Raw genomic sequence first — 144,179 nt, forward strand, 5'->3', positions numbered from 1 at the left:
GACTAACCGAAATAATGGATATATCATTAACAGTTAGTGTGGAAAAAAATTTTAATTGCACTAATTGATGCGGTATTCGAGATTACTATTGTAAGGCAGCGGGCATTGCCTTAAACAGCTTCGAGAAGTTCTAGGTGAAATTAAGGTTTTAGGTGCTTAGATTTACTTTTCTGGTCACTTTTTCCATTAGATTACGTTCAGGAGAAAAACTACGCTCGGCAACGCCCAATTTATTAGTTCAATAAATAATACAGAACAGATGAACGGCGCAGCAGATATTTTATTAACAACAAAGGATTATTGAACATTGTTACAGCAGAATGTGGCTTATGTTGAATTCGTAGGAGTGAAAAACAAATTATTATCTCAGGCGATAACATTACCTGGTAGGAAGGAATAAATAACAATATTAAATCAGAAAGGAAATAAAGTTAAAGTATTAGATACGAAAATTACGAGCAAGAAATGTACAGAGGTAATGTTTGCAGTTAGAACAGGCAGAAAACGAAACTTTAGAAATTGGATGGAAAATGCATAAGGAATTTTAGGGAAAAATAAAATATTTGCGCAAAATCAAATATTATATCATAGATATTTGGTACTGAAGGGAGATCCGGTAAGTAGTTTTTGTGATGCAAAGAAGAGCAAAAGATTCTTGAGCTAGCTCATTAATCTAGTAGAGCTTGGCATCTACATAGATAGCAAGAAAACTCAACAGCGAATCAGTTTTTCCGGCTGTGCATGTTGGGGGACGTGAAAAAACTTTGCCAGTCCCGTTAGAGATGTCCAATGAGGTCACCAATCCAAAAACTAAACCTTGTTCCAATTACTCCATTAACCAGGCCTGAGCAAACATTTCAGATAGTAAATTTAGTAGTAGTTGACCCTATCGATCCACTCCAGCTCGAGATCAACGTCACACTTTGCAATTACCATAATTGATCTTAGTACAAAGTGAACAAAAGTAATTTGCTTATGCATGTATAGCAAACTTACAAGCAATGTTCAGTTTTCAAAAGTTCACGAACGGGATCTATAACAGTAAAATTAAGATAGTAATAGATTATAATTCGTTAAAATATCTGACGTTTAATTCTATACAGTGTCAAATTACATGTACTAAGGTTGATTTTGTCCCTCCAACATCTTGATATAGAAATTATACTTTAGAAGGTCATTCGCATATGAATGCAAATACGTTGTCACGTCTAAAAATTTCCGTATATATATGTAGTGTACTCCTTAATATATATATATATACATATATATATCTTTGATATATTATAATACTAGCAGATGAGTCCGCCGTTGTCCGAGCAAAAAATAACAACACAAAAGATTAAGATTAGACGTACGAAATAATCTAATAGACTATTTCAAATTCTTCTATTATATTACATTATAGAATTTGATTTATATTACTACAAAGGTTATCTTACGCAAGAGTTTATCACACAAAGTGACCAATCTAACTCATTTAAAAAATTCTTTATTCTTCTACACAATTTAAAGAATTTTTAAAATGTGTGAGATTAGTCACTCGGTGTGTCTTACGCAAGATAACCTTTGTAGTTATATAAATCAAATAACATGATATAACAAACATTAAAACGAAAACCATATAAAGAGTTTGGTTATTTCAGCCTACCATTGTCACATTTATCGCAATACTCGAATGGTACAAAATGGCCAATTGTCGACCAAAAGTAGTCGTGGGTCGAAGAGAGGATGGTCAACGACTACCAATTTAGTATCGGTTTACTATTAATAATTAAAAAGTGATCAGTGTTGGATAGGTTGTAATGGCCCCGCACGTCATCAAAGTTGCTAACCTTAACGTCTGAAAGACTTTGTATAATTGTTTAAATAAAGAAGATCTTGTAAGAATTTCAGAATAATTCCTTTTATATGATTATAAAGTGTTTACATTTTGGCAACAGATTATATAGACTACGTATGATCTCGTAAATATTACGTTTATAGAAAAATTATTGGGCTGAAATTTAAAAAATATTGTAGCCTATAAATTCCGATTGTCGGCTGTCTGGTCTTCCTTAATCTCGAGAAATCAGTTATATAGATGAAAGTCGAGATCAGATGTGGAAAGCTTAGGGCAAAAGTCAAGATTAACTATATATACACTTCTAGTTTGAACCGGAAATCACATTACTTCGATTCAAAAGTTTCCTCCGAACGGACTTGAATTGGAGATGGTGAGTTTGAATCAGAAGATAGTTGTCAAGAGTTTAATTCCAACGAAATTGAAGCAGACACAAATGACATAACTTTAATAACCAAATTGCAAGACATTGAATAGGATTAACTTCGAAAACAATAACTATTTCAAATGTTATAGCTGTAACTTATGTATACAGTCAATAAATGGGTTTGATAGTTTGGAAAATGTATGAGTAATTAAGAAATTTCTTTCAACTTGTCAATTTTTAACCACTTGTCTCCTATTGCAAGGTAATAGGAGACAAGACCGAAGCGATTCTATTACTAACAGGAAAGGTAAAGGCAAAACTATCAGTAAAAGAATTGAGAACATTCTGACAAAAGTTGCAGCCCGGCATTGTGACGATTTCACAATAAATAATCGCTCGTTAGAATTAGTTTGGTTTATTTGGTTACTGCAACGCGACACGTAAGCGATCTACCAAGAGGATGCTCCCGGGAAGACTTTTATGGGAAGCTGGCTCTATTTAGGTGTTATTAACGTGAAGAAAACCCGGAAAACTCTACGTGGCCAGTCCGTTAGCCATGCTCAAACTTACGACTAACTAACTACCAGTGTTCGGTGGTTAATCCACTCGGCTTCTGGAGAGCACTTACTGGAATTAAGAAGTACCGTTCAGAAATAAAAAACCCGAGTTCTTAGATGCGGAAAATTAAATACTTATAGGCTTTTCACAGACTTTTACAGGTTTAAACACTTTTGATTCCATGCAGGAAAAGTGCTATATGCTACATGTCTCAGAATGAGGTACCGTCTATTTCGCGTTATATCATTGTCGTAGTAACTAAGTCAATATAATATATATCTTTTAAAAGTATATACTTTTTTGTAAGAATTATATTGAGGTTATTATTCTGTTAAATTTTTTGATAATAGATGGCGCTACGTATAACTCAGTAAATCGAATGTAGATAAAAATTAATTGATTTATAGAAATTCAATGGATATTTTGGAGCGGGATGTACGACATCATGTAATTTAGATATATGTAAACGTAACTGCCGAGTTTCGTAGTAATTGGTCGAACGGCCTAGGAGTGTATAGCAGGCAAAAAAAAAACATACAAACATCCTCTTTTATATACATACTAATAGCCTGGGACGCTTCCTAGTGGCCGTTCTAGGCATACCGTTACAGATAAACTGATACGCGATCAATGGCTTATATTATTAGATAGATTTACAATATAATATATATTTATAAACCTTTACAAAACTGTATTAAGGACATTAGTGTGCGTGTGTAGGCGTCTAGTTTGCATTATATTTTTGGACTGAATGAACCAAAAATGTTGAAACTTGCAGAATAATTTCTATATATGGGGAATTCGTATTGTTAAATTTTAGACATTATAAGTTAGTAAATAAAAGGGGTGTGAAGTGTCACATATCGACTGGGGTCACACTTAAAGAAAATTTTACTCGTTATTCGCATTTACAATTTTTCTAAAACGTTATCCTTATACCAAAAAGGAGGATTTTGCCTTTTTATAATAATTAATAATATAAAAATTATTTTAAAATAAAATCTCATAACAGATGGCGCCACATAATTTTTCTTAAAAATATGCTTTTTTAAAAAATAGAGAAAGTTATCACAATTCAACAAAATAACTCTTTTTAAGCTTTTATTATTATTTAAATTTTATATCGTAGTATATTTAATTTTCATTATAATAATTCTTAATTTTTAATTATACTACTAATTTTAATTGAATTACATTTTCGGACATTTTTTTTCATCTGCTTTAAGTGCACAAAATAGAGTATTTTAATAAAAGCGTTCTTTTAATTTTTTTAAAATATATTAAAATTATTTCAGGAACCTTTCGTTTTGAAATGCATAAAAAAATAACTTCCAACAACCATCTGGGAACAACGACCAGTTTTTATGTTCCTATGGGTAGAGTTGTTCAGAAGTTTGATTTTATATGTAATACAAGGATGAGCAAAATGCATAGCCTGATATAAATGAGACAGAAAAATGGTATATCTTTGGCTGTGTACTGATGTTATTTTGAAATATATTCATCCAGTGGTTACACTGGATGAATATATTTCAAAATAACATCAGGACACAGCCAAAGATATACCATTTGCATATCATAACCTTCATAAGTAATTTTCTGAATATTACGCCAGGTAGGTAATCACCATCACGAGCAATACATTCGAACATGTCTAAGAGAATGTTCTGCATGGCGCACTGCGACGCATATACGGTTCTTCGGGTCCATCCTGTTTGAAGGCCTGTAGCGAACACCTGATTCTTCAGGTACAGTACTTCCTCAAATAGTAGTCTGGAGGGCCAAATTCGGCGATCTTTCTGCCCATTAAATGTTCCCAAATCTGGAAATCAGCCTACAGCCTACTTGCAATGAACTGTTGCTTTGTCTTGTTTGAACCATACTTATTGTAAATTTAGATTAATCAGATCCGGAATGAAAAATTCGTTTAAAATCTTGACGTAGAGATTGCTGTTAACAGCTGCGGCATAACCCCAAGCATCCTCAATGAAATATGGACCTATGATGCCAAACGGATCCATGCTGCACCACATCGTAACACGTTCACCATAAGTTGTAGGAGGAGGAGTGGATTTTCCTGTTTTTAATATCGAAAATTTTGCCTGTTTACATTTCCAGACAGTAGTTCAAAATTGGCCTCGTAGACATCACGACGTTGTTCATGATCTGCGGTCGGCTGCGAAAAGGTCTTTCTAGACCTTTTCGCAGCCGACCGCAGATCATTCGCGCGAGTCTTTCAGTGCATTTTGTCCTGCTCTTTTTAACTGTTATACGATATGAATTTTGTAGGATGAAAGTGCAGATCATAATGGATAATGCCGCACAGTGAGCGAGCTGAAATCCCAGGCACTCAATGATGCTTGGAATTTCAGCCGAGGACTGCGGAGTAGCGTGTTGCGAGCTTTTTGCACTCGATGATGAAGTCTTTTGAGTCCTAGGCCGTCCACTGCTTTTACCATTTCTGTGTGATGCGGTATTCTGGAACTGTCACCTACCTCAATATCCTGCGGAGGTCAGGGACTTTAGCATGCCTTTTCAGCCTGAGATGGCCACGGAAGATTCTTTGTACAATGATTATAGACTCATTAAATTTATTGAAACAAGTCTTCATGGAGAATGAATGGTGGTGTAGCGGCCATAAGAACATTTTTAATATCGTCTTTCCTTCCCCAGTGCAACTGAACCCTGTTTACTGCTACTACGTATAGAGAGCCGAATAGTCACAGCATACGCAAAAGGCATATCTTTAGTTATGTACTGATATTATTTTGAAATATGTTCATTCAATTGTCACGTTTTGCTGCGTCATTTATACCCAATCGCCCACTAATGGCCAAGTGGATAAAACTACTAAACACTGATAGCTGGCCACGTGAAGTTTTCTGGGTTTTCTTTACGTTAATAACACCAATAAGAGCCAGTTTCCCTTAAAAGACCTCCCGGAAGGCATTGTCCCTCGGTAGATCGGTTATGTGTCGTGTAGTCGTAACCAAATAAACCAAATCATTTATACCCAACTATAATTTTGCCCGACCCTGTATTAATGAAATATTTATGTATATGTATATATATAAGTTTTTTCTCATATAATTTATAAATTTTCTGTATAAGTGTACATATATATGTAGACAAACTTTTAGTTATTTCGTACAAAAATGTGAAATAGTACCAAATTATTCTCTTTTTTACTGAACGAGTTTAATTTAATTACGTAGAATAATAATTAATTTACATTTAAATAAAATTTAAATTTATATTTTTAAAATTTATTTATCTGCAATGTATGCAATAAATCCTTTAAATTGTTGATACTTCGAAAAATCAATTATAAATTAATGTAGTAGTAAACTTTTAAAATTTAATATTTCAATATTTTATAATTTATAATCTGTTTAATTTCATTCAATAAAATCAATTTAAAATGATTTATAAATTTTTTATAATTTATAAAATTCATTTTAATAATAATAATTCCTTAGTAGAATTTTTAAGAAGAAATTTGATTTTGTTTTAGTGTTAAAACTGAAGATAATATACAGTAAAAGTAAACAATTGTATAATATTTAAAGGTGAACAACTGGTTTTTAAATATGTTTTACTTTTTAAATTAATATAAATTAAGCGTTAAATCATACAAAAGTGAAACGTTTGCGAGAATTTCGCTTCATTATAATTGTAATTTATTGCGTTACGTTTTAATATTCTAAGAATAAATATAACTTAATTAAATTCAATATTTTACTGCTGTGAATTGGCTTTATTTTGCAATCACGAAACTGTATTTCTAGAATTATGAATAAATATGTATTATAATTTATTCTGCCAATTTATCATTTTTATAAAACTGTTCATATACTGTATTATTACAACTTCATATATTTTATTTTATTTATTAACACACATTCCTATTATTCATTAAAATTTGAAAATTTACAGAAATATAGTTACCTTTCTACACAATTATTTGATAAACAAAGCTTTTAACCCTAATAAATCTTATCGTATTTTATTATCCAGATTTTCCAAAATAAGTGAAGAAATATTTATTCATGACACGTGAAAATAAACATTAAATTTTAACTGATTAACAGCCATATTCACAACCAAGAATCAACGTTATTTAGAAGTTAACTTATTTCTATTCACTTTACTTTTAGTAGTTTGCTGAAGTAGTGTTTTATATTATTGCAATTAATTTGTACAAAACTGAGAACTTTAAATATTAAAAACACAATTTCGAAATATAAAATAATACGCGGAAACGCATTATTTATTTTCATTTATCATTGTTATCTCGAATGATAAAAGCCAATTTATATACCTTTTATTTACTATTTTTGATTAATAGAGTATCCTTCAAAATTCAAAACACGATTGGCTAATTTCTCGGGGTTTTTTGGAATTTCTCCATCGAATTGAAATGTCCAAAACAGATTTCAGGTAATTGTGTAATAATTCTCAATATGTGACCATGTGATAAATAAACATGTGACTACGTATACTTTCGTTTTGGATGTATATATAAAGGGGTTTTCTCGAGAAGTAATTATTGGTGTGGACCATACAATACATTGAGTGAGTCTATATAGATCTAAATTTTGCTAAATATTTCTCTTCTTTATTATTAAAGTTTTAATAAAAAAAATTATTTCAGATAATAACGATGAAAGCAAGTTTGTTGTTCGTTTTCTTCTTTCTGATCTGCTACAATGGTAAGTTAATGTTTAATTTAAAATAATTATAATTTAATATGCATTTATATACAGAAATATATCTAAATAACAACAATCAATTAAAACCAAAAAATAAATAGACGAAGTTATTTTTAGAGTTAATCCTATCTATCCTTGTCTGACCTAAACATTTCAATACTTGAAATGAATGTGACTTTGTCTACGATGTCTAATTATTTATGTATAAACACAGATAAAAATAGCTATATTCTTTTTCGGAATAAAAATACTCGTCTCAGTAATATAGGTGTACTGATTTATATTGGAAATAGTTTAAAACCTTGTACCAATAATATAAAATACTTAGGTCTAAATACTGATACGCCTTAACCATTTTAGTATATTGATTATGTCTTTATAGAGATTTTTAAATTATTATATTGGCAAATTCTAAAGAAATCTCTACTACTTCTGCAACCGTAATTGAAGTATAGCTGTGGAGTTTATAAGAATTATTTAGTTCTTATAAACGTACCACCTTTACTTGTATAGATTTAAAAATAATAACTTCACTATTGCCGAAATTTAAACTTATATATAGTTAATTTTTGAATTATTTAATTATATTTAATATCATTAAAGTATGGAGTCGTTTTAAAACAGAATTAAAAGATATTCCAATCTTGGACTTATTTACAAAAAATACACGAAAATTATAGAATAAATGTAAAATGTTTTGAACAATATGAATAGGTTTATTTTTCTTTTATTGCAAAATATTTATCATAATAACCTTACATATTATTAATTATTTTGTTGTTTAAATATTTTTGTTTGTATTTCTTAATTGATCTAATTATTATTCACTAATTCGGGGAGGACCTGAAGGAGGATTTGAGGTGGCATTCCTTGACATGTACTTTTGTTTTGATCATGTCAATAATTATTATAATTAATGTAAGAACACGGAATGTGCATTCGTTTATTTGAGTGATATCTATTTGCTTATAATAATAAAAATATAATTAATCGAAATATTTATTAACTCTTTATCTTTTTAGCATTAGAAACGGTGCAAGGTCACCACGATAGATTCTGTCCTCAAGACGAAGACGGTTGTAACAATTCCTGCGTTAAAGATCATGGAGCTGGCTGTGGTTACTGCACAGGATACCAAAACTTATCTTGTTTATGTTTGGAAAATCCGGGTGACTGTAAAAAATCGTAATTTTAGTGTAAAGCTGAAATACTAATGTTAAATAAAATGTTGGTAATTCGTTGTTTCTCACGGTAAGATGTATTTGTTCTTCGGCTATCAGTTTCGGATCATGATAATAAAGTGTTTTACTCTCTTTAACTCTTTCTTTTTTTATTTACTTATTATATAGCGTTTAAATTATGACATAAAGAATACTACCGGTTAACTGTATGAATTCCAATTCATCTCAAAATTCAACGAAAATACCTATTCAAATTTTGAATTTTACCTATTGAAAAAATTAAAAACAACCAACAATTTTTCGCTTTAAATATTTTGAGTGGTTTAATTAAATTTTCTTAAATATTTAACTATTTGTAGCATACATAACTATCATTCTGTTGATAAAGAAAATAATAAACTTGCTAATTTAGTTTGTTTTCCGTGTTTATAAATTTTATGCAAAAATATACGACTTATGAAAAATTATGTCTTTAAGGAAGACTTTAATCAATATGAAAAATATGTATTTTATTCATTTTGGTCGTTTAGTTATCATCATTAATTTAACAAATATTAAATAAAAATTTTAGTATTGTAACAAGCAGTTGCGTATTCTGATTATTGCATTAACTGTTAAGTTTTTATCTTCTACTAAAAAAAAAAAAAAAATTGAAGACTTTACATAAAAGAGATGCCTTCTTTATACGCTATCTAACACCAAAACTACATTAAAACATCGGCGACGGCATCGATTTTTTTATATTGAAGCCATTCAGCCACTTTCAAAATACAAAATATCAAAATGTCGTCTTGCCAATTGCGGTTTTGATGTCGAACGACAGACATACACTTTCATTTTTGTCAAAGAAAATTACTCAATGGACATTTAGTTTATGCTTCGACTTGTTTCAGTCAAATATCAAATTAAAGAAATCAAGAAACCTTTTAATTATTTTAAATTAAATATAATGGACTTACTTTAAAATATTTAAGATTTGAACTTTTTAAAAACTTTACTCAGATTATATATAACTTTTTTTATCTATCTCATTCTCAGATTTAATTAAAATTTAATGAAATATAATAAACTTATTAAATATTTCATTTATTCAAAAATTCCTGTAAACACATACAGTTAATCTTCCGTATCCGCGGGTTCTCCGGATTCAAAACAGTAGATGGAAAATATTTGGAAAAATAGATAGAAATTTCCAAAAAAGCAAAACTAGGAATTTGCTTTACTTTAAATATTTTGTGTTTATTCTGTGTATTTCTATTTCGGGTCATTAGACAAAAGCAATCTTGTGTTGAAAGAATCAATCAAGAAGCAATCAAGTATTGAAAGAAAGAAAAATGTTACGTTGTTACTGACTTACTACTGTATATATTTAAGCCTACGATGGTTACATCTGTACTGAATCTATACAGATTTTTTCATGTTATAAAATTTGTACACGGCATATTTTACGTTATAAGTACGTCCGTTATAATTTTATGTATAACGTACCAGTATAAGCAGAAGAAAAGTTTTACTATAAAAGTTTATTTTATGAAATTGCGGAACCAACCATATTTGATACTTTATTGATGTCAATGTCATCGTTACTCACATTCACATACGAACGGGCTTTGTGTTTGGCTTCCATGTTTGGCATAACGGGCTCCGATGCTCAAACGCCATCAAACGTTGTGTTTATAATTATAACGTCCGGTAAATATAACGGTGCGCAAATTCCGTATTATTTCTTGAAGAATACAGTATAACAACTGTTTATTTAGCATTTGTAAAGTATTAAGTGTTATATGTAATCTAGAGATAATTTAAATAATACAGGAGGATGTAGTGTACTGTACATAGGTGAAATGTAAATGTTACACCGTTTTAAATAAGGAAATTGAACATCCGCGGAGTTTGGAATCCACGGGAAGTTTTGGAAGTAATCTCCCGCGGATACCGAGAGGTAATTGCATTCATTTTTAATATCATAGTTACAATGCATAAACAATTTTTTTGCATAATAAATTAATTTAAACAGGAGCAGAATTTCTTCTATTAAATAATGAAAACAAATTTTAATAATTTAATTAAATTATTAAAACTAGAATCAAAAACAAAATGCGTAAAATAAGATCATTAAAAATATTTTTATATAAAATAAAGAATATTTCTCCTTGTTTTAAGTATTTGCCAAAATGAAGCACAAGATACTATTAGATAGCAATTAAACTAATTATTATGCCTTTGTGTACTCTATCGTAATTTAAAATTTATCTTGTATACTAGTACTTTTTTTTAATCAATTAACAGGACTTATTATACTGAAATTATGGATGCAGATATTTAGTCTTACAGATCAGAAATAATTTTTTTTTATTTTTTTAAAACATAAAATTTTTAAATAAAATATCATAGGTTTAAAAAATGATTTCTATTTTAGATTATTTTTTCTTGTACTCAATCTATTCAATTAAATAAATTTATTCATGTATAGTACTGTACAGTACATCTAAGTTAATTCTAACAACTGTGCATAATTAAACTTAAATGAACTAAAAGTTATTTTATAATTAGAGAGAAAAACATTAATATTATTTCAATTTACTCATTTGTCACAAGCAATTATTTGATCGCGTGGGTTTTAAAACTAAACATCGAAAATTTATAGTAAAATCCTTCAAAAAGTTGTGTATTACAGCCGTCACTTTAAAAATATATAACATCGAATGTGCGATAAGCTGATATTATTCAACAAATACTCTTGATTTTCGAAATAACTATTTTTACTTTTCCCATTGTTATATGTAACAGAGGGAAGTATGGCGATCGGTCTAAAAAAAGTCTCAAGATTTTTAAATTTTTGGACTCAGATGACACTAAAACGTACCGAAATGCAAAAGAAAAAATAAAGGAGAGGACTTTTTTCTATATTATGGATGTCATTAAATGGCAACCAGAGAAAACTATTTTAAATAGTAGTTAAAATATCTAATCTCTAGTGCACATATGCAATGCACGCAAGGAAGTGATAACAGGATGAATAGATATGACGAAATCTGTAAATCTCAGGTAACAACAACTACACTAAAACTTGCCCTTCCGCAATTATGAAACTGGTACGTTTTCTTGACATGAAATATAATACGCCACCCGATTCGCATATTAAAATGTGAAAAACTGTCTTGAGGAAATACGGTATTTGCTATTTTTATTACATTTAATTAATATTTGAAATGACATTTTAAAAATCGTAAATATTTATATAATAATCAATATCATTCATAAATAATTTGATGCTTTTATAAACGTATTTAATGCAGAATTATATCTTAAAACTGGTTTACACGTTTATCGTTAAAGTAGCATTAAAAATTAATTTTAAATTATATGAAAGCCCCATAATAACAAGCAATATGGAAACAAATAATTAAAACATACGCCTTCATTGTTATTAATGCTTAGATTCCTCGAAAAGATTATTAAATATTTTTAATTAGAAAAGCGTATCAAATTACTGTAAACCTAAGATTTAATGCTTTTCAACCGACGTTATCTATCGTTATAAATTAAAGACAAAAATTGTCTAATTTATATTCAAATATGAAAAAATATCATGTTACACATTCGCAATCTTTTCCAGATATTGTTAGCTCATTATGTATTCATACTAAATTAATTTTTAAGTCGTTCCCAAGTTCAAGTTCTCGATTTCAGGTCAACATTTCAAGGCAAAGAACTTAGTTCTTTTAAATCTACATTTAAAATTCTTAATATATCCGGGTAGTCAACCTGACAGGTTTGTCTGTAGATGGTTAAGATAACAATGATGAGAAAGAAGTGAACAGGTATATATATTTATTTTTACTAAAATTCCCATTATGTTTAAAATAAATTTCATTTAAATTAAAAATAGTACGTAAGAATACGATTGAAAATAATTAATTAATTTGTATATTATATACAAATATCATTTAACAGGATAGGTAAGGTAACTTCTTTGCCTCGAAATGTTCCCAAGTATTTACACCTTTTCTATCCTATTTAAAGTAACCTACTGATGTTATATCATTGACTAATAAATAGGTTAATGTTACCTATGGTTCCAAAATGGCGGCTCGTCTCTGATTCCAGCAAATAGAAGAAAGGAAACGGTGGGGATGCACGTTCTAACCTAATCTAACCTAACCTATTCTAATTATTACCAATAAAATTATTAGAATAGGTTAGGTTAGAACGTGCGTAACCACTGTTTTCTTTCTTCTATTTGCTGGAATCAGAGACGAGCCGCCATTTTGGAACCATAGGTAACATTAACCAATAAATATTATTCTTCAATTTACATCTCTTTTATTTTTATAAAATTATTTTCATCAAGGTTAATTATTCTTCCAACATAACTTCTTTCTATTTATTCCATAATGATTATAATACAATAGACTTACTTTTATATAAAAAACATTTTTATAGACGAAATAAAATATTTGAACTTATATTTAAACTAATTATTCATAGAAGAGCTTAAATAAGTTTAAAAAATGCATAAAAACATATAATTAATGTTCTTGCCTATTTAATAAAAGAAATGCTTTAAGTTATTTAGGCCTCATTTAAGTAAAGATAAAATATTATATTCATTAAAATTCTTACAGAATTGTCATAAGCATACGATTAAAAAATATTATTCTTATTAGTTAAATTATTATATCATCTTTACTAATTTTTATATATTGTATATATATATATATATTTTAAACTATATTAAATAGTTTATACAGACTATTATTAACCTATTTTTAAAAAATTCGTCTTATTTAATATAATTAAATCAAGTTTTCTGTAGTATATCCTTTAGAAAATTTATGTACTATTAATAAAAAAAATCAAAATATAAAGTGACTTATTTGAATTTAATATTAAGCACATCAGTTTTTTACTTTACATCCAGAAATTGTCATTAAAGTATTGAAAAAAGTGGAATAAACTGAATTTATATGGCTTTACTATTCCTTATATAATCGACTTTTCGTAACCTTAATCGTTTTTTGATAATTATATCACTTTTCTAAAATAGTTTAGAATATTAATATGACAATTATGCATTTTTCTTGGTAAATACTAAAAATGCATTCGTGTTTAGAGTCATTTCCTATATTTTAATATACGAAATTTTTGTAATAAACAAATAAAAACAGTCTTATAAAAATTATTTTAAAAATAGTCATTAGTCCTCGAAGAACAATTTAATTCATGTGTTTATTTTAATGAATATTGAGCATTTCTTTATATATTAATGTAAATTAAACGCAGTTTTACATAAATATGCCACAAAAATGAATATAAGTTATTGGAAAATATTCTTTTTACCGAATATTTATATTATAAAATGCACATGAGTGCATTTTATAATATAAATATTCGGTGCATTTTATTCTAAAGACTAAGAGGAATATTAATATAGATTAAAAATTGAGTGTGATATAGCGTTTTGAAAATTCAGTTTGTACATAAAATGAAATGTAATGCGAATCTAATGAATTCGAGAGTTTATAAGCTTCGTAGAGTTGCATATCAGCAGTACCGAAAATATAATTTTATTAATTTATAACATGAAATGAAAAAAATGTTACACATCCTTTGTTAGTTTAATATAAGGATTTTTACTTATTATTCTGTGTATAATATTTTTAGAAATATTAAGTTAGACTCTCTCAAAACTTGTCTAACTGATAAATTTTTTCTAGATACGAGTCTAATAGTACGCCTACATCTTTCATCTGTGGGTGATGTTACTTTAGGTTGACCTGAACGTGTTGCTGGTTTAACATTTTCTTTTCTTGCCAAAAGTATTCCTGAAGCTGAACTACCTGTTTTGCTCGAAATTTCAGTAATTGAATGTCCACTTGCTTCCAACCTTCAAATTTCAGTCACTTCTTCTGAAGAAAATTGATTTTCTCTGGGCATGTTGATTTTTTCGTTATTTCTTTGTTAATTTAAAAAAAAACGCGTTATAAAAACGAGATTTTATTGTAGTAGTCATAACTGATGTCATTCATTATGAATTTGTGTAGTAATTTGCTCAGAAACAAATAAATTATTATTATTACAGGAAGACCCCGCTTAACACGGGAGATGCGTTCCTAGACGACAAAGCGCTAAACGAAACAGCTTTAAACGAGGCCATTTTAACATAGAATAAATAGGAATAGGGGAACACGCGACCAAAAATAAACAGATTTTACTTTAATTTTAAGTTATTTTTATATTAATTTGCATAATAATATATGTTAAATAACACATAAACATATGCACACAGAAATGTGATGTTAATTTTTTTGTGACGAAGGTCCTTGTTCTTCTGAAATTCTTGTTTTTTTGCAATGAAGTCGTGAGGTTCACTTGTCGCTTTTTTCTTTCCTTAAGCAAATGTCGGTAGCAAGAGATCGCATCCAAAATGTCTCGTTTTGCTTTTACACTCCTTTCAAAATTTGTATCGTTCGCTACAATTTGAACAACGATTTCGGTTATCGTTACCAAACTTTTACTAAGGAAATCTGTAGAAAAATTCTTTGGGTTCTTCGTTTTCAGAATTTCTATTTTTCAGTTCTACACGAATTCCTTGTTCTGCCAGTTCTTGAAGGTCGTCGTTGGTAAGGTTCTCACTATAAACCTGCGGTAACTCCTCAATATCCTGCTCGTCTACATCTCCTAGTCCTGCTGTATCGATTAGGTTGAGTTTGGTCAACCTAACGATACAGCGATAGGCTTTTCTCGTTGAAAATTCTTGGATACCTTCAACCATAACTTTCTTCCACACTCCGTTCGTGCGATTTCTCAGTTAATTCTTGCCAAGCGAAGCCGATATTGCCTATGGCATCCATGATGTTATATTATTTCCATAATTGCACTAAACAAACATAGATTTAAAGAAAGTACACCTTTTTGCCACCTTTTGCTGATTGATTCGTGTTCGTAAATAATCGTATTATATACGAATCAATGAAATGCCGTGATAATTTGAATCGGCGTAAATTTTCAGCTTTTTTTAGGGCTTCGAGTAGACCGCGTTATATCGAATCAGCGTTAAGCGGCGTCTTACTATATTACCTAAACTTTTGGAACAGCAAAATCTAACAAAATTTCTATTATTCTAAGCAATTTAATAACTATTAAATCTTTAAATTTATCATTTTATTTCTTTTATAATTTACGTAATAATATTTTATAAGTTTTAAAACGAAAGAATTTAAATTATCTTATAAATCTTTAATATCAAACGACAATATTATACAAATGTATGTAGATGTTTCAAGTTTATTTAACAAATATCATATAACAGTTATATCTAATTATACTTTAAAAACCACGAAACAATAACGGATTAATTTTACGTTAAGTAAATCGTTAAATTTCAGCTAAAATCAAAAACAAGTTTTCAGGAAAATAATTCGAAAAATTAATTTCAGATGGCGCTACATGCAAAAAAAGAAAAAATACACAAATTAATTTTTTAAACGAATTTATTAATAAATAAATTAATTTGAAAAGAAGTAACATTAATGACAGAATACGGTAAATTACTTCGAATATGTAAGGAATGTATTTGAGTGAACCGAGACATTCGTCATTTCTTCTTCCATTAATTTACATGCGGCAATTAGCGACTAAGGCAGAGAATTGCGAGAAAAGAAATCCTCTAATGTGCTGGTCCAATGACTGAAAAATGGATTCAAAACGCCGTGTCGAAGAGTAGATGCCGAATGCTTACAAAATTAACTTTTATTTTTTTTTTATTGGAAGAAACGAGAAAAAGATAACGTGAAAAGGATTGAGGAAATGTATATTTTTAAAAATTTCGATATTAAATTCAAATAATTAATTTCGTAGATAATTTTTAAAATATTTAATTAAAATTATTACATCTAACTAATATTAGATCATAGAATAAAAAAAAGATCAGAATTGAAAAACCATATTTTATTGCCTTATTCCTCTCGAAAGACATCACTTCTCTCTCTACATCACTCATTTTATGAGTTATTACTGTACAAAAATTTACCTACGATTTTCAATTTATCGTTATTTATATTATGGATATTAAGTGTTTCATTTTTTTTCTTTTTATTAATTTTCTCTTTTCGTCTGTACGGATTTTTATCTTCTATATATTTAAATTAATAAAATAAACGTTAGTAAAAATAATTTTAAATTGATAATAAATTAATACATAAATTTCTTTAACTCGGTTTTATTTATTTTTTCTTGTAAAATGCAAGTCGAATGCAGTTTTGTGTTGGCCATTTGGGATTTCATAGCTACTAATTTAGGAAGATATTCAGTTTTGTTTAATTAAATTTTTAAATTAATTATTCACAAATTTAATGATCTTTCTCGCCACTTCTGGAAGAATTTATTTAAATAAATGTTATTGTAATATGTAATACAATTTGTTGCAAACATTTCAGTAAAATAAAGAAAAAATTCTGTAAAATAAAAGAATGCCCGATTAGTATTAGCTCAGTTTGAGCAATTGTAAAAATATAAATTTATTTGTTTACATTTATTTGATATTTATTACATTTAACATCATCAAGCTGTTAATTTAAAAAAAGACGCACCTGTAGTTTTCCATTTTGTAGAAAATCATCAGCGTAAAATTGAAATTTTATGATTTGTATATTTCTTACAGTAAACTCTAATGAAAGAGTATATCGAAGAAATGATCATTCAAAAATTGGACAGAGATAGCAAAAATAGCAACGGCGATATCACGCGATAAGTAATGTTTGAAGTACAGAAGAAAATCATTACAAAATACTAACAGTGTTTCTATCAACAGTGTTTTTTAAATATATAACTTAATAATTCTGTTAAAAAACAATTTTGTATTCAATAACGAAGAATAAAAGCGATGTAAATCGGCCGATTACTTATGAAAATTTTAACTTGAAATGCCAAAATATATGTAAGCCCCTATGGATAGAATACATTGGGCTAAGTTAAAATGTTTTTGAACCAGTCCTGGTTGTTGTGAAGATTTATTATTAGTGATTTTCTTTTATAAATTAATTTAGCCCATATTACTTTCATTTTATCTATTACATTAAATCATTTTAAACCATAATTACTGTTTCAATTTTATACATAGGTCTATTTTATGTAGACATACAGTGAGGTGAAGTGACAATTTCTTACTGTTTTGCGGTTTAATTGATTTTTAAGAATAAATGTTTATCTTGAAACAGTTTGTCAACGTGTAAACATTTTAAATTTAGTTTTAATAACAAATTACTAACAAATGAAGTTTTTCTATTTACAGAAATATTATAACAAATTATTTAATAATTTCTGTATAAATTAAAATACATTCAAACAAATAAAGTGTTAAGTTCGGAAGAATATTTTTGCATAGAGGTTAAAATTATTCGGGGAAATTCATTATGAAGGTGGCTAGAATTATCTGATTAACGGTTTACCCACGCACACTCTCACATGACTTGATGTACCGAAGAAAGAAGGGAGAAAAGAAGACAAAGCAGGTGTAATGGGATACAATGGAAGCGACAGAGGAAGTTGCGATCTGTCTTTTTCATTTCGTTACGTAGACTACACGTAATGAAGCACGTGCTTTCTCTCATTGGCAGACTGTCGCTTCCGCTACAAAGCCTACCACGTGATTAGAAAGCACTTTACTTTATAATAAACGCTATAGAAGTGCACATTCAACAGGTTATCATCTGTTTATTTTATGAAAAATCACTAAATTAAAAACTAGCAATTATTTTGTCAGCTAATTCCCATTTTAAATTAGAATTTTCTGTTAACTCTCTATAAGTTTCTTTTTTTTTAATCTGGGTTGACAACATAAACTATAGCTAATGTGATTGCTGCAAACAGAACAAATTTGATCAAACATATAGAAAATAAAGAAAAGGAGAATTGTAATTTTATATTTTCACAATGCAATGCTCTCATCCAATAAGATTCTGCAGATATCCGACTATATTGTTCTGATATATAATATTATTTTATTTAGTTTATAGTTTAGAATAAACAAATTTTACTTTGTAAATCATTTGTTTTTTCCTTAAAGTTTAAAAATTGTTATAGAAAATCGAATTTCCATCTTGGGGATAATATTTCAAAAGAAAATGAAAACTTAAAAAGCTGTGCTGATTTATAGTATACAGTAATTGTAACTTTAAATTTTATGATTATCCAGTTGATTCTTAGCAGTAAATTTTTAAGTAATTTTCTTTCCTTACCATTTTTTTTCATTTTTTTTTTTTTTTTGCTAGAAGCTGCCAATAAATAAAATTAATTTGTTATAAAATTTCGTGTGTAAATTTTCAGTTCTTATTATTAATTTAATAGCCTTATAAGTGATTTCGATTTTAAAAGTTTATATATTTGCGTGAGTGTAAAATATAGCTATCTAAATTACATAAGGAGACATTCGAGTATTATGTAATTGTCCGAAGAGAGAAAAGAGAAGGAAGATGAAAGAATACTTTACAATTCCTTATACGGGAAGGGAATGATTCGGTAATTACTCGTGTGAGATATTTTTTAAGGTGTTTTTGAACGTTAAAAAATTTATAAATAATATAAAAAACTGTTTAAAGTATACGGATCGTATACACGTTAAAAAATTGAAAATTGAAGTAATTCTTAATTTATACTGGACAATAAACCCACTTTTTAATTTACAGGGTGATAACAAAAATCTCTCTCCCTGGCCGATTATTTCAAAAACTAACAGGGCAATTACTGTTGACCTTTCGCCGATGTACGCGCTAAACGTCGGTGCGAATTTCCGCACCCTCTAGCCCTTCTGTCGGGAAAGGTTGTTAAAATCTTAAGTCCTAATGAAAATAGGGCCAACATTGTCAATAACAAAGTTGCAGCACATGAAAACATGCCAAACATTCTGTTTTAGTGCATTCCGAAATATCAAGTGGGATCAAATATTACATGTAGATACTTCACTGCATAACACCGAGGGATAACAGTTGCATTAAGTTAGCGCTAGCGACGTTTGATATTTTCTATTAAATGAAATCATTTGCATATCCATACCCCTGCCAACCTAAATCTAACCGCACATTCAACCACTTCCGCATTTCAATTGTGTTTGGTGTTATGCAGTAATGCACTGGCATAACTGAATAACACTGTTGTTGACAATATTTCCCTATTTTTATTAAGTCTGAGATTATAACAGATGGACTGGAGGGGTGGAAATTCGCACCATGCCCAACATAGTATACATCGGCGAAAGATCTACAGTAATTGCCCTACTACTTTTTCAAATAATTGGCTAAGGAGAGAGACTTTTGTTACCACTCTGCATAGTATTTATTTGTTTCCTATTTTGTTATCGAAATCTTAAATATTAAATTTCTTATTATTACATCTGCTTCATTCCTTCATTGTAACAAATATGCATAAACAAGGATAGACAAATACAATCACACAGTTTAGAAAAGGAAGGCTCAACACAATGCTTATGATCGTTTATATGGGGAGAAGCGGAGTCAAAAATGATGCAGAATAGAATATGTAACGCATATTGAATAAAAATATTAGCATAAAGAGATGACTGCATTTCTGAAACTAGTAATTTCAGTTGTCTTGTAATTTAAAAAGAAAATAAGTTAATTACATTATATACATTCAAAAAATAGAACAGGATTTTAATGTATGTTATGTCTAAAATTACAATGAAAATTAACGTTTCCATCTCGAATAGGGATTTATGGATATTTATTCAAGCACGTACGAATGAATAGATAGAATATTAATATGAATTATATTATTTTAAATTTTTAAAACCTCTGTATTTTTATTCTTCTTTTTTATACACAAAGAGAGAGAGAGAAGTTTTAAAAGTTTAAAAATGATAGAATATTGATTATTTTACAGTAAATAATACACACCTAACCGTTCAACGACACGATAAAGATGAGTGCTGACTTTACACAATTTTATTCATAGACACTTTATTAACCTTTTAAAATCTATTGTTTTCAATTTAATTTCGTTAAGTTTTCCATAAGACTAATTGCCTTTTAAAATTTTATAAATGTGGATAATCATTAAGGGATCATATCTGTAAATTTACGTAAGGATAATACCCTGTTACATAACACCAATACACCATTATCTAAACATAAATTTTTAAATAATTACAAATTTTACTAGGCTAACGAGTAAATGTGATTTAAGCCATTAGAATTTCATAAATTTTAAATCATAATCTTTAAAATTTACTAATTAACGTTTTATTTTATATTAATTAATTTTCATCGTGTAGTTATTAGCTTGAATATTTTATTTTCTTGGCTTTAATTTTTATAAATAAAATTAATGTAATCATTTTAATTTTAAAATAAAAATTTAACCTAATTTAATCGAATTTTTTTTTTATAAAATATTAAATCTTGACGTTAGACTACATTTTAATTTAAATAATAAAAATAAGATTTATGAGTATTTTAAGAATTTTATATTATTTATTGACACCAATTAAATTCAACTTTCGTAAATTGCCATAAAGTGTTATTCTTAGTTCATCAGTCGCAAATTATCAATAGATTTGTTTAATTAACTATTGTATTGAGGTTGTAGAAAACAATAAAACTTTGTGATAAATTAAGGTTAACCGTCATTTTATGATATCGAGGAAAATGAAAGAGAAAGAAGTAAATTGTCTACCAGAACAAATCAATGATATAGATCAACCGACCGCTTGCATTTTTCTATAATTTTTTTTCTTTTAATCGTGATTGAAAAAAAAGTATAAAAAAAATTTAAGTTTATATTAAAATTTAAGTTTTATTTCTTAAAATTTTATCTCCAGTAATGAATTATATCAGGAATTTTTTAAAGTAATAAACACTTACATATTTAGATATTTATTTATCATTTTTTAAGCTTGAATATTAAGGGTTTTTTTAAATGAAAAAAACATTAATAAAAGTCGTTTAATGTTGTTTTTAATTAGCCAATTTAAAATAAGAACAACACAAGATGTACTGTACATGAATAGTTAAGTAAGTGAACTCCTGATTGATTAGTAGAAACCGATGACTACGTAAAATATTTTAATTTATAGACGAAAAATTTCTTAATTACTTTAAAAATTAATCAAGTCGTATCAAATTAATTTAAAAATTAAGTAAGCAACTTTATTTATTTATTTTTAAATTCTATATACGTTCTACTTATTAAAAGTTATGTGAGGGAACTTTTAGAGCAGTAAAATGAAGAAAGTTGGTGTTAAAATATTTTTTCAAGCGAATAAATAAATAAGAATAAACCCATATTCGAATATCAAAATAAGTCTTTTATCTAAAACAGTTTAGCACGAAATCAATATTATTAAAGGCTAAATTGCATGCAATCCAACCCCTATATATGAGAATTCGATGCCGAATGGGGGAGGAAAGGAGAAAGAATCGCCCCCTTTTTGTGATTGAAATCGGTTTTGGGATTGAAATTTCAAATTTTTGAAATCGACCAATCACAAACGATTTCTAGTGACAAAATACTTTCCGCTTTCATAACCATAAAAACATTATATTAAAATTTTAACCGGTAAAGTTTTTATATTATTTTAATTAGTTATTATATTTTTCGAATTTTATAATTTATTCTTTATATATGTATATAAGAATATTTTACGAATGTTCAGATTAATAGAACTGAATATTATTATAATATTAAATCTTTCTCGAAATAAAATTTTATAAGCAAAGTTTTTATTTTGGTTGGTTACACAATAGGAAGAGAGTTGGTCACGTTTTTGATAACCTCGTGATCTTATTTTGTGGTTGCGTGTAAAAGCCTAAAAAGAAATCAGCAAAATAATAAAAAAAAGAATGAAAAAAATAAATAAAACAATTTTGATATATGAAAATGTTAGAGGAAAATGCAACTATTTCAGGAATGAAATAGTTGCATTATTGTCCCGAATTTGCAACAAGTAGACTTTATAGAGCGAGTTTTGTTCAATATGCTACTCAGAGAAATATTTGTACAACCGAAACTTTAACCGATCGATCGTGATCATGCGATCAATTGCGCGCGACTCTGACAAGATTGAGAACTCTTACGTTTTGAAACAATTACACACAACATGATGACGGTAGATACACTATATGTTAGTGTCTAGGAGTTGCAAGGACGTTTCTACATCGAAGGAAAAGTCTCTTTGGTGAAATAATTGACAATATTACTCTTTGACTCACGCAGTTTTATCGTTAAATAGTACATTTTTTCAACATAAAAATTGAAAATTTAGAAATATTCACTTTATTTCTATAATATTATCAAACGCTCGTTAATTTTTTGTTTTTTTTAAACAAAAATATAAGATTATTATCATTTAATTATGTTTCTCTCTGTTAATTTTTTATTAAATGTATTTTATCCAAATGATTTAATATTCTGTTAAGCTTATTAAATCATGTTTAGATAATTAATTGTATTTTTACTCTACTTTTAACTTGTAATTAATGTATTTGATTAGGCAGTTTTTCCTATTTACACAAGATTTTATTATTTTTTTATAATTATTTTTACTCAAAAAAATCTCAAATTTTTTAAAAATTATAGTAGCTATTATTCATTTATTTAATTCCTTTTTATTAGATTCTGTCTTTGTCTTCTTTTTATAAATTTGTTCTCATGTCGAAAACCATTGCCGAACGTTCAAATTAAACATAACTTTAACATTATTAAAAACAAAAATTATTTTTATTATATTAATTAATTGTTCATAAATATTTAAAAAATCTTTTTTTTTTCCTATTGAAAAAATATTTTAAGAAATAAAATAAAATTTTCTTCTTTAAGAAAGAATAGAATCTTTGTTTAAAACGTTATATCTTCACAAATTTGTTTCCTGTTCCTCCACGAGAGCCAAGCCCTTATATCTTAATCCGGTCAAACTTTCTTACACCAGGTGTCCCTTTTAAACGGATATCCGCTTCCATAGTTAATATTTTAGCCATAAATAATTTTATTTTATAATTGAATTGTTTTTTTTTCTTTTAAACCGTAAAAGCGAACACAAAAAATGGGGTATGTTTTTTTTTCAGTTTTCAGCTGTTTTGATCACTAAAAATTACAAATTCAATACGTTATTTAAACTATTCTAATTTGTATAATTATGAAAAACTTTACTTTCTTGATTATCCGTTCAGATCTCTTCATTATAAATTGTAAATGTCGTTTTAACTTAGGCTATTTAGATATGTCAATTTACAGTAGTTTTACGCGGATAGTTTTAATGAGTTTGGATTTAAAAGACGTGGTATATAATTTAATGATTAATTGGATGACAGAGTCAAAAAGTTAAGTTTCAATCAAATTAATCCAATTGTAGATAACACGACTCTTGTTCGTAAATTATACAATTGCATCACTGAAAACTAATTAATTTTTTTAATTTTTATTGTTCTATATTTAATTTTTAAATAGAAATAATAAAAATACGTAAAAAATTTTTTATTAATTTATAGCAACTTGTCGTCGAAATTTATGAAGGGATTTGGAGATGACCATATTCCAAAGCTTAAAAGTGTTACTTTCGAGAAGAAGTAAGGCTCTTCTTTTTTGATTTTATATATATAAATATTAAAATATTATTAATAAAGAAAATTTAAAAGAATATAGTAAATAAAGTATTTAATTAGAGCATGACTCGAACACTCACTTATTAACAATAAAAACACATCGAACTAACGTCACATCAACACACACCCATCTCAAATATTGATGTAATGTTTATAATTGTAATTAATATAATATTAATTAATTATATTTAATGTATTGTTAATACACGAGTGTTCGAGTAATACCTGTACATTGGTTATAAAAAAGCTTTCTGTTTTAAAGCTCTTTTATTTATTAACATAAAACATAACGTGATTTCAGTTGACGAATTAAATACTAAACTTATTAATATCATAAGTAATTATTCAATTAAATACGTGAGATATAAAATATTATTTTATTTCATATTAAATTTAGCATATTCCGTTTAGTTTTCGTAGTTTTTCTTGTGTTTTTCCCCCGCCTCCTTACCGTCGGTAACGTTAAAAAGTGCACTATCTAATTGCAGTGTTTTAAAGTGCTTCGATCAACTTTACTTGAAGCTTTGTCGATAGTTTTAACAAACTTGTAGAAGTAAAAATAAATCGAATTTATAAAAATCAAAACAAATAAAACAAATTCTTTTAATATTAAAAGAAAATAAGCTTTCTAGTAATAATATTGACGCTACAATATCTAAGAGGTTAGCCGATCTATTTTACATCCAATAAAATCACTCCGAAATTTCATTTAAGATGAGAAATTTTAATATTTACTCAACGTGGTTCTGCTTATGCTACTCAATCCTGAAACTTTTCTCATATTATCTATCTTTATCCTTGACTTAAATAGTTACAACAGAAAAAACTTCTGGTTTTTTTTTTTTTAAAAAAAAGAGAAATTTCTAAAACTTTTAAAAATTTAAATTTATAATATATTAAAACAGTAATGAATTTATAATATTAATCAAATTTAGAATTTCCTCTTATACTATCGAGTTTTGGCCTGCACGAACGTTTCGAAGCGGGTTTATTTTTAAAATCATATAAGAAATATACTTTTTAAATAAGGAATAAACTTAAACAATGCCATATATTAAACTATAATATGAAATGGATGGACAAAAATGTTATTGAAGCGTGTTGTCCGAAATTTATACTATTGAAGATAGTAAAACAAGAATATTTGAGCGCGATTCGCCAATAAATCAAAAAAATCGAGGTTTAAAATAAATTGAAATATCCTGGATATTTAAATGTTAGCTTATATAAATAAAAAAAGAATTAAAGTAGCTATATCTGAATGCATAAAAAATTAATGATTGTTGGAATTAGTGTTAGATAAGAAAACTAAAAATACATAACGATAGAATCTACAGCCTCAATCGATCTTATATCACTCATATTTCTTTCGCATTAGTTCCTGTGAATAGGTTATATTAATTTAATTAGTCTAATATTATTATTATTTCAGAATATTGTTGGCTATTTAATCTTAATTTCTGTTTTAAACGATTAAATTTTAAAATAAATATACCTTACAAATGTTTAATTTATGTATATATTTAATAAATAATTAGATAGTTTTACACGTAAATTATATGAAATCTTTATAATATTTCTGGTAATGATATAGGATTACGGATTATGTTGAATACGGGGCTTGACTGGAGACTTTGTGGCTATAATATATAACAGGCCCTTCCTCTTTATGTAAATATGTGAGGCCCTATGCTGAAACTTGTATAAATCCGGCCCAGGTTGGATAGAAAAGATTTGCAATTAAAATAGTTTAATTAATTTATTTAAAATAATTAATATAGTTTAAAACTTTAGATAATTATACAATTCTTTTTATTACATTTGACCTTTATATAAAATTTTTAATTTATTTGCTCGAGTTCTCTCAGTTTTAATATCTCTAATGGGAATGATTAAACACGATTATTGTTCGTTATAAATTTTAAAAATGATAAAAATCAATGCAATAAAAATATATTTGAATTAAAATTAAATTAAATTTTTAAAAATAAATAAATAAACTGGTCCGAATTTAGTAAAATGTGACAATATTTATAGGTGTAGAATCCTTAAATTAAACAAAATTCGAGAGTGTATCTAAGTAGTTTCTTCTGTAGAATAAACTTATCCTATCTTGTATATGAAAGCATACAAAATACTTTGGGAACCATAATCCTAAAGTCTTCTACTTCAACTCTAAGAGTTTTCGTTCAACTAACTAAAGATTTTATTCGTTTAAACGTCTGAACTTCCGTCTCGTAAATTAAAGTTCGAATCAAAGTCAGTCAAAAGCTCTTCCGTAAGTCGCCAGAGTCACATAAAGTGTTATCGCCTTTGATTCTTCAATTCCCTTAACCATCGTTATCAATGTTGAAGAAACAATATCTAAATTTAGTGGTTTGTAAAAGGTATGTACATATCTTCCCCATAAAAGACTTCTTAAACTGTTAACAATAATTCTCGGTTATTTTCGAAAGGTTAACCAGAAATAAGTTTTTATTGAATATAATTCTTATTTACTCCAAACTGTTTGAATTTTCTTAAAATAAATCTAAAATTTTGCTTAAAGTACGCTACATATCCTAAATACAGTCTATAGGCTGCAGGCTATAGATCATGTAATCAATATGATTGTATCTTTATAAGCAATATAGAATACTTTACAAACAATGAATAAAATTAAATTAATAACTTAAAAAATAATTATAAAATTTGATAATTTAAACCTATTTAAGCATCTTATAATTTATTTTGTTTATTACAACGATTAATTGATTAATTTTTAATTTGTTAATAAAAGACGACGAAGTCTTTATAAATTTTTTATTAGGAAATAATAATCTATAAAAAAACGTTTTGAATAAAATATTTGTTACTTTAAAATGATCTTAAAAGTTCGTTTATAATAAAAAAATTGTATAGAAATATTCACTTCTGAGTAGGTTGATATTGATTTCTTAATGGGATAAGGATTAAGGATTATGGAGGATAAAGGATTAAGACGCACAAGGGCAACAAGCCGGATGTGTGTTAAAAGGCAAAAGTCTAATCGCCCTCCTATTGGGTTATTGACTGGACACGTGACCTACCGATCATGTCTCTTCCGGCGTTAAGACTTTTTCGCGTTCAGAGTTCGCTATGGAAGGTTGCAGACTGAACCATGTACAAGTGTACAAAAGAAGGCAAGGAGGTTTAGGATTCGGAGTTCGACCCGGACCCGGTTCGCGAACCCTAATAGTTTCCGAACTAATTAAGGGAGGAGAAGCTGAGATAGGAGGTCTAGTGCATCCCGGAGATATTATTTTAAAAGTAAACGGGGTGGACCTTACTCAGACTCCTTATTCTCAAGCTCTCGAAATATTAAAATCGGTTCCAGCCGAGAGTATGGCTCAATTGGTAGTTGGGATTCCTCTTACTTTCGATTCCGATCCGAATAGAAGTAAAGACGATAAAGAAGTTCAAGTGAATGGTATCATTGATTGGGCTGTTCAGAATTCGGCCGATTCCGAATTGAAGGTACCACTTCAGGTGTCAGAGGTCAAAAATAAATCTCCAGAAAGACCAACATCCCTTTCACCGAGGTAAGATTGATAATGTAATTTTGGAAGCGGTTAACCAATCTGGAAATCCAATTTTATACTTCATGCTATTTATTAAATGTAATTCGCCTTTTATGTTTCTCTTTCGTTTCTTAAAATAATGAAACAAAGGAAAAGAAAGGGCTGATTGCGATTTTCTATCTTTGTCCGTTTGAAAATGATAACTATTACTGATTTTCTTGGTGATTACCTTTAAATAGCCGTAACGTGTTAAGGTAAATAATTAACTATCCTTCTAAGTGAGCCTCTATTAAGAGAAATTAATAGTAGTCCTAGATCTTTTCTAATTATTTTGTATACTCTGAGGTAAAGAATATTAAGAGAGAAAGGATTTTTCTCAACAAGTTTAACCGAATGAAGAAACGTTTGAGTGCGAAATATTATTCTTATAAAATAAATTTGATTCTTAAAATATTAATTATCTTAAGAAGAAAATCCATATCGATTACTTAAACGTCTTAGATTGACATAGAATATCTTTAAGATAACCTTTCCATGTATCTTGTTATTAAGATAGTCGTATCACTTATGTTATTTGAGTAATTTTAAGATAAAAGATAAAAATACGAATAACCAGAATAAATATAAAAATGTAACCAAACCAAGTGTGATTGACGAAACTTTTTGTAGTGTGAAATAAAAATATTAAAACGGTGATTAAGAATGATTTAAAGCATCATAAGGAAGAGGTTAACGAAACTTCTAATTAAGAATGAATAAAGTATAGAATCCAATTAAGATAAAGCTAATTTGAAAGCTCTGAATACTTCTGAATATTTCAAGCAAATACGCCCAGTTGTACTTTTTAGCAAACACGATACTCTAATTTGCTGTAACTTGCCAATAATGAAAGATTAGTTCCGATTTTTTTTTTCTGTTGATAAATAGTACACGTGGGATTAAATCATTGATTTTTTCATCAATTAAACGAAAGTTTATTTGAAATTACTGTCGAAATTCATTGATCTGTTCAATTTAGATCGATCGTATTTGGTTAATCGACTCTTCTTAATGGCGACTTCATAAAAACTATATTAATTGAATTAGTTTTCATTTTCGTTTCTCTGACTTCGAAACATAAGTCGTAAGTCTAAATTTTTGTTATCAAAAGCAGAATTATGGATTGCCTGTAAAACCTAGAGGAAGATTTTATTTTCAATTTCAACTAGAAATAAAATTCAAAAACAATTCATTCTTGATACGAGAAAACAAGGAACATTTTGAAAGGTAAATTAATAGAGTTTTAAGCAGTTTCTCTCCTTCTAATTCAAAAATAATAACGTACAGTACATCTTATAGGAAAATTAAAGAGATAAACTACTTAGAACCTTGTGAGGTATTTAAAAACATCCATTTAAAAACGATGTTTATTTTATGAAACGGATCATCTAGGAAAAACTCTTCTAAATTCTGCAAATTCTGCTATTATATTAAATTTTATGTAATACTTCGCTTACCAATATAATTACTCACATATTTCCTACTACTATTAAGTTATATTAATTTTTTTTAAGCTAAATAACAAATAAATTATTCGGTATTATTTATTCATGTAAGAAAAATCATGTAAAATTTTCCTTGTTTAGTACGATTGCAGCAATAGATATATCTCCCTAGAGGAAGAAAATATAAAAATGGTGTTGCATCACTTTTGATTTTCCTTCAACTAAGGAATGTCATAGGAACTATTATTTATAAATACTCCAGAGATAACTTTAAGAAAAACTGTATATATTTAGTAGGATTTATTGTAAACATCCAATACGACAATTGTTAGATTTTACAATGGGGAATGTTTTTTTATGTAAAGAAAAACGTCGGAATGGTACCATATCTGTCTCTTTACGTAACGGCACAGACATGGTTAAATCCGCCAAAAAACGAAAGAATCTAGCATTAAAATATTCACTTTTATACTACTTCTAATGTAGACAGAGAATAAATTTCGAAAATTTTTGAATATTTCTAAAATAATTTCTAAATTAGATTGTTAATATAAGTATGGAAGGAACAGCGATAGAAAATGTATAAAATAACTAACTATAATTAATAAATAATAGAATTATTGAATAGATTTTCTAATGCAAAACATAAAAGATTCGTTAGAAAATATATTTATCACAGTTTGAAGTTTGAAAAAGTAATAATAAACAGAAGAGAGAAGCGATTTAATTATCATTATTTGCTCCATCACTTAATGTAGAAATAATTATAATTTAGTTCTTAATAAATATCATCAATGAAATTCTTAAGTATTTAACGATAATAATTGTTAAGCAAAGTCTATTTAAAAGCTTTCTTTCGCCATCTGTTAATTTTATCATTAATCAATAGCACGTGTTGCTGTTATAACTGATCGATGACTTTTTCATTACGCTGAAAAAATCTCAGACTTTAATCATTTATAAGACTTTTTTTAAAATACAAAATGCATTATTTCGTTTAAAAACTTTATAACTATTTAAAAATAACCCCGTATTGCTATTTTAATAGAAAAATCAAATTAAAAAAAATGTTTTTAATGATAATTATGGTAATTTTAAGGTTTGATAGTCATGTTTTTTGAATCGCACAAGCTTTTAAGATTTAAGTTATGATAATTTTATGTAATAAAAGCATACTGAAAATGTATTAGTTAAATTTTATTAGAATATAATGAATAATATATAATTTTTGTTCGGATTTAGATTGCAGTAATAATAGCTACTTAATAAGTATATAAATTGTTTTTAAACGTATATAACCATTAAAACATTTATTTTAATTCGAATTATTTTTATTAACTTATTGTTTCGTTCAAGAATAAGATTTTAATAACTAGTACGGGCACATCATTTCCGAGAATTAATATAAAAAATAATAAATAATATCAGTAGAACGTATGTATTGGAATATGTTAATTACATTCACGTCGGTAACAATTACATTTATGTAAACAAATCGGAACATTTTCTATCCAAAATATATTGTTCTTAGATATAACAAATGTTAATACGACGTAACCTTAAAGTTTTGACTATTCTTTACAGATTTTATGTCTGCAGTTGAAATAAATACACTGTCCTGGGTTGTATATTATTTTATTTTCTTATTATAACTGGAAAAATTAGTCGAAAACACGAGGAGAAGAATCGTGTACAATGCAATAATACAATAAGAGAGATGACGTTTCTAGTAAAAATTATTATACCAAACAAATTCGTAGATGTTCCAAAACGTTTTTTTCGTTGTTTCAATTGTATTTTTCCTTATTTTGAACATTTGTAAAATCCCAGAGTGACTTATTATTCAAAAGTAATGTTTATTAGGAACAAAAACATACTTCATAAAACGAATAAATGTAAATACATTCAAGTTATTTTTCAAATAAGACGATTTATCTATGTAAAGAATTTTACAGCGTGACCATCGCTACACTTATAAACAATAAATTTCAAGATGTTAATTTAATTATCACGTACACATCGTGATTTATGTTATAAGCGATATATTGTTATTATTTTTTCAAATCTCGTAAGTATTGGCGTATTAAAAATGCTCATATAACGTGTAAATCTTTAATATTAGATAGAACCAGACATTATAATTCTAATTCTAAATTTCTTATAATAAAATTTATCGCGAAATTATTATTCAATTGGAGAATTAAAAAAAAATTAAGTTAAAAATTTAAGAGTAGGAAGAAATAAATGATTTTATCTAAACGAATAATAGTAATAATGGAAAATAATAGTCATCCGCAAGAATTTAATATAAACCTAAAGATCTTGATGATTGATAGGGAAACGATAAAGATAACCTTTGCTTGACAGTCGAATGCCGTAGTAATTTCAGACACACCCTAACATCTTTAAGAGTAATCAGATAGGCATTAGGGAACAACTTGTTGCATCATCCTTAACCTACATCCTGTCCAAGAATCATTTATTCATATTTTAAAATATCCCGTTTAATGGATAACTTCAGTAAATGTGTTAACATTGTCAGCAGGGAATGCTCGATATTTCTCAAGTAAATTCTTTTTATATTTACATGTTTAATGAGTAATTGTGATAGTTAATTCGAATGCATGCTTGCTTGACAAAGATGGAAGAGATAAGACGATGGAAAAGATACACGTATCAATTTTCCATAAAACGTTAGGAGAAAAAAAATTCTTAATAAAATACTTAAATGTAAAAACTTAGACGGGAAAAGATGTAAATAATTGCAGGAAAAATGTAAAATAACATACAAATACAGCATTTTATCAGACTAAATCGTTTCTAATAGATAAAATATTAGGAATAAATATATATAGATATAACGACGTGAACGAAGAAATAGTATGGAAGGAGAAAAAAAAGAAGGTAAGAAAAAAATAATCAAATAAACGAGTAAAGTAACTAAATTTAAACTTGTTTTGAGAGAAGAAACACTTGATGTTGAAAAATGTTGAAAGATAGAAATAAATATTGACAAAACCTAATAATATCACAATGAGGAATTTAAATATTTAAATTCCTCCTTACTTAATAATAATTTTTAAAAATAATAAAACTATTTCATAAATAATGTTATTATAGGGAGTAATTTCAATCAAGTCCTTACGTATTTGAATGATTTTTTCTTTTTCTATTTTTAGTTTCGAAACTTACTTATGTGATACAAAAGGAAGATGGAGTTTCTGTATTAATAATAATAATAATAATAATATTTTATAAACCCGAAGAAAAAACAGTAACAATATAACATTTTAAAATTTCTTATTTATTAATACTTTTTATACAACCGTATTGAAATTGTATCAGTAGAATTTGATTGTAGGAATACAATTTCAATAATAACAAGTACACGAAAAACTTGAAGAATCGTGTTTTTATTCCTTGGTTTGTCTTTATTATAATAAAAAAAGTACAATAAAAATGCACCGTGTGTTGATATGATCACAATTTATTTTTTTTTCTTCTTCTTATCAAACTTCTCTAAATGGGAATGAAATCTCTAAGGATTTTTCTTAAAAATTCTATTTTCTAAGGAATATTTTCCAAACCGGAATTTCTAGGACAATTCATACTTTTAGGAAAAATATTTTAAAATTATAAGATTCCTCCGAGATGTTACAATTGATAACAATTAAGAAAGAGAAGAATAATATTTATTTTTCTAATTTTTATAAATTTTATACATCAAGATACATAATAAAAATAACCGTATTTAAAAATAATCGAGAAATTTATGGCGTGTTTAGCAATAATAATAATGCAGTACAGTGACAAAAGTCTGTGTATTTAATAAGTAAAGTAATGACCGTCAGGAAGAAAGAAGCGATGTTAATTTTTATAAAAGAAGATGATTCTTTCGATAATTCTAGACTAATTAAGGGAGAACTACTTAAGATTTAAGAAACAAAACTGTTGCAAGTTCATTAATATTTTATGCTCGCCTTAAATTTTTCTTTCTAATTATCAATAGATTTTTTTTTAAAGAATTAGATGTTTGAAATACTTTCGAAACTCTCAAAAATGTCAGATAATAAATAGTTTATTCTCTGGACGACAGCTTCCAGCAGTTTATCCTTGGGAATGATAATTCTAAATATTCTTTTATTTAAACTAAAACGTCTCTTCTATTCAAAGAATCAAAATGTTTCCATCTTGCAATTGTAATTCAAATTTTCTTACTAGAAATTTAGCGAATTCATTGCACTCTTCGGATTTACAATAATTACTAACAACAATATTAAATTTATTCTTTAAATTTCAGATTTTTAAGATATATATAATTTATTTTTTACTCTTTCCGTTCTGTTGGCACTAAGAGGGCCTCTTTTCACAAGCCTATTATGGGTTCGGCCAGGACCACAATGGGGCAGCCGGGTGGTGAGGGACGGAGCCAGACGGACCGCTCCCCGAAAAAATTCCTGGGGAATTCGAACCTGGGTTTCCCAGAGCGGTAGGCTGCCACCTTGACCACTCGGCCATCCGGCCGTTATATATATTATTATTTACGGAGAGTTTAATCTAAAATTTTAATTAATTTCTAATATTAAAGTAGGTGTAGAACATAACAAGTATAAGTTTATGAATCTATTATTTCTAAACTAAAATTCTTTGTTTTAAACTTATTTTAATAATAAATTTTTGAATCGTGTCGACGAATAAAGCATGTAAGAATGGAAGAGTTTGCCCCATTTTTAGAGTTATTTTCGGTTTTGAAGAGCTTCTTGTGTAGACTAATGTTTGTATAAATACACTAGATTTCTCAGTTTAGAGTATAATTCTATTTATAGGCACCAGATGGCATCATATTCATCAACTTCTACTTAACTGTAAATTTACAATATTTTCGAAATACTCGCCTGGTTAACGTCTGAAATTCTCCTTTTTTCCGGACTTGTATATTATACAAGTGGCAAGTATAAGAGAATAGTTTTATTCTTAAACTAAACTTTTCATACTGTTTACAACAGAGTGGGTGATCTACTGATAAATGAGCGTACATCGCGTATAAGAGCGTGTCATCTTGGCTTATAAGAGCACAATACTGCTGTGTCAATGTAAATTAAATGTAAATGTGCCCATACAGAAGCTATTCATTAACATCACTGTTGTAAGCGTTATTAAAAATAAAATAAGGGAAAATGAAGAAAGGTTTCCGAGCAAAATATCATGTTCATCTATGTGATTGTTAATTTCATTCTATTTGTAATTTATTCTTATTCTGTATTAGTAGAAAAGGGATGAGCGAATTAAGTCTAATTTTGGAGATGGTTAACAAGTAAAAAATTAGCCAAGACGAGGAAGACTTCATCTTTGTTTGTATGGAGAATTTCCGAACTTATAGTTGTTTAGAATGATTTAATATCTTCTATAAACGGAGATTCAGTTCTCACTCAAATCAAATGTATTGTTATCTGTATGGGAATTTGCTTGATTTCATTGAATACAAAATCTGTATATTAAACTTTGGTGTTTTATCTATTCGAAAATATCAATTTATTTAGCAAAGGATATTTGAAAGCGATGATAATTCCTCTTTAAGTTATCGGAAGATTTGTTGTGTAAACTTGGAAAGTATTTCCTTTGCCTCTAGTGTAACTATTTCCGATTAATTAAAAATTATTATAACTTATAAAACAAATAGGAAGTAATCCTGATTGACATTGATTAATAAACAGTTTTTGTTAAGTTTGTTTTTAAAACGAAATTATTTAACGATTGTTTAGTTGATAGTTTGGATAATTATATTTCGTTTTAAATAATTTCCTGTCATAAACATCTCTCAATTTTTTGAATTATTAAATGAAAATAATTTAAAAGAAAATTTCCGACATAATTAATAACAATTATATTAATAAAATGCAATATTTAATTGTTGTTTAAATACGTTAATTAGTTAAAACAAATACAATTATTGACGTTGTAACATTTTAATTGTTTATTAGTGAGAAGAAACGTTTTAATTAATTACTATTGAATTAAACAGACCGTTTTTTCCTTTCATTTAACAAGAATTTATTGTCCATTTGACTTATTTAACTTCTGTTAACAAATCTACTAAATACAGCTGAAATAACACATAAATACTTGTAGGGTTTATATAGAAAATAATAATAAAATATGATCATGTTGCCAAGAATAATTTTATTTAATTTAAAATAATAAAGTGACATTCAATCATACAAATATTAAGAAAATATATTTTTTAATGCGTATTGTATAATGGATAAGATTCAATTTTCAAGTAAATTAAATGAATTTGTAAAAATTTAATTGTTTCAATAGAAAAGACAAGAATATTTTATAAAAGAGAAAAATTATTAATCATGTTTAATGAAATTAATTATGCTTATTCTCTTCGTTAGTACTTAATTAATGATACGAATATCCTTTGTTATGTTGATAAAATCACCACATATTAAACAATAATGAAAAACTAATTATATAAACCATACCTAGTCATATAAGAATGTATATTTTGAAGATATTATTACGATATTATAATACACTACATTAAATCAGATAAAGTTTTTAATAAAAATGATTTTATGAGGTATAATCTTATGCAAAGCACTTAAAATATATTATAATAATGCTAATAGTGCATTGTATTATTTGTCACTCCGTAATAATGTAAACTTCCTTACATCGATTGTGTGAAATATCATGTTATATATTAATAAATAATAAAAATAAAATTAAATTGTAGAGAATCAATATTATAGTCACACATTTCAAACTGTGTCGACGTTCACAGAATGGCTGTATTATTTATTTATTAAATTTTAAATCGATTTATATTTGAAATACATAGTTGCCTAAACTATATGGCTTTTTATAGAAATAGAGAGAGATATAAAAATATTTAGTTTGTGAATCTTTTATATGTTTATACGTTGCGCATTCTTTTCAGAAACTGTTGCTATAGTGACTTTCACTTTTTTTAATCTTTGCTAGCAACAGAAGAAATTTTACATGGAAAATATTCGGCAATCTAAGCATATTTGATCGCATGATGTATGTAAGTATAACCCCCTGTTGTAAAAGAAGATATAGTGACACGAGTAAGTGAAGTTCGTAAAAGATGTCGATATTTATTCTCTACACAGAAGAATTTTTGGTAAGGTTTTAAAGATAAAATAGGAAATGTGTAAGTTAACACGAACCGGTGGAGTAGGTGAATTCAAATGTTTTTAAAAAGCTCTTTTCGTTCATAAATGCGTCCAGTACAGGGCCAGACTTAACCGAGAAGTCGATTGTGTAACGTGAAGGGAATTAGAAATAAGATGTAGAGTCACTTCCGCTTCGTCATTTCTGGTCTGACGATCACGCGGATTAACACCTCTTTGTGGACGAAGGATATCGAAAATAGTTCCAGAGAATCGACATTTTAATGGAAACCAGATTAATTAAGGTGGTTGGTCCTGGTTTCATTATCTGTTTTGATCTTCGGAGTTTTCCCAACTTTCGTTTATCGCTTGATTACTTCTAGAAAAAATACGGTTCTTTTTTTCGTTTTTTAATCCCCTTCGGGGAATTACGATAGATTATTTGCTTCGAGTAAATATTTGAGGGTTATACAGTTAACTTAAATGATTTGATATCTAATAATGAGAGTTATGATCTTTCTACGTAACTCTGTTGCGAGTCAACTATAATGATTCTTATGTTATTCTTTATAGCTTTTATAATATTTCTTATGTATAATTTTGCAGTAAATCTCAAAATGATTTATTATTTTCGATTATAAAACAGTTTAAAACATAATCTTGAGAAGAAAAATGCTCTAAGCCATGTTTCAATTTAGAAGGATTATTTCATTTGAAACGATTACGGAATAAATATTCTTTTGTAAATTGAAAATTAATTTAGATATATTTTATTCTTATTTATGAATCAATTTATATAAAATAGTATACAATTGAATATCCCGCAAGACAGTCTTATATCTTGTTACATAGAAGAAATTTCTATCTGCCAAAAACTTTGAGGAAATTTCTGTCTGCCAGTTATTTTCAAAAAATCTATAAATTTCTCATGGACTATTTATTTTCAACTGATTTACATAAAACAGAATGAAAAGAACTGAAAAAAATCTATTTATTGTTTGTAATAATAAAAATAATAAGAATTTTGATGGCAATTTGTGGTACAGTATTAGAGTTTCGTTGTGATTTTAATAATTTAATTTCATTAATTAAAATAAATTTTTTTAAAATAGAAGTACTTTTATAACATTTCATTCAGACGTAAATATATATATATATAAGGTATTTATATATCCTTCTCGTCATTTTCACGACGTATAAAAATAATATTTATTAAAAAGTAAGAAGATTGCATTTCAGATTATTATTTATTAAGTCTAATTTCGTCATAATTAAATTAAGTTTATGATTATAGGATCGGGCTGAACAGAATACGACTTCTGTAACAACTGGAATAATATGTTTATAGCTTTAATCTTAATTTACGTTCAATTTTGTAATATTATAATATACAAATTAAATTTTTTTTTTTAAATTTTACGTCTAATAAGTTTTAAATTTTTTTTTCTGATATATAATATTTTCTCAGAATAAGTATGGTGCCAATTTCATTACCTCTACGGAAGGAAAATACTGTATTTCTGTGTCATCACGAAATATTAATAAAATATAATAGAGTGGGGAGTCGAAAATAGAATTTTCAATTTGTCCAGATTTTCAAATATACGTGTAAATTAGCATTTTAAACACTGTGATACTCCAAGTACGCTGTAAATTAAGTTTAGATGCTCTAAGCTTACAAAGATTCAAAGTATAATTTACAGAATCATTATATTTAAACAAAAAAATACACTAATTATAATATTTGAAAGTTAAAATATTACGAAATTCGAATGAATTTTAGAACATTAACAATGCAATACCAACAGATCATCGATAAGTTATCATTGAAAACAATTGAGATCCATTTTATGACGCTTTACTGTATATATAAAAACGTATATTAGAAAATTATAAGATATTTTTAAACTGTTATCATTTACGGTAGCCTACAAGGCATTTGAAATTTTTAACATTTTTTCAATAAGGTTGAGTTTATAAAAGATAAAAAAAAAAAAAAAGTCAATGTCATGTTTGTCAAGTTTAATGTCTTCAAGTCAATGTCATATATGACATTGACTCGATGACATTGAATTTTTCAAGTTTTTCTAAAATTCAAACATCATCTTTTGAAATGTTTTTGCAGATTAGTTATTGCTGCGAAGTGATTCAAAGATCCGGCACATTGGTTCCATTCTTATTCACGAAATAAGTTATAGATACTTGCAACATCTATTCCTGTTTTCGTAAATTATTTAATATTTAAATGTAAAATTAAACTATAACATCTGTCATTATTTTTAATGGTAATAAAAACGAGCCGAGCGTAATCTTATGATTTTAACTATAAAATTTATTACAGTCATGTATTTATGTATAGTCAAATAAACTTTTTATAGGTATTTCATCCATATGTGTGACATACTGTATTTATAGATAAACTAATCTGTAATGAGATCTGTGAAGAATTACAGCCAAACGTGAAGAGATATAGGGTAAGTAGAGGCGAATTGGACCACACTAAGCTTTTAGCCTCGTATTTTTAAAAGTCTTTATTTTTGTTTTTTGTTCCTGTGTATATGATACACTTTAATTAACCTACATTGGGTTGAAATGAACCTTTTGCCATTTTGAAATGTCAATATTGTCACTTTCACTAATATTAGGTTTTTACAGTGTATGGTCTTTCTATCACTTGTGATACTTTTTAAATTTTCTCTGCTATACCGTATTTTCTTTTACAATAAGTGAATTTGCTGAAACGGCTCACTGTTGTTCATTGTTTAAAACTGAAATGAATTTATTAGTCAGAAAACTTTGACGACACTACTTTTCAAAATGAAACGTCACACAGAAATAGCATGCTACTAGCATGCTATAAATTACAGATATATGATCACGATACAACGTAAACTCTTCTTCTACAGCGAAAGCTATTAAATGCTACCGGTACAAATAACTAGGACAGCAATGTTATATACAAAGTAATGTTCTACCTTCTAAAAATAAACCTTTTCTGTAGCAAAAGAAAAAAAAATTATATCGAAGAGAGTATCAAAAAACCGTAGACAACATCATGAGGTTAATGTGAAATACTTTTAAATTATGAAACATGAATATCCAAATTTGGATTATTTTGTAAATTTATGAAAGAACATTATTGTTTGAACATATAAAATATTAAGTTAATTAATTTAATTTTGTTTTGAATTTATATTTTATTTATTCTACGCCATTTGGTCTTAGAAATATTGCTGGTATGGCTTCAATTACGACGTAATTAAGCGTGTAAGTAAGTTCTATATATTAATATTATATACTTATGGTATATATTTTAATTAGTTACAAGCGTAAGTAATAAATTTGGAATAGTTTTTTTTAAATATTAAAAATAAACTGATATATTACTATAAATATTATATATTAATAATAAAGTTATTAAAATAATTTTATAAAAGAAACAATTTGAAAATTTATATCTTAGAGTAGTTCGGAGCGCAGTGAGTTTTTACAAAACATTGTTTTTTCATAACGTATTTTAGCAATTTTTACAGTATAGTAGGGGTCCCCAAAATACGGCCTGCAGGCTTCTAGACAATTAAAAAAATATTTTACTTGCGTTAAACGATTCGAACTGAAGTCTGAGACAGTAAGAAATACGGCCACATTTACTCTAAAACAGAGGTCCCATTTTCTCGAAAATCCAAAACTTGGATGACTATCTAACTGCTTCCCAAAATAAACGATATTTGTAATGTATTTTACTTGTGCTCAATGTAATTTCTTAATTCTTAATGTTAATTTACATATATATCTCCGTGTATGATTTCAAATCGCACCGGCCCGCTGCTGTTTTCAGAATTAGTAATGTGGCCCTCTTGAAAAGTTTGGGGACTCCTGCAATATATATATATATATATATATATATAATATATATATATATATGGTGTAACAATATAGCAGACTAAGAATAAACTGAAATTACGCATAATATAACCTACTGTTTTATTAACATAACATTTTTCTGTTTGAATTTCCAAATGGAAAGAGTTAAACCCCCCCAAATCCTTCGTGTGCACAGTCTTGTCTTAGAGGTTGCTTAAAACTGTAATAAATATCTTTGGTTATAATTTAATCTATATAAAAGAATACACAGATCTTATTTCATTTTAAGCCTTCAGAACAAATCTTAATGGATTTTTTTTTTACAAAGATATATATGGTATCTATTAAAATTGTATACATTAAAATAGCTTATTTTCTGTCTCTAGACATGATGTAGCCTATATCCTAATCCTTTTAAGTTCGTTATACCATATAAATCGCATACTATTGAAATCAGAGGAGAAAGAGAAATGTTTAATCTTCATGAAATAGTAATATGTCTGAAATAATGGCATTTATCTGTTTTTTTTTTTTTTTTAAAATATTAAATTATCAAGTCTTTTAATAATAAATGTAAAAAGAAATTTTTTGAAAAGAATATGAAGAAAAGAAAGATACTAATCAATAGTAAAAGATATAGAATTAGCATAAATATTGTAATCAATAATAAATGCTTTTTATTTAGATTATATTTGGTTATAAGAAGATATGAAATTAAGTAATGTTTACATTAAAATGGAGAGAATAAATATTACTTTGTTATCGAACGATTTCGCTTAGAAAAGCTGAATGATTATAAATATGTGACGAAACGATTTTTTAAAAGTGTCCAAGAAAGAAGAAACCTTTTACAAGGTCCGTGAGATAAGTCACGGTCGGAGGATGTCAATCGAATCACGTGACTGTAATCTGGTTCCGCCGGTACCGCGCCCTGGCGGATTTCCTGAGAACTATATTTGATAGGACAAGAAAATCTAAGTAGTACAGAAGAGACGTAACACAATTTATCAGCAAGGAACTAGTCGGAAAGTACAGAGAAATACTTTTCTTTCCTCTTGGGACATTTATTTTGACTATATTCTGTTATTTTATTGTTTACTTTGTCGGTACATTCACTAACCGTACTTTTAAAACGTGGATTCGGCATTTTTTTTACTTTCTCTAAATTGACGCTAAAATCAACCTGAACTTGTGACATCCGCTACATAATTTACTGATAAAGCAACCGAGACATCGCAGCGTAATCATACTTTAATAAAAAGTAGGAAAGTATATATAAAAATTAGATTAATAAATAATTCTAAATGTAGATTAAATGATACTGTGTATACGAATTTTGAAAGTACATTATTTTATGGGCAAAGTTAGAAAAGTGTGAGAAAAGTAATGAACAACAATAGCCTATAGCAAATTCTTTATGTCCAATGCTGTCATTTTGTCTACTGACGTGTCTTCTTATCCCCATAGTTAAAGAAAGAAATAACAAAAATCAGAATGGCTACAGGCACATAAGGAAGACATTGAGTTGATATGTTTTCCGTTGTTTTTTTTACTGTATTCAAGTGGAAACTAATTCTTTAACGCATTGTAATCTATGAACAAATTTAATCATTTAGTACATGATAATATTAGCGATAATTACGTAATTATCGCTAATTTGAAACCTCATATTATCATGTACTAAATGATTAAATTTGTACTAAACAAAGCAAGAATCTTATCGGTTGTTAAGGGTAGATTATAATAATTCACTTTACCTGATAGAAAGTGAATTTATACCTGTTATTACGAAATAATTATTCTTAAATAGAAAATTGTTTCACGTTTTTATAAACATTTTCTAATGTATTTATATAAATAAAAAATATTTCGAAAGCTACACTAGAGAAGTTTTCAGGTAAATTATTTTGCTATGTAAAATAATATTTGAATAATGCAGAATAATATTAATTTATGATGTAGGGTATGCACTAAATTCAATAATTTGATGGCATTTGCAAGAATTTATTAATGCAAAGAAGCAAATTAAGATGACATTTTGTTAAATTTAAAATATTCTAAATGCTTCATAATTTCAACTATGAAAAATTTCCGGTTTAATATGTATTTATAAAAGAGAAAACGTTTTTATTCTAGAATAATTTATGCAATATTCAAGAAGACTTTTCAAAAAAATTGCAATCTATTGAATGAAACATAGTAGACACAAGAATAAATTTTTCTCCCTTTTTTTCAAAATTCCCTGCAAATATCAAATATATATTTAGACTGACTCAGAAATTCAGATGAAATCATGATAAAGTTTTAAAAAAATAATAATATTAACTTATTACAAAATGCCACACAGATCTATGAAGGTTTTTTAAATAAAGTAATATATATATAGCCTATAGAGAGAGATATGTGGCATTTTGTAATATATTTTAATTTATTTAAAAACTTTATCAGTTATTTATAATATGATTCGATATAGATTTTTACCACACAAGAAATATTACGTCAAATCAATTATTTATTTCGATTTTTCTTCGGATGAAAGCGGGAGTGGTTCATCATAATCAACAGATTAGACCGGTGACCTGTATAGTAACGTCGTTTATTCTCAATCCCATTTATTCTCAATTTGCCAATTAAGATAAATATTGTGTAAGTACATGTTAACGAGTTATTTTATTTTTATTTTTTATTAATAACTGCGAATATTTTCTCGGTGTAATAATGTAGAAAATATACTTACACTAATATTGAATGTGGATAAAAAAAATCCAATAACATAAAATGGTATTGAAATAATTCGAAGTAGACGTCAGTTTTTTTTTTGTGGGAAATGTTTGAAGTATTTTAATAAATTTAGCTAACCTCACATTAACCAGTGATTTAAAATCATGTTATAAGGTTGCATTACTCTACTTATTTGATGTTTTAGGGTGGAAGAGCGAAAGCGAATGGTCGGATTCCAATCACGTAAGGTTCGGTTGAATTACTTAGGGATAAGAGGCACCGAAACTATAAAGAAGAGTTCAGTTGTACCCCAGATAACACGCGACATAGAAAGGGGATTACTTTTGATATCTAACTCCATCTATTGTCATAAAAAGCAACTAAAGACAGCCATTAGATTGTAACTCTTTGGCTTTCGTTAGCGTTTTTAGAAGAGACTTTCTTGAATCGAATTATTTTGGATGACTCAAAATTTTATAATGTTATAAATTGAATTGGCAAAAGTATTAAAAGGTTAAATTTAAGAAAAATATAAAAGAAACACATAATTCCTAATCAATTTTTAATTGTAAGCTGGATTTTATAAGTTACTTTATGCTGAAATGATAAATATTTTCAACCTTATTATAATACAAATTATAAAGGGTCTATCGTTTTCTTTTTAATCTTCCAAGTTAAAGAATTTGCTTTATATTTTAAAATATTTAAGAAACTGAATCGATCACTTATCAATTCTTGCGGATTTCTTAATTTATTCTAAATTTATCTGAATACTTCTGAACTTCCGTATTACTAATTACAAGAATCTTATCGGTTGTTAAGAGTAGATTATCTCCTGTATAGTTTAACTTTGAAAGGACCAGATTGGATCCGTTTCTAAGCTTTATTAAACTTATTTATGTAACTATAGCTTTGCAATAGGCTAAATATTTATAGGACGAAGCTACTTTTAGAGCTTAATCCTTTCCAAAGTTTTCAGATCACGCCAAACTGAAGAATCTATAGAAGATCTACAGAAAGTTTTTGATAATTGTCCGAAAAAAACCTCCTTTGTATCGAAATCACGTATAAATTTCGATTTCCATAACGCTATATCCTGAATTTAAAAAAGAAAAAGTTTCTAAAAAAAAAAAAAAAAAAAAAAAAAAATGGCGATTTCCGTTTACGAAAATCCTTCACAGTCTTTTTCCCCCTCTATATTTTAATAACTAATATCAATGAGGTAGTGCGCATGTGCTTAATTCAACGTCACGTGATACTCGCGTCATGGCCTCGGGCTTAACAGCGTGTCAGAAAGATTTTCTCGCAAATAAGTCGGCCAAGCAGAAAACTCGTTTTTATCTTTGTTAATTCTAGGTAAGGTAGGAAAGTTTTCTTTTATTTAGAAAAAAAACCAACAAGTTTTCAAATTAGATATCTTCTACAAAGAAAAATAAAGTAGTTTAACGAGAAAAAAAAAGAAAAAAAAAATTAAAATGAGTTTGAAAATATCGTGTAGTTCAATAGATTTTTTTGGCAAGTTTGCGTTGTTAGACTATACTCGAATAGTTTACAACAATAAATAGAGTTTTACAACGAATATACATCGAAATTGTTAAAGTTCTTTCCGGCTGATCCCTTCTAATATCGAAATTTAACACTAGTTTAGTCTAAATTTGGCTGTGAAAATCAGCCAAATTTAAGCTAAAATTTTAAAATCAAAATTTAAGTATGCTTCAAGTTTACTTAATAGATATTTATAAGATTATAATTGGATTTTATTCGATATCTTCTAGCGATATCAGATATCTTTTAAGATCGCTAGAAGATATCGAATAAAATCCAATTATAATCTTATAAATATCTATTAAGTAAACTTGAAGCATACTTAAATTTTATAAATCATTTTGTTTCTTTTTTTTTTTTTACCATTAATGAGGATCTACAGGATTCAATCATTAAATGTCGATTTAGGTACCATTTAAGAATCTTTTAAACTTTAATGTTTTTATAAATATTTTAAAGCAGATTCATCCAAATAAAAATGAAATAATGATTTTAAAGTATGTTTTTTTTTTTTTTTAATCGTAAATTGGATAATTTATAAGCTTAATGAAGAAATTTTATAAGTTTGTTTTCCTATAAAAATCTTGTTTTTCAATTTTTTTTGCTAAACTAATAAATTAAATTTTCATTATAAATATCACATTTCTTAAAAATTTAATTAGCTTATTACTTTTATAATTTAAAAATATACAAATTATATTAATTTATAAATTTTAATATCTTCCTTTACTTTTTCTCTTCGGTTTATTATTATTATTTTCAATCAGCAGATATAATCATTCGAATATTATTATTATTATTATTATTATTATCTTGTTTAATAGTAAAGTATAAGATTAAGGTTATTCAATTAATTAAGTAACTTAATGTAAGACTTGTACAGTACAATAAACAATTTTGATTAAATTTAACCTTTCAACTAATTGCGAAAAACTTCAAGTTATCAATTTGGATCTACGAGCTTTGCATTAAAGTGCATTAATTCACCTAATATGATAATTTTTTTTTTTGAATCGAATAAAATATAAAAGAGTTTTTATTTGTTTATTTTATTTAAAAATTTAAAAAAGTTTTCGATTTTATTGGTAAATTATTCTGAAAATAAGTAATAACGTAGGTCTGTTAATACGAGAAATGATGCTGGGTTTTTATACATATTCTCTTTATGGTTGAAAATAATATCTTATTATTAAGGTTATAAGTACATTTTTCATCATTTTAATTAGGAATATTAAGTATTTTTCTTTATTAATTATTTTAATAAAGTTTTTTCTGTTTGGATTGTAAAATGGAAGAGGTTAAACCCCCAAAAATTCCCCATTTTTAGCGATTGTTGTTTAAAATTTATGATATTTTATGAAACAAAATTTAACGTTTTATTTTAAAACATAAATAAATACTCCTATAATTTTTTTAAAATGTTTCTCACATTACTGTAATTTGGAGAAGATTTATCACTTTGAATAACTTATATTTTAATTGTTAATAAATATTAACCATTTAAAATATCTTATCTCTCTTGTCTTGTAATCGTATTCCATCGAGAGATATGTCTAGAGGGAAAAGATCCAGCATAATTATTTTTTATTTTCTGCCAAGAAAAAAGTAAAATAAAAGGATTGCCAATTTCGTGAATTCACCGATTAATATTTCACAGAAATATCTGTGAATTATAATACGAAGTATAGCTTCAAGTTATAATAAGGGAGTATGTAGGCGGCATTTACGAAGGAATTTAAAATTTTCTATTTAAAATTAAATTTTATAAATGGAATTCATATTTGTAATTCATTCACAATCGTCAATTGGACATTAAATCATAAAATAGTTTAATAAAATTAAAATATAAGTCATGTTTATAATCAAATTAATAGGCTACAATTACTTGTAAATTGTCGAATATAAAAATAAAATTTAACAGATTTTATGCACGATATAGACGTTTGAATTATCATTGAAAAACACTCTTTATTAAATCTTAGACGAATGAAAAAAGCAATAAAAACCTCTAGCATTAGTTATAAAATATTTGTTAAAAGATTGTAGGATGAGGCAGAGCGACACAAAAGGCAAAACAATCTTCTCAGGGGGTGCCTCCCTGCAAACTGGACTCTATTTAGGTGTTAGACATGTGAATAAAAGCCGGAAAACTCCACGTGGCCAGCCTGTTAGTGAGGCACGAACCCGCGACAAACTACTAGTGTTTAGTGGTTTTATCCACTCGGCCAACGGTGGACGTTTGTCAAAGGAAATGTGGAAAAGTAATTCTGAAATTTACATAATGACATTATTTTTTATAAGTGAATAACCGACTAATTTAGTCATAGAAATCAGCGCTAATTTAATTAATCCCTGAATTTATACTAAATTTTTCAAAATGGATGAAATTCTCACTGTCGTATCAGTTGATTTTCAGCTTTATAAGACATCTTATTACTGATTTTACATTCTACTTTTAGTTTATTTATCGTTGTTTAAATACAATTGCTCTATTTACACGTCCTCTCACACCTACAAGTCACATTTACAAAATATTCGTTTAATACAAAATAATTTCAGAATATTTTAGAAAATTATTATAATTTAAAGTAACTCACAAGCAGTTATTATAAGAAAGTTTAAGCATAGTTCTAACTTATTATAATATATACACATAACTTATATGTATTAATACAAAAATCAAATATTCGTAGATAAAGATGAAAATTATGGGATTTAGTACATTGTAATCATTAAAATTTACAATATTTCTGAAGAATTTTAAAGTTTTCTCGCATAATAAGTCTGTTTTTGGGAGGTCGCTTTCAATTATTCACGTTATTTTCCGCGAATGATGTGCCCATCACGTTACGTGTTATGTGACATGTTATTAAACGCATTAGTTCTGAATGAAAGAGTTTATTGATGAATCATCAAAGATCATAACCCTGTCTAACGTTAACCCAATTAGCCTCTTCAAGTTCGTTAGAGCCATATAAGGCTATATTTATTGTTACCATTATTACGTTTAATGGGTTTACATAATATTTAGATTACAAAACAAATGAATATATTTTTCAGAAAATTTCATATGAAAATTTACCTGGAAAGTATACCTTAATGGTTAAATGATAGACTTAAGCGATATTCCATTAAGACAGACACTTCCATTAAGAGAAAACAGAAATAAATGGAATTCGATCCAAGAAAATTATACTTAAGATTTGTCAGAGGATAGCCATTTTTATTTTTAAAAATTAGCTTAACGAATATAAAATTTGCAGGATGTAGAAAAATAAATTTGATTATATTTAAAAATTTAATGGAGGAAAAAAACTCTGTACGAAGCAAACGATCTCCTTTGGATAGATTTTATACTATTCTTAATATAATTTGCCAAAATGTTTAGTTTTTTTCCCTAGTAGTTTTTTGAAACGAGTTTACAAGGAAAAATAATTTGAAATCAATATATAATGCAGTTTTACGAACACAGATATATACCAAACAACTGTATAAATAGCCTTGTTTACACGTAAACGTAGATTACTCATATGCAAAAATTAAACCAATAGAAATTTACATAAATCAGCTAAAATAACTTTTAAATGTACCCATACAAACGTTCAATCTTCACCATAAATCCTTTAATTTACGATTGAAGATTTTTAATTATAAAATCTATTGTAAAAAGTCTTCATTCGTAAATAATGTTAGGTTTAAGTAATAAATAAGATATTGATGATAATATTATTATTATTTTACTTTTTTTACGTTATACAAATTGAAATTATACTGAATAATTTTTCGAAAACTACAGTTAAAAACACGAAAAGTTTATGGAGATTATATAGCATTAGAAATATATTTAAAGTATTTCAACAAGAAAAGATATTAAATTAAAACTTCTAGAATGAGATTATACAAACAGCTTAATTCAATTTATCGGTTTTAGTATTCAAGATGTTTTCTGTTTTATGTAATCCCATAAAATCTTTCGTATTTTTTACTTAAATCTTCTTTTTATTTTCATGTTAAATTGTGTAAAAAACAATTCTAGTGGTTGAAAAATTTAAAATCGGTCCTTCGTAATTTACTTGTTATATTAGCATTCATTTATATCTTTAAAGTGGGCATTACCTATTCAATATTATAATCAATTAATAAGTAAATTTTACTGTAAACCGATACGTATGCGGCATTTAATATTAGCGTTATTATTCAAAGTTTTTAATTAAATCCCGATTAATATTTAATTTTTGAAGCGTTAAATTGCTAAAATTAGCGAAAATTTAAGATAATTTTTCTAGCTGAATTACGTAAAAACATTTCGCGCAACCGATTCTATAAATACGTAAAGCGTATGGTATATTGAATAATTTTTGAATCAGCATGACATCAGCTATTCGTAAAATTGTGCTTACAAAAATAAGTATTAACATTGTATTGGCCTTTTTCTTAGAAAGCGAAATCTTACTAAACAAGTATCAGAAATACAACGTCCTGTTGTACTTAATAACTTTACTCAAACTTCTCCCTCCATGTAACTTTGTTTGATGCGGGTAAATGAAGTATTATCTGCAATTCATTATAAATTTGATTGTGTTAGAGATGTTTTAACTTATTTTTTTTTCAGTCCAGAGTCCAAATCTTCCAGTACAATGACGTCTCCGTGCAGACGTCCGATTCGCCTACGACATATCACTACGGGTCATACAATACTCGATTCTTTACATCAGAAATGCACTGAAGTAAGTGACTAATTCATATTTATAATTTATTTTAGTCTTGTTTCCTACCCTATCTTTTTAATATTTAATTTGTTTTTTCTTTACATTTAACTTGGTGACCATTTAAATTAACTTAACGATAAGGTGTTTAATTATAATACCACGTTTATTTAAATGAGAAAATAGAGTCCAAATGATATTTCAGTAGACATATCGATTACATATTTATTAAGATTCCAATTTCCACTAAATTTAACATTTAAGTAATTTCTTCATTTCTTCCAGACTTTAATTTTAATGGTAAGAGATTTAATCTTTTTCTTACAACATAATCATACTAGACCATTTAGTATGCACGAATATCTTTGAATTAGAAAAGTTTTATGTCGGGATATAATGTGTTAGTATTTATCATTTATACGCTATGCATTAAATTGATGAATATTTATATATTATAGGCTATACTTCAATAAGATGTACTTAACAAAGATAATTTTAATTAAAACTTTAAACAAACCAATGGTTTCTACACAATCATTATACCATGAATTATTTTTATAAAGATTATAGCAAATATATCATTCATTTTAGTCTATGAAGATAGGCGCTGGCTTCCATAAGCCACTGTCGATTTTTAGGCAAAATGCAAAGTTAAGATTCAAGAAATGGGATTTAAAGGAAAATGAGAGTCATTAGAACCATTAGGAACATCTTGAAGTTGTCGCCAACGATTTCCGGATGTGGAAGAACTATATATTGATCGAAAATTTGACACTCGATTGGTAAACGAAATAAAACTAAGAAAAAAAAACTCAGAAATAAACGCAAAAGTATATCCAAGAATTAAATTTTTCAAGGAATCCATTTCCATTGTGTCTATTTTAAATAACTAAAGAGCATGGAAGATGTATTCCCCTGTTTATACCGCAATTAATTATCGTATATATCAATTTTCTTTGAAGAAGTTGGAAATAAAAACCACGTCAAATGACCGGATGTTTTTATTTTGAATCTTCCTGCATTATATTAGGAGGAAAAAATATATCCGCGAAATGCTCCCAATTTCTATCGATCATGTGAAAAAGGAAACTTAATGCCTTTCGTTTATAGTTTCAAATAAATTATTACCTTTATCTAAATTTATTGATCCGTATCTTTGTAATTATAAACAGAAAAATATCATAATTTCTTTAAATTTTATTTACATTAAGTAGATAATTTGAATAATATCGAACATTTATTATACAAATATATTTTAAGATAATTAAAAAATGAAGTTTTCTTCTGTTGTAGAACATTTTATTATTGATATATCAAAAAGATTAAGTGAGTGACACTTATATGAAGTTGTTCTTTTATAAGAATGAATGTTACTCTTACGAGACGATATGGAATTAAGCTGCTCGTAGAGTTACCTATAACTAAGACAGGTAAACCATAAATTTACAAGACATTGTCTATTATTTAAAGAGGAATGAAACGAGATCCTTTGAAGTGGAGAAGATAACCTTGAAAATCGAAACATTAAGTTAATGTACAGTTAAGCAATAGAAATCTATCGCTTGCAGGTGTTAAAATCGGCATTAAATTTTGCTATAATCCATTAGCAAAAAAGAAAAAAAAAACACACACATTTTCTTTTTAGGAAATTAATTATCCGACATTAAAACTTGGTCGACTGAATTTCATAAATATTCTGCTCCTATAGAGTCTGGGGTTAATTTATAGCAGCAAATAGAATCTGATAAATATCAAGTCATTTGACTTGTTAATTTATGCAGTTATGACATTTTGACAGTTTAGTATTTAGGAGAAATATAACGATATTTCAGTTTGCGACTATAATTTACCGCACTTATCCTCTGTTTCTTTCATTTAAGGCGCAAAATTCGATTAGAAATTTTTGGCGAAATTTTACAAAAATGTAAAAAGAAAAACGCTATAAAAATGACAATTTCTTTTTTTTTGCCTGTCGCAAAAAACTTTAACGTCACGTTGACGAAATATGTCCAATATTGTTGACTTAACAACCTATATCTTGAGATTAAACATTACAATAAAGAAACTTCCGAAGATAAGAGTGTTATCGGTCCCTTTTTTTACCTCCAAAACTAATGGAAGTGTCGTGTAAGCATTGTTTGCGAGCCGTATTGCTAATGATTAGCAAATCAGTCACATAAAAAAAGTATTTTCTTTAGATCTACAAACTTTAGATAGAATAATCTTGGCGACATTTTAAAGTCTCTTTAAATATATATATAGAAAAAAAAGTTTGAATAATTAACGTAAATAAATCTCAAAAAGCATTAAGTTTTTCTCTTCTAAAACAATGGTTATCCCCCTTTTTAAATTACTTATCTTATGCTTGCGAGGTTTAATCCGATAGAATTTTTCAGCATTAACCGAAAACAAGGAAAAACTGTTCAAACTATAAGAAAACTTTTTAGTTATTTAGTATAGAATCTAATTAAAAAGTAAGCTTAGACCAGTTTTGCGAAACTAAATTTTAAAATAATTATAGGGTTTTCTATTATTTAATTGTAAATCACATATTTTAATGTTGTAAGACTATTCGGTAAATCAAAAAGTGCCATAAATATCGACTGTGATATTTCGTAAAAGTTATTCTGATATATTTTATAGACATTGAAGCTGAAATACTCATTCCATGCAGCTGCCTCCAGCACAATTACGAATCACGTCATATGATACTATTTTATGTTGTACCATAATGATTCTAATTTATTTTACCATCTTAATCAAGTAATTGTAATTTTGTTATGTTCTTTACTGTTTAATCAATCAATATATTTAATTATTAAATGTTCAATAGGTCTTAACCATAAACACTTCAGTGTACCTAATCAATAATCAATGTTATTGATTGATAACGATTCATATCTATCAATCGATAAAATCAATGCTATAATATCCACTTCTGTAAGATTAAATAGCCTTAAAAGAGATGAATTGTGACGATAATGATGAATTACAATTAATAATATAATGTAAATTAGTTAAGTTCAAGTAAGGAATTTCATTTAATGAACTAAAAAAAATTCCAGTTTTTAAATGAATTATTATTAAATAAATAATTAAAATTGATAATTAATGAGTTATTTTTCTATTTAAAATGAAATTTAAAGTTACTCATCCAAAAATAATCTGTTATTATATAAAAGTTTAATTATAATAACAGATTATTTTTATGTCAATTTGAAAAATTCTAAACATTAAAATAATAAGTTAATTAACTATATCAATTAATACACGATCAATTTTAATTAATAACGATATTCAAGAACTGTTTCTGAATGTTAACAATGTCATTAATGTAAATTCTTATATCCTTAAAATGGAATTTTCTTCGTTAAAAAGTTTAATTTCTCACTTATTTTGTCAAGAATAAAACAATTCTTTCATAATATATAGGCTATATTTTTTAAATAATGTAAAATAAAAATATTTAGGACATGATATTTAATATACGAAAGGGAAATATTTTTATGAGTTAATCGTTTTAAAAATATCAAATAAACTAAATAAAACAATGCATATTTTTATTACTAAAAAAGAATAATTAAAAAATTAAACTGAAAAACTAAATAACTTATAAAAATCTTTTTTTTTTAGATTTTAAATAAATATTTTAATTAATTTTTAAAAAAATTTCCAGCCCGTTCAGTGTACAAGTTCGGTTTGTGCTGGATCATTAATGAGCACACCTTCTAAAAGACCGCCAGGTACTGCAAGGTGTAAAGAAGAAGTAATCGAACAAGCTAAAGCATTCTTTGATCAATACTATCTCAGTATTAAGAGGTAAGATACTTCGAGTATCTTTAACTCATAATAATGAATGGAATTTAAATATTTTTATATGTGAAATTGCCAGCATTCTGAAAGTTTTCTCAATTTCAACCGTTTTCCCGCATATTTTCAAGAAACTTGATTGAAACTGTACACAAGTAACACGCTTTAGAGGAATAATAATGAAATGCCAAACAGTTTATATGATAATTGAATTGTAGAAACAAAATATTCCGATTTAGACCCCTATTCATAAATACAATATCTCTCTCCACTCCATCAGGTTATAAAAAAACGTTTTCTACTTTAAAATAAACTAAAATTTAGACTTTGGGGACAGTTTTTAATCTAATTTTAGCTCACTAGAGGAGGATATTTTATCTTCTAAAATGGGTGGAGATAGATCTTATTACTTCATTAAAAGTTTATTATTTAATTTGTTATTAATTTTATTATCTGTTTGACTTTTCTTCAGATATAATTCGACTCATCACAAGCAAAGACTTTCGGAAGTCGTAGCTGAAATATCGGAGAGAGGAACATACGAGCTGAAAGAAACTGAATTAGTTTATGGTGCTAAATTAGCTTGGAGAAATGCTCCAAGATGTATCGGTCGAATTCAATGGTCGAAATTACAGGTATTTAATTAATTAATGCATACGAATTGTTAATAAATATTGATTAAGAATAATTAAAAGGAATAAAGTATAAAAATTACTTGTAAATAAATTAATAACAATTACGCAGAGATTTATTATCGCTATAAAAAAAAAAAAATTGTTCAAATAATAGATGTTTAGGAACAATGGAGCGATCGTGATTTATCTAGTTCGAGATCAATCAAAAGTAGTTACAACATTTAATCGAGATCTACATAATTACCGGAGATTAAAATTAAGATTTCCAGAATGATTTTTTTCTCCTCATTCCTCTTAAGTTTCTAAATTATTATATAACAAAAAGTTTATAATTATAGAAAATTCATTGCTCCTGAATATTAATCATAATGTGATTGATGACGAATGGAGATTAGTATTTAATCCAGTTTAATCCAATATTAATCATTATATGTCGCGATTAATCAAATTAAAGATAGAAAATTTTATCTCCGATGTAATTAAAATTCTGGAATGTGAAAAGATTTTTAAAGAACAAGAAAATTTAATAAGCGAAATAATTTTGTGTCGTATAAAGAATGTTATTTTCTAATATATTTTTTATTTTATTCAGTTAAATTTATTACTTAAATATAATAATAGATAAGCATTGAGATTTCTCCTTCGTGGAATTTATAAAGATAACGTTTGTAGGTTGGCTCGTTGTTTTACGTAACGGTGCTTATTGTGCGTTACGTAAAATTGATTCGGTAAATATTGCAAGTCAGTCAATAATAAAAATAAGATTTATACGTAACACTTAGATATAATAAACAGATTTCAAATAAATTCATTTAAAACGATAGTCTAATTATAAAGAATTTGATTTGAGTTATATTTAACATCCGATAACACCGTAATGAAAAGACAATGTAAACAATCAACAGATATTAAAGATAAGCGAGTGCTTGTAATATTTCTTAAACAAATAATGTATAAGGAAAAAACTTTTCATTAAATATCGAGTCGTATATTTTATATTCCATGTAAAGTATAAACTTCTAAGAAATTTGTGTAAATATCAATAAATTAAACTAATTAGAATTCCAATAAAATCGCGTCAAATGTTTACATTCTTTATTTACAACACACAGGAATTTTTATTTCTTAAAAATATCAAAGATTTATAATAGAAACAAAGCTAATTTACTTCTCGTACGAGAGATTAAGTTCATTCATATTTCGGTTTCGATTCAGATAATAACAACTTCATTTATCAAACGAAACTATCAACTTCTAAATCTCGAAATCTTCCCAAATAATTTGTAATATTTAACACAAGCGATACAGAATAGTGAAAATTCATAAAGTTACAAAGAAATTAAGTATAATTGAATGATAAATGCTTGTTCTAGATATTGCCAGAATAACGAACTAAAACCTGATACATGTATTTATTTAGTATTTGAAATGAACTTCTACACGTAATAAGTTATGAAAAATATCCAAAATAATGTGTTTTTGCTCCCAAAATATTTACAACAATTCGACAAATTTTCTAATGAAAAGTATTTATATAAGGAATTCGTATGAAATTGGAGTTTATAAAAATAGTCATTATTTATTTAGGTATTCGATGCCAGATACACAGTCACTGCAAGAGACATGTATGAAGCAATATGCACTCATATCAGATACGCTACTAATAAAGGAAACATAAGGTATAAAAGTTTATAAAGTAGTTAATGAAGAGTTGCTTGAATAAAAAAATGAAATATAATATTTGTATTTTATAGATCAGCAATCACCATTTTCCCTCAAAGAACAGACGGGAAGCATGATTATCGCATTTGGAATAGTCAATTAATACAATACGCGGGCTATCGTCAGAGTGATGGAAGCATTGTGGGTGATCCCATAAATGTGGAATTTACGGAAGTAAGTGGCGCCATCTCCTGTTTTAATTTACAAGCAAATAGTATTATTAATATTAAATAATTAATTTTAGTTTTTAAAGATATTTTCATTTGCATGTTTACTTCTTGTCAAACTGACGTAACTGTAAAACTTTCCTTCGAACTTTTTGATTTTCATTATGTTTGATCGAGAGATTCAGAATTAGCTTCGGGGATAGTAAAAGTGTTAGAATATTAACTTATATTTTTCTTCATATTTATTTTTCTTCAACGCTTTAATTTTCATACAGATGTTATTAATGTTTTTATTAGTTTGGCTCAGTTTCTGAAGTCGTTAATTCATTTAAAACTTAAATGAGTTGATAATAAGCTGAATAATCTTGTTTACCCAAACATCACCTAGTAATAATTCTTCTCTTTTAAAGGGAAAATATTCTTTTTTCCCTTGACAGAAACCAAGAAAAAGGAGGATATCTTAAATTAGGAGCGAAATAAGAAATATTAAAGCTCAGAAAGATTGCTTTCTTCCATTGCAATTGTAAAAAAGAAATTTAGTGGAAAGTAAAATTCCAATTGAAAGTTAGCAGATAAAATTTCGTTTAACGATTATTTATTTTTTTATTCGCTAACTTGTATTGGAATTTTCTTATATTAGTTTTGTATTTACACGTATAAATTTTTTTTTTAAATTTCAGTAACTTTCCTCAATATAACCAAGTGAAATAAATTAAATACTAAAAATGCATTTTACATTGAATATTTCGAGTTTTTCTTAGATAATTTTCAGTTATTAAAAACAAATATGCACTTATTTTTAATTGAAAATAATAACTTAGCTTCGAAAATAATTTGAATGTTCTTTCGCGTATAATTATTTTATAATTTTTGGAATATTTTTAGATTCGAAATTCTATTTTAAATGAATTTTTCATTGTTCTTAAAATTAGTTTCTCGTGAAAACTTTTAGTAATTTATTAGTAATTTTAATTTTAACCAAAGTTTCATTTCTATTTTTCTTTTTGTAGGCTATTTTGAGTGTAGAGATAAAACTTATTTATAATATTATACAGGGTGTCCCAAAAGTGTCCGTACTGCGACACAAATCAAGCCCACCAGTGGCCGAATAAATAAAACCATTGGAAACTGGTAGTTGGTTATTGGTTCGTGCCTGACCAATGAGCTGGCCACCATGCTGTGTTCTGGGTTTTCTTCGTGTGTCTGACACCTAAACAGAATCCAGTTTCCACATAGGAAGTTCTGCTAGATGTTACCCAACTGGCAGATCACCCATGTTGCCTTAATCCGTCAATCCACTGATACAAATCTTAATGCTGACATTTTAATGTTTTGTGAATACATTTCACCTTTGTTTGTATGGAAACTTTTCGGGCACTCTGTAGATTATGCAAATTTGTTGTTATTTATGTAAATTAGATGTAATGTCTCAATTATTAATGTTTTAAAATGGTAACAAGTTAGAAGGTAAGCAATGAAAATTTACGTACTGTTCTTCCTAAAGTAATTGACTAATTCCTGACTCTAATTCTTGATTATAAATACAGAAGCAAGGATTACAAATTGACGGTAAGATAACATTAAAACAGTAATTAATAAACAGGTATATTTCCACTGTTTTAAAAAATTAAATTTAGAGTTGTGTTATTGGATTTTGGATAATTTTATCATACAACTAATACACGTATCGCTTAACTGGTTAAATTAAATACAAATATTTATATATGAGAATAAATGAAATCATAGAAATTAAATAAATTAGGAATTATCTGACATATTCTCGTTACTAGATTGTTTTTTTTCTACTAGAAAGTTACTTGTGTAATCTGTATAAATAACTTAAAGTCTTATCCAATAAATGAACTCTACTTAGTGATAACGTTCGTTGGAAAAAGTCCTATTAAGAGAAATAAACTTTCTTTTTCTCTTCGATTTTCTGTCATCCTTGGTTCTAAAGATTTGCAGGATTAACAGATCAAACCAAATTCACATAATACGCGTTTAACTCAAAAAGTATATACTGGACCATTAATTATATTTGGTCTATGTTACTAAAGCATTATGAACTTCTAAAATCTTGAATTAAGCAAATATTAAATGCCGGTTGGTGGTTTACGTTTGATATTGCTGACACTTGCTCTTTTCTTATAATTAATCCTAATCAAACAAGGCATTTGGAACAGGTTCGTTCGGACCGGACCACGATCGGACCACCTTATGCTGACAACGTTACGAGTACAATTCTAGTTTAAATCATCCGGTAGCGTGACTTTGAAATTAGAACAAACTGTCAGAACAAACCAATAGACTTTTCCGTAGGATAAAGTGTTATTGCTTTTTCTCACTCTCGGGAACACATATACTTCTACACAGGGAGATTTAAAAGTTAAAAAAGTCGAAATAGCTAGGTAAAAATTAAAAGTTAAATCTTTATAATGAAACTAGATCATTGTCATAATTATGGCAACTACTCTTCGTTTATGAGCCGGACAATCTTTTTCCTTCTTACAGCTCTGTTATGACTTTTCGAAAAGTTTCTATCCGGCCCGCGAGAACTTTAATAGATTATTAAATTGGAAAAATAGCTAACTAATTAATAGTTATTTTTCGAAAACGATAAGAGAAATAAATGTAGTAATTAACTTCTTTTTTTATTTATTTCATATTTGCAAACTAAAAATTTACAGGTCACAAGAAGGCGTCAATTAACTACTACGGCCCGCGGAAGAAACGTAAAATTTATTCTGGCCCATGTTATAAAAAGGTTGCCCACCCTTGATCTATGATATAATCCAAATAGCGTTAAAGAGATATGCAAAGAAACATATTTGAGCTTTGCAGCTCTCCAGCTTAGAGTAGACGAGTTTCTTCAAGTATTCTATACCAAGCTCGTGATGCCAAACTTTTAACATACTTCTGCAGTTTCAGTTTATTTTCAACTTTCTTCTTTGAAATTTCTGTACCAATAATATGTCAATAGTTCTCAACAGAGTTGAGCTCAAGACATAGCATTTGATCTGGGTGACACTCTACATTCACAGACAAATTTATAAAGCTTAATCTGTTGACACCGTTACTGAATATTCATTTTCACATTGTTTGAATTATCGGACGGTTTAGTTTCTGCTTTAAGTAAGTAATCTCTGTTGTAGGACTCGCCATTACTACACCTAATTTTTTTTTTCGACATCAGTTCTTTGCAAGTAAAATTTGGGTTAATTCGAAAACCTAATAGTATCTCTTACGTCAGTCCTCAAATCCGTGTACTGTTTAGTCCAGATAAACCACTGTCTGTACCTTTTACTCGCCAGTAATGATTTTTTACATAGATGATAGGCTTTTAAACTCATGCTGCCTAGGCGACGTTACACAGTGCTTTCGCTTTTATGCCATTCTGCTCTTCAGACTTAACGTGGTTCAGAAGAGCTAGCACTATGTTCTGGCGGGCTGAGACGTTATAACATCATATCCTGACAGCATATTTACCTCCTGATTAAGCTTTTCTTTAAATGCTACTATATTTACATGTAACAAACGCACAATTGTTGATTGATGTTAATGCAATCTGCGCTGTTTCGCGGGAGGATAAACCTTCAGCATTCAAATCAACAGCTTTAAATTTTTTGCATGATGATAACTGTCGAAAACTTTCCATTTTGCTTACAAAAGCGCAGCGTCTTTGCACGAATTTACATACCAACGGTTAATAGAATCACCGGATATATTGCTGCATTAGACTTTGTCAGTCAATGAAAAGTGTTCTCATGATTAGGCTCTATGTCATAGAGCCTAATCATGAGAACATTATAGAGTCTATGATGTCAGGGATGATACAATACTTACAGTTTGTTGTTGGTCTGTATCAAAATTAGGCTATACTTTACTAAAAAATAAACATATTTATATAAGATATAAGCAAAAATTTGCACAAAATAGAAGGGTCACAACAATTGTAGTGTATACGATTCAAGTGAAAACACACTATACTCAATTTCATCTGTGGTCATTTAGTGAACACGTTTGATCCTCCCGTAATTCTGTCCAGATTTTAAATAGGTGCCGAATAATCGGTGGTCAACCTTTTTTTTGTTTTATAAATAACAGTTGAATAAATTACTTAAAAATTAGATAAAATATTGAAAGCCTTTCTCGTTTTTCTCTTTGTAAAAGATCCGCATTGATAAAACAATTCAGGCTTTTTTCTGTTTACCACATAAAATTCTTCTTCTTGCATTTCTATTTTTGTAAATTTGAATTCTTGATTCACAAACTCATTTTGGAAAGGTAACCAATAATAAAATTAATCAATTGTGATATTAAAATCATTGCATGTAAATTATTAAATTTTCTAAGTGATTATAAAATTTATCTTTAACATGTTATCATTTTTATGTTTGCAAACAATAAATTTTTCTATAAAATTATAATTTTCTACTTTGTATTATAAATATAATTGATGCCATTTCTATTTCAAATTATTATAAGGGGTCATCAAACATGAAATTCCCAAATTATTATTTTTTTATAACTTTGTTACCTGATGGATAATTGAACTGATAGATGCTGATATACAAGAGGTATTAGTTAATGATGTTGATACCTAAATCATTTTAAAAAGAAATAATTAATATTTTAATTATAAATCTTGATTCATATCTTTATTTTATTTTATTTTAAAAATTAATTACGCTAGAAATAAATCCATTACAGATAATCAATAATTTTAGTAATTATATCTAATAGCAGTCTTCAGAAATAAATAGTAGTTAGCATAATATGCAGAAGCTCTGAAAAGAAAAGTCATTATTATACTAAATATCAATGCTTAAATTTTAAATATATTTTATTCATGAAGGAATTAAGTAAACAAAACAACAAATGACATTTACAGAAATTTCTTACTGTTGAAGCGATTTATTTGTAGTTTTTCCCTTTCTTTATCGGTCCAGAAATTTAATTCGCCTCTCTCACGCTTCTCGAATACTATTTGTTCCGCGAAACAACTTCAAAAAAGTGAAGTTTTGTATAATGGAAATTTTATTTCTATCATTTTTAAGTGGAAAAAATTACAGAACATTTACTGTATGGAGAGGTGTCGGAGCTTTATAAATTTCAGAAAGTGGCCATTATTTCTCTGTAAATCAAGAAAAACTTAAGTAATTTCGATTTTTAATATTTATTGTGACATCGTCAAAATGCCAGGCTGCAAATTTTTAATCATATTTTAATTTAAATAAATATAACTTATGACGTTGAATATGAAATTGTGATTACTTTTTCTTTCTGACGACATTATTTTTTACGTGACTTTTATCGTAGAAAATATTAGACCACGCGAATATTGTACACCTTTCATCATCGAATGATATATTACTGATCTCACTTTATCGTAAGGATCAATTCTATACCAAATTTATCGCTCTATATGATAAGGTAAACATTTTAAATGGGAATCACGTGACCGGAAGTTGATATATAGTTAGAGTTTCCGACCCCTAAGCTTTCAATACTTAATCCGGATTTTCAATTATCTAATTGCATTCTCAAGATTTACAAAGGACAGATGGACGAAAGAGGGAATGTACAGTACAGGTCTGCAATTAAAAATTGCAACTCAATAATAGCAAAACGTCAATAAAATATATTAATATTAATATGCGATTACTGCTTTATGTAAATAATTAATTAATGATATTTATTCATTTATTTTTTTATCTTAAGTTGAGTGTAACCTCTTCGGTTATGCACTCGATCTCTAGCAAATAGGGTTAGAAATGTAATGCTTTTTCTATAGAAAAAAGTTCTCGGAAACAGTAAATTGTTTCTATCTACTTCCGTTTCTAAGAATTTTTGGAAAAGGATCTTTCTTCAGAAACAGTATGACACTTTTAATGCCCGTCATCTAGAGAAAATGTTGAGCTGAAATAATGTGAGTTGTAATGCAAATCGGAAGTTTGTATATAGTTAATCAGGGCTTCCGGCTCTTAACCTTTCTACATATGATCTCGACTTTCATCTTTTTAACTCCGTTCTCGAGATTAAGGAAGGACAGACAAACGGACGTTAGTGGAATTTATAGGTCAGCAAATTTTTAAATTGCAGCCAGAATAGATTTATGTATTTTATAAAATATAATAGTAATGTAAAAGGTTACGTATGAATTTCATACATTTATTTATTTTTACATTTAAACTATAATATTGTATTACATTACAGTAATTTACTCTTTCTAAATTATATAGTTTTATATATATATAATATTATCAGTCTGTTATTGTTATTAGTTTAGATACACTAACTGCATTGTGTTGTAGAAATATTAAATTCTCTTTTGGTAAGACTTTCAGGAATTTGAAAATTTTAAAACAATTTTAAACAAAAATCTATATAGACTTTTAGGGTAGGAGCTTTGATTATCACAACGTTAGTATTGATTTACACAAGCGAATAGTCGTAAAAGTTTAGATAAATAAAATTAAATATTTAGACTTGTGATTACGTAAATTTTAGTCGTATTTGATATTTAAAATGTTTTAAGAGTTGTATTAATACCTTTTGTTCTTTATATTTAATATAGCTCTTTATATTTTGAATATGTATTCGAATGCCTACATCGTATTCCCTTCCATATTAATATTGTATATAACTTTATAAATAAGCAATTAATTAATAAGATGATTTTACTTCATTTAAAATTTTTAAAAATATGCAGTAAGACATCATTTTTCGATCATTTAATTATAGTAGGAAATTTTAATTGGTATTGTGAAATGAGATTTGATTAGAAGGAAATGTAATATCAATTTTCACTTAATTATTTGTTTAATGACAAAAATAGTCCAGGAAATTTCAGTAGTTTTGATTATACTATGATTTATCACTTAATCGGTTTATTAATGTTCTATATATTGTATGAATTGATAAACGATGAACATTGGAATAATTTTCTCGTCTTAAGAAACATTAATTTCGAAGTCATTACTCGATAAAAATCGTTTTATTAATTTTTCTATTCAATAATAAAATCATAAACGTGTAAAAAGGAGTAAATTTATCATAAAAAATCTTGCAAGTTGCTTGGATATTCAGAATAAAACTACTAGAAAATCACACAAAACAGCCAACTAAATATTCTCTGTTATCTTTGTTACGTGTCTTTTTATTCTTGAAATAACATTATGATAAACGAAATTTAAATTGGTTGCCGAAACTATAATAAATATTATGATTTCCACAATAAATTCATCAAATACTAAAATATTAATTAATACGTACAGGTATCAGTATTACTAAAGTTTATATTTGTAGGATGACCTAATTTATAGATTTTATATTAGAGGTATTAATTAATATTTATTTACATTATTGTAAAACGTTACTTTCTAAAAACCATTCTATGTCTAATAATACACAGTAATAGAGGTGCCCTCATAAAATCAGATTTCCTTAAACGATTAAGCATTGAACATGCGAGTTTCCATAATATCTTATGTGAATTAAACTCAGTTTTCAAAGTTTCTTTGACTAATTTTATTTTGTCTCATTTGTTCCTTTTTTCCAAATAATTTAATTATTAAACGGGTCCGCTTTACGTGTGGGGACACCATTGTATATCACACCTCCATATATATATATATATATATATATATATATATATATTATGATGTAAATTTTGTATATCTTTCTTCTCCCGTACTTTAATATTTCTCGAAAGCGAAATTAGTTAGATAAAAATTGGAACAGGATATGAAATGCTTAGGGACAGGAAGCCCCGATTAAGTATACAAGAATAGGAAGTTCTTGTATACTTAACCGGTCCAAGCCGCAAGTCACGTTATTTCAATTCAAAAATTTTGCCCTGAAAGGCGTTAGACTCTATTGCTAACCGGAAAAATGTGATGTACAGTGGCAAGACACTACTAAGTTGAAGTAGAAAGCGTATATTTTAAATTAAATAAATTAAAAATATAATTAAAAATTGCAGCCCGGAATTACGACGGTGTTACAATAAAGTAAATGCTCGTTTATAATATGTAATGTCACGAAAATTATAAATTAAACGATTAATAAAAGAAAATACTTAAAAGGATAAAAATAAAACAAAAACATAGTTTTTCTTAATTTGCATCCCTTTCACTTAAACTATTGTTTATTGTTTTCATATAGTTAAAAAGAAAACTTATTTTAATTATATTAATTGTTATAACGATATTTATATAGTTTATATTTATTTAATTATTATAATTTAATATATGATAAATATAGTTAAATATAGGTCATTCTATATCAATAAAAATTTGTCATTAGAATATACTTTTCTGGTTATATTCTTTGACAAGTTAAAAATGGATATTTCTTCTTGCTCTTAGTGCCCACAGGGCGGAAAGAGAGACAAGAAAAAGAAAAAGAAAAAATTTTATTTTGTTCAAATAGATTTGTCAAGATTTAGGCTGGAAAGGAAAAGGAGGAAGATGGGATATTTTACCTCTAGTGCTGTCAGCAAACGGACACGATCCGGAATATTTTGAAATTCCTGAAGACTTGATTCTACGAGTAAACATTAGTCATCCAACGTAAAATAATCTTTGCTTTATTCTTTTATTTCAAAAATAATAAATGAATTTTAGTTAATAAATCTTTTTGTGAATGCGAATTTATGGAATTTAATTATATTGTTGGAATTTTTCGGGTTTAATTAAATGTCTAAAATAAAAGTCGTGTTTATTTTTTTTTTTTAGTTACGAATGGTTTAAAGACTTAAATATTCAATGGTATGCACTTCCTGCTGTATCTAATATGTTGTTTGATGTGGGCGGAATTGAATTTCCAGCAGCACCTTTTAATGGTTGGTATATGGTCACTGAAATTGGTTCCAGGGATTTTGGAGATCCTCATAGATATAATATATTAGAGGTTAGTTTGTTATTAATTACAATGTTTAATCTTTTATTATTTTATTATTAATATTTATAATTATTTTAAAATCTCAATATATAAATTAGGAAGTTGCCATAAAGATGGGTTTAGATACAAGATCGCATTCAACTCTTTGGAAAGATAGAGCAGTGGTGGAAGTTAATTTTGCAGTCTTGTATAGTTTTCAGGTATATTGTTTGTAGAATCATTACTATATTATTAAATTAGTTCCTGATTACTTATATTTATACATAGAGAGATAATGTAACAATTATGGATCATCATGGAGCATCGGAATCTTACATGAAGCATTTGGATAATGAGATTCGTTTGAGAGGAGGCTGTCCAGGAGATTGGGTATGGATTGTACCTCCATTAAGTGGAAGTCTCACTCCAGTTTTTCATCAAGAAATGCTTTACTATCAATTAAAACCGAGTTATGAATATCAGGTAACTTTATGTTTTCATTAACGTTCATCATTGTATTAGAACTTGACAAATCAATAAAAGATATCAGAGATAAGAATGAAATTGGGGAACATTAAAAAATGCATTCATTTGGATTATTTAATGGGAGTGTATCTGGAAATAACGATATCTGGTCTCGACTTTCATATATTTAACCCCGTTCTCGAGACTAAGGAAGGACAGAGAGATAGAAAAACAGAGTCCCAGTGGGAATTTATAGCTCTAAAATGAAAAATTTCAGGCCAATAAAATGACAGAATTTTCCTTCAAATAGGTCTCTTTATGATGTTTTATTAATATATTGTTTTCCATTTTAACATTAGGCATTATAAAATCCTTGTTTGTATTGATTTACTACATTTCGCGAGTTTCAGTCTACTAAAAGTTAGGTAAGAATTACAGTAGAGCATTCGTTTATCCGAATCAATTGGGGACTGGGGTTGTTCGGATAACCGATTATGTACGAAAAAATTTATTTACCTGTCCGATGTTGAAATTTTTTTCCGTTGCGTGTCGCTTCGTGTTGAATTTTCGTCGATTTTAAGCCTAACGAAAATTTTTATAATAATAATCGAGGCTATTGTATCGTTAAAAATTATTTCTTTATTTTGTGCAAACAAAATAAATATATTGAAAAGTATAAAAACATGAAAATTATACTTTAGAAGTAAATCTAGTATCAAAAACAGTTCGATTCAGCACGACACAGTCCGACTGGAAAGCGTTCGGATAACCGGTGTTCGGATAAACGATTCTCTACTGTAATTAAACGATTTTATAACTTTAAAGACTTTTTCTTCTGTGAATATTATTGAATGACTACATATATACAGCCATATTATTTAAATTATTCTGATTGAATTGCAAACTTTGTTTTATATAAACAGAATGTTGTTTAAGCATTAAACATTGCTCGTAAAGAATTGCATATTTATCAATATAATCGGTATAGTTTTTACATTAATCATACTTGTTATACAATAGAAAATGATTGTTATGGTCATAAAGACTTAATAATTGAAAGTACAGAAGAATACCTTTAATGGCTTTAAATAGTAAATCCATATACTACACTACAAAATATATTAAGTGTAGAGATTATTATAAAGAAAGTATTTGTGTAATTTCATTTCTTTTGCAGAATAAATAATAAAACAAAAAATTTTCATTTATCTTTTAAAGATTTCTTTTAATTTTTTAACGTTTTTTGGGCTCTTATTAAGGTCACATTGTCATAATTTGAAACTTTAGGTAAAATTTTACTTACGTTCTTGTAGATTTTGATAAGGAACTTGTATATAAAAATTGCTTATAAACGAAAATTCAAATATACTAAAATTTATAATTATAATAAATCAACAAATTATAAATAATAAATTTGTCATTGATAAAAATTATTAAATTTATTTATTTATTATCAACAAACATAAAGTTTTAATATAAAATTATAATTACATTAAAATACGAAAATAAATAATAATTTCTTTCTGAATTTAAAAATTTGTTTATTTAACCAAATTGAGAATTATTTGACAAAAATAATTTAAAATATTTTATATATTCACATACATACTAAAATAGATTTATTCATTTATTCTACGTTTTAAGAATAAAATACTTAAAATGGAAGAGCATTTTGGTTTTAAAACTTTTATGTTCTTAAATATTTTTATAAAAGGATTTTTAAAAATCTATAGATATAGATTCTCTGGTATTTTCTAACATTAAAAGTATCTTGGAAGCCACCAAAGTAAGTTTCTCAGATGTTTGCTGACATTAAAGATATTTTCAAAGACATAAGACATTAGATATTTTCTATATGAAAGGAATTTTAGCTTCTGTAGATATCATATTAGATAATTTTTAGATGTTAAGAATATTTCAATTATGTACCTCATAAATGTATCAGTGTTATTGTTATATTATTATTTACTATGATAATAATAAGTATAAAAATATAAGAACAAGAATATTTTTATTAATGTAACTGAATACGAAAATTAAAAATTAGCTTTTGCAATTGAATTTTCAATAAATTTTAACAGTATAAAAATAATTTTAATATAAAAATGAGTTATCATTAAAATAAATATAAAATATATCGGTGAAAAATTATTAATAAATAAATAAATAGAGAAATAAATAGAAACAATTTTCATTTTATACTAGATAACACTCGTTGCTAATTGTTCTCTCTCTAATATAATTTCGGTAAAACAGTAATGATACTTTGATATGTAAATCGATATATTTATCAAACATATCTTACTGATAACCGATATACCCTGTATCTTGAATAAATAGAAGCACTATCTTCGTAAATGTATTAGTCAACATATAAGTCTGTTTCTATTCAAATATTCCAGGTTAGTTAGTGAGGCCAATGTAACTTTATTATAAGAGACATTTTTAACAATATCAAAGCCAAAACATATCTAATATAATGATTAATTATAGTTATGTTGTCGCTACTAACGGTGTATTCAGATACTTGGAAAAGACATAAGGCCATAGTTACTTTAAACTTTACTTTATTTGAGATAAGTGCAATAACATTAATAAAAGTAATTATAATTAATAAATATTCAAATTATACATTTTAATTCTTTTGCCATGTTCTTTTAATGTCAGTCATTAAAACATTTGTATTTATTGTAGTCTTATCCAATTATACCACTTAATGCTGTCAGTCAATTACTGTTATCAGTACAAGTTAAGCGAGTCTCAAATGAATTACAATAAGTAGATTTTACTGTATATTTATCGTGTTATCTGTATATAGAGTTAGTTTAAACTAATTGTAACCCCTTTGATTATGCACGCAGTCTCTAGCTGATGACAAGTGGAAAACGGAAGTGGATAGAAGTAAATAGTTTTATTGTGCTAGAATCTTATTTAATTCTTCTATTAACTTTAGAATTTTAAAATTAAGTTCGTTGATTTTCTACGAATTTTTAAACTCAGAAAATTTGCAGGAAATTAAATAATTTGGTTTTCAAAATTCTGAATCATATGTTAATAGAAGAATTAAATAGGATTGTAACACAAAACTACTTGTTTTCAAGAATTTTTAGAAAATGATTTTTTTAACTATAAACTGCGATAATAAAAATGGAAATGAATTTGATGTAATTACTTGATTATTATGATTATTAATTTGATATCAAATAGATAATTTTAATAATTTATCTTGATAACGTAATTATTATTAATCTGTTAAATATTATGACCTGTGAACAGAAATATGTTACTTTACATGAAAAAAAAATGTTATTTTTTATTCATACAGTCAATTTTTATATATTTGTACTAGACTAAAATTTTAGCATCGTCGATTATCTTTGATTAATCTGCTCAATATAAAAAAGAAATATTGATGAAAATTATACTTAAATGGAACTTTTGATGATAAATAGCTAATAACTGCATATTGAATAAGTTACTTAATAGATATACATTTTAAATATTATATAATGTCGGCCTAATGGTCAAGATAATTAAGGTGTCAGCCTATCATTTCTTTTTTTACTCTTTCCAACCTTGGATATTAAATGGGCCTTTTTTTGTGTGTGTCCATCCGAGGTTCGACCGTGTCCACAATGGGGCGGGACGGCCATATCCCAAAAAATTCCTGGGTTTTTGATCCTCCTGGGATAAAGGCCCTGAGGGCCTTTATCCCAGGAGGATCAAAGGCTCTTAGGGGCCACAGGAGGCTCTAAGGCTCTTAGGAGCCACAGGAGGCTCTAAGGCTCTTAGGGGCCACAGGAGGCTCTAAGGCTCTTAGGGGCCACAGGAGGCTCTAAGGCTCTAGGGCCAGGGATCAAGGCTCTTAGGGGCCACAGGAGAAGGATATATACTAATTATTAGTTTTTAGAAATCTATTCATTTTAGGAAAAATAATGTTTATGCAAGTAGCCTAGTGCAGAATCAATTTTCTGTAGACATAAACGAAGAACACATTTTTATTCTATGAGATAGCTATGTGATATCAAAGACTGTTATACTTTTAAATCATAAATATATGAAATCTAAATGTTGAGTTTTATAAAATTTTCTTTTATTACAGGAAGCAGCTTGGCGAACTCACATTTGGGAGAAGGATCGAGAGAAAAATACGAGCCCAAAACCTCCTATTAGAAAATTTCGTTTTAAAGAAATTGCCAGGTAAAAGAACACTTTTTACATAAAACTTTTTATAAAAGTTAAGTATATTATTTAACACGATAAAATAAGCGTAATACAATTATTTCAAAGCAGAAAGAAACATTGTAAATGATATATCACAAATACCAGCATAAAGTGGTTGGTTTTCCACATTTTTTATTTGATAAACTTCTTTTATAATAAATTCCAATTTGACAGTCGTATAATTAATTATAATTAAATTACAGAGCTGTTAAATTCACTTCAAATTTATTCGGAAAGGCTTTATCTCGTCGGATTAAGGCAACGATATTGTATGCTACTGAAACTGGAAGATCAGAGCAATATGCCAAATTATTAGGAAATATATTTTCACACGCTTTTAATGCCACAGTAAGATTGTAGTGAAAATATATCTAAATAGCGAGAGCAAAATCCTTTATAGAAATCTCAAACTTATTTTGATAGGTTGTGTGTATGGCCGATTACGATATAATCAATTTAGAACACGAAGCGTTACTTCTTATTGTTACAAGTACTTTTGGAAATGGCGATCCTCCTGAAAACGGAGAAGTAAGATACCTATCACAATAATCATATTTTATATTTTCCGGATAATTAAATCGTGAAGAATTACTTATTTATTTTAGGCATTTGCTAAGAATTTACAAGCTATCAAAGTTACTGGAGACACAACACCTGATATCACATACGTCAGGTAAAATTTAGCATTATTTTAAGAAAATTTAGAAAAACGTCACCGTTTTATTGATGTAATTTCTTACGTGATATCCTACAGGAGTACCTCCATGTCGTTTGTAAGGATGAATAGCATCAGTACCGATTTAGACGAGGATTCTCTACCTTCACCCAGTCCAGATGTTGACATTGGTCCTCTTAGTAATGTTAGGTAAATAAATAGTATTTTATTTTTGTATTTTAAATTTTGTTAAACTGAATTAATACTTCTATAGTAACATACTTATTGTTAAGATTTGCAGTATTTGCTTTGGGTTCGAGTGCTTATCCAAATTTCTGCTGCTTCGGAAAATGTTTGGATAATTTGTTGACCGATTTAGGAGGAGAAAGGATTCTTAAAATGGCAACTGGCGATGAATTATGTGGACAGGAACAATCTTTTCGCAACTGGGCAAGGCATGTATTTCAGGTAAGTATATAAAACACACTGCAGTTACTGAAATCGATTTAATGTGTTAATTAGTTGTCATTTAGGTGGCTTGTGATGTATTTTGTGTGGGCGATGAAGTGAACATGAACGATGCCACGGCAACGTTGAAATCCGACACTTCTTGGATTCCTGACCGAGTACGTTTGCGAGTGATTAATACTCCAGAAGTAGACATATCTCGAGGTAGTTTCATATAAATATAAAAGTTTTATTTCACATACATATTTGTAAAAGTAAATTTTTATTTTTTTAAAGGTGTTGCTAAAGGAACCAACAGACCAGTGACTTCATGTTTTTTGGAAGAGAGGGAATTACTCCATTCGGAAACAGAAGAGTATGTCTTATTTATGTAGTTTTAATAGATGAAGATTTTCCAATGTTTCCAGTAATCAAGAGCATTCTATAGAAAGTAATGCGATACGAATGACTGAAATATTATTTGCAAAGTGTTCAATCATTAATAAAGCAGTAGTGTTTCTTTACAATTCTTTGACAATTTAGGCCCTACTATGACCAGCTAATTAAAATTTAATCTTTTACTATTAAATAATAGTTATTTATAAGGGGTTATCACACATTAATAAATTACCTTTATGAATATTTCAGATAAATATGACTATTCTGACCCACCTAAAATGCATATCGGCTTAAAATATAATCCTCATCAGTTAGAAACATATTATGCCACTCATACAGTGATACAATTTACATGTCTGAAAATATATGTAGTACAGTACTATAGCATTAAAATAGAATAAATAAACGGCTAGCTATCGACAGTTGTACTTATAACTAATGACATAACGATATTGGTTAATGTTACCTATGATTCCAAAATGGCGGCTTGTCTCTGATTCCAGCAAATAGAAGAAAGGAAACAGTGGGGACGCACGTTCTAACCTAACCTAACCTATTCTAATAAATTACCATAATTATTACCAACCAAATTATTAGAATAGGTTAGGTTAGGTTAGGTTAGAACGTGCGTCCCCACTGTTTCCTTTCTTCTATTTGCTGGAATCAGAGACAAGCCGCCATTTTGGAATCATAGGTAACATTTACCCGATATTGTACAATCACAATTTTAAAGTAATAAAAACTTATTAATATACTTTTAAAGAAAATATATTAATAATAGATTTGCATATTACGTTTGCATAATTAGAACAAAACGAATGGTTTGTATTTTATAACTGATTTCATAACTAAATATAATATTTTATGTAAATAAACTTTAAATTTATTTAGCATTTTATCGTAAATTTTTTATGATATGATAATGTGACTATTTATTTTTAGAGAATTACTTATATTTCTATAGATTTACAATTACCTGTATCTATAATATATATTACACTTTAACTTTTGTTCTCTTAATTGAAAGAATTTAAAATATATAAATATAGTCGACAAACCATTTTGGTGAAATTAAAGATGGAACATACGGGACTATCATTTCTTCCTGGTGATCACATTGGAATCTATCCAGCTAATAAGACACAATTAGTAGATGGAATTTTGCAGTTTATAAGTGAAACCTGTCCTAATCCTGACGACGTCGTACAAGTTGAACATCTTACTCCCGTACAAACTTTAGATGGTAATTTTTGAGAAATAATTATACTATCGAAATACCATTGATATATTTAATAACGTATTAATTTTTTAAAGGCATTCAAGAGAAATGGGTGAAACACGAGAAAATGCTTCCGTGTACAGTACGGACTGCTATTACTAGGTATTTAGACATTACTACGCCACCAGGACAACAGTTATTAGGTTTGCTAGCTACAATGGCAACGGATGATAAAGATAAGAAGAAACTAGAAATATTATCAAAGGTATATTAATATTAATTACTTTAGTTTTTCCTAACCTATACATGGATTATTTAACTACTTCTTTTGTAGGATGCTGGGAAGTACGAAGATTGGAAATCGTATTATTATCCAAACTTTTTGGAAGTTTTGGAATATTTTCCTTCTATAATGCTCACTCCAGCTTTTATTCTCACTCAACTTCCTCCTCTTCAACCTCGTTTTTATAGTATTAGTTCTTCAAGGGATGCATTCCCTACTCAAATTCATGTCACTGTTGCAGTAGTGAAATTTAAAACTCAAGGTGTGTTCAATTGCAATAGTATTCAATACCTTATAGAATATAATTTCAAATAACGAAAATTATTTTCGAACTTATCATAGATGGTACTGGTCCAATACATTATGGAGTATGTTCTAATTATTTACGAGATACTCCTGAAAACAGTAAAGTGGCTTGTTTTGTAAGAAGGTAGGTAATTTCGAAAACGATGTCAAAAATACTTTGATATTCAATTAATTAGATAATATTAATTTATTTAATAGTGCACCAAATTTTCGGTTACCCGATAATATTGAACTTCCTGTGGTTATGGTCGGTCCTGGTACAGGGATAGCACCATTTAGAAGCTTCTGGCAACAAAGACAGTTTGATAAGAGTAAAGAATCATCATTAGGTTATTAATTATTTTATCAGATTAAAAATTATATTATTTTGATGTAAATTCTATTTCGAAAAGTACAGTAGGCCTATATAATTGAAAATAGGGCCTAATTATTTTTATTGTCTTCAATATAGTGAATGAAAATTTTGGAAAAATGTTCTTGTTCGTGGGATGTAGGCGCCCTTCAGTGGAACTTTACCGAGAAGAGACAAAATTAATGAAGGATTCAAAGATTTTAACCGATATCTACACCGCCTATTCTCGATTACCCAACGAACCTAAAGTAGTTAATATTAGAATATTAAGTAAATTGGCAAATATTAATTTGCAATAATTTTATTTATTTATTTCTAGCGCTATGTTCAAGATATAATTAGGGAAGTCGGATCACTTATTTATGATTTAATTATACAACAAAAAGGGCACTTTTATGTTTGTGGAGACGTTAGTATGGCTGAGGATGTAAGGCAAACATTAAGGAATGTCATACAAGAATACGGTTGCAATAGTCAACAAAATGCAGAAAACATAATGATAAGTTTACAGGTAAGAGGTTTTTTTGGAATTAAGATTGCTGTAATTGTTTCCAAATTAAATTTAAGGAATAATGGTTTCAATTTTTAAACAATTTTTTCCAATATTCTACATTTGTATCATATGAAAATATAAGTTAATAATTCGTTTTTAGTGTATAAAATGGCCGATATACAACCGATTGTTTCTCAATATGGAATATAAGATTGTTGATTAAAAGTTCAATTGGATGTCAGTTTCAATAGAAATAATCATATAGCATCGTCATGTAGATTATAGGCATGCTCGGGAAGTTAAAACAAGGGTATATTCTTTCCTTAACCAAAAGTTTAAAATAAAATGACAAAAACATATTTCAGAGAGGAAAGGGAAATTTTTATGTTTGTATGTCTATAAATCTTGTAAATTTATCTACAAAAACAAAAATATTTATGCACAAATATATTTCTGTTGCTTCCTTACGATATCATCTGCATATGCCAATACAAAATCATGAAACTCATTAGTGACGTCAGTAGTTAAAATTATAGTTACGTTAATTTGAAAGTAAAATGAGCCTCGATTTTATAAGAAAATATTTTAAATTTCAATAAATAAGTAGGCTAGATTTTAGACTTTTTACCGTACTCCTAATTATTTTTATCATTTAACATTATAAAAGATAAATATTTTAAGAGAATACTAAACTTAAATTATTTTAAAGTTGATGCAACTAGGAATTGAACTACGAATTGATTGATATTATTAATAATATATATATATATAATTTTAATTTCTTATTTTTAGGACGAAAATAGGTACCACGAAGACATTTTTGGAATAACTTTAAGGACCGCTGAAGTTACCAGCAGAGGTCGAGCCGAAGCAAAAAGCAGAAGAGTTCCTAGTTAATGTTTTCAAAGTACATATGTTTTACCATTTTCATTTTTCTCACTTGGAAAAAGAAAATTTCCAAAGAGAGAAAGAACTTTTCCCTCAACATTGAGATTATTCATTTGTGTGTTTCAAATATACAATATTTTCTTTGTAATTGCTTCTGTTTTATTCAATACAAAAAATTAATAAAGTTTACGAAAGTGTCTAAAATTTTGAAAAGAACATTAAAATTTCTAACTTATTTGTCAATTTTATCTCTAATCTATTTAAGGTATCCATCAATCAAATGTACAATTTATTAAAATACGATGTAAATAAACACTATAAAATGATAATATATTGTAAATATAATGATTAAATTAAAGTCATAATATACATGTAATTATATATATTTTACAAGACTGAGACTTCAACTAAAGAGCAGAATTTGAATATCTTATTTCTTCCAAAATTTAAATATATAGGCCTACCTCTAAATATGAATTACAATAAAGCGTGATATTTGATTTAGTAGCCAAGAAAAGAAACACAGAAGAAACACAGTACCTTTCAACTTAGCTTATTATATGTTATATTATTAATATAATGTTTATTTTATTTAAATATTTCAAATATAATTAACATTGATTAATATACAGATCTCAATATTGCTATATATCATTGTGTAAAAATGAAATTAAACACGAAAGTAAATAGTCTCAACTATTCAGCTCAAAAATATTTATCTCATTCTAAATATAATAAATTCAAAAATAAAATTTATTTAGTATATAAATACGAATGGATTTGTTCTATTTTTGAACAAATACTCGATACAAATCATTTTTAGCACAGTGAACTGATCAAATTTAATGATCAAACTTATCCATTTATTAATTTCTTTGGTTGTATTAATTTATTAATACATAGTGAATTTAATTTCCTTAAAGCAAAAAGTAAAAAAGAATTGACTAAAATATAAGAAATGAAACTTCAAACTTTTTATTTTGACATTGAATTTTATAGTGTTTCTTTCAGGATACTGTTACCTTAACTACAGTAGTCTAAGCAATAATTAAGGTCGATTCATATTATCAAACAAGAAATGACACGACAAATTTTATTAATTAAATTTCACTTGTACACATTAACCGTATTCGGCACGGAAAAGACACGTCCGAAACGATACGACAGAGCGATAATGTTTGTCGCATCCATGCGTGCGTGCAGTATACTGTGGACGATTTTGTGATTTCATATCGTCACTTTTGCGTTGTAAATATACATAATATTTTAGTATTTTCGAAAAATGAACTGTGAAAAATTAATACAATTTGTGAATATTCAGAATTTTATGACAGGTCAAATCCAACGTATAGTGATAACGATCGGAAAGAAAATCTTTGGTTTAGAAAAAGTCTGATATTCTCTGTTTTGCATCTGTTTACATTTAGTGTAGGCCTAATCAAATAGCCCGTTTTCTTTAGATTTGGGGCTTGTCTTTATCAAGTATCACGTCTATTATTGCTAAGTTATCGGTAGAAAAATATCTGAACACTTATTTAGCAACTCTAAAGCAACTGACGAATTGTTGCACTGCGTTGCGTCGCTATGTCTGAGATAATGTGAATAGTCTATAATTTGTCGTGTCTTTAACGATTCATGACGTATGGTTTTCTTGTCTGAGAATAAAGCTGGATTGACACTTTTCCACCAATTGAGTTTATTTATGTAAAGAAGCATTCGAACACAGAATCTAGTCTAATTTGCAACAAGAAAGAAGCTAACCACAGTTGCTGAAGAGGCGCTGTCTGTAGGTATGGTACCATATTGGAGTTATTTATATTATGCTAAAAGCTGTCATACAAGTTTTAGTCGACCGATTGATTGATCGTACGATCGTCATTACGCGCTCAGTACTGCAATTAAATAGTTGGCCAACCGTAACGTGCGCACATATGCAACTGAAAAATAAACTTAACAATTGAAGTTAGAACCTAATGACCAAATATCTGATTTATAATTGAGTTATGTAACTAAAACGAAGACAGTTCATGATCAACTCTGGGCAGCGAGTTAATTGGAAGTCTTGAAAAAAATCTTTTTCTAACTACTGAATTCTTGTCACTTTGCTTTATCATTTGAAACCTTTTATCTTAATTATATTAAGGCTGATTGTATCCTCCTTGGTTATGCTTGTAACCTCCAGTAAATGGCGTTGATTTTTAACGCTTTTTATGGAAAATTTTTTCCAAAAATTCTCGAAATTCTCTGAAGCAGAACCAAACAGTTTGTGTTAGAATTTAATTATGTTAACGTATAATCCAGATTTTTGAAAAATCAAATTTAAAAATTCGTCGAAAGTTAACGAATTTGACTTTCAAAATTCTAGACTGTATTATAATATAGTAGTTATATAGGATTTTAACCAGAGATGAAGTCGTAAATTAAAATGTGTCAGTGCGCTAACTGGTGCCTTGACACATTTTAATTGCGATTCAAACTCGGGCGCCAGTTAGCACCCAGAGTTTGGATCTGCTGTGAATCTAGTTTGGATTCCAGCTTGAATCTAGTGAATCGCCACTATCTCTGGAGGCGCCACCGCCTGTGGTGTTTTGTATGGGCAAAGCACAACTTTGTGGCACAATACCTGCAAAACGACTTAAATGCGCCAAAAATGACCTTTATATACGTAATCAGCGCAAAAAGCTGTGCAAAAATAATTTTCTGTTTTTTTGGCCGAGGCACAGTCCAAAGTCCAAACTAAATGTTCACAAAGTACGAGGACTTCCCTGCTTAAAAAAGTATCAGGGCGGTGCCTTAGTATGCTCTGAACGACTACAGCGCTGATTCTATTACAAAGTACAGGTCAGAAATCTGTTCACTCATTTTAAAGCTTAACTCCTGTCTGTGTCTTTTGTTAAAAATTTCTGAAATTTTGTAGGGCATATTGTGTATTTAAAGGTTGATGCTATTAAATTTTGGAATTAAAGATCAAGAGGATGGGAGATTAGAGTGGGAGATAAATATGGTATATGTGGGTTGGACCTTTAAATAAAACTCTCTTCTACCTTCAAAATTAAGCTCTCTACCATTTTATATTTAAAGTAATAAAAATTTTTAAAAACAACAAATGACGCTATACACAATTTTAACTTTTTTGCCGGGAAAGTTATGCAACTCGTTGCTAGATTTTTTACATGAACTTTCCAGTATAAAAAAACGTGAAAACACTAAAAGTGCAAAAAAGTAGGGAATTTACAGAAATGTGGGGCAGTATTTTTTACTTCAGAAATACGGACGTGTTCACATAAAATGAGAATGTATGGTAAATCCACACAATTTAATTATTCATTTTTTACATACAACTTTTCGTACAATTTTTTTTTAATCAACAATATTCTTCAAATTTTAAAACTCGAAAACTTTAAGTTATATAAAAAAAGGTAGTAGAACTAGTTTTCAAAATTTATTTGAATTTTATTTCCACTATTTATCGTAATGGAAATTTATATTAAATTTTATAATATCTGTATATAAAAGCGAGTAAACGTTAACATGATTACTTTCATTATAATGAGCGGCAAGAATAAATAGGCCTGTGTTTTCATTTAATTAAATTACTAGATTTAATCTAGCTTCTTCTCTGCCCTTTTTCGTAATTTCTTCTGTTTTTAACGTTACTCCGAAAATATCTTCGTGGTATCGATTTTCCTTCTAAAAATATGCATATTTAATAAAATAATAATAAACAATAATAAAATTTATATAATTATTATAACTTAAAATATACTCACCTGCATTTTAATCATTAACATCTCTGCTTCCTTCTGCGGTAAGCCTTCATGTTGTCGAATAATCGTTATCAATGTGTCTCTAACATCACGAGCCATAATAATATCTCCACAAACATAGAAATGGCATTTTTCCCTAATGACTAAATGATAAATTGTTGCCGACATTTGTTGAATTATATCTTGTACATAACACTGATATGATAAAAAATGAAAAAGAAAATTATTAAAAATTTACGTCATCAGAAACGAAACGTCTTTACTTACTTTTGGTTGTTTGGGTAAACGAGAATAAGCTGTAAATACATCTTTTAATACTCCAATCTCTTTCATCAATTTTATTTCATTTGAATATAATTCCACGTCAGGATGACGATATCCGGCGAATAATATCATACTTCCAAATTTTTCTATTTGAGACATTTTCTTTAAACTTTTGATATAAAATATAAAACATATGTATTTAATTACTCACCAGTGGCTGGAGCCCGTTCTTTTTCACTGTTTCTTTGTTGCCAGAAACTTCTGAAAGGAGCAATTCCTGTTCCGGGACCAACCATAATAATTGGAACGGTTTTATCAGCTGGAATATGGAAATTCGGAGCACTAATAATGAATAAACAAATTACTACGATAAGAAACACTACGATACATAAGAAAAATTTACAAATTAATCGCAAAGATTTCATCTTTAAAATTATTTCATAAATCGCCGTAATTCATTTATAATTTTCGAAAGATGTGATAATTCGTTATGCATTTCCGGATCTGTTTGTGCAATATATCATTAAAAAACAGTTATAGATGCATCCGTTCAAAAATTACACGGAAATGTGACGCTTCGCTTTGTTACTAGAGCGCACAAATAATGCTTGTTACGCGCCTACAGAATACAAAATTAATCGTGACAAGCAGAGCGTAGTACTAAAAAATTTATTTTGCTTTTTTTTGTGTGGAAAATAGCTATGGAACCTTATGAAATATTGAGACATGTGTAGTGAAAAAGTTCTTCGATGAATCAAGAATTTCTATAGTTCAAAGCATTCTCTGAATATGGGAATAAACTAAGAATACATAACACTTTAATTGTGAAGAAATAGCGTAGTAACATGATATGCCGCCACATACAACAATACTACCTATCAGTTCTGCGTATTCTATTGCATCATAGTTACAGGAAATGTTCTTGGCGACTTTAGCAATGTTCAGGCGCGCATTGTCATGGTAACGTGTTTCCCAAGTTTTTGATCACGTAAGGCACCGTGTATGTTTTCAACTATACAGTCAAAATTTGGCATCTGCTATTCTTCTGCATGTAGTCTAGTATAATGAGCCCAGCTTAATTATTACTTTTTTTTAATTATAAAATTCGTTTCCTTTTCATCTTAACTATTAAAATATTTCAGCCCAAATAACTCAAACTCTAATCTATACTGTAGAAGATTCTTTAAAGCAGAGAAAGTCTTTCGGGCTCTATAAAGCGATAGAGAGGATAGCGATTCAGTATGCCCGTAAAAAGTTATGAACGACAATGCAGAAAAAGCTGTGGACTTTATGGACAGTAAGTGTTTTGGAAGAGGAAGGAGACATTGTGCCTAGCACATTGGATTTTCATTGTACATTCACAGAACACAATGGATAAGATTAAGGAAAGAGTTAGATTAATGGAAGACAACGGGAGAATTTCTATCTCCAGGGAGAACTTTTTATGAAAACTGGACCCTATTTTGATGATAGACATGTGAATAAGACACGGAAAACTTTACGTTCTCAACCTGTTGAAGAGGCTAGAACACGCGACCAACCACCAGTTCGATTCATGGAATAGGAATTAATAATTTGTATTTGCTGATAACGTTATCTTCATTGAAGAAAACGAAAAGAACTTGAAAGAATGGTAGATACTAAACGAAGGAAAGAAATTCATGAACAATATTGAAAAGAAAATGACGAAAGCGTTGATGTTAGACTAGATGAATGATACGAATAAAGAGGAACATCTCAGAGTTGGACCATAATTATATAACTGACAGTCTGAAAAGATTCATCTACTTTACTTTGGATAGAGTAGGATCAAGAACAGTTGTGAAGAAGTCCTCTGATATCAACAGATTTTGAAGTTATAATTGTGATTGATTAAAAAGTATAAATATATTTTTTGTTGATTAAATAATATAAAGAAAATTAACTAAAACTTATAATTATTTCTCGTTCTTTTACTGCATTATGAAGCTTAAACGAGAAAACTTTATTAAGTAAATTTGAGCCATTCATGAATCTCTTGTAATTGTGAATTTAATGATCACGATATCATGGTTACTCGAAATCAATGTCAAGTTATGGGTCGGAATTTAAAAAATAATATTTAAAAATTTATTTTTTGTTCTACGTTTTATGAATTTTAATTATTCACACATAATGCGTTTCTGTAAGATATATTTGAAAATTTACCTTCTTATGAAGCAAATTACTTCCGTGCTTTTATCAGTAGTTGCCAAATAATTTGAGCATACGCCGTAATGTAATGGACCATTTCCTTCTGTAAAAATAATGTAAACAATAAAATCAAATTTACAGTTTACGAAGAAAATTTTCCTTTTTGTAAAAAAATCATTCTACTGCAATTTTATTTCATTCCATTTATTTGTAGAGTTATAAAAGTAAAAAAAAACAATAACTGTTTTTGCATTAATTGCATTTATGCATTTGTATTAATTGGATTAATGCAGTAATCTGAATTTAACGATTGTATAGAAATAAAAATAGCGTAAATAATAAGCTTCAGTTTTTTTATCTATACAGTAAAATTATAAATTACATAATATATATATATATATACTTTGAGTTTTGAATTTTATAACTGCAACTGTTGCGTGTATCTCTCGTGGAGTGAAATCTTCTGACGAACTGATGCTATAGAAGCGAGGTTGTAGTGGCAAGAATTGAGTAAGAACAAAAGCGGGTGTAATAACAATCGAAGGAAACAACTCCAAAACATCTAAAATATTTGGATAATAATAAGCTTTCCAATCTTCATATTGCTCGGTGTTCTGAAATGTTATTAAATATTAAATATGTATATAAGTGTACATTACTAACATTAAGATATTCGGTTAAATTTACCTATGGTATACAAAATGGCGACTCGTCTCTAATTCCAACAAACAAAAGAAGAGAAACAGTGGGGACGATTAACCTAACTTATTCTAACAAATTAGCATAATTATTACCAACCAAATTATTAGAATAGGTTAGGTCAGGTTAGGTTAGAACGTGCGTCCCCACTGTTTTTCTTCTGTTTGCTGAAATTAGAGACGAGCCGCCATTTTGTATACCACAGGTAAATCTAACCAAATATTCTAATACATAACACATACTTTAGATAGACTTTCTAATTTTGTTTTATCTTCTTCACTTGTAGCTAACGTAGCGAAAAGACCAAGTAAGTGTTGAGATGGAGGCGTTGTTATATCTAGTAATCTACTTAATGCCATATAAATCGAACACGGTACAAATTTTTCATTTTTAACCCATTTTTCTTTTACTCCTAACAAACTTTGAACAACTTCTAAATTTTCAACTTGATAAACAGTTTGTGGATCCGGACAAGTTGTTTTCATTTTATCTAAAATTCCTTCTACTAATTTTTTTCTATTGACTGGATAAATACCAATATGATCTCCGGGATAGAACGATAGTTCAGACTGATCGTTATTTATTTTCACCAATATAGTTTGCCGCCTGCAAAATATTTTCTTATATTTACATAACAAAAAACAATATTCCTTTAATATAGATAAAATACATACTCATCTAAATCTGGAGTGAGAAATGTCACATCCTTTATAGAGCAGGTAGAAAGTTTCCTATTTGTTCCCTTTGAAATAGCTAAAATTATTTTTATTTACTTTAGTTCTTATTCCATATTAAGGATAGTTTTTAATCAAAGATGTTTACATAACTAACCTTTCAATATATCAATTTTAGACAGTTTAATAGACTGCAAGCGAATTTTTTCGGGCGACCAGGTATTACTTGATTTTAATGATTGTGTAGCATTTTTCATATCAACATCTTCACCAATACAAAATACTTCGCACGCTTCCTGTAATTAACAAAACTGAAAGTATATACCAAGTTTAAAATTCGAAATTACTAACGTTTTCCCGATAAAAATTAAGTTATAGAGAGGTTATACGAATAATTTCAATTTCCGTGGAAATTCTGCAGAAAACTATTTGCAGTAGTTTACTAATTTCCTTTTAAGTACAGAATATAGCCCTAGTATAATTGTTACGTACAAAACCTTTCATTCTACGAATGATGGATGTACTAAATTGAAAACTGTTATGAAGTCTTTATTCTCTCATTGTAAAAAGGTAGCTGAATTGAACGAGACCGTATAACATATCTGGATACAATCTTTTGATGACATAATAGGAAGATGAACTTTTCCCCATACCTTTTCGATGTAATTTTCTGTAGATATTACTATTCAATATTATATACAAACAGTTCTGTATATTGATTTAGATGTTGATAACAAAAACTATTAAAGCTATTTTAAATAAATAGATAAAGAATTGTTTAAAGTTACGGGTCTTATTAAACATTTTTAGCGAAACTTCCTCATATCATTTGCAGCAAAACAATTTTTATACTATAATAAACGCTGATATTGGTTTTAAGATATTTAATTAAGATCATCGAAAAAGATATTATTATTAATTGAATAGTTTTACAAAACGAGAACTTCTGTATATTTTTATAACTAAAAAGGACATTTTTTAATTTTTCTCAAAATGTTAGTTTACTAACTTGAAAGACTTCTTTCGCCCAATTTCTGAAGCAATATTCTTGACCACAAAGTTCGTCACCAGTCGTGAGTTTTAAAATTCTCTCTCCACCAAGTTTTTCTAATAAATTGTCCACTATTTTCCCGAATTGAGAAAATTTCGGATATGCGCTCGATCCCAAACCAAATACAGCAAATCTTTTAATATATATAATTCAAGTAAATTCAAGAAATAAACATTAAAAATAAATACTGTATACGATAAATAAAATTTATAAATAAATATATTTGATTTACCTAATATTGCTTAAAAGTCCAACTTCAAAATCGGCAACATTTGATGATTCGCCATTCTCAAAATCGCCACTATTATTTTAACGGAAAATTTTTAAATAAATATAAACAACACGACTTACTTATATTTAAGCTAAATCTTACTCTGAATTATCAGTAGTTTGAAGAGACTGAAGATGTTTCAAAAATTCCTAAAAATCAAAATAAATTTTTATAAAATAGTTATTTAGTATTTCTGAATTATTAACGTTCGTAAATATTGATTAAACTTACTTCTCCATTTTCGGGAGGATCTCCATTCCCGAAAGTACTAGCGATAATAAGAAGAAGAGTCTCGTGTTCTAACTCGGTTAAGTCATAATTCGACATGCACATCATCTGATTAACGCATAAATGCATATAAAAGTCACAATTACAAAACTTAATTAAAATCTACTTACTTTTGCATTAAAAGCATGCATGAAAATATTAGTTAAAGACTTTGCATATTGTTCAGATTTCCCCGTTTCTGTTGCAAATAAAATCGTGGCTTTTATACGACGAGACAATGCTTTACCGTACAAATCCGAAGTAAATTTTACGGCGCTAAGAAGTTATCAGTTAGAAAAATATTAGATAATATTTTAAATATAGAAAAAATGTTTTACCTAGTAATAGTTTTGAATAAAGTTTTTTTGCGCGGTATTTGAGATTTGTCTCCGGAACCATCTTTCTCCCAAACGTGAGACTTCCACGCTGGTTCCTTTTGAAAGAAACGAAAATAATAATAATTCCAGTCTGTACTAATTTTTGTCAATTGAATAAATAACAACTTACTTGATATTCATAACTTGGTCTCAACTTATAATTGAGCATTTCTTGATGGAAGACAGGTGTAATACTTCCACTGAGAGGAGGTATTATCCAGACCCAATCAGCGGGACAACCGCCTCTCAAAGTCTGCTCTTTAGCTAAATGTTTCATGAATGATTCTGAGGCATAATGATGATCGACTATAGTTACGTTTGCTTTCTGAAAAATAATAAAAATTTTTGACGAAATTAAGGGTAATTAGAGAATTGAAATAAAAATATTTTTATTAAAATTCAACAATAACGATGATAAAATTGTCTATTTTTAATTAAAATTATTTATTTTCCGTTAGTTATAAACATACGAAAACTTAAGATATGTCTAGAGAAAGCTGATAATCGTTTTCGTTTAAGATTTCTTTTATAATGAATGTATTTTTCAGAATTGACTAATTATGCTACAAATTTATTTAAAACAATTGTTAAGGAATTTTAGAAAAATTAGCAATAATAATCAGCAAATAACTAAGTTATATTATTGTATCATTTTTAGAATAAAAGTTTTAGTGCATACTCTATGTTGTGCCGCGACTTTATGCTTTACGTGTCATGCTAAATGGCAAATCCATCGATCTTTCGATGATTTAGATTTTAAAAACTTTTTGATTCTCAATAATAATGTAAAAATTATCACTTACTATTAGAAAGTATAATTTAAACAACCTTTGTAAACTGTAGATTTTGGTAAGATCGTTTATTAGTAAATTATATTCATTAGACGTGTAGACAGTTTACCTTACGCTCTTATAGGTCACAGAATATTATATATATCAGCCCCATTTAATTAAATCCACACATGAATACTTTCTTTCCACTCAGAAAATGCGTTTTAACACGCTTGATGTTATATGCATACTCTACAATCATCACATGCGGTGATCTGTTTTTGTACGAAGCACGTGTTATGAAGAACTTGAATTACTGTATATTGTATTAACTGCGCTAGTGGTATAATATATCATTTAATAAGCATACTATAGAATTTTTATTTGCTCTATTAAATATTTGCATTAAAATTGATATCTTAAACAAATTAAAATTTTGAAAATAAATTTTGTAACTCACCTGATAACTATGTAGAATTGCAAAATTCAATTCCACAAAAGCACGGTCTTTCCATAAGGTGGAGGAAGAAATGGTCTTCAGTCCCATTTTTAACGCAACGTCCTATAATATATTATTTAATGTTTGTTTGTTTTATTTAAGAATAAAATCTATTTTAATTTTTACCTCAAGGATATTATAACGATGTTCATCGACGAGATCTCTTGCAATTTCAGACTCCATAAACCAGCCATTAAATGGACAAGCGGGAAACTCTATTCCGCCAACATCCAAGGAAATATTTGAAACAATAGGAACAGCAAACCATTGTAGATTAAGTTCGTTAATTCCTTCGTAACTAAAAAACAATGTATATGAAAACTAACATCAGTAGACATTTACGTATTACTTAAAGCAACTTTTTACATGTAAAGTTCCTGTCCTTAAAATTTTATGTATGTGAAACCACAAACGTCACTGAACAAATTTAAATCGTAAAAAGTATGCAAACTTAAAATTATATTCTTAATAATAAAATGTTAATATATATATATATATATAATTTGTTTGTATTTTATGAATAAATATATATAATATCAGTTAATTTCAAGCAAGTTTAAATTAGAGCAGGAAAAATTAATGTGAAAAAGTTTACTTCAATTTCTGAAGTAACATTCTATTAAAGTATCAGCTGCATGCCAAAATAATAAAATTAAAAATAAACAATTTTTAAAAAATATATTAAATATCAAAACTTAAAATTAGTTACAAGATAATATTTTTCAAAATATTTTGATATCTCGTCTTGTAGTTAACATTTTGTTTTCTATCGAATAGAAAAAGAAAATTAAACATATGTGGATTAAATCTGAGAAGGAAGATTAAGATAATCCTGTTTTTCAAACTGGATTATCGTTATTGTTTATTTGTAGAGAAAACATCTTAATAACCTGCAGTATAAGTAAGTTTGATTGTATAAATAACTAACTTTATATTATGCTATTGTAATTTTTGATGCCTGTATTTAATTAAATAATTTATACAAAATTCAAATATATAAAATATTACAACCAAATATTAAAATTCTGTCGTTCATGGTAAAATAGAAAAATAGGCGGGTATGCATCACGTAATTTTATAACTGTATTTATTTTTTTTAAATATTATATGTTATTTCTAAAAAAAATTAATAAAATTCCTGTTTAATTTAATCTTACCTTTCCTTCTGCGTAAAACGTTATTAAAAACGTTTTCTACTAAGAACAAAAATCTCATTTGCCTACTCGGATATAATCATCTTTATTGCATTATCGAATAAATGTGCTGCCATCTCTTATAACTTTTTAGAAATAAAAATTATTTTTAATAAAAAAAAATTGCCTATTTCTTCATACATTTGGTGACGAAGGACAAAGTTTACTGTCCTATTTATTTTGTAGCAGTCTGCACGAGAAGGAATTTTTGGAGTCGGCAATGCGTCCTCATTTGAAAAGGATTTAATGGCAACTAGAGTCGAATGTAAATATAGTATGAAAATTCTTGTACCTGGAGAGATTACATAAGTTATTCCGTGTCTCTCTTATTCCGTAATACTCAAAAACAATCTGTTTTCGAAAAACTTTTGGTGTTTATTATTCTTAAACTTAATAGTCTGGGCGCCAATATGACTAGTTTTGATAAGAAGCAACCAGACTCGTTTTTAGTCGTAAATAAAGATCAGCTTAATTTCCAGAAATTTTTATGGGATTTATTGTAAAAGTAATTAAAATTCAGATTTTTAATCATCTGGAATGATTAAAAAATTTACAAATGACGAAGCAAATCTTCAAATTAATCATTTACGTAAAAAATATCAACACGTGGAAGAAAACAATTAGAAAAAAATAAAATATTTTCCTTAATCTTCTATAATCGTTATACAATTGAGAGCCTCGACCTTTAAGCAGCGAGAGCACGTACGATGGCCTATTTTCGACGAGATGAATGCACGAGAGATGGATACTGCAAGAGGAGACGAATCTTACTTTACAAATTTTGCAAAGGTACGAATATAAATTTGTCTTTTTTCATGATTAGCCGATTTCGGACTTTATTTATTTACTATTTGTATCAAAATGTATAAAGCTATTAAGCGCAACAATGAACAACACACACAGAAAATATCAAGAAGGAAATTGTCAGTATTTGTGATCTTCAAAAAGCAGAGTAGGACAACTGAATTTGATTTTTATCCCAACAGATACCACAAATGTTTATTTCGTTGTAATATTGTTTAAAGCATTCGATTAAAGCGCGTTTATATTAGATCACAATCACCGTATTTACCAGTATGTATGACTTCTAATATTTTGCAAAAAACTACTCATTAAGTGAAGTTCTGCACATCTAATTTTGATCACATTCAATTTATTATGGGCGTGTTTAATCCATGTTTATTTATCTACTAATTTTTTAGCTTGTTTTAATATTTGTCGTTACATTCGACTGACATTAAGTGCAAGGAAAGACGTAATTTTGGTTTATAATGAACCAACAACAGTTGTCAAATTTAATATTAATTAAAACTTTTTGATTTTGCATCTGTATTCTTCAGAAAACACTTTCTTTCAAACAACATTCTCGAAAATGACAATATGATCATTATTTCTCGCGATACGATACTAAATACGGAAAAATGAACCGAAACGAAGTTGCTGCAGGCGAGCTGGATTTCTTCCAACTTCCTAACGAAGATTGTAAGACAGGTTATGACATTTTGTTATAAAAACGGCCTTCTTTATTTAGAAATCGCAAATCTCCCTTATGATGCTCGCTCGCATTGAGTTCCTGGATAAACTTTTCCGGAAGTTCTTAAGTTTGCGGAAAAGTTTCTCCAGAAGTGAATGTAGGCACGGCTTAATTCGATTTATTTTCCTGTTTACACTCATGGTAAGAAGCTGTGCGAACAGCTGTAATAAACATGTTTAAAATAGCATTTAATTTAATCGACTACTCGCATGTCTTGATGTTCTTAAGAAGCGTTGAAGGTTGAATTTTAATACGTTGCTGTAAATAAAAATGGTTTATTTATTTTTTTAGAGTTAGGATTGTTTAGTAATGTCAACTTTAATGAGGAAAATAATCTAGCTTTAAAAAAATGACAAATTTTTATAATTTTATTAACTAAATATTACACGGTTTATAGTATAAATAATAATATAAATAGTTTAATATTACACAAAAAAGAGGGAAAAAAACAGGTGCGCTTGTTTATCCGTGGAATAAAATATGCTTAATTTTGAATCGGATTTGTATTTATAAAAACCCTGTTCAAGGTTTCCGAGAAAAATAAGCAAGTTTCTATGAATTAACTGAAGAATAATTATTGATTCTACACCTTTCAAGGTTACATTGTTAAATTGTTATCGTCATTTCTATTGGAATTTTCTTACTGTACCGTATATAAATAATTTCCCGTTTTTAATTTTTCATTAAATTTTAAATATTTAAATACATAAGTAGAAATAATAAAAATAATACGTGTTTTAAATAAATCATTTCGTTGCATTTATTAAAAAATTTTTAAAAAATCATTATTTATATATAATAAAAAATCATTTATTATATATATATATAATTTTTTCTAAAGAACAGCAAATAAGATAGATAAACTACTCAATATGAGAGAATGATAAGAAACTTTAGATATATTTATTGATTACAAAAAAAAATGACAATTTACTAGCGATTTTAGAAACGATTTAATTTTAAAATGTAAAGTTCTGCAAATCAAACATTATAGATTATATTCTAAATAATGAAATCCTTTTTTCCTTTAATCCAAGCTCAAAATGTCGAATACATTCTTAACAATACTGACTGCGCTTTATTTCATCACCTCACATTGACATTCGTCCCAAAACTAACTTAATTGTATGTACAGTACTTTACGTGAGTAAATGCACGAATAGAATTTCAAAGGTAAATTCAAAACAAAAAAATTATACAGAGAATTATATTTGCTCATTTTTACTCCGTTCCTTCGATATAATTGATATTTGACAAAGCGATACCGGCAAAAAATTAAAAATTCCAAAAAACCCAATTTAAGAATATACTCATTAAAATACCTAAAACAATGTCTAGACATGACATACAAAAACAATGACAAATGCTAAATTCATGTACATACACACGCGATGATTCAAAGACGCTGTATATAACATCAAAGAATTCCCCACCATAAAATACAATGATTCTGTAACACGCTCAAAAACCAAGCGCTTCACGCATAGTATCGCAAGCAGCTGTTTAACGTGTACGTTTAGTAAGCAAGTATGTTTAACGTGTACGTTGTAAGAAATAAAGTTGTTTCATGCATACACTTGCATGCATTTATCTCTTTGTTAAGGCCTGTTGGTATGAAATTGATGGGGTCTTTGCAGGCTAATCTCTCGAAAACGCTTGGTATTACGATTCCTGTTGATACATTTTCTTCGCAGTTTGTGGTGGGGAATTCATTGGTGATGTTTCGTATAACCGTTTTGAAATCGTCCTCATTCTTTGTTATGTTATTAATATGCATAACATGATAGCATAAAGAACATTCATGCATCTAGCATAATACACTCAAAATGGTTTCATTCGCTCATTGGCATGAAATATTTGAGTAGAATACTCCTTACAGAAAAAAAATGAAAATGCACAATGGAAAGAGACATCTATTTGCTTTAAAGATGTTTATTATTATTATTAATTTGTTGCACATTATTTTAAATTACAAAGGACAAAAATTTTAATTGCAATTTAAATATCTTTTGTCATACTACCGATTATCCTTTGATAAATTTTTAAAAACAGTTATTCGATCAATACACTTATAAAACTAATAGTGTTCATACAAATAATTATTCTATACTGCATTTATTCGAATAAGCGCCATGCAATCATATAGAAAATTATTACACTCTAAGCAAAATTAAAACAAACGTGTAACATTGACAATAATCGTCTTTTATGATTGGATAATTTAAAATTTTTATCATAAGCATTATGATTAATTATCATCGAAAATGATATGATTCATTCGTTTTGTTGTTATTTAGTTGGTAACACAATCGCTACAATAATATGGATGATGGTTTTAAATATTTTAGATCTCATAAAAGGCTGTAAAATTAAGATATATACAGCGGAGGAAAAGTTAGCTGCAATCGAAGAGGAGAGAGGCAAAGAAACTAGGAAACAAAGTTGCAGCTGAATCGAAGGTTGAACATATATAAAAAGAAAATTCGAAAAGGGGCCGTCCATAAATTACGTAAGGGCGATTTTGGTCATTCTAGACCCCTACCCACCCCTGTGTAAGAAACCGTAATATTTTCTTTGATCCCCCTTTCCCTATCTTACATAATATTTAGGCATGATTTTATAGAAAGATTTTAACAAAAACAATTTTTTTATAAAACCCTATAAACCTTAGGTCCAAAATATATAATTATTAATTAGTTAATTAATAGGTACTATTGTTTATAAAAGACTTTATGTGAACAAATTTAAAAATATAAAAATTTAATGAATTAGAATGAACAATTTATTTTAAGAACTTTATTTTTTAATTATTAACAATCTTTTTATTATCATCATCATTAATCAACGTCATAATATTCATTTTTATATTAATTTTTATATTCACAAAAGGACGCAAAATACTTTAACAGATCGACTAGATAGTGCACGTGTAAACAGAAACGTCAAACAAAATAATACAAGAGAGAATAGAGAGAAACCACATTCCGTTACCATATTGATTACATTTTGGCTAAGGCCGAGAAAATAAACTACATGCTATAAAATGTGCTAGGTGCACCTGGGAACTAAATCATAAGGCTTATAAAACTTTATATAATGGGGCAATACAACCAATGCTACATTACGCGGCCTCTAGCTGGGGTCATGTAACTAGTAAAAATTCAGTAGCAAGTAAATTACTCTCTCTTCAAAGACAGTTTGCCATCAGAATTTCAAAGTGCTGCAGAACTGTTTCTACTAATGCCTCTCTGATACTAGCAGAGCTCCTTCCTTTGCCACTATGTATTGTAGAAAAGGTTCTAAACTGCTACATTAGAACTACAAACATCAAGGCTCAACAACGGTCTATCTACGGCTGTTCATATGCTTCCACATTGCAATTACCCTACTAACTGTGATCATCACCCTCAGTGGCGTAGCTAGCATGGGTGACACTCGGGGCGGACCGCCCCCAACGCCCCCCTCGGTACGCCTCTGATCACCCTGTAAGCAGGGTTATCCCCAGGGTGCATCTGGTGTATCTATACAGATGAGTTCAAAGGCCCCCTACATGTTGGCTCAAGTGTCTGTATCTTCCTGCAAACTGGCATATTTTGCCCAAAATATGTTAGAAGGTAGAGTACCCCACATATCAAGCTGAAGAAGACGCTGTCTACCAAGCTGTTCAGTGGGCCATCACTACCAAATAAAACTCTGTCTATCAACATTTACAGTGACTCTCAGTCTGTCCGAAAAGCTCTATTAACTTAAATCCCAATCGCAATAGCATAAAATCACATATATCCAGCACCATATTAAAAATCTTGTAAATAAGATAACTTTTATATTTTTTTCCTGGCCATACTGGCATACTAAGAAATGAAAAAGCCGACTTTGAGGCTAAGTCAACTAAAAAGGACACTGGCTTAGACTACACTCGCATCCCTCTCTCACGTAGCAGCCTTAAAAATTATATTCATGACAACGCTATGCAAAAGTGGAATCAACAATGGCTGAGCAGTAAAACTGGTAGAATAACAAGACTTTATTTTCCTAGTGTTGAATGCAGGTTCTCATCGCTTTTAAAGATTTAACGTTTGCTACTGCTCAACTTCTTATTGAGCATGGTAATTTTAGAAGCTACCTGGCGATGTATAACCGGGCAGAAACTGCCTCTTGCTATTGCTCTACAGAAAACCTACACACCGTCGACCATATGATCAATCATTGTTCAATTTACGATCAAGATAGACTTATTCTGAAATTAGAAATCTTTACGCTTGGTTTCAGGTGGCCATGTCCACTAGATAAGCTTGTTCAGAAGCCACAGTTTGATGCTTTTCACAATTATGTTCAAAAACATGGAAGAAAAGATTATTTAAAATTTCTAATATCTAGTTTTACATTTTAGTTTTCACTAAAAACCGAATACTAATTTTATGTTTACTTTGTATCATGTATTTTGGTTTATGTATTCTTAGTGTTATACACCCGTAGGAGTGGTGCACTTATTCTAATAAAAAAATGAGAGAAACCACCACACGGCTTTTCTCCCATGATAAAGTATGTGTAGAGCGTGAGTCTGAAAGCGTTATTATTTTATCACATCACACTTGATGACGTTAGTACAGCGAGCGATCTTAATAGAAACCGCCAAATTAAAGCCACAAAACTCCTCCACTCAACGAGATCAAAAAATAAAAATAAGAATATTACGTAAGACAATATCTAGTACCCTCTTACCCCTGAGTAAGAAATCGTAAGAAATCCTTGACCCCACCCACCCCAAAATACCTTACGTAATTTATGGACGGCCCCAAACAAGAAAATTAGAGCCAACTTATCCTGATTGGTATCCGAGAAAACGCTGATGTCTCGACGGCAGTGGACGTCATTTGAAAAGAGACGTGCATTTGTTAAGCTTTTTTGAAGACCTTTGATCCGAAAAGCGTTTTAGTTAATGATTATTTCTCGAGAAGAAAAATACCGAATTTGGAATTCCGTACAAGACAAACAATATAAAGCTACATTCAAAACAAATTTGGGCATCCTTCAGAAATTCTGAAAACGACAAAACATCTACCGTATAAAAATTACCCACGGATTATATTTTAAAAATAGCTAGTTTTATTTGCAATATTCGCTGTCCTCATCTACAGTACAAGGAAGGTTCAGTGACAATGACATTATATAGGGTGCGATGAATCACCGTTTTAATTAAAAAGAGTAGGTTCGTTAACAAATAACGTTACGCACGTAACTATAGGTGATTAATAAAATGCGCTGAAACCGCTATGCTTACTGGAAAAGAAGATGATAGAAAGTTTAAGCTGGTTTTCGTTTTGAAATAGTGCTGAGCCTTACTACAAGTGGAAAAAAGTTTCCTCAAACCAGCTATTCGGATAACGGCTGATATCCGTGTTATCGAAAAATTGTGCTTTAACAACTCGTTTGGAACAGCTATAGATGCCAAATTTTATAACAATAAAAGAACAGCTTTCAAATTTGAAAATCGGCATTCCTGTTGCGACAGGAAAATGCATAAATTTTGTGGAATTTGCAAAATTTTTTTGGAGTAGTTTTACAACGGTATATTCTCAGCATTAGAACTAGTGCAGTGGTTCTTAACCAGTGTTCCTCAAACTTACCTCGAGTGTTCCACGAAAGAAAAGATTTTAAAGTTTTTATTCAAATTTTTTCCCATCGCTATATTCGTAGACAATTCCATTTTTATTGTATTCAATATATTAAAGTTTATTAGTTTATATTATTGCTTCATTGTTTTCTGAGAAAGATTAGAGCTCCCCTTTAGCGATGCTGTATTATTGCTGCAGTAAATGAAAGTCAATACGATATGATTGTATGCTTCAAAAGTGAAGAAATGGAACAAAGAATTACTTTCAGAAAAAATTGACAAAAGATTTTGTAAATTTAAATTGAATTACTGCCGATGAAAGAAAGGGGAAAAGTCCAGCAATGAGTTGCTTAACTTTCCAGGCAACATTTAAAATTTTGAAGGCACCGTCTATTATCATTTTTTTAATTAAAAACAAAGTTTAATTATTATGAAATAGCAAAAATCTTAATTTTGAGGGTAAGGGTAGGTTTTATGTCGTCATTAAATGCGACCCTACTGGAGATACACACGACCCCTTTATCTTCCTACCCCATGGCCTTTAACCACCAAAGTTAATCACATCAATCTCAAATACGCCAATCTTTTTGCAAAATTTCTGAAATTTTGCAAACACATACAGACACGTACCTACATACATTTTAGAGGAGTAGAACAAGACTACAAGACGAGGAGAGAAATATTTACTGTATCATGGCCAATTATTCACTACAATTTCTATCTCCAATTCAGATTATTACTGTTTTTCCCCCTTTTTTTTATCGATGACCCTAATATCAAGATAAACAAGATAAAAATGGTGATATAGAGTTATCATTTACATTCGAATTCAACATTAGCATAAATCGAAATTACAACAGCAAATAGATATAATATTCGCTACTTTGGAAGAACACCGGCACAACTCAAAAAAGTGCGATTTTTTGATTATGTCATAATCAAAATGAAAATGTAGTACATTTTGATGTGTAAAAGTGTCATAAAAGTAACTTGCGTATTCGGCCACTAGAAAGCAGTTATGTGAGTGTTGAATAAGTGATAAGTGATATTCAGTTAAATCTTTGAATGGGATTTTCTCAAACTAGTTATTTTGAGTTGTGCCGGTTTTCTTCCAAAGTAGCGAATTATCACGATCAATTATCATAGAATGACTAATTCAGTAATCTGACCGTTACACGTTGTTAAAGATTACCGAAATCCATCTGACAATGTTTAACAATAAAAATATATTTTTGGGCTGCAATTTTTAGATTGCAAACCTATACATTCTCACTGTTTTCTGTCCGTCCTTCGTTAATCTCAAGAACGGAATTCGATGAAAATCGAGACCAGACATCAGGGGCGCTCGTACATTGAGGCATTTGGGACCCCTGCTCCCTTCTGTCAGGGTTACCCTTTTCCTAACCCCGAAGAGGGCCTGAAATTCCACCATCAACTAACAGAAAATGCGTCATTCTATCCTGTTCTGTAAATACTCGTATAAAATAAACTAATGAACGATATTTCTCTATTGCCTCGTTCATGGAAGGTCGCAGAAAATTTTCAAGGGGAAGGAAAAGTTTACAGACTAATAATTAAATAAAAATTTATTGATGTGAAATTTACTGGTGTGATGTGTAATCTACTTGTGATTTTTCACAAGTAGATTATAAAATACTGGATTGCATCAATACAAAAAGGCAAATAAAACGTCCCATGGAGACGTGTAAGCTACACTCTCGAGTGTAAGTTACACGTCAATCAGTTTTACAATTATAATTTGCGGAATATTTTACTCGATCTCAGAGAGGACATCGATCATGTTGCATGGGCCATGCTCCATGCAACAATTTTTATGTAGTTATTCATCAAATGTTTACCAAAGCCACATTCCTTGTTTTCAAGGCCAAATTAGTCCGGAGTACAACCAGTTGGGGAACGCTGTTGGACGTTGAATCAGTTTTAGTTAAAGGTTCTTGCATAATGTATGTTGCCCCTTTTAATTGGTTATGTCTTCTGTTTTATAGTCTGTTGGCGACGCTGACAAACATGGCAAGCGTAGGGGTCGGGCCAGATTACAAACTTCCCGTGGACCGGAAGAAGTCATCTGATTTTTAATTTAAAAGATGATTAAAAGTTACATCCAAGCATTGTGACAATGTCACAATAACATATTCAATTTTTATTAAATATTTTAACCGTATAAATGTTTTTTAATGTTCAGCCATTGTATTAAACCTGCATTTGTATAATAGATTATATAATAGAAACAGCTGTATAACTCTTAATTAAAATTTCTCACGAAAATACATCTTTCAAATTATTTATCTTTATACACAGTTTATATTATATATCCATAGTAATGTAATTATGAATTTTTTGTGAATAATAAGTATTTAGAATGATTACATTTTGTGAATTAAATAATTTGAAATACAGTATATGATATATATTTACAGTATATGATACAGATATATATTTATATATATATATATTAATTTCAATTTATTTTAGATATAAGAAAGATTTTTTATTTATATTTCAGTTATAATTCATTAATTTTAAAATCTATTCTTATAAGAAAAGAACATTTAAAGAAAAATAAATGAAATTTGTTTTTAAAATAGATTAATATGCAATATTACACAACTATTGGAGAAAACCAGAAGTCATGGACAATGATCCACATTGAACAGAGAAGACATGTCCACCTGAATATTTCTATACTAAGAAATGATTTTTTTTCGCAACGTATTTTTAATTTACATCTTACTACAAAAATTAAAAGTAGAAAAGAGCACTGTACACAACAAATACACCTTATTATTTATATCCACTCAAAACCCGAAAATGAGAAATTATTATTATTTATTAGCCCATCTTCTCAATATTTCAGATCGATTCGGATGAATACTATAAATACACGATGTTTTGAAAGGTCTCGTCAACTTTTAACAGTGTGTTCTACGGGTCATAAAAATGAAAAAATTCCATATAAAACGTGGGAAGGAAACATTTTTGGACCTAAGTTACAGCAGTTAGAAAAGTTTTCTGTACAGTTGTGCTTTTTGTATATTGCCGTTAGCTCGGCCATACATAAAATGAACCTCCGCCGTCTCTTAATTACAGTAATGGTTCATCGTATTAAAGAGCATTTAGAAACACGTCAATACCATAGCTTTCTATTGATTTGATTACAGCTAATTTTAAAATTGCTATAATTTCGAAAGGAAGCATTTTCAGAAATAAATTCCAAAATTACTATAATATATATGCCCTAAATTTCTTCTTCCTTGTATATTCAATCTCTATGTTTTAATTAGATATTACACGAATGCACATTAATAATTAAAATATTTCCGATTAATCGACTTACTTAGGATGTGTGATGGGCACTCTTAATATTAATTCTTCGGGTATTTTAAAATAAACGGGATCTTCACCATTAGCGGAAACTAAGAGAGGCAAAACATCCCATCTCCCACCTTCTCCTTTCCAGCCCAAATCTTCACAAATCTAAAAAAATAAATTTTTAATTTGATTAAGAAATTTGAAGAATAATCGTAATTCGATAAAAACTAATGAAAAACACTGTAATTCTTGTCTAGTAACAAAGGAGTTTTACAAAGCGGGTCATTAAAATTCGGTAAAGCAAGCGATTTAGTAATTTTGATACATGGGAATTAATAGTAACTGCCACTGGCAATATTATTGACGAGCAAGGACCTAAGACAACGGACCAAGAAAATAGTGGCACTTCTCCAGCATGAAGTAAAAACAGTGTTGGTTATCCGATTTTTGGCAAGACAGGGTGTAAAACCTATGGACATTTATTGGAGTATGCAGGTATAGTAAGAAACAACTGCACGAGTAGAAATTAAGTGTACGAGTAGAGTTCTAAGTTCAAAAATGGCCACAGTTTTTTGGAAGATTCTCACCTCTGGGACTACAGAGAATGTCATGGAGAATCTCTGTATTTCTTAGCATTCGTTAAAGTTCTAATATTTCAACCGTTAGCAACATTGATAAAGAACTTTTTTATTAAAAGTTACTAATTTACATGCAAATTTTACACGTTTTAAAGCAAACAAATTTAGGTTAGATAATAATCCAAAATTTTATCTCAAAATTCCTACTTATTCTTTAACAATGATTTTTAAACAAATGAAAATTATATATGATAAAATAAAAATTAATAAAAAGTCATTTTAGTTGTTATTAAGTTATATGCAAATATGTAAACATTTTAAAAGTCAATTGAATTTGTATTATTTAACAAATTAGAAACCTTTGTAATCTCGATGTTAGCCGGATCACCAATAACACTTCCATCCGATTGAACATAACCTGCGTATGACAAGATTTGATTATTCCATATGCGGAAATCTGCTTTTCCTTCTTTTCTCGGAGCAAACACTGTGATTGTTGATCTATATAAAAAGTCTTCAATGATGAATGTGTGAATATGAACTATTTATTTTATTAATTAAAGTTATTTTGATTTTAAAAACAAAATTAAACTTTTCATTTTTATTCTTTGATTTAAACCTTTATTATGTAAAGTAAACTTTACACAATTAAGAAATATAACAGAAATTTGTTTACTAAACCGTAATAGTTACAAGGGAGCAAGTTAAAATTATTATTATTATTATTATTATTTAAATTTAAAATTAATTAGTCAAAATTTTTTCATAAATTACTCATTAAAATATTTATCCTACTTTTTAATAAGATAAATATTTTATTTTAATGAAACGAACACAGAAATAGTTATGTTGAATAAAATACATACCTAATGTTCCCCTTGTTAGTGGAATATTTAAGATGATTGCAAACTGCTGCGAACATATCTTCTGCAGACATTGCGTAACGAGCATCAAATAACTAAAAAAATATTATTATTAAATACTTGAATGATTTTATACGAATTTCATCGATTCATAAAACTAATTAATAAAAAAATATTTCAATTAAGAATAAATGTAAATTTACTTGTAATTTTGACCATTGAATCCTTCCGATACATCTCGGGGCATTTCTCCAAGCTAATTTAGCACCGTATATTAACTCAGTCTCTTTCAATTCATATGTTCCAGTTTGAGATATTTCTTCTAACACTTCTTTCAATCTTTTCTGATGGACTTCACTATTACATCTACAGTATTTAATTACATTAAAATAACAAATATATACAGTAGCGGATTATAGTTTTTTAAAGCTCTAGGCGCCGTTTTGATATAAGACCCTTTACGTAAAACCACCCTTTTATATTTTAATGTTAAAAAGACCATTTAACTTTTGCAAAATATACACTTTTTAAACGTCTATTAATTTTTTTACAATGTAATTGTTGAGGCTCCTCGATACGACGAGGCCTTAGGCGACCCCTCTATTGGGTAATCCGCCACTGAGTAGGTTATATAATAATTATCTGAAAAAATAAAGTAAAATGCTTATATCGTTAACCTTTTTGTGCTGGAAAAATAAACCTCAAGAAACTGCTTAGCATGTTCGGCTATTTCCTCTTTAGTTCTGACTTTTGACGTGCTAGCCGTTCTCATAAAAGATCCTTTACAAACATTTTCTTTACAATCTACTTTCTATAAAAAGTAAATAGATTGTAATATTAATATATTATTATAATAATATATTAATTAGCCTGCAATTTCATATTAAATACATACTTCACTACTCTGTTGATAAAGAATATCTGTTGATATTTGTCCTGTCACGACGTTACTCAAACGTATAGGAGTTTTATTCGTTGACATTCCTACTTTATTTCTAAATATAAAAACATTTAAATATTATAATTACTTTTAAAAAGCATTTAATATTTAAATCGTAATTGTCAAATTTAAAGTTATGTCTATGATGAAATCAAGTAAAATTTTTTTTTAAAAATTCCTATAATTGCCTTGTTTTGCCATTTTATTTGTAAATGTAATGGGAAAATCGCGAAATAGTTCTTAGAAATGTCTACAGATTACATTTTTTAACCAGGGTTACTGTTTGCTTGTCAACGATAGACAATTCAGGTATAATAAAAACGAGGAAAAAAAAAAAAAAACTTCAAAGTCGGTCACTAGTTTTGCAATCAAATAGTCACGAAGATTACTGACTTTTGAACGTAAATTCTTAGAATTTGCAACGGCTTTATATAAGAATAAAGATGTTTCTAAGAACCTAATAATAAAAGAGCTTAATATCATTTTTAGTATTATCCATACGATTTCCGTACGGAAAAAAAAACAATACGTGCATTTACCGATCTATTTAACAAAATCGATGTATTAATCGAGCATTAATATTTTAAATGAAATGCAAATATAAAATTAATATGATCTAAATTATTATTAAAATTACATTTTGTTTTTAACAAACATATATAAATGAATTGATAAATGAGGTAATTTGTATAAGCTTATATAAATTAAATACAAAATATAATGTTTTATAACAGATAAAATATTATAAATACGGAAAATATTAAAGTGAAATAAATGTTCCTATTTTAATTTTTGTCTTCTGATAAATATAAAAGCTAATTCGTGGTTTATGTCAAGTTGCTTCCAAACTTCAAGTCAAGGTTAAAAATTCTTTTCCTTGAACCCTTCAGGATTTACGCACGCAGATAATTTAAAAAGTTTTTAGTAAAACTTGCACGTATATAATATATATAAACACGTTAGTTTTAGTTTCACTTCATCTATTCTTTCGATAGAAAAACAATTGTCTTCAGTTCCTTCCATTCTATCTTATTAGCGTTAAAAATATATTTTCAAGCCAATCCTTATACGAAATGGTTTTTTTTTTTTTTTTTTTTTTTTTTTTTTTTTTTTTTTTTTTTTTTTTTTTTTTTTTTTAACTCTTTCCGCCCTGTGGGCACTAAGAGGGCCTCTTTTAGTAGGCCCATTATGGGTTCGGCCAGGCCCACAATGGGGCGACCGGGTGGTGAGGGACGGGGCCCGACATATCCGAACGGACCACCCCCGAAAAATTCCTGGGGATTATTCGACCCGTTCGGATTCGATCCCGGGTCCCCCAGAGCGGTAGGCTGCCACCTTTACCGCTCGGCCATCCGGCCTATACGAAATGGTTAGTTTGCATAAGAATTCGTTTGAAATTATTGTCTATATTAGGCCTAAATTATCTGTTAAATATATCCCGAATAAATTCGGTAAAATAATAATATTTATTTATGTTTAACAGTATTTAAAATTATAAAAAGTAGAAGTTAAATAATTGAATCGAAATATATTAAAAGGTTACGTAAAGTTTATTCCTTATCGGTAGAATATTAAAAAAAAGGAATTTGTCAATAAAAAAACACATAAGTACAGCCAAGTTATTTATATAAAAGTTCACCAAAATATTTGTCATTGCTTTAAAAGTTTTGTTTAAAAATTATATTTAAAATTGTAACATTTCATCATATTAAGTCTTAAATAAAATATTTTTGTTAATTATATTAACATAATTAAACGCTAAATAAATATCTTTAACGAATTTTATATCAAACTATAATTTTCAAAATATAGTTTACCTTTATTGTATTTTGCTATTAACACTTTTAAAAGCAATAAGTTGTGAAAAATTAGCGCATTGAATACTAAAGAAACACCAAATGAAGCTACTGTTCATGGAATGGAAGCCTGCAGCAATACAAGTTCCAACAAAAATCTAATGAAACTGGAACCACGTGATTGCGTATGATATCTGCGCACAATTTATAACTTAGGACTATATTGGAAATATATTTATAGGCCTACACCTTTGTTTTTAACGTTAAAAAGAAGATATTACCCATATAAATAATAATTGCATTTCAATTAAGAGCGTAAATTTTTTGACGTTGACTGTTTGTTCTTATCAAAATTAAATAGAAAACTGAAACAGTTCAAATAAAAATATTTAATCATTTTAAAACCATTTAAAAAGATTCAAAATTAAACAAAATAATTTAAAAGTAACTTTGTGAAACACCAAAATTTATATATTTTTAAAGACCCTTCAAATTTTAATATACATTTTATCTAATCTCTTCCTATTAAACAGTTTTATCTAATATTTATTTATTTAAAATTACAATTTAGTTAAATGACACCTTGGAAATTGGCATATAAGATAACAATAAATTCTAACTGAATGACATACTTTGTTCAAATTCTTAATGTGAAGAATACTATCTTATTATTGTTTTGTCGCGCTAAAGAATTATTAATAATAACTCGTCAGTGCGATAAAACAATAATAGGAATATAAACATGCTAAAAATAATATTTAATTCGAAACTTTAGATGAGTCAATTATAACTAATTTAAAAATATTTTTATAATATTCCAATAGAATAAAACAAGGATGTAAACTTAAAATTTCGGCACTAAATCACTTGTTACATTATGTTTCTTTATTAATATTACTAAAAGTTTAAGGTATTCATTAATAATAATAAAAAATATATTCATTTTCTGTTCCAGTTACTTGATTAAAGTAATTTTAATTATTTAGTCTGCAATTATTGTACGTGAAAATTATTTATTTTGCTTGTGCCTATGCTTTTTATAATAGATATAATTTTAATTTCCTTTTCTGTAATATTTAGATGTAAAAATACGTTTTTTAAATTGTTTTTCTACTATAATTATTTACATTAACTGAATTTAACTTAAGCTGTGACTTGAATATTTATCAATGTTTATCCAATTACCCAATAGTTAAATAGAAAAATGGTGTTTCTAGAGCAAAATTTCAAAGAGTTTTTTAATTAAAATTTGCATTAATATATTCAATTTTTACGATAATTTATATGCAATATAAAATTACCATAAATACTTGCAAATTGTATAAATTAATAAGATATAAGAACTTTATTTTATCTTTATTCTTTTCATCATTGTGTTTATTATATTTTACGAAAATTTCATGTATCAGTGTTGCTCTATCATCATACATATCAGTACTATTTGATATATGAAGGTATTACACTTAATAAAATAAATAGCAAACCTGTTTAGGTCTGTTTAAGTTGTTTAATTTGATAACATTAACGATAATCCTGTTATTACAGCAACAATCAATTATACGAACGAGAAATTTGGTACATTGTAGAGGATAAATTTCTTTCGATTTTAATTGTAAACAATATTTTAATTCTTCACTTTATTAAATATATATAACTCTTAAAAAATAATTAGAAATTTGAAAAAAATATTACGAAAAGTTTCCAACTTTCAAGACGTAATCTCTAAAGAAGTCATTTTAACCTTCTATATAAGCCAATTAATTGTAACTAGGCTTACTTTCTAATAATTTTTCGTATTACTTTCCTTGCTATTATAACAGAAGGAAAGTATAACTATCCGGCAAGAAATGATCCCCAGGTTTTTACATTTTTGGACTTAGGACACCTTGAAACGTCGAGAGAGAGAAAAAAATTTTGGGGTAATTTCTGTAAATATGGATGTGAGGGGACAAGATTTTGTTCACCATGTTTGAACCTTAATAATTCCTGTACTTTTTGTCGAAAATTTTTGAAATTTTGCAGGGTGGTTTATTTATTAGAGAAATTGATGCTGTTAAATTTTGATGACTAAAGGTAGAGGGAGTGGGGAGATAAAGGGGGTCGTGTGTATTTCCAGTAGGGTCGGACTTAATGACGATTTTACTCGTTATTAGTATTTACAATTTTTTTAAAATAAAAGTCATCCCTACCTGAAAATTAAGGTTTCTGTTATTTTATAATAATTAAAATTATAAAAAGTGCTTTTGATCCTCCTTTTACCTACAGCTTTTGATCAGACTCTCAATATACGTGGCTCAATATTGTTTGCGGCAACATACATATAAAATGTTTTCGAATTCTATCTCTAATGAAGAGGCAATGAAAAAGTATCTTCATTGCCTCTTCATTCGTTTTCTACATTCAGACATAAAAAGCGTAAAATTATAGGGTTTTAAAACTGTTTTTCTACCAAAAATCTATTGTTTTTCTCACGTTAAGTGCACAAAAACAAGAAGTATTTTAAAACGTTAAAACTAAATTTTTTACTTTTGAAATGTCAAAAATACTATTATAGAAACAAAAAGAATTGTAAGCTGGATATTTTAATATATTTTTCGTATTATTTTAACACAATTATATATAATTAGCGTGAAGAAGAAGAGTTTGTGGGCAGTGATAAATTATCGTTGGAGATGACAAAAACGATAGAATTTTAATTCCAAAACCAGGATATTTAGTCAGAACTTTAAATATTAATTAATATCTAATATAATTCTAACGTTAATTGATACGCGCCGATAAAATAAATCGGAAACGTTAGTTGATTAATTGTCAGTACAGTTTTGTTTTGTTATATCACGATTTGCTTCGATTGCCGAAGAGACGATCAAAACGAACTTTGATAATATGGAGAATTTCCTGTTGGATATTTGACATGCGAATCATTAATTTCTCGGAAAAATTTCATACAAATTAAGAAGCAGTTTTAGTTTACTGCTATTAATCGCTGTTAGCTTGCAGCGGACATGTTGTACATACAAACGTTAGCATTATCAAACTATCATTTGACGATAGCTATACGGAATTCTTATAATGTTATGAGAGCTAATGATTACTAACTATAAAATGAAGATACTTGTCTATCCTTGACGTAATTTTCCAAGCAGATAATGATCTATGTAGCATTTATCAAGTAAGGATAATACATTAGCCCATATCCTTTGAGCCTCATTTTTCCTACTTAAATCTTAAACAGTAAACTTGATTTAATTCTATAGAGCACATTAGAATTAATATTGGTAAAATAAATAATAATTATCAATCCTTCAATAACCTTTTTTTTTCATATATAAATCGCATTTATACAAGAAGCGTGAGTTTTCATGTAAATTTGAAAGTATAATATCGCAGAATATTAAGTATTCGAACTGACGTTTTGGTTTCTGTTACACTTATTTTGCAATAAAAATATAATTTGGTGCATATGAAATCGGTGTATGCACCAGATTATGCTTAAAATTTACATACTCTCTAGTGAAATTATAAATGTAAGAATGAATTCGTGTGTAAGAGAATTCTTGTGTTCAGTTTTTGGCCGCAACTAATTTTATAAATCATAACGTAACCTGCATGCATAAAAGATTGACCATATCAATGCTTTGTAGGGATACATCGCGAGTATGTTAATAATCATTGCAGCGCCATCTCGTTTTAATTAAAGTAACATTTATTGAGTTTTACAAAATTACTTATTAAAAAATTAAGATAAAATCGTAACATTTCAAAACATTTGTGGGAAAGTAAAATCGCCCTTAATTGATTTTATAAAAATGGAAAATATGAGGGAAAAAGAAACTGGAAAAATGCGAATGTTGAACACGAATAGAACCCTTCAAATAATATACATGCTTTAGTTTGCTTGTGGTATTAAGGCTTATTGTAACCTCCTTGGTTATGTACGCGGCGACCTTCACAGATGACAAAAAATGTAATGCTTTTCTATCAAAAATTCCGTTTTTTAAAAATTCTCAAAAGAAAAGCAGATTAAACCCAGAATTTGCGCCAGAATCCTATTTAATTCTTCTATTAATTAATTAATATATGGCTCAGAATTCTGAAAATCGGATTCATTAATTTTCTATGAATTTTTAAAGTCGAAGAGAATGTATAGAAAAAAGTATATTTCAAAATATAAAAATGTTAAGAAGGATTTAACCCAGAATTGATGTCCAATCCAAATTCTTCATTAGTGAAGAACTGATTGATTCCATTAATAAAACACATCGAAATCCTTCCTGAAGCAATATTGCTTGAAAGTTTTCAGTGGAAAAGTATTTCAAGTGTGAAATGGAAGAAACTTTATTTTCTGGAATGAAGTGTCAAAAATAAATCTATTTTCAGAACTATTAGAATTTGCGATGTTTCTTTTGGTTCTTCCCTAGTCAAATGATGAAATAAAGAGCATTTTCAATGCAATGAATGTCAAGAAAACCAAATGAAGAAACAGAACAAGAAGAGACTTAGTAATTACTATCCTTACAATAAAAATTACATTCGTCCTCTAGAAGTTTTGAAAAAAAAAAAAAAAAAAATTGAAACTAGCTATTTAGAGACATAAAAGAGAAATGCTGAGACGTGCATAAATCCACGAATCTTGATACAAAATAATTCTGATGTTGATCTTGAAGAACTGTTTTTTAAGACATTTTGAAACTTTATAATGATTTTACATGTTGCTTAATGCTTGATTCTATACTAGCATTTTTCTCATAAATATCTTATTTTTAGCTCTTTCAGATTTTCCATTTTAAATGTAATTATACGTTGTTTTTTTTTCTTTAAAGTTTTGTTTTTATATTAGAAATTATGACGCACCTAGATGAGAGCCAAGGGCCTTGGCACCCTGCAAAGAAAAGGGAACGAGACACTAAAAGGTTTTCTAAAAATATTTTTTCTGAATAATTAATATTTATTTATTTTTTATTTGTATTGTGTCATATTTTCTATTTCTATACTATTTATGACTTAGTAGTCACGTAAAATGGGAATTTTATTGAATTTACATTAAAAAGTTTTTTATCCACTTCGGCTCCTCCCAAGATGAAATCTTATTGGAAATAATATTTTGAAATTCGTTTCTCCTGTAAAAAATAAATTTTATTAGGAAAGAACAGAACTACTTGTTAATCTAGCTAAATATACAACGTCCTGATCAGCTCAGAAATAAACATTAAGATAACTGTACCATATTTCGTCCATGCACCTAATACTGCCTTGGGCTATGGATGTCAAACCAGTAGCACGAGGTGCAATCTTCCGTCGGGGAGAGGTAGGACATAAGCTGTATACATTCGATTGTGATGGGTACCGTCGGAATTGTAACAACCCCAAAGATAGAAATACACTTCGCAAAACCACTTCGTGATCAAACAGCACGACGGGTTAGAAAATAGCAAAAACCTTTCTAGCATTAAAATAACATAAAACCATATCAAGAATGGGGAAAACAAAGGATCTAACAGACAGAACATGACATGATAGTGGGTGCAAGACATACTGGACAGAGCATTTCTAAAACATTAGCTTTTCAAGTATCACGATTTCAAAGCTATATTGAGAATGGTACAATGGAGAGAAAACATCCGGTCATCGGCGCTTCTATAGAAGAAAATGTCTTGTTGATGAAAGAGGTCGGAGAAAAATACTTAGAATTGTGTAATCAAATAGACAGGTCACAATCTCACAAATCACTTCAGATTTCAACCTTGCCGGGCAAAATAAAATATTGCATTGGATACTAGTCGCATCTTGTCACAAGTGAGCTACAACAGTCGTTTGACAGTTCAGCTATCATTGCTATCAACAAAAAATAAGAGAGCATGCCTTCTATGGGCACAACAACTCCAGAACTGGACCATTGAGAATTGGGAAAAAGTTGCTTGGTCTGACGAGTTGAAGTTCCTATTTCATGCTGATGGAAGACTCAGAATTTGTGAAAAACAACACGACTTCATGGACCCTTCTTCTCTAGTGACAATTGTGCAAGTTGGTGCGAGTCCCTTGATACCAATAGATTCATATTTGAATAACGCATAACATCTATACATCATTGCGGACAAAGGGCATGTTTTTATGACAGTTTATTTTCAATCAGATGGCTGTTTTCAACAGGATAATGCACCGGCACACAAAGCTTAAATCACTATAGAATGGTTCCAGGAACATGACAATCACTTCACTCTGTTGAAGTAGCCCACTCAGTCTCCAGATCTAAATACAATTGTACTGTACTGTACATCATTGGGATGAGTTGGAAAGGACTGTTCTGCAGGACAGATTAAATCTTCATTTGAAGTACAGTAGAGTCGAAAATCGGAATCAATTGGGGACTGGGGTTGTTCAGATTAGTGATTTGTTCCGATTACCGATTATGTACGAAAAAATATATTAACCTGTCCGATGTTGAAATTTTTCTCCGTTGCGTGTCGCTTCATGTTGAATTTTCGTCGATTTTAAGCCTAACGAAAATTTTTACAATAATAATCGAGGCTATTGTATCGTTAAAAATTATTTCTTCATTTTGTACAAACAAAATAAATATATTTAAGAATATATAAACATGAAAATTACACTTTAGAAGTAAATCTAGTATCAAAAACGTTCGACTCAGCACGACACAGTTCGACTGAAAATCGTTCCGATTACCGGGGTTCGGATTAACGACTCTCTACTGTATTTAAATTAATTATATACAGTACATATATCACTGAACTTCCATGTAAGCGCTTCCCTAAACGAAAATTTGCATAACGCGATTAGTCTCATACAAAATTCTAATTTTATCATCCAGAAATATACGTTGTTTTCTTCAAGTTTTAGGCCTAGGTTTGTGTAAAATTGTAAAATTAGGCCTACTTGTGTAAAATTGTCTGATAATGTCTCGACAACGCGGAACGTATCTCCCGCGTTATATGTGACTCCACTGCAATTATTTGCAAAACACGTATGGCGCCATCTGTTATGATATTTTACTTTTACTTTAAAAAACAAGGAAGTTACTAAGCTTGAAAAGGGGTGAACAAAATCGTGCCCCCAAACGCGCACAAACATCTATACCAGTGATTTTCAAAGTGAGGGTCGCAAAAAATATTTGGGGGGTCGCTGAAAAATTGATGTCAGATGTATAAATATTTTTTCAAATATTTTATAAATTTACTATGGATTCATGTTTAGAAATAATAGAAGTAAAAAATAAAAATAATTTTTACTTAAATAAATTGCATATATAAATAATAAAAACAATATAAATATTTTAATACGACTCTAAATAAACATTCATAAATTTGTGCGTTATTGGAAAATCCCCCGAGTTCCACCCTTTGCCTAAACTATGATAGAACAACGTTGTCATTTGGAACGGTGTTCGCTAGTAGCGTTGCGTCTGTAGGAAAGTCGAGTTAGAAATACAGAAGAGCGTCTACTATCCGAAAACCGATCAATCGAAAGTAACCCTGTATTAAAATAAGTTATTATATTAAAATTTAACTTTATCTCTGTTTTTTACATTTGTACACTATTTTCCAAACTTACATCTCGTCTTGTTCGCTTTGATTTACTCTTCGTCTCCACTTATTTCGATTGTTCTTTTTATACTTCAGACACCCATTCCTCTATGATTCTTCGCTATGATTGGTGTATTTCTCTTCCGGTATTATTATTTATTCTGTTATTTTGTCTAATTATATTAACATGTTCATATAGTTGTCTTTTATAATTATTCTTTTCTTTCTTTCTTATTTTTACTGAATTTAGTACTATTTATCTATAAAATTACAGTGCTCCGCTACTAGTGAATTTGCATAATTTCCCCTTATTGCTCGGACAAGACAAGATGTAAGTTTAGAAAATAGTGTTCAAATGTAAAAAACAGAGATAAAGTTTAAGTTTAATATAATAATTTATTTTAATACAAGGTTAGATTTACAGTGTCACTGTTATTAATGTTTAAACTCGAAGGTCTGGTGGAAATAGGAATGCAGGGAAAAAATTTAGAAATTGTAAGAATTTTATGTTAATGTCTGTGAATTTATAAAAAATTATTGTCGAGAAATTTAAAATGTGGTTTTTTAAAAAAATTTATTTAATTGTTTTTAATTTATATAGAATGTATCACATAAATACCTGCTGAGGAGGAACGAACGAGTCCGAAACGCAATAGTAAAATGTACGTGTCCAGGTAAATCAAATAAAACAAATTTCTGATCTGTGAAACTGTGTTGCAGTATCCTTAAAGCCAGTCTAATAAGTCTTACTAATAGAAAATACGTACTAGTAGGCCTACACGGGAATAATATTATAAAAAGAAAATTTAAATTTTCGTGTACTCTCTGATAGTACAATTACGTAAGATTGGAAACTTCTGACTCCATTGCTTTTAATAATTTATTTTATTTTTACGATATAATATAACTTTGAACAAAGGCGACTGTTATCTACTGGGTGGCTTGATTTAAATAAAATTAATATAAATATATATAAGATATTTTTATGGATTTTTTTTTACCCTGTCAACAATATGAAACTGTCAGAAAACACACAAGTAGGCTCTAGTGGGTTGGGTTATGTTGAGTTTTCACGCAATCGGCATTGATAGGAGCCGGCTCCTGTCTCACTTATTCTCATACTAGCAGGTAGGCTCGGCGTTGCTCGGGCAAAAGTAACGATAGCGAAGATTAAGATTATTACGTTATAGTCACCAAAGAAAAAGAGTAATTTCATCAACGAACTAAGTATTTCTAAAGAAAGGTCGAATTGAAAATCGAATGTTCTAATATTGTTCGATTTTCACGACGTCTTCTGATTATATCGTTCGATTTTCATCGAATGTTCTAAAGAAGAAAGATCGAGAAAAACCGAACTAATCTGTTTAAATTTGAAAATCGAATATGTTCTAACATATATCTCTTTTTTCTTTTTTTTTTTCCAGCGCCCGTAAATCTTAAACGTCGCTTTCTCTTGTTCTTCATTGTTACTTAACACTTCCATTGTTGACACTTCCATTGTTACTTAACACTATCATTGTTAACACTTTGGTACTTAAATTTGGTACCCTGTGCACCAAATTTCAACTTTCAACTCCTAACCGTTTTAGCGAAAATTAAGATTATTACGTCATACTCAACCTTACCCATTTTCACAGAATGCAAGAATTGGGTTTCCCCTGTTTCCAGACTAAATTACAGAATTTTTAGAATTTTCTGAATTTTCATCTAAAAATATGTTCGATGTTTTGCAAAAACGAAAAAAACTGCATCCGCGTCTTGCACGTCGCTTTCTCTTAACACTTCCATTATTACGTAACGCGTTCATTGTTGACACTTCCATTGTTGATGAAAGTGTTAAGCCTTATCCTGTCCCACTCCCTCGTGGGAAGGAATTTCGAAAAATCCCTTCTTAGTGTGCGTTCTCATGATGTACCCTAACTGTGTACCAAATTTCAACTTTCAACTCCTAACCGTTTGGCTCTGCGCTGATTATTATTATTATTATTATGTTGGGTTAAGTGAGATATACTCGGTTAACACCGGTGGCTGTGTACTATGCCGGACCAAAGTCAAGGCATAGTAACCAAAACAGAAATTAAAGAAGTGTATCAGTGTCAGTGTCTGTATTCAGGAATTTTCTCACAATATGACATGTATTCAATATAGTGGCCTTCTGTAGTGTGATGTATGTGTTTCTATTCAATTGTAATGTGCCCAGGCTTTTGTGTAGTGTGTGTGGTATGACACCTGTAGAGGAGAGAACAACAGGTACAATAAGCACCCTATCCATCCTCCACAGATGCCTTATTTCCTGGGCGAGTTCTGTGTACTTGCTAATTTTTTCAGTGCATGCGTTTTGTATATTGTGAGTGTTTAGAATGGATATGTCTATAATGTATGTGATTTTATTGTGTTTGTCAATGAGTGTGATGTCTGGTCTGTTGTGGTAAATTGTTTTATCTGTGATTATGGCTCTGTCGTAGTACATTTTGTGCGTGTTGTTTTCCAATACTGTCTGTGGAATGTATTTGTAGTATGGTTTGTGGATGTCTACTAATTTGTGTTTCTTTGCAAGCTCTTGGTGTATTATATTTGCTACTTGATTATGTCTGTGTAAATAATCTGTTTGTGCCAAGAGCTTGCAACCAGAGGTGATGTGTTGTATAGTTTCTGGCATGATGTGACATTTTCTGCATGTGTCATTTGTGAGTGTTGCATCTTTGAGTATGTGTTTTCTGTAGTTTTTAGTATTTATGACCTGATCCTGTATGGCAATCATGAATCCTTCCGTCTCCCCAAAGAGGCATCCCCGAGCTAACCAGCTGTTTGACGCAGTTTTGTCAACAAAATCATGGGCCAGATCATAAGGATGCCTGCCATGGAGTGCCTTTCGAGCCCACGATTGCTTAATGGTGTCTATGCTTTTTATATGTTGTGTTGTGTCCATATGATGTGAGTGTAAGTTTAATGGTGTGTTATTCGAGTCTGCTAGAGTTACTGCTTTATGTAATTGTGATGTTTCTTGTTTTTTGTAGAAAAACTCTCGCAGTGACTGTATTTGTTTGTAGTGAAGGTTAACTATGTCAATCAGGCCACGTCCGCCATCTTTACGTGGAAGGGTTAATCTTTCTGTGGCGGATGTAGGATGATGTTGTTTATGCTTAGTAAGTGTTGTTCTTGTTTTCCTTTGGAGTTGCTCAAGATCTGTGTGAGTCCAATGTATAACTCCAAAAGAATATGTGAGTACTGGGATGACATATGTGTTTATTGCTTTAACTGTGTGTTTTGCATTTAACTCTGTTCTGAGAATAGCATTTAACCTACTTTGGTATTCTTTAATTAATCTTTGCTTTATTTGTGCATGTTCTGTTAGTTTGGCCTGTTGGAATCCTAAATACTTGTAGAACTCGCCCTCTTCCATGGATTCAATAACGTCTCCATTTCCAAGTGCAAAATCTTCTTTCTTCAGGATTCCTTTTTCTATGTGAACTGTTTTGCATTTATCTAGGCCAAATTCCATTTGTATGTCCTTGGTGTATGAATGTGTGATTTGTAGGAGTTGATGAAGTTGTTTTTGTGTGGATGCATAAAGTTTTATGTCATCCATGTACATGAGATGTGACAGTGTATACTGTGTTGTTTTTTCATGCCTGATATTGTAGCCATATTGTGTGTTGTTTAACATGTTGGATAATGGATTCAAGGCTAGGCAGAACCAGAGAGGACTCAAGGAATCTCCTTGAAAAATTCCTCGCCTAATAAAGATTTGGTTTGTTTGTATGGAAGTGTTATGAACCCTGAGATGTAGTGTTGTTCTCCAGTGCTGCATAGCGTTTTGAAAGAATGTAATGAGTGATGGATGTATTTTGTACATGTGTAGAATATGTAGCAGCCAACTGTGTGGAACACTGTCGAATGCTTTTCTGTAGTCTATATATGCCATGTGTATGTTTCTGTGTTGTTTGTGTGCTTGCCGTAGAATGACTGAATCTATGAGTAACTGTTCTTTGCATCCCTTGTGATTTCTACGACAACCTTTTTGTTGTTCTGTTAGAATGTCGTGTTCTTCAACATGTTTGTATATTTTGTTTGCAATACAGGATGTCAATAATTTGTAGAGTGTTGGAAGACATGTAATTGGTCTGTATTGTGTGGGGTCTGTGGTATTGTTGTTTTTAGGTTTCATGTAGGTGATGCCCTGAGTAAGAAAATTTGGCATGTCTTGTGGATTGATGATGATGTGTGTTAGGTGTTTAGCTAGTTCCTGGTGCAGGGATGTAAACTTTTTGTACCAGAAATTGTGAATGTTGTCTACACCAGGTGTCTTTCAGTTGTGTGTTCTGTTAACAGTGTATTGGAAATCATGTATGCTTATTTCAACACAGGGCATAGTTGGTATGTTGTGTAAGTTTCTGTTCTCCTCCTCGATCCAGCCTGCTTCAGCATTGTGCGTGACAGCACTGGACCAAAGAGAAGACCAATATGTTGTGAGTTCTTCTTCTGTTGGTGTGCCACTGTGCTGTGTATCAGTGTTTGCTTTGTTATTAATTTGTCTGTAAAAGAGTTTTTCATTGTTTGTAAATAATTTATTTTGTTGTTTTCGTAGTGTACATGTTTTGTATCGTTTGAGTCTACGTGCTTTGGCAGCAAGTTTTTGTTTTAGTGTATCAATGTATTCTGTAATGTGTGTGTTGTGATGTTCATGTTTTGTGTGTGTTTTTATTTTCTTGAAAATGTTTTTGAGCTGTTTCCTTAATTTAGGTGTTATGTTGTTTTTAGTGTATTGTGTCAGCCTGCCTAATTGCTGTCTAATGTCATTTATTTGTGTTTCTATTCTTCTCTGCCAGGCAGGTTTGTGATAGAATTGTGTTTTCTGTGTATTTGTCTGTGATTGTACTTTCAGTCCATGTTGTGTCACTACTGTGACTGCCCCAGCATAAACTAATGTATGAATGTCTGAGAGTGTAGAAATTGAATGAATGTAGTGTGGTAGTAAGTGAGTGTTTACATAATTTAGTGTTTTTCCTACTTCCTTCGACGTGTTGATTTTTGGTATTCGTGGTCGTTGTGTGGGATCTGTGCCTGTATATTTAGTGAGTGTTTCCTGAAATATAAGTGAGAGCGTATTAACTAAATCCATGTCTATGTTATCAGTGATGGATGAGGAAGTGTCTGTAGTATCATTAGTGGTAATTGTTGTATGTGTGTTATTATCAATGCTTGTTCCTGGATTATCCTGATGTGAAGTCCCAAAAACGGATTAACATTAATTATTTATATTAGAAGATTGTTAAAACGAGTGTAGAAAATCATCCATTGTTACAAGGGACAAAAACCGATCCAAGATCGGATTTGACGCGTTAGTCATTTGAAACCGCGACGCATGAAAAAAAAGGAGAAAGATGTCGAAAGACAAAAAGGCCTAATGTAAAATAAAACGCAATAATTGTAATGAGTAATGATTGTAGACGAATGTCCTCCAGTATAGATGGACCTTTGACAAGTCGCTCGTATACGAAATTTAGATCATTAAAATTAGGAAAAAGGGAAAAGTTAATTATGAAAAGAAACTTCATATCAAAGCATTGAATTTCAAAAATCTCTCAGACTAGACGACAATAGGGAAAATATGAGCGCAAGTTTCAAAGTTCCATCAATTCTTTCCATCCTGAGTAAACGGAGGGTGTCAAGTAAATTCGTCGAGGCGGCTCTTTCTCGTGACTCGAACAGGGGTCGTTTTTCGCTTGGAAACAAGCGAGGGACCAATCGAGAAGAGAGAAAGGAAGGACGTGGAGCCAATCAACATGAACAATACGAAAAAGAGAGATTGAAGTAATCGCCGAATTGGAAGGACAAGAGACTTTTCCGAGAGGTTTCAAGGGAGACAAGAGGTGTTCCAAGGTGTCCATCGAAAGGTCCGCCGACGCCAACCGACGAGTCGCTGCACCTGCCGCTGCCCCGGGGCCTTCTATCGAGCGACGATAGGAAACACATCGACACAAAATCGTTCGAACGTTCACCTTTGTAACGATCTGTGTATAGTGTGAGTTGTTTTATATTTAAATAAACGGGTTTCTTTGTGAGACACTTATTGTCTGTGTCATCCTCCCTCACACCCACACGCGAACGACCCTAGACCATCCTGTCGCAGGATTAACGATCCCCCCCCTAAAGGTCGGCTAACTTACAACTGACAGGTTACATGATCTTCATTAATGTTAGATGTTTCTGTCTGTTGATGTATTTGATCAGCAACCTGTTGTTTGATAAGTTCAAGTGTTGTTTGTAGAGTAAGGTTGTTGTGTATAATTGTTCTTTTTTGATCAACAACCCTTTGTTCGGTGACAGTGAGATGAGGATACTGTTGTGTGAATTTATGGTGTAGTTGTTGTCTGTATGCTGTCGTGTTTGTTTCGAGTTTTGTGATGGTGTAATAAGTACGGATGATAAACTTGTTCATTTCCGTTGTCCATTTCATCCGTTGGCGTGGTTTTCCAGCCTTTGTGGTCTGTGGATGCATTGCACAGAAACACCAAGGCTGGGTTGGTTCCTCACATCTGTTGAGGGCATTGCAGTAGCCATGCTTGGGCCGGTGCTGCTTTCGCCACCGGGAGACTTTCGCTAACCAAGGAGACTGTGACCTATTTTTCGAACGTGAGCCTCTGCCTAACCCACGAACGCGGACCTTGTTAACCCGGGCGACGTCCGAGCCGGTATCACATTTAGATCTGGTTACTACCATAATACATATCTCCGCAGAATGTGGGTGTGTGGTCACTCTTAGCTTCATTTCTCCCCATAGACCTTACTGGCATGGGTGTCCCTACCAGGAGCTTGTGCTCCAGCCTGCATTGCCCTATGGATCAGTAAAATTACTGGGCTCTCCCACCACGACCAGGTGGTGACCATGGAGAGTTATTATTATTATTATTATTATTATTATTATTATTATCATCAACTCGTCTCGATTATATATATAGATAGATATTCAATAAATCAAAAGTAATAATGAAAAATAGCGTTTATTCGCATTATTTATAAATTAATAATTTATTCATTATTGTTATAGTTCTATAGGCATTCCCAGAATTCCTAAAATCGATAAGAAAAAAAGAAACCGTTTCTAAATAAGAAAAAAAAGAAAACATTAATTATATTTTAATATCCATCTTTAACTTGAATTCTCTTCTTTGATACACGAGATTAAAATAGAAATCATATCAAAATTCGAAAAGATAGAAATAGGACGCAATTTTAAAAGAAAGCTCTATTAACTAATTTCAAAATATTTTTCTTGAAGTTTAATAAAAACTTATTAAAACTGAAATTATTAATATGATCTAAAGTATTAAATTATTTTAATTCTATGGATGTTCCATATGTAATACTGTATCTGTCTTATACCGAATTTATTCAAATATACTCAAGGGTGCCTATCGGTTTCGAACAGATTGACGAGCAGCGCTTATTTGCATAAATACGGTGTATGTATTATTTCACTGAATAATTAATATTTTGTATTTAATTGGGCAGTTCAATTAATACAAAAGAATGATAAAGCGCACTTAAAACTAAAATTAAATATAAAATATTAACATTTTCATTGGCTAAATTTTATATAACTGTGAGATGATTGTCAATGAATATACTGTATTGCGTGACATCACACAACTTTGTGGCGCATCTGGTCTATGGTGAAAGTCAATAACGTTCCGGATTCGATCTCTATTTCCACTCGTTTTGTTTTTTCCTTTTTCTTAAAGACAACGAAAAGTGACCTCCTATTACTTTCTCAGCTCTGTTATACATAACAGAGGAAAAGTATGGTGATCGGTCAAAAAATGAACCACCAAGATTTTTACATTCTTGATCTCGGGGGACCATAACATATCCAGAAATGCAAATAAATTCGAGGTTTTTTTTCCTGTGTTAGTGTGTGTATGAGGCACGATTTTCTTTATCTTTTTCGAATCTTAAGGTGTTCGAAATGTGAATAATCAATCTTAAACAGAAAATTATTAAATTAATTAATAATTACTTAGTAATAAATATCGTGTTTTATGTTCAAATTTTATTATTTGAATTATTCCAAATGTTTTTCGTGATATAAACAGAATAATTCGGAAGCTTCACATTTTGTGTTATTTATTTCTGCCGATTTCAACAATTTAAATAACAAAAGGTATTTAAAAAACAAAAAAAAAATTAATTTTTTAGTAAATATATGCGACTTTATTTTAGAATAATTAATATTAAATGACTACAACCTATGTGAGGACTTCTCGTAATGTCATTTAGGATAGCCAGAAGGTGTAAACTGTGCATGTGGAAGATGGTGTTAGATATCGAAGTATAGTACAATAGATATCTTATCTTTTGTATTCTAATAAACCGGTGCTAATTACAAAGGTTTAAGAGATTTCCTTTTCTTAAAATTAGTCCGACGGGATGTACAGTAAGTTCTGATAACGTTGATGTTCTTGGAGATAAGACGTTTCTGTAATAGAGGTTCTTTGGGCCGGTTGCTCCTTATCGATGTCCTAAACGGATAGTGCGCTGACAAAAGAATCGAAGGAACTGTCACCGAATCGTACGTATTACTTTTTCAAAAATAGGACTCACTTAATGGAAAAATCGTCCGTGTTCGCGAGTTTCGCATCTCTGATCGGACGTTCTGGTTGATCGTGATCCCCTCTTCCTCTTTTTCGATTGGGAAATCCAAGTTTGTCGCCAGGGCTATTCGGGACAAATTCGGATACCGGAAACCGGTCGGAAATGTTTATTGAACTGTCGCGATTTCCGCCCGTAACTTAGAGTTACGAATTTTTACACCAGTTATAAATATTGCCAGCTACACTCAAGTGACATTTGGTTTTATAAACATTTTATTTCGTCAGTTTCGCGATCGTCGGAGAAAAGGGCAAGAACATCTTTATATAAAACAATTTTCTCTTTTAAATCAAATTTTGGTTGAGGATCGGACCCTAGTATCTATATAAAAAATATATAGTCTAATTATTGTACTAAACAGCATTGAATCGTGCAATATAATAATTACTTTGTAAATTTATTTAAATCAAGAAACCGATTCTTCTTTTAATCTGTTCTCATTTATAAATAAAAGAAAACAGCCAAACATGCTAACTTTAGTTTATGATTTATTTATACTTATGAATCATTTCTTCTTAAAAATAGGAAATCATATTTTGTTATCTCTATGGAAGGGGAAAAAACAAAACCAGTGGAAATAAAGATCTAATCCGAAACGTTATTGGCTTTCTTTCACCATAGATTAGATGCGCCACAAAGTTGTGTGATGTCACGCAATACAGTATATTCATTAACAATCATTTCACAGTTATATAAAATTTAAATAATGAAAATGTTAATATTTTAAATTTAATTTTAAGTGCGCTTTATCATTCTTTTGTATTAATTGTACTGCCCAATTAAATACAAAATATTAATTATTCAGTTAAATAATAAATACACTGTATTTATGCAAATAAGCGCTGCTCGTCAATCTATTAGAAATCGATAGGCGCCTCTAAGCATATTTGAATAAATTCGTTATAAGATATTACATATGAACATCCATAAAATTAAAATAAATTTAATACTTTAGATCCGCAGACGGTAATTAGCAGCGACTATAAGTTATGCTAATTTATTACGCTTATATATGCTCGTCTAGATTTACTGTAGGTAACAAAGTACGTACAATAACTGTAGAGTACTATTTAACTGTCATTCATAATCAACCGCGCCAGCGTACTTTAGTACAGTCAAATATTTTTGTTGACCGGTGAAATTTTTTCGCGACCAGCAGTTGAAAAGTACTGCTTTAGATCATATTAATAATTTCAGTTTTAATAAGTTTAATAGAAACTTTAACTATTGACTAATTTCAAACTATTTTCCTTAGAGCTTTCTTTTAAAATGGCGTATTATTATTGTTGTTGTTGTTGTTATTATTATTAACTTGACTCCATTTTCTAAGCACTCGAGTCTCCAATGCTAGATACTATTTTATATTGCTATCGTCAACTGGGTGCAGGACATCTGGGCGACCAAAATAAGACATTAATAATAGACAAAGTACGAATGTTTTATTGTTTTCTCTATTAAAGTAATTATTCTTTTTAATTGACCTACTACCCGGCAAATTTAAATAATATACTTTAATTAACGAGTAAAGAACGATTTAATAATTAACAAACATATTTATATAATATATATAAAATACAAAAGATACAAAAACGCCTTAGCTTCCGCCCTTTCCACGTTTTCCTTTTTTTCAGAATAACATTCTCGAATTTTATGTTTTATTTTTAAAGGAAATAACACATTATTACTATCAATTGACATATTAAATATATAATTTTTATATTTTATATAAAGTTTTAATTTGATTTTCAAGAATTTCTTCGTTATTTGTACAGTATTAAACATTTTAAAAGTATTTTTAGTTTAATTAAACGTTATTATAAACTAAATAAGGATCTTGTACATGAACTATAATGGGATATATATTATGACTATATGTTTATATCGTACTGTTATGAAACTGGAAAGTATTCTAAGGAGATTTAATTCATTAAAATCTTTTCATGTAATTTCTTTACATGTAAACGGTTAATTACATCTATGGTTTTATTTCCGAAATAAATAGCCTATTTAATTTAATTAAGCGTTATTTACATAACAATACTATATGAGATTTGAGATAGTAATGACATTTATGTTTGAGTTTTCTATGTTTGCGCTACACATTAATAATATTAAAAAAATCAAAAAAATTTAAGACTTGTTATAAACTCTTTATTATAATTTATTAAAAGTCTTTAAAACATCAGTTTAAAAATTAAAATATAAAATTATACAAATAAAAGTTCATTTTAAAGTGATTTATGACGTGAAATCCTGGGTTGGCTGACATTATATCTTGATAAATGTTCGTGAATAAATTTCTAATACCATAATATAATAAAAAATTAAACATTTGTAATCGCATATTTCAATATTTCTAATCGTATAATCGTATATTTTAAGTTTATGTATATATTAAGTGCTAATTAATACCATTTATGCAAACAAATTAGAATTAAATTTAATCCATATTGAGTAGAATAATTAGATATGTGATAACAGAGCTTATAATTATTAAAATGTTACTTCTAGTCATTTTATAGAAGTTAGAACCATGAAGAATAGGAGGATTTTCCAGGTACTCTCTGATCGTTGAATGTGTTTTATAGTCCACATTGGAGCAACTACGACACATTTGAAAAAGTGTGCTTTTAGCAGAGCTCTCCACATCGGATGCATTTATGGTAAAAAATATAAATACCGAAAAATCGAATGCGAATCTAATGCAGTAATAAATCACATCACTAGGAATTTCAGGAAGCAAAAGTCTGTGAACTATTTCGTACGCATAGAAAGTCATGTCGAATAAAAGACAGCCATTCCATACTAAAATCAAAGGAGAGAAAACATAATTTAAGACTTCGACTGTGTTTTTAAGATTACCGAAGAACAGCAAATGTCTTCTTATCAACTGAGGATTTTCTTTAACATTTTTCGTACAAGAAATAACTGCATACTTAATTATAAGACAATAAATAGAATGTATCAAGCAAAAGATATTTCTAGTAAAATTAGTGCACCATGCTCCCCAGGTTGAATCAAATGCTATGATTACTTGCCAAAACCATTTCGGCATACCAAAAGAATCAATGTCGATTCCGAATATGAACAAATCGAAATACGGTTGAAGAGGTAAAGTAAACATTGCATAAAATACGGGAAGAATTTCAAGACAACCGAAAATCCAAATTCCAAAACCATAAACAAATGCCCAACGTTTCAGATTGGAGATGCTACCATTGAAATAATCAGAGTATTTATTTATCAAATCGATTACGCTATCCCAGACAGAGCTTATCAAAACTCTGAGACGATAGAATGATATTAAAGATTGTATACACGCTATTATATCCCATATTAAGATGAAATATATTTGAATTGGAAATCCTTGCGTAAACGCAAACGTAAGATTAGTACATATAAAATGAAGGCGTAGATAAATAACGATGAAGACGAAATTACTCCAGCAACAATTTTTTCCAGTCAGATTCATTCCATAGAGTCTCGTGGAATATAAAAATATTTTTATATGTTTATAGAGTAAAGTGTTCCTTTCCATGATCATAAAATTTACATATGATGTTTACTGAGCTTCTTTTGATGTCTGAAATTAAAATACAATTAGTTATTAATTTTCAAAAAAATATATGATATTGCAAGAAACATTTTACTGTAATTGAATTATCAGTTTTAATACTTTATAATAAACATATATATATAGATAGATAGATAGATTAATTCTAAGAATTAATATTAGTTTCGATATAGATAGGAATCTCACCGTTTATTTAAATACATATTGTTAGAAGTAATTGTATGTTTTATATAAAGTAATATATTTCGCTTTATAATTATCGTAAAACTCTACTTACCTCGTATTTATTAAGTTATGATTTACTCAGAAGCCTGTAATACACTGCAATTCAACAGTTTACTCGTAATGACTAATACGCTTTAGTAATGAGGGAAAGTAGTTAATCTGCTGAGAAATCAATAAGGCAACGGTAATAAAATAATGTTTATTACTAGTGTCACGAATTACCGCTATACCGGTAATTCGAAATCTTCCGCTATCGATAATAAATCCCTAACTTATTAAATTTCAATAATGATTTATCGCAAAATAGGCTACGTGAAATTAAAGTCATATAAATATATAACAAGCATAATTTGATAAGTAAGGAATCCTATTTTCCGTGTTGCGGAGTGGACAGAACAACTAAACACTGGCGAAATTGATATGAAACTGTGTACAAATTTTAATGTTACACTAAAATTTTCCCATAGTATATCGATTAATGTTAAATTTAAAAATACCGTACTATACTCAATACTAAAAGTAAAAAAAAGGCAAATAAACACAATGATACAGATATCATTTCCCGTTAAAAATCGGTTTTAAAACATTAACCAAAAACAGTTTCATTACCTGTGCTACTTAACACTCACCAACAGGCTGATCACGTCGGTTTTCCAGGCTTTCTTCGCCTGTAAAATATATAAATAGGTATTACTGTAGTTTCTCATAGAAAATTATTCCGGAAGGCATCTCTCTTGGAAGATTGCCTGTGTTGCAATGCCTCATCCTATTAATCTTATTCCTGATATGGAAAAATTCTATTCTATTAAATATTCTAATAAAACGGCTTTATTTAAATACATAAACTAATGAAGACAAAATTAAATAATATTATCAAAACAATAGAAACAAATTTATCAAACAGACATTTTCCATACCTTTTCAGTTTCAGACACATTAGGGCTGTAATGATTTTTTCTTAACTTACTTGTTCATCTAACAGTAATAAACATTCCAGTTAAAAATCATTATAAATATTTTTTTAACAAACTTAAAGATTTAATAATTTTTACTAATAAGACGAAAATCGTTCGATAGAAAAGCTATTTAAAAATGAGTATTTAAAAAATGCTATTCGGAGAATGTATACAGTACGTGCAAAGAAAGAGATATTAGTAAATAATATATGATAACCCAAATAGAAAATCCTATTATTTAAGATATAAAAACATGGAAATTAAAATATCGGCATAAAATACACGAAAAACTGTTTGAAAAAAGAAATAATTGGTTACAGAAATTACAAGAGAGTAGTGCAAAATAAACAGCAGTGGAAATGAGCAAGATTTGTATAAATTACGTATTCTGTTTCGATCTCCGTTGTTTTTGTTTGGATATGAATTGTTACTTTGTTAATGATTGTGTTATTACATCAAGACCTAACACGATGAAGTACAGTTTGGACGGTCGCCGATCGAAGGATTCAATACGCCGTTTAGTAAAATCATAATCAAAAGTTTTAATTAATATAAAATTGAGCTTTTGTTATTCTGAATAACATTTTAAATGAAAATCGTTCCATACAATTTTATCCATACAAGTATAAAATTAAGCCATAAAACTGCAATAGCTCCATGGGAAACCGCCGTGAACTTTGACCTGTCGACCTGGAAGTTTCTCGAGCACCTCACTTATAACGAGAAAGGCTTAAGTTTAAAATTTGAGCTTTAGTAGTTTTTCTGTAGGAACCTCTGAAATACCAGATAAAGAAAAGAAGAATAAAAGGAAAATACAGCATTATTGATTGCTTATATTTCGGCAATATCTTTATAGAACAATCTGAAATTTCAGTAAGATCTGAGTGGATAAATTTATTTAATTTAATTATAAAATTCTTATAGTGAAATTATTATATCAAATATTATATTTTTGTTAACTGTTATTTGAAAGATAAGATTTTCTGTAACTTTATTCGAACAGGATAAGACAGATCAGACTTTGGTTTAACATTTACCGGGTCTTTTTTTTAATTATATTATAGAAATAACTTTCTGATGATTACGTAATAACCTCTAGATTTATTTAAATTAAAATTTTGTCAAAATTTGGAAACATTGATAAATTATTATTTTTATGGTCCCTTTAAGTTCAAGCAAGTTATGTCTCGGATCGATTTTGGCGATTTTACGAAATTGATTATTACATTTAATAAAAGTTAATTTATAAAATTAAAACGCAAACAATTAAAAACACCTTTAAATTTTTTATTGTGCATATTAAATGAATTCTAAAAACCAATACATTTAAATTAGTCTTTATTTTAAAAGTTCTAGGTTTATTACAAAAACAATACCTTTTATTTTAGTAATTAACATAGAATATTATAATTTAAAATTTAAAAACATATTTTGTAATATATTGAATTTTTTAATAAAGGAATAAAATCTCTAGTTTTAAAAAGTTATATTAAATCACAAATCAATTACACCTGTATTACTTTTATAAAATATACACACACGCACACATACATATGCTTTTTTCTTCAAAAGCTTAGCTTATAACATATCGAAATTTAGCTTGTTTGTACCACCAATCTTCTTTATTATTTTCTTTACCATTTTTCTCTTCCTTTCCATTTTTCTTTTCTTTTCCATTTTTCTCCTCTTTCCCATTCTTTTTCTCTTTTCCATTCTTTTTCTCTTTACCATTCTTTTTACTTTTTCCATTTTTCTTTCCTTTTTTCTCGTCCTTTCCGGATTTTGAACTCAAAATATCTCTACCATTTAAAGGTTGAATTGGTCTAACTTCATTCAAATCTCTTCCGTCTTTTTCTGTTTCTATACTTCTAAATTTCTCTAACTAAATTTATAAGAACAATTTCGGAATTAAAAGATATATATCATCGATGCAAAATTTATGAAATGCCTAATTAAATTTCTAAAATAATTAAAAATAAAACACATTTTAAAATAATTCTCGCGTTATTTTTACTGGAACTTTTAAATATACGTTACTTAAACCTTACCTGGCTTTTGCTAACAGTATTAGAGTAATGAAAAATTATAAATTTATAAGACTCCGAACATTCAGGTACCAATGAAGATCCATTATAAGTTATATAATAATCTGTGTGAGCCGGCAATAAATCTTTTAACGTTAAAGGAGACTTCAGCGTCGAATTCGAATCTACTTCATCAACATCTTCCAATGATTTGACTACACTTTTTAAACCTTTATTTGATTTTCCGACCTAAAATTAAATTTTTTTAAGCATTTTACTTCATAATAAAATTTCAGGAATATTTTAATACAAGCTAATTTTACTTACGTCAAAGAGAGAAACTAATACCAAATTGGCATCAGGTTTATCCTCAACTTTATCATATTTCGTATTTAAATGAAACAAGGCAACCTGTTTATAGAATAGAGTTCTAATATTATTTCTATATTTTTGGTTTGTGAATTTTATAATAATAAAAGCAAAAAATTCAAAGGACAAATTGATATTAATTTATATTCATATATCTTGATCTTATCTAATATTTGATAGCCATAATCGACTCAAAGAAAGTTGTTAAGATCAGTAAATATCTAACAGAAATATATTACAAACCCTCTATTACTGTTTATTACCATCTTCCTTTTTTAAAATGTCTCTAATTATAGTTTTTGCAAAAAATATACTATTAAATATCTCATTCTACATGTTTATGTATATATTTATGTTATTTTTATATCGATAACTTAACATTTAACAACAGAAAATTATAAGGAACATTTAAATACAATCAATTATTAAAATAATACAGCTGTATTTTTAACTAGTGTAACAAACCATAGTTTTTCTCTTCGTAAAAAGCATGTCGCCGATTAAAAAAATTCAGAAAGTAAAAATAAACATCGAGAATTATATATTAAATTATAATGATTGTCAAATGTGAGCTGGATAATATTTAAATAGAACAATTATACTCTTATAATCGTTTTATCGAGTGTCAAAATTATATATAATTGATTTTGTGCCTTCATTTGTCATTGAAATAATGTCGTAGTCAACGCAATCTTGATAATCAAATCACCACACGAATAAATATATATTTTAGATAATCAAGAATATTTTTAATAATTTTTCATTGTATATTTTAAAACTTTCAAGGTTATGAACCCATTGATAAACCATTACAAAGATATAAACTAGGTCGAACAACCGTATAATTTTCGTTTTAGTTGTTAACAAGGATAAATAAATAAATCTTAGATATACATCTAACATTTATTTATTAGATTAGGAAGTTTTTAGAAAAGGAGCTTTTTTTACAAAAAATTTAAATAATTACGCAATAAAAATTAAAAATTTTATTATCGTAAAAAAGTTAAGGAAAATTAAATAATTATATATTAGATTTTTATACATATGAATTTTTTGAAATTTTTTTTTATTTCAATAAATAATTAAATATACATTAAAAAAAACTTACCTCGAGAGGGAAATATTTGCTATCAACTGTATGCTCAGATCCATTTTTGTTAGTTTTACCATATTTAAATGTAATTCCGATTAAACGATACGTAGCTCCTAGCCATTCACTTGTAACAGTGGCATCATTATCCTTTGGTAATGCAATATAAACTATTGAAAAAAATAAACTTACGTTAGTTATTTTTCAACATTTACTAAATTTTCTAAATTTTTACTATGTAATAATATTTACTTACCAACAAAGCCAGCATTTTTTATAAACAAGTCTTTTAATGGTTTGTCATAATTTTCGAAAGTTAATTTTCCGAGATTGGGATCCACAGTTATTGCTTCCGTGTCAATATTTATGGGTGATTGTTGTTTTCCTCTGCATCCTTTGTACAAACAAGGCCACATATCTGGCTCGTCTTCGTATTCTTAGAATTAAGAAAGTTTCAAACTTTAATTTATAAATTTAAATTTTATTTATCACATTTTTAAAACAACAGTATTTGTAGTAATTTTATTCTTGTGGAAAATTACTATAAAGTATTACGATTACATTACACAATATTAAATCGTATTTAAATTAGTATGTAAAAGTTATTGTATAAATATGTATAATTTTTATGCAAGGAACTTTAAATAGATGTAACCTTTTTATATGAGCATTAAATGTTAGCATTTTGGAATATTTATACTAATATTTATGATTAGATGCATCAAAATTGGAGATTCTTTTATGTATGTCTTTCATAAAATTCGTATTGTAACATATCACTCCTAGTTGTTCATAATTAATTATGAATAATTATTAACTTTGTTTATTTGTTTTATAGTACTACCACCAAAACTATAAATATTTTCTATTTCTACTTTATTACGATTTATTTTAGTTATACAGTATCAAATCTAATTTCCTTAACATTATGTAAAAAATAAGCGTCAAATTAATTTTGAATGAAATGCAACTTGGTATATTACGGGAATATAAATGTGCCATGCATTTTAAACAATGAAGTTAAATTTAAAAATACTGAATTTATTCCGTATTAAGTAAATAAAATTTATAGCATATTCAATCTAGTTACGGCTGCGAGATAGTTTTTTAAACCTTATATTGTAAATTTACATTTGTTTTCATCTACCACCCGTTACTATGATTGACTGGCTAGTAGAGAATATTAAGACATCCTTGTTTTAATTTCATCTATTATAGACCAACAGCAATGGAGTGAGGAGGGAGAACGACATCTAAGCTATTCTAGCCGTGATAAATTAAGAAAAATGGATCGGATTTCAACTCGAATCCCTTAAAGCAAAAGGTTGACATTCTATCTCGTGGCTATATAACCCTTTTTATTGCGATTTACCTCACTTTTCTGTATAAAATAACAGATAAATTTCTACATTTTATCTCCTCTTAACATACACTTTACATTCTAGCAAATAAATTTATATTTAACTACTACATCAATAATAAGAAAACTAATTAAGAACGTATTGTTTTTATTATAAAAATAAATAAACTATTATAGTATAACCTAAATGTCAATACTCTATCTTCTAAGACAGTGATTCTCAAGATGGGGGTCGCGACCCCCAAGGGGGTCGTGAATAATATTTGCGGGGTCGCTGAAAAATTGATGCCAGATCAATTTTTTCAAATATTTTATAAATTTACTATGGATTCATGTTTAGAAATAATAGAAATAAAAAATATATAAAATAATTTTTACTTAAATAAATTGCACGTATAAATAATAAAAATAATATAAATATTTAAATACGAGCCTAACCCCCTCCCTCCGGGATGTTTTTCGACACATACTTATTCTTCGGGGTCCTTTGAAATTTTTAAGTGCAGAAGGGGGGTCGCGGTCCAAAAAGTTTGAGAAACACTGTTCTAAGAAATTATGGAAAGTATTCTATAGATGAAACTAAACTTATATTAAATCTTTTATTATTTTTAAAATAAATCTTCAGTATTTAAATCTACTGCTTATTAGTAAATTGTTTAGCATTCTTCGATAAGAATGAATAATTAAACATTTTACTTACGGTCAGAAGAGAGCTCGAAAGGATATTCTAAAAGAAAATATTGAGAAAATTTATAAATTTTGTATAATAATATTTTTATGTTAATTATATTTAAATATACGTACCTTCTTCCTTTTCTTCGGATTCCTTTTCTTCTGAATCTTTTTCTTCAGAATCTTCCTCGTCAGATTCTTCGGAATCTTTCTCTTCTGATTCTTTCTCCTCTGAATCTTTTTCCTCTGAATCTTCTTTCTCTTCTGATTCTTTCTCTTCTGATTCTTTCTCTTTATCTTTATCCTCTGGCTTTTCTTTAGGCTCTGAATAATTATTATCATACAATTTTAATATAAAAAATAAACATAACACATTTAATATAAGAGTAAAATTTAAGATAAACAAAATATACCGTATAACTTTTAATATATTTTTCTTGATTAGTAATCTCTCTAACTTATCTACAATAGTTTAATTACATTGCTAATTGATCCACATTGAAAAATTAATTTTACTATATAAGTGTGTCAAATAATTAAATTTATCCATCTAAATCATTAATTATCTATTCGGATTTGCGTTATTACATTACCAAAAGATAAACAATAATAAACTTTTAATATAATTATTAAATAACAGAATTGAATATGTGAAATTTTACACAGGCCTAAATGAAGAAAATAGTTGTTTTAATAGGAGGAATTTTAATTATTTCCATAAATATTTCTTAAAACAATTTAGTATTCACAAGTAAAAGATGAATGGGAGTTTAAAAACTCCCATTCATTAGAACAACTGCTTAAGCTGTGATGTAAAATTTCAGATATTCAAGAATGCATTATTCAACATTTAATAATTTCTTACCTTCAGCTTTTGCCCAAGGTTGGAATTGTTTCCCGTACCATGGATCGTATTGCCATCCGTATTCTCCACATTCTATATACACCGCAAAACATATTATTAAGAAATATATCGTTTAACAAATGTAATTTGTGTATGTAACTTACCAATGTACACGACGCCGCATAACAATATCCACAGAAATAATGTTATATTCTTCATTTTCACTTCTCAATGAATGGTCGATACTATAATCAAATCCTTTTATAATTTTAATACTTTTCCTTGTTCGTTACCGATAAACTTTATTTTAAGTAAATCATTTTTTTTAGTCGAATTTTATCACGGAAAACGAATCTTTAAGAATACGAAAGTTGGCGATAAGCAAGATAAACTATTTTCCTCCAGTATTCGATATTTAATTATATTTTTAAAGCGTATAATAACTTTCTAATAATAACAAATATAATTAAAATTTCAACAACTTTTTATATTTAATTACTTTATTATAATCTTGAATACAAATTACTACTCGACAGTAAATTTGTACCGAAATTAGCGTAGAAGCATAAGTTTTTGATATTTGTTAGTTATAAAAATGATAGGATACAAAGTTTATTTAGTAATTATTATTCAAAGATACACGAAGACATGAAATATTTTAACGTGCTCTAGTTTAAATGCTTTAACATGCATCCAAGTCAACATTCTCTTTTATGATAGTTTAGTTTTTAGATAGTTTGATTAGTTAGTGAATAGGCTTTTTTTAAAGATTTAATTGGCATGTTTTTTATGATTTCAACGGAAAATATTCGAAATTGATTAAAATCATTTAGTATTTTATATACAGATTAGAAAAAAAAATGAAAAATATAAAAATCAGATTCTTCCTACTGGAAATTATCTTTATGAAATAGGAAAATTGTTGTTATTAAAAACTTAAAAGGAAAAATAATTTCTTTTCTTGATAATGAAACTCTATATTGTATTATTATCTATGTTCTATGCACCTTTTATTATAAAAATAAATTAATAGTAAATTTTTAAAATGTTTCTATAAAGTTTAGTGTTATATAAAAACTTTAAGTAAGGTCTGCTTAATTTTTTGGATTAAATGCTACTGTAGAATTTATATAAATGTTTTAAGTTATAATTATAAATTTAAACAAAGTAACCAAAAATCTTGAATATTTTTAATTGCATAATTTAAATACAGTACATATAAGATGCCGATACATTATTTACGCATTATTCTATCGTTCATTTCATTAAATTCATTAGAGTCTTCCAAAATTTTGTTATTAATAAAACGTCAAGAATTTCGAAAGAAAAAGAAACAACAGTTTAAAAAGAAATTTGCGAAACGTTAAAAATTTCGTTATAATACAGATTTGATGATTTGATATTTCGAAGAAATAAAAATGAGCAGCCCTCAAACAGTTCAATGAAACTGGATAAGTATAAAATTACTTTATTACTGCGAATAAAAACGACTATTATCTACAATAAAAATCTCTCAGAATGGCACGTGGCTAAATCACGATATGTATTAAATGAGGTGCAATTGTTAGCAGATTTAAAACGTAGATAGCAAAATACCGTATAATAGCTTTCAAATAAAATTAAAATATGGGATATTTTTTTATCGTACAAGTTATATTCATTATAAGTTTATCGACTGATAACAGCGAAATTTAATCTAAACATTTTTGTTATATTTGAAAAAATACATTAATAGAATATCTACCATATTTAAATAATTATTTTCAGAATAACTTTTCTTCATAAACTAATAAACTTTATAAATATAACTATATGATTTCTATGAGTTTTCACGTGTATTTTTCGTATAAGAATATCCATTTTTTTTAATACTTTACATACTTTTCACATACTATTTGCGTGAAAAAATTAATTTTTAAATTATAAAAGTTAATTCTAAAACAGTGGTGCGTTATTCCTATTGGCAAAAAGTGCAATTGCCTAGGTCATCCTCTAATAGAGGATCTCAATTCCTTTTATAAGAAAATATCTCTCCCCATAAATTTTCTCGAAGATAAATGTCTGAAAACACTGTACAGTACATTAGGCTCCCTAATTGAAATTCGCCTGTTAACGCGCTATATTACTCCACTGTCTTAAAAATGATAAACATTTCGCGATTTAAATATTCAAATTTAAATTAATTTTTATACATATACGTATATATTATATTTATTTACTAAATAAGAAAAAATTCTTTAAATTAATTTCATTTTAATTTACAAATTCTATTTTATGACGGCGCTAAAATACAACTTTGAACAAAGGCGTCTGTTATCTACAGGGCGTTTTGATTTAAACAAAATTAAAATAAGTATAGGCCTATATAAAATATATATTTTTTTAACCCCTATCAACAATACGAAACTCATAAAACATATCAGTAGGCTCTCACGGTTTGGGTTAGGTTATCGATCGGTATTGATCAGGGTGGCCAAATATTTTATCTGTAGCACGCAGACGGCTAACAGTCCAAAACTGGTTCTTTCAGATACGATATTTTATTATATAAAACAGTTAAAACATTCACCGATGACAAGCCAATTTAGTTATATATGTATACATAATTTAACCGGTAATTTTTTTTTTAAATTGAAAAACAATCGTCTTTAGTTCCGTCATGTCCAATTATCAGAAACAAAATAATTATTATTTTTAATTTATTACAAACGTTGAATTATAAATCTGTGATATACTTAAGTCCAATAACCTAAAGTGGCCGTAGCCTATTTAAATGCGTCACACTAATATATGAAATTACATCACTGAAAGTCATGTGACATTTTTATCTTTGACTGTTTTATAATTTATTTCAGTAGTTATAAAAAACTTTAAAAAGTAAAACATAAAAAACGTCTAATTCAATTAAAAATTTAAAAGTACAATTATATTCACGTTTAGCAATCATGTGCAAGTATGTGAAAGTTTACAAAGTAAATAATTAAATGCACATATCACCTTAGGATAATTTTCTTTCTAATTAAATTTATTTATATAATTTTGATTAATTTCAACGATTATATACGAGCAAATAAATAATAAAGTGAATGAAAGATATTAGCAATGATATTTTTTCTTCTAGATAATAATTTACGATTGTCACATGGTTTTGAATATCTCCATTCACAAAACACGTGCCAAATTTGATATATTCAATATTTTTCTGTATTTATTTTAAATGTAAGTGATTTGAATAACCAGATTTTATGTACGAAAATATGTATACCTATAAATGTTATATCCTGGTAATTTATTTAATATCTACAATATCTACACTGGAACGTGGCAATATAATACAAGATGCCATAAAAAACAAGTCTCCTAATTTTTCTAACGTTGTAAAAGACTTTTATTTGCCTTCTCTGTTATATTATAGTATATGTGATCAACTAATTATTTTTTTAAATTTGGGAAACAAATAATTCTTCTATTAATTTATCGTAGAATTTTAAAGCTTTTGCTGATTTTAAAAGCTGTCCTGGTTGTATTAATGTCTTCTACGTGAACATAAAATTGCTATAACATTGAACTTATAATTCAAAAAAATTAAGTTTGATAAAAGCTTTTCTTTCACTATTTATTTATAATTTTATTTTCTACGTTCTGTAAATATTTAGAATCGCTTAAGGTATTAAGGAAATTAATTTGGCCAAAAATATATCCTAAAACAATTAATGATCTTATTTTTTACAGTTCTTACAAATTTTCGATTTTGTCATTCAAAAAAAATGGAAAAAATGATATAATAATATACGGAACCAAATAAGATTATAATGAACTGTACTTTATTATCGGCTAACGATACAGATCAAGGAAATATATCTGCGTGTTTCGTAACACATTACAAATCAACTTTTAAATTACTTTATAAAATGTAATTGACTTATGATGTGAAAAATTTCAAAGAAATGATAACTAAAATATTTATAAATTATGAAAATTTAACAGGAAAGAAGAGAATGAAGCTCTTCTGCTTGATAAATAAAACAGTTTCCAACGTTTGATTAATAAATTCAGCAATATTCTTTAATGAAAATAAAAATAGAAATACATCACATTTTATAATAATGAAAAATTTAAAAAATTCAAAGTGATGTTAATTAGTCAGTTTAAAATATTTTAATTAAATAATTTTTACACAATGCTGTGCGCTCTCTTGAAAAAGTGAATATTCTTTGTAGTATTTCTAGATTGTTTCGAGGAAGAAAATTAAAGTAGCCTACAGTATATAATAAAAATAGTTTAATGGTAAACTAATTAGCAATGTTAATAAAACTTTTTCATTCATTAAAAAGTTTTATTTACATTGTCTACGTTAAACTTAGTATATTAACAGGACATTATACTGGTGTTGTTTCAGTTTTTGTAAATAGAGATCTTATTCAGAAAAACACAATCTTTATTTTTTACTACTTGGTTTTTCATCTGTTTACACTGTTATTTAGCAAGTTTACAATAATAATATTCTATAAGAAAAAAATTTATTAAACTTATTATAACAATTTTATACCCGACAATAATGTGTAAAATTTATTACATTACTTATAGCTTCCTTGTTTTCTATTATCAATACATTAATACATATATAAATTATCCATAAAAGGATTTTTATCATTATTTTATCTTTTAAAAAAATTCACTCGTATAAAAATAGATACTTGTATAAAAATTAAAAGGTTTTCTTAGAAATTGTTAAAATTAGCTTTACTTACTTATCCACCACTCCTATATGTAGACTTAGTTACTTTTTCCGATAATCTTTTTTCCTTTTAAATACCTTTTTACTCGTTAATCCCTCCATAAATGATGCTATGCTGTGGAATCTCTCTTCCTAAATTATTATTAATTTTATTATTTTGCATTTTTATATAATATGTTCGAATAACTGTCTTGATATCCATTTCTTTCTTTTTACTGCAATTAAATCAATCTCACATCCTCCTTTATTACAACGCTCTGCAACTGTCAGGTGAAAAACCAGGTGAAAAATATTTTGTTTTTCTCAATAAGATCACCCCTATTTGCAAAAACTGAAACAACAACAGTATAATAAGTTCTATAAAATACTAAGTTCAACGTAGACGATGATATAATAAAAATTTAATACAGTAAGAACATAGAGGCAAAAGAATTTAAAAAGTTTTACTTTATATCGTAAAGTAATTGTCCTCAAATTTTTTAAAATTTATTTTTTGTTCATTAAAATAATTATTGAAATTGTTTTGCATAAAGTTAGTTAAAATCGAGAATACATTTTAAAAGTTTTTAATTTATAAACTTTTTAAATTCTCAGTAATTCCATACATAATACTAAAATATGATTTGATGCAGAAAAACGTTTGTACAATGTAAGACTTTTTAGAAACAATAAAATCCAATATACGTTTTTATTACGAGCAATTATTTATTGTGACATCGCCACAATGCCGGGCTACAATTTTTAATCATATTTTTAATATATTTCATTTAAAATTTATTGGTTTACGTTAAAATAAATTTATCAATTGAAACGCTAATTTATCTGATATTCTATGATTGGTGTACCGGTGTACTGGTGTACCGGTAGCTCATTGCTTTGTTACAATAATTAACAGTAATCTTTTTTTTGTGTTTGCCTCTTTTTGCACTAAGAGGATCTTTTTAATCCTGCAGTTTCAGTCAAGCCCACAATGGAGAAACCGGATGAGGAGGAACGAGCCCAAAAATCACTTTTAAAAAATTCCTGGAAAATTGCTCGTCGGGGATTTGATCACGATTTCTCAAATTATTCTGACTAATTCCCGGGTCATGCAGAATAATCTGAAAATTAAAATAGTATATTTTCTAACTCTCTTAATTTTTGTTTTATCGTCCTATTAATGAACGTAATAACCAAATTTAATTCGATGGATTAAAAGTTTAAAAGACGATTCATTACCTAAAGTAATTTATGACTGTGATATCGATATTTTATTTCGGTCTAAATTTGAAGTTAAATACTTTACATTTCATTGCGCCATTTTCCAATAAAGCAATGTATCATTGCTTTATTGGAAAATGTCGAATTAGGGAATTAGGGTATATTTATTCAGGTCAAATAATTCAATTTTAAAGATATCCCGGAAAATTTTGTTATCTTTTCGCTTTACAATAACCTAATTTTATTGTAAAATAACTGGTTTATAATAAATTCTTCTGTATAACACTCAAAACTTTTTTGAAGAAATTTTTAGAAATTGTTTTTAAACACTGACAATTTGCTTAAAATCTGATAACCTTAATATGAACTGTTTATAATATAATCTTCCGTTATAAAAAATTATCTGGCATAAATTTGAAGACAGATAACTAACGTAAACTTTTCATTTATTTCTTGAGTTTTCGTGTGTAGTTTTTATCTAAAAAATGTAATCAATAAAGATCATTAATATCTTTTTTTACATTAAAACATGTATTTATTTAATTTTTATTTATTTGTTTCATTAATTTATTCCATTAAATTTACATGAAAAGTCTAGTTAGACGTTTGATTTTCACCCCCTACAAAAACATATATTTAAACACAAATAACAAATTTTAAAAGAGATTCAGAGCTTTTTACATTTTTTTTTTTTTAAATCGGGGAAGTCAAGATATAAAAATTGACTTTTATTATGCCTTTTTATACAGTTAATTAACTATTATGTTATTCATTAATTGTGGAGAAAAATTTATGGTGTATACTTTACGATATTCACGTAAGATTTTCCTCCCATTCTCGTTCTTTCTGATAGATTATATTGTCGATTATGCAATTACTAAACATTGAAACTTTACATATAGCACAACTTTATGTCTTCTCTAGGAAAACGTTCAACTTTACACAATTAAGTGAAATTTGTAGACCGTATTAGAATCAAACTTATTAAACATAACCGTTATTCCATTAGAGTGAAAATTTAATTAACAATTGATATAACTTTTTTATAGATTTAATAAGAAACGAAGTTTATTTGGAAAGAAAATAATTTTATTAAGTTATTAAATACATAAACTTTATAAAATGTCGTTAGGTTATAACTTTTTCATACCTTATAGCAGAGTTTTTGCGTTAAAACATTGATGGCTTTCATAGATATTCCTTAAAAGGATCGACAAAACAATTCCAGGAAAATAATTTGCTAGACAAATAACTCAGATATGAAGTCCTAATAATAGTTTAGTGAATCTAGATCACAAAGTTTTACATTTAAATGTATTAAAGCGAATGAAATCAATACGTTATTGTTCTCCAGTAAATATTTACTGGAGAACAATAACTGCAAGGGTGAGGTTAAACATGCATTGTTTCTTCAAATAAGCATTTCTGTGTTATTAATCTTTATAGTGAAACAAAAAGTATAAAAGTATAGGCTACGTACAGTACATTTTCTTACAAGAAGAAACAAACATGTATTTATAACATATACAAACATATATATATATATATATACACTGTACATATGTGTGTGAGTAACCTGTGTATAGACTATATTCAATATATAAATATTAGTTTATAACTTGGATTTTAAGATTAAATTTTTAAACTAATATAATAATTCTGTACAAAAGTTAGAAAATTTTACTTAAGTACAGTTTTTTATATTGTTGAAATATATTTTGTATAGGCCTAACAAATAAATTGAAATCCGCTAATAAATGTTTATCGATTAGCATTAAGTAAATTTCAATTCATGATATTAAATTTTGTTTAAATCTCATTCGATTCTTTTAATTAAAGCTGTCATGAAATGTTAAGAGTGCGATGGAAAGTTCATTAGAAATTGCGTTATTTACAATATAAAAAGTTCGGGTTCCTTTGCTAGCCTAAATATTTTATAGTAGGAAAAACTAAAGCATAATAAGTTTTGTATTAATAGTAACTAAAAAAAGGATAAAACAATTTACAATAAGGTTTTTAAAAAGTTTATAGAAGTTAATATAGAGCGTTTTCTTCACATCTTTAAACAATAGCTTGTCGGATTATATTTTCTTATTTAATTAAAGAGCTTGACAGAACGTTTGATAACCAATTTTAAATAATTTTGTCGTGTAATTAAAGGAAGTTTGAGCACTTGATGATTCGGAAATAAATATACTACTGATTGAAACTCAATAAAAATGAAATATATTATTTCATTTTGTTTAATGAAAGAGTATTTTTCAATATAACAAAAGTTTCCTTATTTAGTTTTTGAAGAATATCAATGACACGGAAATATTATTTTAAAAATTCATTAACACAATAAAGTAATACAAATAGAACGATTGCCTATCAGCATTCAAAATGTCTCTTAAATATAACACAAATATTAATTCCAAACAACTGGAACATTTACGTACCTAAGGCAATACCTATTGCTGAATTCGAATATAGAAAATATAAGTCTTATAAAAGACTATAACATTTTCAATAAAACTATATTTTATCCTTAAACAATATTATTAATCTTAAAATTACCGTAATTTATATTACTATGTGTTTCGATACTTTTTCCGTTGCAAAGTCACATTACTTATTATATCGAAAATTATTATTATTTTAAATCCAAAATAAAAACTAAACTGTAATTAGTACAAAAAATCTTAATTATAAATACACTGGATTTATATTTTACTATAATTTTTAAGTGTTTCATTTCAATTGTTGTTAATTTGAATGAATTTTATTGTATTGTACAGTACATTTAAACGATTAGAACTGTAAGTAATGTGAAGTATAGGCTAAGTTCTACATTGAAACATGTAAAATTCTAGCGATTATACAATCGTTTATGAATTTTCTGAAAATACTGTTTATACTTAACAACATAAAATAATAATTAATACTGGAGATTAAACGAAGATATGTAAAATAATTGCGTGCCCGAAAAAAAAAAGAAAATTCGAATTAAATATAAAATGGCAAAACGCTTAATTTTGAGGGTAGGGATGAGTTTTATATAAAACTGTAAATGCTAATAACAAGTAAAATCGTCATTAAGTCCGACCCTACTCGATATACACACGACCCCATTTTATCTTTCCACACCTTCGACCTTCAATCACCAAAATTTAATAGCATCAATTGTCCTAATACACAAACTCTCCCTGCAAAATTTCAGAAATTTTCGACAAAACGTGCAGGAATTATTAAGCTTCAAACAAGGTGAACAAAATCGTGCACCCCACACAAACAATTATTCTCAACAAAATAATTCAAACAAAATAATTCTCGACGTTTCAAGGCGCCCTAAGTCCAAAAATGTAAAAATCTTCAGGGATTATTTTTTGACCGGTTGCCACACTTTTCTTCTGTTATATAAAAGAGTAGGGAAAGTGAATCACCAGATAATTGGATGACGGTATTCCTCTGTAACGCGAGATAAGAGCGGGCAGTATTTAGAGCAACGATGGAAGCTAGAAAGTAGCTGAAATTTTACACACAAAAGAAATAACGAAATCAAATATAATTTTTTAATTTAAATTTAATAATTGGAGATATCCATCAGAAATGAAATATAACAAGTTCGTCAATTTATAGAAAAGGAAAATGAATATTTCCAATATCGAATCACTAAAATTTTACGTTGCCACAATCAAGATTTGCTCCTGACCACCTAAAATTGTAAAGTATTACGAGAAAAACTGAATAAATATACCATAAAGTGAACTCCGTGAAACAATTAAGGACACTATAAAACTGCGTCCATGATTTTCACGAGAAAGTGTCCACTGTTTCCATGATTGATTCTAATCAGCTTTGGAGAGAGAGACGTTATCGTATCTACATTTTGACATATGGTAAATATATAACACAAATCATATTATTATCCACAATTGTAAAAATATCTAAAAACTTCGTGTGATACTTGTATGAAACACTTAACTGAAAAAAAGTATCTATCAAAAACAACGCGTTTTTAGCTGCACGAAACGTGGACTCAACAACATATCTCATTATTACGTGGCTGATAGGAATCATAACGCAACATGACAGTGCTGCCAATATTCTATTTTTTACAACATTTCATGTCCAGCTTTTTTCGGTGTTCGGGATCCTCTCCAGTCACCTCTACATTCTTTTATTTTTTATTTATTAATTTTACAACTGTTGCTCTGACAAGCAAAAACTTCTATCTTAAACGATATTCCTGATTAAAAGCAATGGATAAAACTAATCAATAAAATTTTTCTAAAACATATAGTTAATCCGAATTTCAATTTGTGTGTTATTTGTTTATTGCACCAGTGGTAGTCAGTCTGGACGTTGTACGTCACTGGACTACTGAACGGACAAGCTCGGTGGCTGCAGGTTTCTATCTATAGTCTGAAGTCCATCCAATTCTCTTTTCCAATGGGCTGCTGAAGGCAGTGACACATTCAGAAACAAGTACCCCAAAAATAACAGTGGCACATTGCTCCGAATGATACTATTTTATAATTTTAATTTTGCAATAACAGTATTTTTAATAATCGAAAGGGTACAGGATACCGTTATTGAAAACCAGTTTTGAGTACTACCATTCAGTTCATGCAAAATATATTCATATATTAATACCACACAACTGATATGCTTCTTAGTTATGTGAAATTGATATTTAATGGGTTTCTTTAAATACCTTCTTATATTTTTCAGATCGATATTTATCATTACAAAACTTTTCTAATTTAAAAACTATTTTTTAATTTTCCTCCTACGACATTTAAGTATAAATAACTATAATAAACACTGTTTAGTTAAATTTTTAAGTTCATTACCCTAGTATTAAAACGAATGTATAAATATTATACTGTATACCTTATTATGCAGGCGGAAAATATTGATTTTCATCTATCATTTCTTACTTTATTCTTACTTTATATATTTATAAACTTGCGGTAAAAAATTAAATACGTTGAACAGTGTATTTTTTTCACTGTTTAATTGTCAATAATACTATAAGCTGTCACAGATTTTCATTTGATTATCTTATCAACTAATAGATCTTTTATACTTAATAGCTGTCACGTAAAAAAAGACAACATTAAATGTAAATAACAAAGCATTATTTATATTTTCCTCTTTGAATACCATTATTATTTAACACTATATTTATATATCTTACTTAAGAAAAAGTAATTATCTTAAAAGAAAGTATTATATGGCAATTAATTAATTATCTTATTAATAATTAATAATATAAATTAATTAATTGCCTCTTGCTAGTAATTAATTGCTAAGTCTATTTGTTTCTTTAGAAATATGTGCATTTATTCTTATATATTCTATTATTTTTCTTAAATATTTTTTACATATTTATAAGTCTATTTGTTTTATTTATAAACAAACAGACTTAGTACTTTTGTGGAATTTTGCAAAAAATAATTCTGTATGACAATGGCTATCAAAGAAAAACACTTCACATCTGAGAATATCAACGAATTTTCTCATTCATTTAAATTATTTTAAAGCATGAAATGTTAAACAATGTGGATCGTCAGTTAAAAATTCTTGCGCGATTATAACTTACATAAAAGGAAAAGGACTTTGTTTACGTACACCATATAACTATTAAGTTTTAAATTGTTTTTATTGAAATTACTTATGCACGTTTTATAGTTACTGTATTATACAATACATTTTCATCCACATCAAATAATGTACCAGATTTATCTTTTCAAAGGCAAAAAATTCAGTGAATTCGATTAATGATTCCTCTACGAATAGAAAAGGAAATAGAATTCGTACAGTGTGTTAAACGATATTGTAAACAGGAACACTTGTTGTTCCAGAGATTCTTTCGAAACACAATGTTCCTTATATTACACTTCGCTGTAGTATTCAGCGAACAAGTTTCACTGAAGAAAATATACATTTCAATAATTAGATCTTTGCAATTACTCTCACAAAGATTTCACAAATCGATACACAGATTTCACGATTGACGATTAAAAGTTCACGAATTCGCAAACAACATACAATAATAAAAGAAAAATTTTTACAATGTAGTGGAAACGTTTCACGAAATATGCGACATTATGCAGAGTAGAACGACAGATTTCACAAATTAAACAATTCGATAAATCTAAGACGAACTATTATCGCGGTTTCAATATAATTACTTCTAATTTTAGTTCAATTGTTTCATTTCCTGTGACATCGCAAGTTTCCTTTGATATACATTTTAATACTAGGACGTATTAAAATAAAATTAAGAATTCTTAATAAAATAATATACTGTAATAAACGGAGTTGTGTATACGATATAATGAATACGCTACAAATTATTTGACAAACCTATTTATTTTTATGAAGTAAATGAATAATCTCACTGATAACAAGTTACAATCTGTCCCAATTATTAAATAATTACTATATAAACATTATTATTATATAGTCATTAATCATAGTTATTATATGCTTTTATTCAGTATTTCCTCTCATACACATGTAAAGCCTGTGAAAATCAATTTCTCTGTTCGTTTTTCCGATTATAGTATCTGTTTTTTAAACACTACTAAACATTCTTTGATGGAATTCAGCTGTGGAGAATACGGTGGTAAAAATTTGTAAGTGATGCCTTGTTCAGACAAATATGATATGATTATTTCGGAATAGTTGAATTTTATGTTGTCCATTATTAAACAAAATCCCGGAAATCTGCTCTTACATCATTGCCATTGTCACGCAGAAAAAAAATATATATTTATCATTGTAGGAACTTGTGTTATATGTAAGAATTTCTGAGGAAGTCAAAATAACAAAAAGGCTTACGTTTCTTTCCTTGTTCGACGGACAAGTTATTATTGCTTCGAGCGAATATTCGTAATGTCTGTGCGTGGGCAGGTTATCCCAGTTTCATGTAAAAAGCAATTCTGAATTTGGAATATTGATAATGATCATGTATAGCATACTCTTTCTTTTAATAATCTCGGATCGAGAGTTGCGATTCTAATATTCTTCAGACTCTTACCTGTAGTGTTGGCTTCTTTCAGATATCTGCAAATCGAACTTCGGTTTTTTCCTTGTATCAATCCTAGCAGATGAACCCGGCGTTGCTCGGACAAAAAATAACAACAGCAAAAATAGAGATTATTTCATAATTCTAACCCTTGTACTATATTATATTATAGTATTTGATTTATATAATTACAGAGGTTATTTTACTTAAGGGTTTATCACAACTAATCTAACACATTTTAAGAATTCTTTATTCCTCTGCTGTGCACAATTTAAAGAATTTTTAAAATGTGTTGGTTTGGTCACTCAGTGTGATAAACCCTTAAGTAAGACAACCTTTGTAGTTATTGTATATAAATCAAATACAATGATATAACAAATATTAAAACGAAAACAATATGAAGAGTTTGGTTACTTCAACCTACCATTGTCTTACTTATCGCGATATTCGGATGATACGAAATGGCACAATTTCATTTGTCAAATAGACATCAATTGAAAATGCGATAATAGATAGGTTTTGACAGTCCCGCACGTGCTAACCTTAACGTCCGAAAGACTTCATACGACTTGTTTAAATAAATAAAAAAAATCTTGTAAAAATGCCAGAATAATTGCTTTTATGTGATAATAGTGTTTAAATTTTGGCAACAAATTGTATAAAGTACGTGGGAAGTATATCCTCATAAATATTGCATTTATAGAAAAATTATTGGGCTGCAATTTGAAAGAATTTATGTCTACAATTTTTCGAATAAATTCTGACTGTTGTCTGTCTGTGTGTCTTACTGTTTGTTCTTAATCTCGAGAAAGGAGTTAGATAGATAAAATTCAAGACCAAATATGGAAAGATTAAGGCCAAGAGGTTAGATTAACTACATATGAACTTCCGATACAAACCGAAAGTCACGTTACTTTAATTTAGAATTTTCTCCTAAACGAGTTAGTTAGAAAGCTGGCACGACTTTATTCCTAACAGGAATAGTATGACGTACAGGGTCAAGACACCGCTAAAAGAATTGAAAACATTCTAACGAAAAATTTCAGCCTGGCATTTGACGACATCACAATAAATAACAGGTCGTTAGAATTATTTTGGTTTATTTGGTTACGGCAACGCGACCCGTGAGCGATCTGCCAAAAGAATGCATTCCTGGAAGCTGGATTCAATTTAGGTGTTATTAACGTGAAGAAAACACGGAAAACTCCACTTGGCCAGCCCGTGGCCATACCCGAATCCACGACTAACTATCAGTATTTGGTAGTTTTATCACTTGGCTACTGGAGGACGCTTATTAGAATTAAGGAAGTACCGTTCAGAAATGAAAAAACCCGAGTCGTTAGATGTGAAAAATTAAATTCTTATAGACTTTTCACAGGGTAACTGTTAGGATCTTAGGGTGCAAGATCCCTAATCGTAAATTGCTGTTTTATATTTAACAAAAAATACGTTATAAGGGTCAGACTGGACACCGGTCACGTCCTGCTCGTCTAACTGACCCGAACAAAAGACGTCCCCGAATCTCGCGCCCACACGTAAGTGTAATCTGATCAGTTCCTGATTGGACCCCTGTCGTTAGGTTTTCACACGTGCAAAACAGCCAACCCAAAGTAACACTTTCGATTCCACCCAGGGAAGTGCTATACACTACCTGTCGCAGGAATGGCGAGATGGCACATCTATCTCGCGCTATATCATTGTCGCAATTAAATGAATATAATACATATGTTTGAAAATTATATTCTTCTTTGTAAGAATTATATTTAGTTTGTTATTTTGTTAAACTTTTTGCCAATAGATGGCGCTACGTGTAAATCAAATGAGAAAATGAAATGTAGCTAAAAATCAATTGATTTATAGAAATCCAATAGATACTTTGGGGTGAGATGTATGACATTATCTAAGTTAAAAGTGTGTAAACGTTACTGCCGAATTTTGTAGCAATTGGTCAAACGGCCTAGGAGTTTATATCGAACATCCAAACAAACATCCTTATTTATATATATTGATTGTAGTTTTTTAACCTGGCATTAATGCCATCAGTAGTTAAGAAATTATCTGCCTGTACGATTTCGTATAGTACAGAAGACATTTCTATTTTTTTTCCTGCCATGTCTTTTTAAAAAAGCTTCCTCTAGAGACTTGTTCCACTTTCTTCGAAATCGCGTATCGAGAGTCACTGCTGTGACTCTCCATCAAGTAAAAGTCACTGACCGACTATATATATACAGAAATCATATTTTCCGATTTTCGGAGGTCAATTTCTCTACTCCCAAACGTCTAAAGTAGGCTAATTTTGAATATCTCGTTTGAAAGGTAGTTGTTATCTTAGATAATGTGCATAATTTCAAGATTTTCTATAAAGCGGTTGCCAAAACACGAACAATTGAAAAGTGCAAAAATTGTCAAAAAAAAGCTGCATTTTTTTCTTTTACTTCAACCGGCACTATAGACGCTCGTGGAGAAAAAAACTACTAGGTTCAAAAAGTTCAAATTTTAAAGTAAGCCCTTCTCGTTATCAGTGAAGTGCTCGCAAAACTTCCAGCTTGATAGATCAAAGTTCACTGAGTTTTCCCATAGAAATATTTCAGTTTTATGGCTTAATTTTATGCTTGTAAGGATAAAATTGCATCGAAACAAATGAATTTTATTCAAAATGTCACTCAGAATAACAAGCTCAAATGGCGAAGAGTCACTGCTATGACTACACGAGGTTGTATCACCAAGCTATAAACAATACAATCGTGATCACAGATTTTCATCGTTTCGTAAACTAATCTTTCCGAGCAATAGTTCGTATAGTAGTGGAAATGTTTATGGGTTCTCTAGAACTACTGTACATTATGAGTTATTTCATGAGTGATGACTTCAAGAGATCATTGAACGAAAAGTCACGTGACTACATTATTGACGACTAGTTTGCGCCCAGATTTACTAAGTTTTCTTTAATTTGCGATATCGGTCACCTTTATTCTGCACAATGCCGGTTGTTTCGAGAAAATTTGACTAAATCGCGATTTTTTTTTT

The 144,179-nt window shown here is 28.3% G+C and overlaps 3 protein-coding genes across 8 annotated transcripts; 1 reads left to right on the forward strand and 2 right to left on the reverse strand.

Moving 5' to 3' along the window:
- The first annotated feature begins 11,813 nt into the window (after positions 1–11,813).
- Positions 11,814–74,470, forward strand: Nos (Nitric oxide synthase). Of its 6 annotated transcripts, none has more exons than XM_067284275.1 (27): positions 11,814–11,832; positions 24,162–24,239; positions 49,186–49,300; positions 52,956–53,098; positions 53,562–53,724; positions 55,312–55,403; positions 55,479–55,620; positions 64,047–64,186; positions 64,352–64,526; positions 64,616–64,717; positions 64,785–64,979; positions 69,064–69,161; positions 69,389–69,533; positions 69,609–69,713; positions 69,791–69,858; positions 69,940–70,050; positions 70,134–70,308; positions 70,374–70,512; positions 70,585–70,663; positions 71,736–71,929; positions 72,001–72,170; positions 72,240–72,450; positions 72,531–72,618; positions 72,693–72,823; positions 72,946–73,094; positions 73,166–73,357; positions 74,132–74,470. In XM_067284275.1, exons 2-27 carry the CDS (start codon positions 24,181–24,183, stop codon positions 74,234–74,236), a joined length of 3,486 nt encoding a protein of 1,161 aa, XP_067140376.1. In that variant the 5' UTR covers positions 11,814–11,832; positions 24,162–24,180; the 3' UTR covers positions 74,237–74,470. The 6 variants fall into 6 exon arrangements, with proteins under 6 accessions (XP_067140376.1, XP_067140375.1, XP_067140374.1 ...); XM_067284274.1 differs by lacking the exon at positions 11,814–11,832 and adding an exon at positions 23,684–23,721; XM_067284273.1 differs by lacking the exons at positions 11,814–11,832; positions 24,162–24,239 and adding an exon at positions 27,378–27,835.
- Positions 74,471–77,511: 3,041 nt separating this feature from the next.
- On the reverse strand, positions 77,512–101,037 carry LOC136986728 (nitric oxide synthase, salivary gland-like). The gene is made up of 25 exons (XM_067284318.1): positions 100,908–101,037; positions 99,046–99,145; positions 98,828–98,961; positions 98,354–98,516; positions 98,154–98,245; positions 97,647–97,788; positions 96,735–96,874; positions 85,165–85,336; positions 85,000–85,101; positions 83,900–84,094; positions 83,731–83,825; positions 83,524–83,668; positions 83,357–83,461; positions 83,228–83,274; positions 83,087–83,155; positions 82,813–82,987; positions 81,961–82,099; positions 81,804–81,882; positions 81,372–81,735; positions 80,834–81,044; positions 80,446–80,533; positions 78,470–78,600; positions 78,262–78,404; positions 77,998–78,189; positions 77,512–77,917 (listed from the first exon to the last, which is right to left on the reverse strand). Exons 2-25 carry the CDS (start codon positions 99,130–99,132, stop codon positions 77,816–77,818), a joined length of 3,312 nt encoding a protein of 1,103 aa, XP_067140419.1. The 5' UTR covers positions 99,133–99,145; positions 100,908–101,037; the 3' UTR covers positions 77,512–77,815.
- A 19,604-nt stretch (positions 101,038–120,641) lies between these two features.
- Positions 120,642–128,412, reverse strand: LOC136986663 (carbonic anhydrase-related protein-like). Its single transcript, XM_067284241.1, has 11 exons — positions 128,358–128,412; positions 128,215–128,286; positions 127,482–127,673; positions 127,378–127,404; positions 125,574–125,753; positions 125,336–125,487; positions 124,186–124,269; positions 123,883–124,107; positions 123,563–123,716; positions 121,846–121,853; positions 120,642–120,662 (listed from the first exon to the last, which is right to left on the reverse strand). Exons 1-11 carry the CDS (start codon positions 128,410–128,412, stop codon positions 120,642–120,644), a joined length of 1,170 nt encoding a protein of 389 aa, XP_067140342.1.
- Positions 128,413–144,179: the final 15,767 nt, after the last annotated feature.

This window comes from Centruroides vittatus, unplaced genomic scaffold (genome assembly GCF_030686945.1).
Source record: "Centruroides vittatus isolate TY-2023 unplaced genomic scaffold, ASM3068694v2 scaffold_1167, whole genome shotgun sequence".
Taxonomy (NCBI): domain Eukaryota; kingdom Metazoa; phylum Arthropoda; class Arachnida; order Scorpiones; family Buthidae; genus Centruroides; species Centruroides vittatus.

Excerpts from the sequence above, each read along its gene's own strand:
- Nos (XM_067284273.1), top strand. The coding sequence starts at position 27,393 with ATGGAAGGTTGCAGACTGAACCATGTACAAGTGTACAAAAGAAGGCAA. Across the intron at positions 55,404-55,478 it reads ACTAATAAAGGAAACATAAG|ATCAGCAATCACCATTTTCC; the intron begins GTATAAAAGTTT and ends TGTATTTTATAG. Across the intron at positions 72,171-72,239 it reads AACTAGAAATATTATCAAAG|GATGCTGGGAAGTACGAAGA; the intron begins GTATATTAATAT and ends CTTCTTTTGTAG.
- LOC136986728 (XM_067284318.1), bottom strand. The coding sequence starts at position 99,132 with ATGTCAACGAATAAAACTCCTATACGTTTGAGTAACGTCGTGACAGGA. Across the intron at positions 85,337-96,734 it reads GTGCCCATCACACATCCTAA|TTACGAAGGAATTAACGAAC; the intron begins GTAAGTCGATTA and ends ATTGTTTTTTAG. Across the intron at positions 83,275-83,356 it reads ATCCTCCCGAAAATGGAGAA|GAATTTTTGAAACATCTTCA; the intron begins GTAAGTTTAATC and ends TTTGATTTTTAG.
- LOC136986663 (XM_067284241.1), bottom strand. The coding sequence starts at position 128,412 with ATGAAGAATATAACATTATTTCTGTGGATATTGTTATGCGGCGTCGTG. Across the intron at positions 128,287-128,357 it reads ATGCGGCGTCGTGTACATTG|AATGTGGAGAATACGGATGG; the intron begins GTAAGTTACATA and ends CGGTGTATATAG. Across the intron at positions 124,108-124,185 it reads TATTAGTTTCTCTCTTTGAC|GTCGGAAAATCAAATAAAGG; the intron begins GTAAGTAAAATT and ends ATTTAATTTTAG.